Below are 144,179 nucleotides of genomic sequence, written 5' to 3' on the forward strand. Positions count from 1 at the left end.
CTACATAGGAGGGGGTGAGCCCAAGAAGTAGGGGATGAGAGAGAAACACCCACACACACTCACCAGCTTCCTTTGCACACAAGGGGAAAGAGGGACACATGTCAGCTCCCTAGGCCATATGCCCACAAGGTGTACTCAAACCCTATTGGATGGACTTGGAGGTGGACCAATGAGAATTAGGCTAGAGTAAGTCTAGTTTGATTAATTTTAAAACACTTAATAAAAGAACCAGTAAGAATCAAGCTCTCTAGAAGACTATTGGACAGTCTCCCAAGGGGTCCAATGAGCATTCAGTAGCCCAATGGCTTGCATGATTCCTATTGGCCAGGAGGCAAAGGGGTCCAATGAGAGTTTAGTTTCATTTATTAATTAGCCCTCCCCCTGGATGATTATGGACAAGACTATTGCAAAGGAATTATGGGAGTCATTATGCTCAGCATGGGTGTCATAATAATTAATATCTAATTCTCCTAAATGATTTTCTCATGTTAAACTGATCATTTAATATGGGGAAGTGACAGGGGAGAAAAAGCTAAAATATTGGTGAAGCTAGTACACCGGCCACAGTAGGGATCCAAAGGAGGGAAAATAGGGATCCAAAGGGGAGGCCATCTGCAAAAGAGCTATGTGAAATAATGGGCTCAAAAGACCCTAAGGTTCAGCCCATTAAGACTTCCAAAATGCTAAGGTTTCAAAAGTTCAAAGGTTGTGTCCAAATGTCAAACATTAGGGGAATTAGATGCTTTGAGTGTGTCCCAAAAAGTCTTTGTCAAGCCCTACATAGGAGGGGGTGAGCCCAAGAAGTAGGGGATGAGAGAGAAACACCCACACACACTCACAAGCTTCCTTTGTACACAAGGGGAAAGAGGGACACATGTCAGCTCCCTAGGCCATATGCCCACAAGGTGTACTCAAACCCTATTGGATGGCCTTGGAGGTGGACCAATGAGAATTAGGCTAGAGTAAGTCTAGTTTGATTAATTTTAAAACACTTAATAAAAGAACCAGTAAGAATTAATCTCTCTAGAAGAGTATTGGACAGTCTCCCAAGGGGTCCAATGAGCATTCAACAGCCCAATGGCTTGCCTGATTCCTATTGGCCAAGAGGCAAAGGGATCCAATGAGAGTTTAGTTTCATTTATTAATTACCTAAAGCTCTCACAAAAGGGGAAAGTGGGACACATGTCATAAGGCTATCACTTATGCTGCTTAATTTCCATTGGTTGAGGCTGGGGAGGTCCAATAGGGCTGTACAATGAGTAATTAGCAAGGAAGGTCGACCAAGAGAGAGGGGGGGGGCTGATTTTTGCAAGGCATTATCACACACACTCACACAATCTCATGTGTGAAGTAAAGAAAACTCTCTCTCTCTCTCTCTCTCTCTCTCTCTCTCTCTCTCTCTCTCTCTCTCTCCTTCTCAAGCTTTAATGGAAAGCTTACTACCTACTCCAAGCTTGTGAGAAGGGAGGCCTACACCAAGAACTCTTAGCTTTGTGATGCAAATCCAACCAAGAGCCAAGCTTCAATACATGCTCACCTCCTCTACCATGCTAATTACTAAGCTAAGCTATGCTAATATGAGTGATTATGTGAGGAGATGTACATCTTTCTCGTAAGAACACTCCTTCTTCCTCTCAATCTACTCTCATACCCCGCTGGCTCTCACCATCTTCGAAGGTGTGTGAGGTCTTGGGTCTGAGACCGTGAGGGAATTGATGTTGTGTTTGAGAAGTGTTTTGCGTAGTGCATGAAGTTTCCATCTTCATTGCACTATCTAGTATTGAAGGAACACAAGAAATTCTATTGTAAAATGTCTCTCTTGATGGGAGAAACCATAATACAAAGCCTTTTGGAGGGGGGACCGGCTCCATGCAAATACAGTCCTCAACTGTTGTCAATTTCTTAATTTCTCTCTCTTTTGAAGTATTGTTCATGCTATCTAACTAGGTGTTATGATTTTTGTTGCTCTCTCCACCCAAGCACTCTTGTTATTCTCATAAGGAAGCTATTCTAATGAAATGCTCACTATGTTCATGCTATTTTCTGCTACACACAAGTTACTAGACCATTAAATGTTACAACGGTAAGTAAGAGTGCATCAAACAAAGTGTTTTTGACGATAAAGCTTATGCGTTTGAATATGAAAGAGGATAGTAGTTTCAGTTCACATTTGAACAAGTTCAATAGTGTTTCCACACAGTTAACTTCCAAAGGGATGAATTTCAATGATGAAATGAAAGCCATTTTTTTGCTATGCTCTTTTCTAACATCATGAGATATGTTTAACAGTACCATTAGTAACTCTGCCCCTCAGGGCAAGCTTGTTTTTAGTGATGTTACTAGTTATTTGCTCACAAAAGAGATTCAACGTCAATCTCTTGACACTAGTGGGCATGGTGATGTATATATGACGATGTTACTAGTGCTTTGCTCACAAAAGAGATTCAACGTCAATCTTTTGACACTAGTGGGCATGGTGATGTATATATGTCTAGTGGCCTTATTCATATGTGCACTTTTTAGTTCCACGTTTCATTGTACTCTAACTCTATACTCAAACGTTTTGTGGTGCAATGCCATGTTTTGAGGTTGAAACATTTTAGCCTTGAAATGTTGCATGATGATGTTCATCCAGAGTTAGATACCGTGGACTGCTATGATAAGTTCTCTTTTCTAGTTGTCATGCACATGGTGACAACCTACTAGAGAATCCTCTAGTTGCAAAAATTCCCTTGAACCACTCTTTTTAGAGCTTTTGACTTCTTTTAATTGCTTCCTCTCATATTTTTTCACTAAATTTAGCTTACATGCTATAATTAGCTTTAAAATCATGAAAAATAATTAACCTTTGAAAGCAAGCACTTAACTTTCACAAATTTCAAATATGATGATAGATTTTTTATCTTGAAGTTGTCCTTTTCAAGCCTAGTTGGAATCTCCATGCATAAATCTCCTTTTGAAGACACAATTAGCATTGTGGACAACAATCAAGTACCATTGTACAAGTCTAGCTATTCCTTGATTACATAGAAGCGATCGCACGTGCTCAACATTACCCATGGGCCATACACGGTGACCATCTAAGCAATATTTCCAAGATCATGGAGGGAGTACATAACATTTATTAACATCTCTCCTGTCCAAGAAAGCAACTTTCATAGTTATATTGAGAAGAGAAAGTGGGAAACTTACCAAATTTCATAGTCATATGCATAGGCATACATTTGGCATGCCAAATCTTGTTCGCATCTAGTGACTTATCTCTTGGATAACTTCTTGAGATGGAGAGAAAGGAATGGTACACTTGCAAAGCGTACCTTGCTATACCAAGGGACAAATGTATCATATGCTTGCAATTGCTAATTATTCAAAAAAATAAGATATCTCTTTTTCTATGATCATAAAATTTCTCTTTTTGACCTACAAATATCTCTCGATAGAGAAAGAGAGAAACCTTTGAAATTTTTGAATCTTGTCTTACGAAGGTGGAGTCACTTAGATCAAGCCGCTCCATAGAAGAAGAAGAAGCCAACCTATGTTTTGATATCAGTGTAATAAAAATGTGGAATATATAGACTGTCATCATCACTTTCATAATTGAATAAGACATTGATAACATCATGTTTAAAATATAATCAAACCCAAAAATAGAGATAGTTGCATAACCATATGTAGAAACATAGAGAGAGAGAGAGAGAGGGAGAGAGAGGTCACGATAATGAGGGCCAGAATGGCCAACCCCCCATAGGGATTTTTGTCTTATAGAAGCTTACAATGAATCTAAATACAATCATGATACGTCATCTTTTTATTAACCAAACTTAATCTACATGTTATAATTAGCTAAAAGGCATGCAAAGTATCTAACCTAAAGACATCACTCAACCTTCAAGGATATCACATCCAATGATAGAACTTTTATCATGAAGTTGTCCTCTTCAAGCCTCCATTCAATCTCCATTGCATCAATCTCCAATTATGACACTCACACATGGTTAATTAACCATTGATGTAGAACAACAATGAATTACCATTATACAAGTCTAGAGATTTCCTAATCACATACAGCGATCTCATGTATTGACGATTACCCATAGACCATACACAATCATGACCATCCAAGCAACATTGCCAATATCACAAAGGGAGTACGCACAATTTCTTAACAGAAATGATATTTGCGTTTCTTAACACGTGGTTGGTTATGTAGCATGAAAAGCAAGCCAAGAAATGCACATCTCTCAAACACTTGCTTCAACCAAATATCCAACGCTATTCCCAACCTTTACACAATAGCAAATTACAAGTAATCAAGGGCATAATGGGCAATAGGATTAAGCACACTTTTTTCATTAATACAAAATAAATTCAAGAGTTAAGCATGCACTCAAAACTTGTGAAGATAGAGATGGACAAGTAGGGATGAAATTAGGAAACTTCTATTGCATAGCCACCATCTATCAAGCATTAAAATCTTTGTGAAGGCAATGAGTATAAAAGCTCCCTTTGAATATTTGAAGAAGAGATGGAAACCTATGTTGGATGTAGGGAAAGAAAGACAAAAAAAGAAGACTTGACTCAAAATAACAGATGGAGAAAATCACTAACTCAATGAGAATGAATCACCTGAACCACATAATGTACAAGAGAGGTGACTTATATAGCCACAATGAGACGCATTTGATCCATTGAATGTGTTAGTATACAATGACCTATTTTATTGTGTCATGCATAGGGTGCTAGCCTAAGGTAGTGTCCCATAGAACTAACAAACCCCCTTCAACTCATTGGTGGAGCTAATTGATGAGATGACACTAAACTAAAAAAAAAGTTATTTCCAGGTAAAATGGTTCGGAGTCGGCATGGACATCGTAGACTCAACGGTAGTGAAGATGCAAAATGATGTCATATGAACTAATCAATGAGATGACACTAAACTCAAAAAAAGGTAATTGTTAGCAGCGCCAACGAGAAGCAGTTGGATGACCTTCAGTGAAGCTATTTTTAGCATACAGTGCTTCATTTTTTGATAGACATATCATTTGTATATGCACTTTTGATGTATTTATGGACTCTATATGACTTTTATATTGTATATTTGACGCTATCATGATGCCTAGGAGCTATATACATACACACAATTTTATGAGCGATTGGACATATTTTTTATGTCCTAGGTATAAAAGTGAAAATTAGGTCATTTTTCACTTATCCTTTTGAGAGTAGAGCTTTCATGGAAAGCTTGTAAAGCAGGTGGAGATGGTGATGCTTGTAGTGGAGCTTCCTCTTGTGCTTCCACTCTTTCTATGCCATGCAATGGAAAGCTAAGTACTCTTGTTCCTCTATCTCTTTGTCATTTGTGTTAATGGTGTGTGGTTAAGTGTTAATTTGTCTCTAGCTATTTCTTTTTTCTCTCATTTCTCTTCTTCTTCACTTGATTTGTGATCTCATTGAGCTTTTGATCTGTGTGTGTGAGTGATTGATGAGAGTGTGCACCATTGTCCACTTGATTGGGGAGATTAGAGTATATTAGAGAGTAGGCATTGAATAGCACTCTCTAGTAGCATTGCATTCCCTTCTTTTTCTCTTGCTTGATTATGATCCACTTCTTGCCCATTTGTTTAACTCCATGCCTCCATACACTAGGTGGGTTTCTATCCATCAGGTTGACATTATGTGGGTGGATTGAGCTATGCTACAACCTCCAACATTGGTGTCGTTGTCGGGGATCGATTGCCTAAGCTAACCGAGTCATTAGTGTGTAGAAGAGTCAATAATCACCAATTTGAGTAGTGTAGGTCGTATATTAGGTGTTGGTGACGGTGCATGGTTGATTTGTGATGAAATTTATTTAAAACTTTGTGTACATTTTTCACATTTCCCTCCTCTTTTTCACTAATCGATCACTAATTTATGACTAACTTTCTAAATATTTGTGTGCTAAACGTGTGTGAATGGCTAATTAGAGGCTTAGGTATCACTCTTTTGAAAGAAATTTGTAAAAACTTCAAGTGGATTTGAGTGCTTTTAAGTGTGTAATTAAGGGACACCAATTATCCTCTCTAATTACTCACTAATTTTGAATGTGCAACTAAGGGATTTTCACTAATTATCTCTCTAATTACTCACTAATTTTTTGTGATTTTAATGTTATGCATAGATAAATCAAGCATTGGATGTGTGCCCATTGATAAAATGGGTTTAATTTCCATGGATTTGATGCTACACATAAGTCTTTGGTGATTGGTTGTTTGTGGGTGAATAGCGGTAAAGCGGATGCTAAGTAAACACATGTGTATAGGCGTCATTGGAGTTGGAATTCAACACGATTCTTGATGCAATTATGAGTACACTAACCATCTCATTTGTTGATTTATGTGCAGGTTTTAATTCAATATTAAGTGCAACCAAAATTGGTGCAATTTTATGTGCATAGTGTGTGCCTATGTGTAGGCAAAGTGCACACATTTCAGTGAAAATGTATAGTAATTTTGATGCCAATCAATTAATGTGAAACAATCCGATATCTGTGGTTGTTGAATTGATTGTGTTATATGATCTTAAGTATTCAAATTGCACCCTTATTCCATCAAAATTGCACTAGAACTATGTGTGTGTAAGCTTGTTAATCGTGTACTAATTGTGCATATTTACGAAATTGAAAATTGATTTGAATGAATGAATTAATGTGCAAATGAAATGATATAAACACTGATTTGATTGTGAGTGTTGTGTGCAAAAAAAATCTAATCAAACCAATGATTAGATGAAATTTTTGGTCAAAATTGAGTCAAACATGATAAAATCGGTCCAAAACAATTCACTTTTGATTAGCAATTTGATATGATTGATTGAAAGTTGTATTTACATTGTTAAGTGTTGCAATTTGACTTGATTTGGCTGCATATTTTTCATTAAAAAAAGTTGATAATTTTTAACCTTTTTACTTTTTAGTAATCTTTTGCTAATTTATTGCTTAAAACTGCTAAGTTTTATCAAAAAATGATGAAAATAAGGAAATTTGATGTGAATTATCAATCCAACATGTGTGTTGGGAACTCATGAATTTCATGAATCTTTTGGCTAATTTTGGTATTTTTAGCGTATTTTTTGAATCCCAAGCAAATGTTTTTTACTTTTTGCACTATTTGTGATTTTTCAACGACAACAAAAAAACGCACACACACACACCCATAGCGCCCCATCTCTTTCCTTCTTTTTTTCTATTAAAAAAATAAATTGAAATCATTTCTATATTTTTGCATACTTTTCAAAAAAATTTAAAAAATTTGCATTGCTCTTTGGATTTTTTTGATTCTTGTATTTGCTTTTATTACCCCAAAAAAATAATCATCCCAAAAGACATTCCCTGCTAAAAGGCCATTTTCAAAACAATAATAATAATAAAAACAAGAAAAATGAACAAAAATATATATGAAAAAGGGGAATTCAAAATAAACAAAAAAACATAAACAAATCTCTCTCTCTCTCTCTCTCTCTCTCTCTCTCTCTCTCTCTCTCTCTCTCTCTCTCTCTCTCTCTCTCTCTCTCTCTCTCCCCCCCCCCCCACCTGTCTCACAGCTCGTGCCAACCCCCTGTATCTCTTTCCACGCGCCACACTCGTCTGGCAACTTCCTCGCTTTACGCACCTACAACCTGCACGCCCTTGTATTTTCTACTATGTTGAGTTTTTTAAAATTGTAATCTTATATAAACTATTTATTCATTTCATTTCATTTTTTAAAATTTGATTTTAATGCGACTTTCATTTCACTTTGATTTGATATCATTTTTATTTAATTTTGTGTAAAATTTCATTTTACTTGCTTTCAAAAAATAAAGCAAAGCAAAACAAAAAAGAAGCCAATTTTTTTTTTAAAAATCAAATAAAACCCAAAAACCTAAAAAAAGAAGATGGTAATCCATATTAAAAAAGTTTTTTTTTAAATCACCAAAAATCTTAAAAAACTAAAAACTCAAATAAAAAACAAAAAATTAAAAAAACCAGAAAGAATTAGAAAAAATAAAATAAAAAAGAAATCAAATAAAATAAAAAAATCTAAAAAAACAATAAAATTTCAAAAAATCCAAAAAATTTGTATAAATAAAAAAATATGTCTGATTTCTTGATTGCCTCTTTTGAGCATTTTTTATTTCTCTCTTTTTTTTTAATTTAACTCTTTTGAGTTTTTTTCCTTGCATTTATTTGTGTTTTCCCTCCTCCTTAAAAAAAACCAAAAATTCAAAATTTTAAAAATGAAAAAAAATGTATTTCTCATTCTTGACTCTTTGTCTTGCTTCCCCACATGAGATCTTGACAGTACTTGATTTTAGTCGTTGATCATACGTTTGCACACGATTTGATCCCGGTTTGATCCGTTGATTGATTTTTGATCGAGAGATAGGCCTACATATGATTCTTAGAGCTTGTCCACATGCAGTGACCCTAGATAGCTCTTTGTTAGCCTTCGATTGCCATACTTTTGCACCGTAGCTAGTGCACTTGCTTATTGACCTAGATTGATAGGATTTTGCGATCATGAATCCCGAGGCCATGTTTGATAGGTTATTGTGGATTTCTGGTCAGTTAGATGGATTGCCTATACACACACATGTACAAACCGTCAGACACCTAATTTACAGGTACTTGGAGCCCGAGCACACCCGACCTTGCCATATTACATTCTTGATGGTTTTGGCACATCATATAGACACACGATAGAGGAGATTCCAGGGAGTTTCATGCTAACCCTTCATGAGGATCGCCCAGACACCTTGAGCTACCACAAACTTTATGTTTGTACTTGTGTGACGGTGGACCCTGTTATGTTGATGAGGATCGTAGGATGTACATGAGTACTAGTGCTATATTTGAAGAGTACCCTACCTTTGATACAATTAATGCTATTCCACCGGGTTCCTTATGAGGTACCTATAGGAGCATTTACGATGGGGCTACATATATGTTGTTATGTGGATGGCTCTATTTTCCTTCTCCATGTCGTGCAGTGGAGCCTACAGTAGACCCGATGACCACACCATCTACACAGCCGACATGACTTAGATCACCTCCAGGATTCACATCCTCGAGAAAATCTAGGAGACAGACCATGGCAAAGGCGAGGGTAGATATGGAGCGCAGGAGCCAAAGCGTTACCAGTGCATGGCCAGAGTTAGCATGCTGCTACTAGTACACACGCGAGAGAGGCTGTAGAGATTGCACCACAGACCATGAGCACACTAGCCACTGAGTTTACTAGATCACATGCATCGATGTGCTGACTAGACATAGATCACCATTGAGAGACACCATGCAAGTACCATTGGTCGATAGAGTTTGCATGACGAGTCGAGAATACCATACTGAGCTTGTGCTACATTTCTTAGGCTATAGTGGAGTCATGCCTTGGTTTGTTGACCTTGATGGACATTCTTACACTAGAGGCACCTCCTCATATGACATTAACCCTTCGATACGACAGGTAGTCAGAGTTTAGAGACGTCACCTTGGCTCGACTGAGTTCTTTACTAATGAGCTCACAGGCACATACATGTCCCTGCCAATCAGCCCATACGATGTTGTGGATAGAGCACATCATAATTGTTAAGATACATAGGTAGAATAGTGCAATTACATAGACTTGAGCACACATTGACCTATGTTGATGATTGTGGACATAAATATCGATGAGAGTAGACCACATGATGTTTTGAGCCATCCATGAGCATTATGGTATATCTTATTGGAGATCCTTGCGATAGGATTTATAGGGACACATATGGTACCTGATATTCCTTGATGATTGGTTTGCCCCTCGGTTTGCCTTATTCTCCACGGCATGTCTAGGATCCTATAGTGATGACCACACAGAGTCCACATACACTTGCTAGACAGACTTCCCCTACCAGGTCACCTCCCAAATCTCCATCACACAAACATATTGTACCTCAGAGCACAACTGACCAGTTGAGGTCTAGAGTGATTAAGATGAAGGAGACGAATTCCTAGATTGATGACAAGATGAGTACACTTATAGAGCTGGACTACCTACGACAACTCGAGCCCAGTCAAGTCATAGATCACCTCCTAGACCCACGAGTGATTGTGATCCTCCATGAGAGATTCCTAGGACTATGTCAACCCCAGATGTAGCTATAGAGCTTAGCCTACCTCCGAGTGAGCTTCCTAGCTTAGATCAATATGAGACTGACAACAAAGAGCCGATATGTGTTGCTCACCATCTTGATATGCAGAAGAGTGACACATTATTGAGTGATTCACCTATAGAGCAGCCACATCATATAGATGTTTCCAAAGAGCCATCTGTTCTTGCATAGACACGACCACGTTCCTTGATCATAGAGCGGGTAGAGACAACTTGTGAGACATTGTCACATGAGCTTCCTATAGACCATGTTAATGAGACCACAACTGAGGCCACACCACTGATATCAGAGCCATTAGAGCCTAGTTTGCACTCTACAAGCCCAGTGTAGTGCTACTTTTGCAAGGCACACAAGGGATTCTAGCCATAGTTTGACTCATAGAGTCGATAGGACTAGACAGGTTTATTTTCCCCGCAAAGAGCTTCATGATAGATGTTTGTCTAGTGATGACACACTTATGTGGATAGAAAACCATAGGGCACATGATGGTGCATCACATGGATGGCTTGCTTCTAGACGGTCACTAAAGGCACATGGATTTTATGAGGGACATAGATAGGTTTCGGTTCCTAGAGGTCACGTAGTAGCAGACTCCATGACGAGCACTCATAGACCTTTTATGCTTCCTAAAGCAGATACATTATAACAGAGATGTCCATTAGAGGGACCACAATAGTATAAAAGACGTTCACGACGACGATAGTGGCCATCTACTATGAAACAGTCTAGACCTAGAGTTAAAAAAGCTAGACATTCACGACCACATGTGAGGAGAGCTTGACATACATTCATTGAGACACCGTGGACATTGAAGATCTGGTTATCGAAGAGTTGACCACCTATCACACCACAGGTTGACACTAGCCATAGCTCACTTGAGATTTCCAGTGACCATGCCATTGAGATAGAGCTAAGCAGGAGTCAGCCACCATTGAGGGATCCTGAGCCATAGACTCCATCGACCACACAGTCACAGCTTGATGTCATCCCCAAATCCATTAGTTGTGCTACAACTTCTACTATCCATATGGAGCTAGGTGCTAGCCACTCGATGTCTATTAGGTAGAAAGCTAAAAGATTTCAGATTTTATTGTTTGGAGAGAGTTCCCACCTAGTTGCACTAGACCCCTGACTTCTGCAGATTGACTATGGTGCACTAGACACATGCACGTATACTAGAGGCAATTTTAACCACTGGGTTTTTCCCCTCTAGGCATCCCAATATGAGACCTTAGTATATGATTTCTCTTTATTTGTATTTAGGTAATAAAACTCTCATTTCTATGTTGATATACCTTTCCAGGTGGTAATGTTTTGTTTATGATTTTGTTTGGAGAGATTCTAGTATCCTTGTTAGTTGCACAAACCCCTGGCTTGTGTAGATTGACTATGGTGCACTAGACACATGCACGTATACTAGAGGCACTTGTTCCCATTGGGTTTTTTTCCCTCTAGGCATCCATGTATGAGACCTTAGTATAGGATTTATTTATATTTAAATTTAGGTAATAAAAATCTCATTTCTATGTTGATACACCTTTCCATGTGGTAGTGTTTTGTTTACAATTTTGCAGCATAGATGGACTTTATCTTTCACATAGCATGGATGTCAAAATATAATATCTAACTTTACCAAATGATTTTCTCATATTAAAATGATCATTTAATATGGGAAGATTAAAGGGTAACAAGAGTTAGGATATAGATATGTGCTTCTAGACATATCCCAATAGGGGACCAAAAGGAGAAATGGCTGCATCTCAAAGGGGTCCAAAAGGAGACGGTCTATCAAAGAGCAATGTGCAATAAGTGCTTCTAGATTCACCTCAGCAAGGGACCAAGAGGAGAGATGGTTACATCTCAATAGGGGTCCAAAAGAAGGTAGTCTATCAAAGGACAACCTGCATCCAATGGAGCTTAAAAGACCTTAGGGTTAGCTTCATTAAAGACCTCCAAAGGTTAGTGTTAAAAAGTCCGTTGACCTTAGGCAAGCTAGGGCTGTGACCTTGAGGCGGGAATCCTACCCAAGCATGAGGTGCTTGTTGTGCTTGCTAACTAAAGTGCTTAAAGTGTTTGTGGGAACCTTTCCCAAGCTTGAGGTGCGTCTCATGCTTAAATGACTAAGGTTCTTGAAGTGTTTAATTCAAACATAAACTCTCAAGAGGCATAAACGGTTTCCATGTTTAAATGACTAGGTACTTGAAGTGTTCAATTCAAACATGATATCTTAAGAAGCATAAAAGACACGTCAAGATCCTCCCCATGTGGCCCTCGTGATATGTTTGAATCCTATTGGATAGGCTTTTAAGGGGTCCAATGAGAATTTAAATGCATAAAAATTAATAATTAAGCTCTTTCTCTCAAATAGGAAAAAGAGGACACATGTCCAAATTATATAATTGAATAATAAAAAGAGAGAGAGAGAGAGAGAGAGAGAGAGAGAGAGAGAGAGAGAGAGAGAGGTGGGACCAAGCATGAGAGGGGGCATACTCTCCCACTCTCTCTCTCTCTCTCTCTCTCTCTCTCTCATTGTGTGAAATGCAAAGTGCAAGAGCTCCATCTCCTTCTCCAAGCTTGTTGAGAAGTCGAGAGCCTACACCAACAATCTTGGCTATGGAATGCAAATCCAACCAAGAGCCATGCTTCAATGCTTAAGCTTGCCATATTCTTCATCTTCATTACTATGCTATTATGCTATCCTAAGCAAGAAGAGTGATGATAAGTGAGGAACTATTTCTTTCTCCTATGGATAATTCTTCTTCCTCTCTCAATCTTGGCTATGAAATGCAAATCCAACCAAGAGCCATGCTTCAATGCTTACGCTTGCCATATTCTTCATCTTCATTATTATGCTATTATGCTATCCTAAGCAAGAACAACGATGATAAGTGAGGAACTATTTCTTTCTCCTGTGAATGATTCTTCTTCCTCTTCCCTACCCTCATTCCCCGCTAGCTCTCTCCACCTTCGAAGGTGTTTTGAGGCCTTGGGAATGAGGCTTGGGATAGTTAATGCTTTTTGCAAAGTTTATGTTATGCTCGTGATGCATGAAGCTTTCCATCTTCATAGCATCACCAAGGTCACAAGGAACACAAAGATTGTATTGTACCAAGTCTCTCTTGATGGAAGAATCTATAATACAAACGCCTTTTGGAGGAGGGACTCGCTCCAAGTAAATCCAGTTCTCAAATATTGTCATGTTCTCTAATACTCTCTCTCTCTTGAAAAATTATTGTTCATGCCAAGTTAATTAAGTACTATGTTTATGTTCCTACCATCAATTAAGTTCACCCTCTATGTTCTCAAAGTGATCTCACAAAAATGCTCGCTCTAATTCTCTTAATTCCGTTATTCTCAAAGTTCATAGGCCATTTCCATTACAATGGATATCTCGAGCTCCAGCATCTCATGGTTATTTCCACAGCTATAGAGGAGATGCATCACATACCTCCATTTGTACTACTTTCCATGATTCATATTTGTGGATATTATTATTTGCTGTTTGTGGTTTTCCATGGTTTGATTGAGTGCATTTAGTTATGTTTTGTTATCTGCCATTATAGACGTATAAATTTGTCTTTGCTTTAGTTAATTGACTTAGAGTTTAGTCTTATCGATGAGCTTTGAGGTTAGGAGGCCGTGACTTTAGGTTAACTCATTTACTGAACTGCTAGTCCTAGTCAGTCAAATTGTTTGAATGTTGAGACCTTATGAGTGTTTTAGGCATAGAGAGGCTTGCTCACTTAAATAACAAAGAACACTAGTGAGAATACAAAGGAAATGGAAGCAAAAAACAAAAGTGCCACATGTAAAAGCTTAAGCTAGAAGAGAAATCAGAGCTTGATTCTAGTACTTCACTCACATGTATTGCCTATGGTACTAGAGCCCTAGAGGTTCCCAATGTGGGCGTTTTTCTTTGAGAAGCAAAAAACCCCGAGCATACAAAATAAGCACACATGTCAAATGACTTTGAATCGATGTGAGAAAAAAAGAAAAATGAAAAAAGAAAAGAAAAAAAAAAAGAAATGAAAAGACTTCTATTGAGCTTCAAGTGAAAAATTCAAGCTTTGCCTACATTGGTGAGAGTTAGTTAGCTAATCGAGGTGAGAACACAATTAGGGAATCTTGCATTTAGATAATTTTTCTAACTTAGCTAGCACTAGAGAAATTGTTTTAACCCTTAGTCATAGAGACTAATTGAGAGACTCATCCATAAGCCCAAAACTCTTGATTAATTAATTTCAGCAAGCGTAATTTATTTTTCCTTAATGGTAGTGTAACATTTCATAATTCTTTGCCAACTTCCATCTACTTTGCTTTCATTTTCACCTCAACCCATTTGAATCTCCTGGTGATTCCCATTCAAAAGAAATGGGTACACACCTACTACTTGCCCATTTTGAGCACCACAACTAAATGGTATCAAATCATTTTACATATCAAATTTTGATGACAACAATTATTAGGCTTGGCTAGTGATTATGAAGTTTCTAGGTACACTTAGGTTAGTGGCATTGATAGTTTTTTAATTTATCTTTAATATTGTAGGAGCTTCTCGCTAGTGTGCCATTAATCCAACAATCATGCCTTAAATCTAGTGTGCATAATTGAGTCTTAAAACTGCGTCCCACCTCTAGTCTAATGGGCGGTTCAATGCTCTACAATTTTTGCTCCTCTAAAGGTTTTATGGTGCTAGTAGCAACTCGACACAAGTCATTGTAACCCCTGCAAAAGTGTACTACAAGCTAGATCTTTTCAACGCTTCACAAATTTGTGGTAGAAACGAAAATATGGAATTTTCCTATATTTGCAGACACTCACATCTTCTTAAGTGCATGGCTTTCAATAGTTTTAAATCGAGGAGAAAAATAGTGTTACGAGGAGAAAAATAGTGTTACTCCTCTAGCATGCCCCTCTAGTTTTATTATTTAAGAGATCATGAATCCAAGAATCGAACCATGACCCATGATGTCCTTGTGACTTCAAATTCATCTCTCTCTCTCTCTCTCTCTCTCTCTCGCTCTCTCTCTCTCTCTCTCTCTCTGTGTGTGTGTGTGTGTGTGTGTGTGTGTCTGTGGATAGATCTTTGAGGTCTCTTGAGATAGTTCTTGACAATAAAATTTCTCTTATGTTCTTCTTCTATTTAACTTGGAGGTCTTTTGGGATTGACTTTAAAATTCTTCCTCTTCAGGTGTGCCACGGGACTAAGTGACACACAAAAGTAAATTGGGGGAGGGGGGGGGGGGGGTTGGGGATCGACGGCCTGGAAGTGGAAGGAGGAATCTCGAGGCGGGCTAAACTCGAGCAACGCGAAAACCAAGGCAAAAAGGAGTCCGGGCAATGCAAAAATTTGGGCCCTCCCCGTCGATCGGGTTAGAACCCACCACCTCTCAGCCCAAGTTTTGGGTCACATGGGCTAACCAGCTCACCTGCACGCACATGTTGTATCTGAGCCTTTTTTTATGATGTTTTATTCTAAGGCAATATGCACTGCCTGGATTTAGGAGGTTTAATTTGTGGCCGGATTTAGTTTTGATAGGATATTTGCGATTGCGATTACATAGGATCTCGTGTGTGGACTTGTGAATCGTGGATCTCCTCACCATCTTGCATTTAATTTTGTGTCACTTGGTCCCGAGGTCTGACGTGTGTTTCTGTGCGAGTGTGTGTGTGTTTGGATTAAGATTTCTATTTTGTGTGTGTGTAACTAGATTAATATTTCTATTATGCAGGAGATCAAACTCCTCATACCTTGACTACGCGCGCCGATGGAAACTACGTCCGACGATGACGCTTCTCTTCTGGAACTGCTTCAACGCTTTCTGGATATTCAGCATCTTCGTGCTTCCATTTACTCTCGGCTGAATAGGTGAGCAGGTTGAAAACTCAGACACACACAGAGAGAGAGAGAGAGAGAGAGAGAGAGAGAGAGAGAGAGAGAGAGAGAGACGCACGCAAGTCTAGGTTTATCTCGAGCAAGGCATCAAAGTGATATACAGTGTTGTACGCAGACTGTACCATAGAAATTATCAAATGAGGAAGCATGTCTGAACTCTTAATTTTCATAGATTTCCTGTTTCTGCTGAGGCAAGGGTTGCAAATTTGATTGAGAACGGCAAGTATATCACTAAAAGCAGAAGAATCTTTCAGGTCAACAAGAATTGAGGCGAGAACGTACTTAAAGTGTGCTTGCTTTTGTTGCCATCCCAAGAGGAAGGTCCTAGTGTTGGTCTCTTCGCAAGAACTTCTTGGATAGTAAGGGAATCCATTGTGTGGAGATTACCTTCAAGGTCGTTACTTGAAATTTGGAGCATCTACATTTAGTTGAAATCTTTGGATCAAAAAAATAAATTAAAAAATTGTATCCATGCATCCAAATCGGCTGAATGTTTTTGAGTATGATCAGATCTTTTGAATGACTTGTTACTCTCTTATGCCGGTCTTGAGACTTCTGCAAAGCCTTCTTAACCTTAAGAAGTATTACCCATTGGTGGATGCATCCAACAATTTTCACACGCCTACTAGGAAGGCACCTTTTGAGATACTCAAGGGTGGCAAGAATGTTTCGCCTATATTGTGTACCAAGGACAAGATCTTTTAGGTAGATCACTTTGTTGAGGAAGTAGTGGGTCGCACTGAGACTTGTGATCAAACATGTAGGCACTTCAATAAGTCTACCACCATTGAATTGTTAATTTGTGACTAACTATCCGTTTGTGGATAAAATGACAAAGAGAACTTGAGTTTTGTAGCCAAATTCTTGCACATTGCTCTCCAAAATAAGCTCGTGAACGTTGGTGACACTATAGACTTTGGCATCCCATGATAGTTGTCACGAGGCAACCACTAACCTTAGTTGTTGGTTCCTTCCTCTTGATGTTTCATTTAATTTTTGGAACCTTCTTTTTGAAGTCACAAAAGGCCAAACATTGTATGGCGAGTGTGAAACGGCCGATGACCGAGAGTTTCACCCACAGTAGTGAAGGCCAGGTTGCCATGAGTTGGTTGGGCCAATCGGCATTGAATTCCGAGTAGTGAAAGGTTGGCTAGGCCCTGTTCAAAGTCATTTAGGCCCCATGCGACACTTTATAAGTTGGTGGGTACTAGGAATTTAACTCAAAAGGGAAAACTTGGCGGCTTGTGAGCCATTCTGCATGACACCGCAGCTGAGGGGGGGCGCCCAAAATCGATCTCTCTCTCTCTCTCGGCTGATTTTGACTCATTATAAACTCCTATGTATGAGTAGTGGGTGCAGGTCATCACAACTTTAATGGAAAGCTTGACTTCTACGTAGCAGGATGATTCCGGTCTCGTGCACCTCTCAAATCTCTCCCCTTTTGAATACAAGAACGTGATGTCCAGCTCAAGGGCTACTCATCCGTATATACAATTGTGTGGGTTTATGCGCGATTGCTGAGGCAAGAGCCTCTTGTACATGTATTATATTAGCTAGTTGCTGATTTCTCGCAGGTACAGGTTGATTTGGAGAGATTTCACGTGAGAAATCTCGTCCGAATCAAAGGGCAAGTAGCCCTACAGGTGTGGAAACTCAAGGGCTTGCTAGGAATGTGACCGACACACAAAACGGAGCTCGAAATAGGGAATTACAGCCTGCTTTTTGCAGGTTTAGGGTTTTGCCCCTTTTTGATCCCTAATAGTCACAAAAGCTTTGGGAAAGCTATGGAATTGCCGTACAGTGTTCTGGTGCATTTTAGAGGCCGAAAACAGAGAATTCAGCTGGTTGTGATTTCTCGCCAGGTTTAGGAAAGTGTTGTAATGCGCCGGGAAAGTCACCTATGTCATGGGGATTTTGTTTGTGAAGCCTACTACAATAGTTATGTTGTTGAAATGGGGCTAGAATAGGCCATTTTCAGCCCAATAAATGTGGGACAGCACGTAGGGGATTACAAGTTTTTCTCCATAGTCATTTGAATAAGAAATACCGAAAGGGGTGCCAACCTTTGGGGCCAACGCGGTGTCACTGTCTGCTTGGAAGCAATCTAGCTACCAAGCCGTTGTTTGTTTGAAGTGTTAAATTCGATTCTCAAGCTCATTCGAGCATTGCATTGTGTCGTAAAGTTTAAGAAAAGATCGGGTGAAAAGCTAAAGTCTACCGCTCTTGTAGCGAGTCTATGGGCCAATTTCATGGTTTTGTCGCTGTTACAAAGTGATGACATGGCATGACCACCCGGACGGACACAAGTGGAATGTGACTGATTAAATGCTATAAGTTGTTCCAACTTATGGAGTCTCGTCCGATGGGGCCCAGGGGACATAAAGAAATGAAAACAAAGGCAAAAATTCCAAGCGTGTGGAGTTGCTGACGTGGTAGGCTCTAGGGACACCCACCCGCGATCCGTGGCGCGATTTATGGAGGCAGCTTTTGGCGCTAGTTCATGAGGCCATATGCTTTCGGGACCTGAAGCTTTTCATGTAACTGCTAGAGCCTTTAAAAGAATTGCCAGATTACTTTCCTTCAGATTGGCTTGGGAGCACTGAGTAGAGAGAGGACCCTCGGACATTGTACTTTGCTCCGTATTAATGTAAAAATAAAGACCGAAAGGGGTGCCAAACATTGGGGTCAATACCTTTGGGCACGGAACTACGCCGGGCCGTGCCGTTTCTCTCTGTTGTGATTAAATTTATTATGTGGTTTTCAGTTTTCTCTCACGTGTATTGTGCCAGATTCCCGACTTGGGGTGTCCAAGTCTGTTACAATGGTATCAGAGCACAATCAATGAGAATCCGATCTCTTCGATTGCGACACACATGGATTTAGTTGACGAATCCTGCAATGAGCAAGCTATTGCACCTGACCATTCAGGTTCGGGTGAAAACACAGAAGATTTAAATGGACGATTGTAACGAACTTGGATACCCTAAGTCGAGAATCTGATGCAACACGTGAGAGAAACTGAAAGTAACTTAATCAGAACTAAGAGAGACGATACGGCCCGGCGTAGTTCATTGCCCAGAGATATTGGCCCCAAAATCTAGCGCCGTTTCGGTATTTCTTTTTACATTAATCTTGGCAAAGTACAATGTTCAAGGGTCCTCTCTTTGCTCCTAAGCCAATCTGAGGGGGAGAGGCCTTGGCAATTTCTTACAAAGGCTCTCAGGCCTAAAAGCAGTATGTCACAAAGTGATGACGTGGCGGACAGCAGAAACCCTAAAATTCTTGCAAACCCTAATTTCCGGAAATCGCAGAGGCTGAAAATAAAAAAATAAAAAAATGATGAGCGACGCGAATTTTGCTTTTTTTAATAAAAAAGACTCGAAAATCGCAGAGGCTGAAAAATAAAAAATAAAAAATGATGAGCGACGCAAATTTTTCTTTTTTTAATAAAAAAGACTCTAAGAGAGAGAGAGAACTGATGCTTTTTATTTTAAAAGCTTTTGGGGCTCTGCTTTTGGGCATCCCTTGTATCTTATAATAAGTGGTGAGGGCTTCACTTCTCAGAGCATCTGGACGCAGAGTCTGAGAGTGAAACCCTAGCCACTCTCTTGTACTTTGATCTGATTAATATAAAAAGAAATACCGAAAGGGGCGCCAGTCTTTGGGGCCAATATCTCTAGGCACAGAACTCCGTCGGGCCAGTGCAAATCTATTGTGATCTGTGAATTGTTTTGAAGTGGTTATTTGGTGTTGTCGCGGTTGATTCTTGACTTGGAGTGTCCAAGTCTGTTACAGTGGTATCAGAGCACGGTTGATTTCTCTTCTATGGAAAATCCGATCCGCGATTTTTTTTTTCCGCGGCACCTATGGCTTTAGGCAATGATCAGTCGACTCCCTCTGCATCTGGAGATGCGGGCAGGGATCACAACGAAGATTTCGGCACGGTGTCGAGAAATTTGCGGTCTTGCCAGGAAAGCACCGGGCTTATGGCTGTGAGAGTTTGTGAGAGAACTCAACAAAAACTATATGAAGGAGTTAAACCATGGATGCCATGAAGACTAGGGTTTGGAAAGAAGTGCAATCAAAGAAAACTCACTCTTTCTCTCTTGCACTCACACACACACAAAGAAAGAACGCAAAAGAGAATGTCAAAACAATACGAAGATGAAAACATCAAGGCTATGGTCATATCGTATCATGGGTAATATGAAAGGGTTAATGGATGAGTTAATGGCATTCAATCTTGGATGACCAAATAGGCTACGAATTGTTCTTTGGAATTGTAGTTTTGTGCTTACCATAATATATATATTTTGCTTAGTGATTGGGATTAATTGTGTGTACAAATCCTCTTTGTTCATAGCAAGATAACTACGCTTACATCAAAAGAAAAATTATAGTCTATGAGAGGTAGTATGATGGGATCCGGTGATAGAAGTATTTCATTGAGCCTTTCAGGGCCGAAGAGAAACACTATACGTTGTTGAAAGTGTATTTTACGGCTAATCCATACGTTAATTCTAATAGATCCTACAGAGTGAAAGCGATAGAAATGATCATCATGTGGGTTATTCATCTAGGATAGTATGTGAGAAATGTAGATACGAGAGAAGTGAAGAGATGAGAAGTTTCCCTCCCAAGCCCTATTCTTGCCCGTAGGCAATAAGGATACTGCGGGGAGAGATGTACCTGTAGCAAAGAGAACCTAGAGAGGATGAATTACTAAGAATGAGAGAGATAGGTTTGGTTAAGGAGATGAGATTAGATACATATATATATGTTGGATTAGAGATGAAAATGAAAACAACAAGAAATCAAGAAAACATCAATGTAGAACACATCTTACTTGAAACCCTTCGGCACCATTATTGATGGGAGAGAGAAGAAGAGGGGAGAATTCAACGTTGATTGATACGCCAAGTACAACACCTTCTTTGATTAGAGTTGATCCTCCAAGGATGGCGTACAAGAATGGCTAGTTTTCCTCTAGGAGAAAGTGTAGGCTTGGGCTTATGTTAATGGGGCTAAGTACAATTAGGCATTACTACTCACTCCCTCAAGAATTTCTCTCATCAATGGCTTGAATGCTTGAGTTCCTTCCAAGGAAGAAGAGGTCCCCTTTTATAGGTGAAGGGAATCCACAAGGGTTTACACAAGAAGAGAGGAGCCAGTGTGAACAGGAATTGGAAAAGTTGGAAATGAGCTGTCCCTGCATGATGTGGGCAAACTGGGGTCCAGTATTTTGATCATATCTCCTCAACCGTAGCTCCAAATAAAAAAGTAAAAATATGGGCAGAAACTTCAGCTCATTAGCTACGATTTTCATTTTAAAATCATTCTCCAATTCGGATTGGAATCTTGTGTAAAAAATTCATCAAAATAGGGTCCATTTCTGGCAGCAAAAGTCTTCATGTGGTCCCCTTAGCCTAGACTTTCATTTGACTCCAAAGGACACCTCATGCCATATGAAATCATGACATTGCTCCTTGACAAAGTTTTGTAATCATGCTTGCAATAATGCATTAAAATAAGTGTATCTTTGAAATCATGCCACCTAGTGTCCCACTAGGATTTGATTCTCTCCTAGTAGCTATTTAAAAAGAAATATAAGAAAAGTATAAAAAATACATAGAATATATATATATTGGAGTTTACCCTAGATATAGGATCTAGCTAGGGTGTGAGATGATAATGAAATAGTAGAAATAAAGAATCAATGCTTTTTTTGCCCCAAGTTAAAGAGGCGGAGCTATTGACACTTTTCCCATAGTATTTTTTTGATGGTAAAGTAAGAATACATTACCCTTGAGATAAATAATAAGATGAGATAGAAAGCTTATTTTTATACTTACATATGCATATGTACATTATAGGAAATATAATTATGTATCTAAAAAAATACAAGATAGATTTTGTAGCATGCGTTCCCACTATGTACGTGTCACAGCACGACATCCACCCCCTCTAAACCTGCACATCCTCCGGTATGTGCCACATTGTCTCTTTGTAAGATTAGACCTCTTGTACATCTTCCTTGTCTTCTTCTTCACTGGATGATTCCAGGGCTTCATGTTCACTTTGATCTTCACCTGTGTTTTTCTCTTCTTCCTCATCCATATCTTCTAGATCATTGTCTCCTCTTCTCTTAAACATTTTAATCCTTTTTCCTGCAATGGGGATCTTTACTTCTGTACCATCTAGTTCAGACAAGCTGTAAGTAGCATTTTCATGCACATGCTTTACAACATACGGTCCAAACCATCTTTTTGAGAACTTACGCATGACTGTATGCTGGTTATCAAGGCTACTATCATACACTAAAACCCAGTCACCTTTGTCAATTGCTTTGCTCCTGAGTCGATGTCGCTTATCAAAATAGTCCTTGTTTTTCAACCTTGCATTTTTGAGTCGTTCTTTTGCAGCTTCAATGTCTCCAGGTCTTCTCTCTAGCTGCCTTATACGCAGTGCAAGGAGATCTTCCCTACTAAGCCCCTCTTGCCAAGGTAGTACATTCCATGTAGGAATTGTATCTTCAATCGGCATCACTGGCTTTTGACCATACATTAGCTCCGCAGGCATGTAGCCAGTTACTAAGCTATGTGTTGTACGATCAGCCCATAAAGCATATGGTAACAGTTTTGGCCACTCACCAATTCTTCCTTCGCAAGCCTTGGCCAAAGCTTTGATGATAGGAGGATGCCCTCTTTCACTCTTTCCATTGCCTTCAAGGTTGTAAGCTGTAGTAAGAGAAAGCTTGATCCCTAATCTAGAAAAGAACTCCCTTGCTTCTTCGGCATCCAGTTCACCTCGATCTGCAGTGATTTTTCCCACACAACCATAACGGCAAATCACCTCATCAAGAAGGAATTTGCACACAGCTTCTGTGGTCTTAGCTCTTAACGCTCTTCCTTCAACCTGGTTAGTTAGGTCCTCTCGTGCAAGAACCAAGTATCTCATCTGCCAGAGTCCTAAAGGCATCGTGACTAGATCCACAACCCATTTATAGTGCATGGCTAGTGGATATGTAGGGTGCAATCCATCACGATGTCGAACATTTGAATACATTTGACAAGTTACACATGACTCTACAAACTGAGATACATCTTTATACATACCCTTCCACCAGTATTTTTCTTTCAACTTGGAGAAGGTTGCCCACACACCCCTGTGTCCAGCCCATAGACTCTCATGAAACTCTTGCATGAGCTTTACTTGAGCCTCTTTTTTACATATAACCCGTTGTGGTGTAGCACCCTTTTGTTTAGGATGCTTCCACAAGTAACCATCCCTTAAAAAGTACCCATATGCTTTCCTGCGTATTCTCTTGAATTCTTGTTCAGACCAATCATCCTGTTTTGTTAGAGTACTCAAGTACCTTCCAATAGAAAGCGAATCACCTTCATAAAGATCTTTCAAGAACAATTCAAGTGAATTAGTCATGCAGACATTGTTACCTTTGACATGAGAGATAGAATAGAATTTTGTGCCTACATCATCTCCCTCATCAATCATTTGTGACTCATCTTCATACCTTGCCCTTGATAGCATATCTGCCACTGTATTGTCTTTACCTGCAATGTGCTTAAACTCGGGATTTAAGGACTTAATGTAGGCAATCCACCGCAACATAGCAATGTCTGGTGTTGAGCAGCTTGTAATCATCCCAAGAAGTGGTAGACAATCTGTTTCTACAACCACACATGCACCAATTAGGTACTCTTTCCCACTTTTCAAGGCTGTAACCATACCCCATAACTCTCTCTTTATCTGTGGATAGTTTCTTTGGCGAGCACTTAGTACCTTTGCTCCAAATCTTACCACATACCTGTGTCCTTCTTTGTCATCTTGCCCTATTGCCCATCCAATCCCTGTAGGACTGGTATCTACTGTCACAATCACTGGCCTTTGACACTCATAGTCTACCTTTCTTAAAGTCGTTGCTGACTGGAGTAACTCCTTTAGCTTTTTCATGGATTTTACATGTGCTTCTGTCCATTTAAACTTTTGATTCTTTCTAAGCAGCTGATAAAGAGGATCAGCTACATGTGCATAATGTGGAATCCAAATAACATAGAAGACACATGCTCCCAGAAACCTTCTAACCTCAGTGATGTTAGTGCATGTTTCTTTCATTCTTTGGATGACATCTACCTTTGATGGACAAGGTTTCCTACCATATGGCCCGCACATGTGTCCCACAATGAGCACTTCTTTGACACCAAACATAGACTTTTTCCCTGACAATGTAAGATTCACTTCTTCCAACCTATACAAAATTTTATCACAATCATTTATGTGATTTACCACAAACCTGCGACATCCCTTGAGATCCAAAGCTTCATCTTTGTCATTTTCTTCACATCCTTTGATAGGCAAATCATCAATGAAAGGCATTGTGATTTGAGGAATAAAGTCACGTAAGACCTTATTCATCCCATTCATCATATGTGCAACCGAGTTGGTTGCTCCCTGTGGCAAGGTACACATCCTTACCAAACCCAAAGGTGTCCTCATGGTTGTCAAGTCTCTGCTTTCGATTGCAAGCTGAAATTGATCATACCCTGAGTAGAGATCCCCCATTGAGTAGATTGCCCTCCCTGCAAACGCCTCTGCAAATTCATCCACAATTGGACCTGTTCCTACATTTCTAATTGTCACCTTGTTCACTGGTTGCATATCTTGGATGAAGCGTAGAGAACCATTCTTCTTTGGAACTGTGAACCACCTGTTTGAGTATGGAGCACAAGAAGGCTCCAAGATTCCCATGTTGATTTTCTCATTCAGTAGCTCTACTAACTTTGGCAAATGAGCCTTTGGAACCGGAATAGGCCGCAGATTCCAAGGTACATGAGGTATTGTGAAAATTACCATAGGAGCTACAATATAAGGATCAACACATCCTATCTCATGTGGCTCGAATGCAAAAGCCTTACCATGCTTTGAAAGCATTTCTTTGAAGCACTTTGTCTCCTCCTGTGTTAGAAACTCCTTGCAACCAATCTGCAACTCTTGAAAAGACTCCTTTGTGAAGGTATGCCCGATCTTTTTAGGATTCCGCAAACTTGGTTGTAAAGAAGCCTGTTCAATCTTTTCCCTGTTGTTGGGTGGTAAGGGTGAAGCTACTGGTTCCACCTTCTTTGCTACACTCTTGTATTTAGTTTCAACATGGACTTCTGGGCCAACTGTTTGGCTTTCTTTAAAGGCTTCTATTACTTGATACATTTCCATAGAGCAAACTTCCACAACTTCATTTTCAAGATGCAAACTAGACCTCATTATAGCATCAAGCTCACCCATAGTATCTACAAAAGAAACTTGTTCACACAAACCCAAAACATTTTCAGTAGGCTCTAGCAACCCACTCTTTTTCATGCCTATTTGTACATTATGCACATATTGCTTCTCGCATCTCTTCAAATCTTCAAGTTTTGTAAAACATACTGATCCATTCTTTGTTACCAAGGAGCTCGTTGAAAATGCTTCACCTATTTTTGGATCAGGCGAGACCCTTTTTCTTTCTGTACCACTGCAATCCCGCTTTACAATGGTACTTGGCCAAAACCCATCATTTCTCTATGATCATGAAGCTCTTTGCTCACCTTTGGTAGAGGATGTTTTCTGAGGTTGTCACGATTTCTTTCATGGTTTACACAAACTGTGAGGAATTGGACAGCACGTTTACCATCTTTGCTACGTATCCTAGCATATGCTGAACCATCGTCCATTACCTTTGTTTCCATTCGAACTCCCACAATGTAGGGCTGTCCAAGGATGAGATGATATGAAGATGTATCCTGTACAAAGAAGTTTTGGTCAATCTTTACATCACCTATTGTCACCTTCACACCTGGACATGCTGCATACAATTCACCGGATGAATTGTTTGCCACTTTTACCATCCAACCATGATCTGTGTCCATTGGCCATTTGCACTTGTTGTAGAGACTCTTTGACATTATGTTTATTTCTGAACCATGGTCAATCAAGGCAACAAATGGCTCTTCAAGATCACCTACCTTGACCAAAGTTTCTGTAGTAGCCCTTGCCCAATGACTTCGTGAATAGTAACTCTTAGGAATATCTTCAACTTCTTCATCATCATTTGAGAAATGCACTTGCTTCACTCTCCCACTAGATTGGTAGCATCCTACCACAGCTCCATCATTCTCCTTATTTGGCAGTTGCATCCCTTGTGTCTTTGAGGTTTCCCCTTCAACCTGTGGACGAGAAACTTCAGCAAGGGTTTGCCTCTTTCTCTTGATGATGTCAATGATCTCCTCATGGAATTCACGCTTTGCAATGCCAAGAACTTCTCCCAAAGTAAACTCAAGATCTTGCTATTCAAGATCCTTTCCTCCAAGACTTTCTTTAAATCTGTAGCAACCTCAATATCAGATTGTAGTTTATAAGTTGGGTCTTTTGTCTTACCTTTCGTTGGCTCTTTCTTCTTTCCTGTTGTAGACTCCTCCATGAGTACTTCAGGTGGAGATGCTCCTTGTGTTGAGGGTGTTTGAGAAGGCATTGGGTCGCTTCTTCCCCCACTTCTAGAAGCTCTTTTTGATGGTCCTTCATCAGCATTCTCACGTCTGCGCTTCTCTTCTACAATTGCCTCATTTTGTTGGCATTTTGTAATGTAGGCATGCACTGACAATGAGTCCACTGGATCATTCCTTCCCGTTTCTAGACGTATGTAATCACCTGCTTCATGTAGAATCTCTTTTGTAAGCTTTCCCTTTTTAGCTAATTGCATGACATTTGGCCAAATTTGACCATGATGGTCACTCACCTCTTCATCACAAAAATGTTCAATTTTTACTCCATAAGTAGCTGCCTCAACTGAAGAGGTGGCATGCTTGGTTGCCATATCTTCAACTAAGGTTTGCATTCCCCCCTTCTCAAAGTTAGTTCTCAAGGGTAGACCTGTCTCTCTTAAGTGGATTTTACCATCCTTAAAAAAGACAACATCTTTTGACAAAGCATCACTAAAATCATCACAATCCCTTCTTACATGGTTTGTACTATCACACCAAATACATCTATTAACAAACCCTTCTTTGGGTTGTTGTCTTTGCTTAGGAAGTGGCCCTGATGGTTGGCCTTTTTCTTCAAGCTTTGCAAACTTCACCTTCAAGTCACGCATTCCCTTCACAAGCTCATCTAGCATGGACTCATCAAACTTAGGAGCGATAAAAGTAGGCTTTACCATTTTGTCAGAAGTTGAGGTGGAAGGACTTGTAGTGTTTACTACCATCTTGTCCCTTCTTCTTTGTCGTTTGGCAAGCAGTGAGACAACACCTTCAACCTCATTCCAGTCGGTCTTTAGTCCTTGCTCAGCATCTTTATCTTCAAGAAGAAGCTCCAAATTTTCTTGAAACTCTTTACCTGCAGCTTGTAAGAAAAGATCTGTCTTCTCTGCATCTAGTGTGGCCCTTTCTGTCCTAGTGAGTTGTGCATAGCGCCGCTCAAATTCCCTAAGTAGCTCTGTTATTGATAGTCCTTGCTTTGGCTTGACTACCCATTCTAAGAATGTCCTTTTGGTCACTCTCTCCGAGTCCTCCATGAAATATTCCTCCTTTAAAGCTACTTTGAGTTCTTCCCAATTTCTCCCATGCCCATTTTTAATTGCTCTAACATGCTCCCTAATTTCTGGAGCAACAACTAGCTCAAAGCTTTGAATCATCTCACCTTCTGACACGCGATGCAGCTCCATCTCCTTCACATACTCGCATAAGTACTTGGTTACATCTTTGCCATTGAACTGATCCATTCTGTTGACGACCGCTTGTATGGCCTTTGTTGCTGAAATCTCCCTTCTTTCAGTAGCATGTTGTTGTTGCATGAACATTGCAAATGCTCGAAACATTTGCATTGTTGCTGGGTCAAAATGCATACCCTGTTGCTCAACATGATCACCCATGGTTACCCACAAACTCTCACCCTAGCAGTTTCGCGTCGGGTTCACCAAAAATATGTCGAGAAATTTGCGGTCTTGCCAGAAAAGCACCGGGCTTATGGCTGTGAGAGTTTGTGAGAGAACTCAACAAAAACTATATGAAGGAGTTAAACCATGGATGCCATGAAGACTAGGGTTTGGAAAGAAGTGCAATCAAAGAAAACTCACTCTTTCTCTCTTGCACTCACACACACACAAAGAAAGAACGCAAAAGAGAATGTCAAAACAATACGAAGATGAAAACATCAAGGCTATGGTCATATCGTATCATGGGTAATATGAAAGGGTTAATGGATGAGTTAATGGCATTCAATCTTGGATGACCAAATAGGCTACGAATTGTTCTTTGGAATTGTAGTTTTGTGCTTACCATAATATATATATTTTGCCTAGTGATTGGGATTAATTGTGTGTACAAATCCTCTTTGTTCATAGCAAGATAACTACGCTTACATCAAAAGAAAAATTATAGTCTATGAGAGATAGTATGATGGGATCCGGTGATAGAAGTATTTCATTGAGCCTTTCAGGGCCGAAGAGAAACACTATACGTTGTTGAAAGTGTATTTTACGGCTAATCCATACGTTAATTCTAATAGATCCTACAGAGTGAAAGCGATAGAAATGATCATCATGTGGGTTATTCATCTAGGATAGTATGTGAGAAATGTAGATACGAGAGAAGTGAAGAGATGAGAAGTTTCCCTCCCAAGCCCTATTCTTGCCCGTAGGCAATAAGGATACTGCGGGGAGAGATGTACCTGTAGCAAAGAGAACCTAGAGAGGATGAATTACTAAGAATGAGAGAGATAGGTTTGGTTAAGGAGATGAGATTAGATACATATATATATGTTGGATTAGAGATGAAAATGAAAACAACAAGAAATCAAGAAAACATCAATGTAGAACACATCTTACTTGAAACCCTTCGGCACCATTATTGATGGGAGAGAGAAGAAGAGGGGAGAATTCAACGTTGATTGATACGCCAAGTACAACACCTTCTTTGATTAGAGTTGATCCTCCAAGGATGGCGTACAAGAATGGCTAGTTTTCCTCTAGGAGAAAGTGTAGGCTTGGGCTTATGTTAATGGGGCTAAGTACAATTAGGCATTACTACTCACTCCCTCAAGAATTTCTCTCATCAATGGCTTGAATGCTTGAGTTCCTTCCAAGGAAGAAGAGGTCCCCTTTTATAGGTGAAGGGAATTCACAAGGGTTTACACAAGAAGAGAGGAGCCAGTGTGAACAGGAATTGGAAAAGTTGGAAATGAGCTGTCCCTGCATGATGTGGGCAAACTGGGGTCCAGTATTTTGATCATATCTCCTCAACCGTAGCTCCAAATAAAAAAGTAAAAATATGGGCAGAAACTTCAGCTTATTAGCTACGATTTTCATTTTAAAATCATTCTCCAATTCGGATTGGAATCTTGTGTAAAAAATTCATCAAAATAGGGTCCATTTCTGGCAGCAAAAGTCTTCATGTGGTCCCCTTAGCCTAGACTTTCATTTGACTCCAAAGGACACCTCATGCCATATGAAATCATGACATTGCTCCTTGACAAAGTTTTGTAATCATGCTTGCAATAATGCATTAAAATAAGTGTATCTTTGAAATCATGCCACCTAGTGTCCCACTAGGATTTGATTCTCTCCTAGTAGCTATTTAAAAAAAAATATAAGAAAAGTATAAAAAATACATAGAATATATATATATTGGAGTTTACCCTAGATATAGGATCTAGCTAGGGTGTGAGATGATAATGAAATAGTAGAAATAAAGAATCAATGCTTTTTTTGCCCCAAGTTAAAGAGGCGGAGCTATTGACACTTTTCCCATAGTATTTTTTTGATGGTAAAGTAAGAATACATTACCCTTGAGATAAATAATAAGATGAGATAGAAAGCTTATTTTTATACTTACATATGTATATGTACATTATAGGAAATATAATTATGTATCTAAAAAAATACAAGATAGATTTTGTAGCATGCGTTCCCACTATGTACGTGTCACAGCACGACAACGGAGTATGGCCCGCCTAGGCCTACTCCAGCGGAGCAGCAAGAGATGGAGCGTCGGAAATTGATTGATGATGCAACAAAGATGATGCTCAATTTTGCCAAGGACCCGAAGATGGCAAAATATATGAACCAGACCTCTTTGGAAGAGGTACAGATGGAGTGGCAAAGAACCACAACACCACTCCCGAAACCCGCTCTCAAGAAACCTTCTGCCTCTAAGAAATATACGGAGAAGGAACTGGAGAACGTGGTTGATGCACGAATTGCTCAGCTTTTTGACATGCAAAAGAAAGGCAAAAAGCACGGCAAAAAGCAGAAGAAAGGTACTGACTTCCCAGGATATTTGGGTCGTCGATCGACATTCGATAAAGCAAAGAAACTGAAGAAGCGCGTCAAGTTTGAAGGCCTACCCAGTTCTTCTTCTTCTTCTTCTGACAGTTCTTCTAGCTCTTCAGACTCGAGCGAAGAAGACAGGAAAAGCAAAAAGAGAAGCAAGAAACAACGCTTCGGAAAGGGCAAGAAAAAGGCAAGGAAGTTTAGGTCTCGCTCAGTGAGTGACACTTCTACAGAGGACTCGTCTACGGACAGTTCAGACTCTGACAACGGAAATTTTTATGCGAACAAGAAGAATTTTTACAAAGCCAACCAGTATGACTTTCTCGAAGATAAAAGCAAGAAAGTCCGAGAGTTTAAGGAAGGTGGCCACTTGATCAAGTTTGATACTTTTTCAGGATACTCAGATGCTTCGAAGGCTTTGTCTTTTATACAGCAGTTTGACATCGCTTTCGCGGGAGGACGCTATTCAGAGCACTCCAAGATTTAGAGAGCTGCCTCTTACTTTAAGAGGAATGCTCGTACTTGGTGGTCCACGCTTCTTTTAAACAAGACTGAGCCAGTTAAATGGCTGAAATTTAAGAAGATTTTTATTTCTTCTTGATTAACGCAAGAATATGAATGAGATATACGAGCTGCTTGGAACCATCTTCGGATGACCAAGAAAGACACAATCAATGCTTATTGTGAAAGATTCTGGAGCTCGTTTCTACCCGCCTCTTCATTCAAGAAGATCTCGTTTAGAGAACAGATTGAGCGGTTTACCTTGGGTCTACCTACAGAGATCCGAGATCACTGCTTGGAATAGAAGTCAGCTTCTATTTAGGAATTGATGAGTCATGCGAAGCGGGGCTTTGCCATTCACTCTGGCAGCTTGACCTACCCCATAGATAAGGCAATGACACAACGAGCCGAACAGACTTCTGGGAATGAAAGTAGAAAGAAAAAGAGCAACCCAGAGAAAAAGGATGCACGACCCAAGCTTACTCCTGAGGAGAGAGCTCGCTTCATCAGAGAGGGGAAGTGCTTTGGATGCGGGGAACATGGACATATCTCCGCGAAGTGCCCTAAAAAGGTACAGAAAGAACAGAATGATGAAGACGACGACAGGCCTGAGAGTTCGAGAGCAGCTGAAGAATGTGGCAGAAAAGGCAGATAGAAAAGCAGAACTGGTACCACATGGCGTGGGACCTGCACCGAATCTAATGAATGAAAGTACAAACTTTGCCGCTTTTGAGGCAAAGTGAAGGATCAGGAAGCTCTTTTGAAGGAGCCAAGGCCAACTTCTTTTCACTTGGAATTGACGGCTCGATTTGGAATTACGCCCAACAGACTGACACCACAGGCGGAGGTAGTTCGACTGGCACCCGGATGGGATGTTGCCATTACACCGAGCATTGGCAAACTTTGTTTGCAATGACAGGGGTGTTCAGGGCACGCGAGTGACGTTCTACTCAGGATCCATTGGTACCACAAGAACTACGCCGTGGTTGACTACCGGGCCGAGAAAGCGACTTTGATAAATGAAGGTCTTAGAGATTGTACTTGATGAACTTCAGTTTCTTACTCATTCTTTTTGGAGAGAACTGAACGATGGATAAAGGTTGAATATGTTTTGACCTGATCTAAAGAACGCCAAGATTTTTCTCCACACTCATGCCGATTGCTTTTCAGAGGGCCTGAAGATCATACCATTGATCTGATAGCTGGAAGCACGTCACCGAACCGGCCACCCTACCGTGTGAGCCGAGCACAGAATGAAGAGATTATGAACCAAGTGAAAGACCTCTTGGAAAAGGGTCTTGTCCAGCCTAGTACTTCACCGTATTGCTCTCCAGTATTGTTGGTTTTGAAGAAAGACGGATCATGGAGAATGTGCATCGATTATAGCACTCTCAACGAAATCACCATCAAGAATAGATTTCCGATTCCTAGGATCGATGATATACTCGACAGGTTACAGGGATCCTCGTGCTTTAGCAGGATTGACTTGAAGAGTGGATATCATCAGATCAGGATAGCGCGAGGAGATGTCTACAAGACAGCTTTTCGGACGACTTTTGGGTTATTTGAGTTTTTGGTGATGCCTTTTGGCTTAACCAATGCTCCTGCGACATTTAACCAGATGATGGACAAGATTTTTCGAGAGTACAGGCTATTTGTTGACACTTTCTTTGACGACATCATTGTTTTCTCCAAGAATGAGGCAGAACATAGAGATCATCTGCTTCAAGTCTTTCAAGCATTACGAGATCACACGTTAGTGATTGATGCAAAGAAAAGTGAATTTTTCCTACCAGAGATACACTTTTTGGGACACATTGTGTCAGCAGCAGGAGTGCAAATGGATTCGACCAAGATAGAGACTATTCGTGATTTGCCCGACTTGAGGAATGTCCATGAAGTTAGAAGCTTCTTGGGACTCTGTTCGTACTACAAGCGGTTCATACGAAAGTTTGCAGAGGTTGCTTCCCCTTTGCATACCTTGACTCAGAAAGGAGTACCTTTCTCGTGGGGACCCACAGAGGTGACTGCCTTTCGGACATTGAAAGAGAAATTGACTACGGGACCTATTTTGACTTTGTCGGACTTGCAGAAGTCATTTGAAGTATATTGTGATGCTTGTGGTCGTAGTCTGGGTGCGGTCTTGATGGAGGAAGGCCATGTCATAGATTACGAGAGCTGTTTGTTCTCTAGGCCGGAGATGACAATACAGATTTATGAGAAAGAGCTTTTGGCGGTTATCCATGCTCTTACTCAGTAGCGGCATTACCTACTCGGAGCGGATTTCACTGTCTTTACAGACCATCAGAGTTTGCGCTACTTCTTGTCACAGAAGCAGATTTCGGAAAGCAGATGCGGTGGGCGAACATCTTGTCACAGTTACACTTCCAGATTGTCCATGTGCAGGGACAGAAGAATGTGGTGGCAGATGCTTTGTCTCGGAAACCGTTGGTTCTGGCTATTTCCGCGATACATCATAGGAGCTTCGAGGATATGGTCGACCAGTATGCCACAGATACAGATTTTGCAGATATTTTCACACGGATACGGGATGGGGAGATAGTAGCTGGATATTCCCTTTGGGAAGGCTACTTGATGAAAAAGACTATGTTGTGCGTTACACAACCGTTGAGGGAAAAGGTTATGACTGAATGCCACTGTCCACCTTTTACGGGTCACCGTGGCATTGCTACCACCATGAAAGGGGTAGAGAGATACTTCTTTTGGCCGAGACTCAAGAAGGATGTGGAGGAGTTTGTGCGCAGTTGCTTGGTATGCCAAAAGGTCAAGTTTGACAGGCATAAGGCACAGGGATTGTTACAGCCTTTACCCATATCCACCCGCCCCTGGGAAAGTATAGCAATGGATTTCATTTTTGATCTCTCGAGAACACAGAGTGATCACGATGGTATCTGGACTGTTATTGACAGGTTTAGCAAATAGGCTCATTTCATTCCAGTGAAGAAAACAGTCAAGCCGGATCACTTAGCGAGACTATTTGTGGCCCAGATTTTCAGATTACATGGCATGCCTGAGACGATTGTCTTCGACAGAGACCCCAGATTTACGAGTTTGTTTTGGAAGGCAATTTGGGAGAACATTGGCACGCGGTTGCAGTTCTCGTCATCGGCAAACTGACGGGTAATCTGAGATTGCCAATTCAGTGGTTTTAGATTTCTTGAAGTCTTGTATCTCGGATCAGAAGACTCAATGGGAAAAGAATTTACCTTTGGTGGAATTTGCCTACAATAACACGATACACTCTTCGACGGGGAAGACGCCATGTGAGATTGTTGAAAGTGTTGCGAAGGTTCCATCCTTCCTGAGCACGAAAGATTAGATATTGGAAGCGGATGAATATTCGCGAGATTTGGATACGGCTTTTGCCAAGGTTCGCGAGACTTTGCAGGAGTCTCAAGAACGACAGAAAAAGGCAGCGGATCGCCATCGTCGTGACTTGAAATTGAAGGAGGATGATTGGGTGCTCTTATGTTTTGAGAAGGCACGCCTACGAAAGAAAAAGGGAAAGGAGAGGCTTTTTCCAAAGCTTAGTATGCGATACTACGGACCTTTCCAGATCACTGACAAGATAAATGATGTCTCCTTTTGATTGAAACTGCCAGATACTTGGAGGATTCACAATGCATTGCATGTGAGTCTCTTGAACCCTGTTAAGGGTGATGTGCCTGATGATGGGGAGCCTGATGAGCAACCCGAAGTGGACGAAAACGAGGAGATCCTTGTTCCTGAACAGATTTTGGCACATAAGGATACGAAGAAAGGTAAAGTCCGAAGGCGGTTCTTGATTAAGTTCAAGAACTTTCCTGCATTTGATGCGAAGTGGATGGAGGAGGAGGACCTAGCAGATACTCCTCGGATTGTGAAACTTTACCTTGATGTTTTGATTTAGCATAGTCTACTCCAAACGGAACCTAGAATTCAGCTTGGCCGGAGATCTGGTGCAGTGGGATGCATAAGAGGGGAGTTACTCCGCTCCTTTGTCAACAGATGCCTTGATTTTGATACTAAAGTCACTGATGTCTCTTTGAGCTTCAGGGATATTAAGAGCTGACAGTATTCTGCTGGATGACTTTATGAAATGGAATTCCTGATAATGATACTGATTTGTTCTCGACTTCTTGTGAGTGCAGGAACTGATAGTCGAAATGACTGCAGCATTTTGGTTTGATTGATCTCGAATAGACATGGTTGCAATAGGGGTTAGTCAATCGGACATCGATGAGGTCCCGATTGGACCTAGATGTGATTGCTAGCTACATTGCCGATAAATCATGGTCTAAGATCCGAATGAATGTTGAATGTCATGTGATGTTTGGTGATGTCCTCTGATGTCGTGTGATGTGACTGTCGATTTTACACATGTGCTAGATGTGTGTTCCTAGTACGTAGGTACTAACAGTCAGTGTCTGCTAAGACTGTTTATGGCTTTTTTTGGTTTTGCAGGCGTAATTGCGGTCAATTACAATGCTTTTAAGAGGGGGGTATGTCACAAAGTGATGACGTGGCGGATAACAGAAACCCTAATTTTCGCCAGAAACCCTAATTTTCGGAAATTGCGGAGGCTGAATTTTGTTTTTTTAAAATTTTAAAAAAAAATGATGAGCGACGCGAATTTTGCTTTAAAAAAAAAAGAAAAGAGAAAAGACTCTCTAAGAGAGAGAGAGAACTGATGCTTTTTATTTTAAAAGCTTTTGGGACTCTGCTTTTGGGCATCCCTTGTATCTTCAAATAAGTGGTGAGGGCTTCACTTCTCAGAGCATCTGGACGCAGAGTCTGAGAGTGAAACCCTAGCCACTCTCTTGTACTTTGATCTGATTAATATAAAAAGAAATACCGAAAAGGGCGCCAGTCTTTGGGGCCAATATCTCTAGGCACGGAACTCCGCCGGGCCAGTGCAAATCTATTGTGATCTGTGAATTGTTTTAAAGTGGTTATTTGGTGCTGTCGCGGTTGATTCTTGACTTGGAGTGTCCAAGTCTGTTACACAGTACATGAAAAGCTTCAAGTTCCAAAAGCATTGGCTCCCAAAAGCACCAGGGCTGCCATGGCAAACAGCACTGCAAAACGCGGAAATTACGTTTAACTGTGCTATGTCAGCAGTTAGCGGGGTTCACGAGTTTTTGTACAGTCTGCCACATTAGCAGCTTCTACGTAGTCTGGGTTTCGTCCTTTATTTTAAGTTCTTTGTGTCCCCTGGGCCCCATCGGACGATATTCCAGAAGTGTTCCAACTTATGACATTTTATTTGGGTGGTCACGCCACGTCATTACTTTGTGACAACGACGGCCACCTTCTGTCGACTCGAGAGAAGAATACGGGCTATTACCACCCACGGAGTACGAGCACTTGGCAGAGGCTTTAGCATTCAAAAGATGTATGCAAAATTTTTGATGAAGCACCCGATCGACAAAATGCATTCTCGTTGGCGTACGGCCATCAATTCACCTCTGAAGCAAGCTTTGAAGAGAATACCTACTCCGCGGGTGTATTCGGAGGATGAATTTGACGAAGCAGTAGAAGGCGAGTCAACTGACTCTTGAAGACCAAGAAGTAGCCAAGGAGACAGAATCGAGCAGCAAACTACGCTGTCTACTTGGGTCACAAGTCTACTTTTGCAAATGCACGAAAGACAAAGAAGGGTGTCCGATTTGAGGGTGTTTCCAGTTCTTCTTCATCCTCTTTTGATAGTTCTGACAATTCTTTCTCCTCTAATTTTAGTGATGAGAACAAAACGAGCAGGAAACAAAGAAAGACTCAAAGACATGGTAAGAACAAGAAGGCTGAGAAGAGCAGATTCCACTGAAGATCTTGGAAGTATTTAGATAGTTTGGAGGAGGACTCATCCTCTTCTTAGAGTTCGGACTCCAATGAGCAGATGTTTCTCTAAGAGGAAGCACTTTTACAGAGCCAACCAATATGACTTTCTTGAGGATAAGAGCAAGAAGACCACAAAATTTAAGGAGGGTGGACAAGCCCTAAAGTTTGATACTTTTTTAGGCTTTTGAGATAACGGCTCGACATAGCTTACTCTGGAGGATGCTATTCAGAGCACTCCAAGGTCAGGTGGGCAACATCTTATCTGGTCCATCCTACTGCTACGAAAAGAAGCACCAATGAAGTGGCTACAGTTCAAGCGACTTTTGACTTCTTCTTGGCTCACTCAAGAGTATGAACGTGATGTGATCACCGCCTGGAATTATCTTCGTATGACCAAGGAAGATACTTTAGACATCTACTGCAAGAGATTTTGGGATACGTTCTACCGGCCTCTTCTTTTAAAAAGATACCTTTAAGCAACAAATCGAGCGATTTTTGTGGTCTACCTAAAGAGATACGAGATTACTGTTTATTGCAAAAGTCCGAGTCGATACAACAACTGATAGGACATGCTAAGCAAGGGTTTGCATGATTCCTGGCAACGAATTTAGCAATCGCATCTAGATCCGCATCGGACCTCACTAACGTCGGATTAACTAATCCCATTGTTGCTAAATTGGCTTTACTTGATAGAAAAATAATTCTAAATGAATTATTGGATTCATAAGTGAGAGGGTTTTCTCGCTTGGAACACCAAGGAAAAATAATTTTAAATGAATTATTGGAATTTTAGGTGAGAGGGTTTTCCTCACTGGAGACTTCCGAGTACAGAGTATTCCTAGTACGTCATTCAAAGTAATGACGAGAGCATTGTGAACGGGATTATCTGTAAGTACACCAGGAACGGGTACTTTTGATGCGTCACATCGGATGGGTGATAGGGAGCATTGGGAAGAAGTATCCAACCATCCGGGAAGGGACATCTCTGATGCGTCATAGGATGGGTGACATAGAGCATCGTGAAGGAGATTGTACCGTAAGTTCGGTAGGAAAGGACTAGGTGATGGGTATTCCTGATGCATTGGGTGACGGGTGCATCGGAAAGGGGATATCCATAGTCGAGAGGAAATTTCGAACTGTGTTGGAATTGTGCACAAGGAAAAGCAAGCACTTGAATGAAGATGGGTTCAAAGGAAACTTTGAGGAAAAAGAGATGCTTTTCGAGAAAGCGGGATTGCTTTTCGGGAAAGCAGATGCTTTCTCGCGAGGAAGTCTATGTCGGCATTGCAACTGTGTATGTGATTGCATCCAAGGACGCCTGGGAAGTGCTGTGAAAGGATTGTTTTTAACTTATAAGGTTTTATTGAGTTTTTGGGCAGATTCAGACCATTTTTAAAGGTGACCGGCCGTCCACATAATAAGTGGGCAGCCTATGATTAAATAAAGCAGTATAAACCAGCCAACGATTTTTCTCTCTCTTTTTCTGGCAAAACAGCGCGGGGGGGGGGGGGGGGGGGGGGGGGGGGGGGAGGGAATGGCCGCGATCTCTACGCGAGTAGCCAATGCTCTACTATCTTTGCCGTGGCCAGGGAGCTATAAAAACATCACACACCCTCTCATAGAGGGAAGATCAGTTTTTGCAAGAAGAAGATGCTGGTGCAGATTTCATCTGCAAAGAAGACGTTGCCGGTGAGGCCCATGGCTGCCCCAAGTGTACCAGATGTCGCGAGGACCCAGTGCGTGAGTTCCCTCGCGAAGCAGTGCCTACAGAGCGTGTTTCCATCGCGACAAGTTGCTGTTTTTCTCTATTTTCAGCCCATAAACGTCGTTGATGGGGCTGATTTACGAGAAGGAACCCAAGAACACACCTCTTTTGTGTGTAGGATTGGAAAAGAGGATTTTCTCTGTAGAGATCTCTTTTGGGGAATTGCTTTTCGAGAACCGAGTTGCGTTTCGAGCGTCGAGACTTTGAAGGTAACGATTTTCATGTTATGATCTCTAAGTATTTGTTTGCAGGTTTACTTTCTCTTAGTGAGGGAGTAGGAGCAGAGGAAGGCATGAGCCTCTGTAGGAGAAAAGCGCTCTGAGGAACTAGAGCCAGATCAGCCCAAATGTTTCGTACCCAAGTTTGGGAAGCAGATCCACGGATCTGTAACAAACTTGGACACTCCAAGTCAAGAATCAACCGCGACAGCACCAAATAACCACTTCAAAACAATTCACAGATCACAATAGATTTGCACTGGCCCGGCGGAGTTCCGTGCCTAGAGATATTGGCCCCAAAGACTGGCGCCCCTTTCGGTATTTCTTTTTGTATTAATCAATCATCAAAGTACAAGAGAGCGGTTAGGGTTTCACTCTCAGACTCTGCGTCCAGATGCTCTGAGAAGTGAGGCCCTCACCACTAATTTAAAGGTTACAAGGGATGCCCAAAAGCAGAGCCCCAAAAGCTTTTAAAATCAAAAGCATCAGTTCTCTCTCTCTCTTGAGAGTCTTTTCTCTTTTTTTTATAAAAAAAAGCAACAGCAAAATTCGCGTCGCTCATCATTTTTCAATTTTTTTTTTAATTTTAATAATAATATTCCGCCTCCGCGATTTCCGGAATTTAGGGTTTTTGGCAAAAATTAGGGTTTGCAGGAATTTTAGGGTTTCTGGCAGAAGTTAGGGTTTTTGCTGTCCGCCACGTCATCACTTTGTGACATACCCCCCTCTTGAAAGCATTGTAATCGACCGCGATTACGCCTGCAAAACCGACAAAAGCCATAAACTGTCTTAGCAGACACTGACTGTTAGTACCTTCGTACTAGGAACACACATCTAGCACATGTACAAAATCGACAGTCACATCACACGACATCACAGGACATCATCAGACATCACAGGACATCACATGACATTCAACATTCATTTGGATCTTAGACCATGATTTATCGGCAATGTAGCTAGCAATCACATCCAGGTCCAATCGGGACCTCATCGATGTCCGATTGACTAACCCCTATTGCAACCATGTCTATTCGAGATCAATCAGACCAAAATGCTGCAGTCATTTCGGCTATCAGTTCCTGCACTCACAAGAAGTCAAGAACAAATCAGTATCATAATCAGGAATTCCATTTCATAAAGTCATCCAGCAGAATACTGTCAGCTCTCAGTATCCCTGAAGCTCAAAGAGACATCAGTGACTTTAGTATCAAAATCGAGGCATCTGTTGACAAAGGAGTGGAGTGACTCCCCTCTTGTGCATCCCACTGCACCAGATCTTCGGCCAAGCTGAGTTTCTGGGTTCCGTTTGGAGTAGACTATGCTAAACCAAAACATCGAGGTAAAGTTTCACAATCCGAGGAGTATCTGCTAGGTTCTCCTCCTCCATCCACTTCGCATCAAATGCAGGAAAGTTCTTGAACTTAACCAAGAACCGCCTTCAGACTTTACCTTTCTTCGTATCATTATGTGCCAAAATCTGTTCAGGAACAAGGATCTCCTCGTTTTCTTCCACTTTGGGTTGCTGATCAGGCTCCCCATCATCAGGCACATCACCCTTAACAGGGTTCAAGAGACTCACATGCAATGCATTGTGAATCCTCCAAGTATCTGGCAGTTTCAATCGGAAGGAGACATCATTTATCTTGTCAGTAATCTGGAAAGGTCCGTAGTATCACATACTAAGCTTTGGAAAAAGCCTCTCCTTTCCCTGTTTCTTTCTTAGGCGTGCCTTCTCAAAAGTAAGAGCACCCAATCATCCTCCTTCAGTTTCCAGTCGCGACGATGGCGATCCGCTGCCTTTTTCTGTCGTTCTTGAGACTTCTGTAAAGTCTCGCGAACCTTGGCAAAAGCCGTATCCAAATCTCGCGAATATTCATCCGCTTCAAATTTCTAATCTTTCGTGCTCAGGAAGGATGGAACCTTTGCAGCACTTTCAACAATCTCACATGGCGTCTTCCCCGTCGAAGAGTGTATCGTGTTATTGTAGGCAAATTCCACCAAAGGTAAGTTCTTTTCCCATTGAGTCTTCTGATCCGAGATACAAGACTTCAATAAATCTAAAATCACTGAATTGGCAATCTCAAATTGCCCGTCAGTCTGCAAGTGGAACGATGACGAGAACTGCAACTGCGTGCCAATGTTCTCCCAAATTGCTTTCCAAAACAAACTCATAAATCTGGGGTCTCTGTCGGAGACAATCGTCTCAGGCGTGCCATGTAATCGGAAAATCATCGTGATCATTCTGTATTCTCGGGAGATAAAAAAAAATGAAATCCATTTCAATATTTTCCCAGGGGCGGGTGGGTATGGGTAAAGGCTGTAACAATCCCTGTGCCTTATGCCTGTCAAACTTGACCTTCTGGCATACCAAGCAACTGCGCACAAACTCTTCCACATCCTTCTTCAGTCTCCGCCAAAAGAAATATCTCTCTACCCCTTTCATGGTGGTAGCAATGCCGCGGTGACCCGTAAAAGGTGGACAGTGGCAATCAGTCATAACCTTTTCCCTCAACGGCTGTGTAACGCACAACATAGTCTTTTTCATCAAGTAGCCTTCCCGAAGGGAGTATCCAGCTACTGTCTCCCCATCCCGTATCCGTGTGAAAATATCTGCAAAACCTGTAACTGTGGCATACTGATCGACCATATCCTCGAAGCTCCTATGATGTATCGCGGAAATAGCCAGAACCAACGGTTTCCGAGACAAAGCATCTGCCACCACATTCTTCTGTCCCTGCACATGGACAATCTGGAAGTGGAACTGTGACAAGATGTTCACCCACCGCATCTGCTTTTCCGAAAGCTGCTTCTGTGACAAGAAGTAGCGCAAACTCTGATGGTTTGTAAAGACAGTAAAATCCGCTCCGAGTAGGTAATGCCGCCACTGAGTAAGAGCATGGATAACCGCCAAAAGCTCTTTCTCATAAATATGTGCTGTCATCTCCGGCCTAGAGAACAAACGGCTCTCGTAAGCTATGACATGGCCTTCTTGCATCAAGACCGCACCCAGACTACGACCACAAGCATCACAATATACTTCAAATGACTTCTGCAAGTCCAGCAAAGTCAAAATAGGTCCCGTAGTCAATTTCTCTTTCAATGTCCGAAAGGCAGTCACCTCTGTGGGTCCCCACGAAAAAGGTACTCCTTTCTGTGTCAAGGTATGCAAAGGGGAAGCAACCTCTGCAAACTTTTGTATGAACCGCCTGTAGTACGAACACAGTCCCAAGAAGCTTCTAACTTCATGGACATTCCTCAAACCGGGCCAATCACGGATAGTCTCTATCTTGGCCGGGTTCATTTGCACTCCTGCTGTTGACACAATGTGTCCCAAAAAGTGTATCTCTGGTAGGAAAAATTCACTTTTCTTTGCATTAATCACTAACGTGTGATCTCGTAATGCCTGAAAGACTTGAAGCAGATGATCTCTGTGTTCTGCCTCATTCTTGGAGAAAACAATGATGTCGTCAAAGAAAGTGCCAAAAAAAAAAAAGCCTGTACTCTCGAAAAATCCTGTCCATCATCCGGTTAAATGTCGCAGGAGCATTGGTTAAGCCAAAAGGCATCACCAAAAACTCAAATAACCCAAAAGTCGTCCGAAAAGCTGTCTTGTAGACATCTCCTGGCGCTATCCTGATCTGATGATATCCACTCTTCAAGTCAATCCTGCTAAAGCACGAGGATCCCTGTAACCTGTCGAGTATATCATCGATCCTAGGAATCGGAAATCTGTTCTTGATGGTGATTTCGTTGAGAGTGCTATAATCGATGCACATTCTCCAAGATCCGTCTTTCTTCAAAACCAACAACACTGGAGAGCAATACGGTGAAGTACTAGGCTGGACAAGACCCTTTTCCAAGAGGTCTTTCACTGAGTTCATAATCTTTTCATTCTGTACTCGGCTCACACGATAAGGTGGCCGATTCGGTGGCGTGCTTCCAGATATCAGATCAATGGTATGATCTTGAAGTCCTCTCAAAAGCAATCGGCATGAGCGTGGAGAAAAAAAATCTTGGCGTTCTTTTCTTCAGGTCAAAACATATTCAACTTTTATCCATCGTTCAGTTCTCCCAAAAGAATGAGTAAGAAAACTGAAGTTCATCAAGTACAATCTCTAAGCCCTTCATTTATTTATCAAAGTCGCTTTCTCGGCCCGGTAGTCAACCACGGCGTAGTTCTTGTGGTACCAAGGGATCGTGAGTAGAACGTCACTCGCGTGCCCTGAACACCCCTGTCATTGTAAACGAAGTTTGCCAATGCTCGGTGTAATGGCAACATCCCATCCGGGTGCCAGTCGAACTACCTCCGCCTGTGGCGTTAGTCTGTCGGGCGTAGTTCCAAATCGAGCCGCCAATTCCAAGTGAAAAGAAGTTGGCCTTGGCTCCTTCAAAAGAGCTTCCTGATCCTTCGCTTTGCCCCGAAAGCGGCAAAGCTTGTACTTTCATTCATTAGATTCGGTGCAGGTCCCACGCCATGTGGTACCAGTTCTGCTTTTCTATCTGCCTTTTGTGCCACATTCCTCAGCTGCTCTCGAACTCTCAGACCTGTCGTCGTCTTTATCATTCTGTTCTTTCTGTGCCTTATCAGGGCACTTTGCGGAAATATGTCCATGTTCCCCGCATCCAAAGCACTTCCCCTCTCTGATGAAGCGAGCTCTCTCCTCAGGAGTAAGCTTGGGTCGTGCATCCTTTTTTTTTCTCTTGGTTGCTCTTTTTCATTCTACTTTCATTCCCAGAAGTCTGTTCGGTTCGTTGTGTCATGTCCTCATCTGTGGGGTAGGTCAGACTGCCAGAGTGAATGGCAAAGCCCCGCTTCGCATGACTCATCAACTCCTGAATAGAAGCTGACTTCTATTCCAAGCAGCGATCTCGGATCTCTGTAGGTAGACCCAAGGTAAACCGCTCAATCTGTTCTCTGAACGAGATCTTCTTGAATGAAGAGCTCGAGAATCTTTCACAATAAGAATTCACTGTATCGCTCTTGGTCATCCGGAGATGGTTCCAAGCAGCTCGTATATCTCGCTCAAACTCTTGAGTCAACCAAGAAGAAATAAAAAGCCTCTTGAATTTCAGCCATGTAACTGGCACAGTCTTGCTTAATAGAAGCGTGGACCACCAAGTACGAGCATTCCCCTTAAAGTAAGAGGCAGCTCTCCGAATCTTGGAGTGCTCTGAATAGCGTCCTCCCGCGAAAGCGATGTCAAACTGCTGTATAAAAGACAAAGCCTTCGAAGCATCTGAGTATCCTGAAAAGTATCAAACTTGATCGAGTGGCCACCTTCCTTAAACTCTCGGACTTTCTTGCTTTTATCTTCGAGAAAGTCATACTGGTTGGCTTTGTAAAAATTCTTCTTGTTCGCATAAAACTTTCCGTCATCGGAATCTGAGCTGTCTGTAGACGAGTCCTCAGTAGAACTGTCAGTCTGTGGGCGAGATTTAGCCTTCTTTGCCTTTCTCTTGCCCTTTCCAAAGCGTTGCTTCTTGCTTCGCTTTTTACCTTTTCTGTCTTCTTCGCTCGAATCCGAGGAGCTAGAAGAACTGTCAGACGAAGAAGAAGAAGAACTGGGTAGGTCTTCTAACTTGACGCGCTTCTTCAATTTCTTTGCCTTGTCAAATGTCGACCGACGATCCAAATATCTCGGGAAGTCAGTGCCTTTCTTCTGCTTTTTGTCGTGCTTTTTGGCTTTCTTTTGCGTGTCAAAAAGCTGAGCAATCCGTGCATCAACCACGTTCTCCAGTTCCTTCTCCGTATATTTCTTGGAGGCAGAAGGTTTCTTGAGAGCGGGTTTCGGGAGTGGTGTTGTGGTTCTCTGCCACTCCATCTGTACCTCTTCCAAAGAGGTCTGGTTCATATATTTTGCCATCTTCGGGTCCTTGGCAAAATTGAGCATCATCATTGTTGCATCGCTGATCAACTGGCGACGCTCTATCTCTCGCCGCTCCGCCTAAGTAGGCCAAGGCGGGCCATACTCTCTGCCTGAATCTTCGTTGTGATCCCAGCCCGCATCTCCAGATGCAGAGGGAGTAGACTGATCATTGCCTGAAGCCATAGGTGCCGCGGAAAAAAAATTCGGGGATCGGATTTCCCGTAGAAGAGAAATCGGTCGTGCTCTGATACCACTGTAACAAACTTGGACACTCCAAGTCAAGAATCAACCGCGATAGCACCAAATAACCACTTCAAAACAATTCACAGATCACAATAGATTTGCACTGGCCCGGCGGAGTTCCGTGCCTAGAGATATTGGCCCCAAAGACTGGCGCCCCTTTCGGTATTTCTTTTTGTATTAATCAATCATCAAAGTACAAGAGAGCGGTTAGGGTTTCACTCTCAGACTCTGCGTCCAGATGCTCTGAGAAGTGAGGCCCTCACCACTAATTTAAAGGTTACAAGGGATGCCCAAAAGCAGAGCCCCAAAAGCTTTTAAAATCAAAAGCATCAGTTCTCTCTCTCTCTTGAGAGTCTTTTCTCTTTTTTTTATAAAAAAAAGCAACAGCAAAATTCGCGTCGCTCATCATTTTCCAATTTTTTTTTTCTTTTTTTATAATATTCCGCCTCCGCGATTTCCGGAATTTAGGGTTTTTGGCAAAAATTAGGGTTTGCAGGAATTTTAGGGTTTCTGGCAGAAATTAGGGTTTTTGCTGTCCGCCACGTCATCACTTTGTGACAGATCAGAGAGAGGTAGTCTCTCGAGTTGTGATCTGGAAGTGGGGATTCCCAAGTAAGGATTTCGTGTTCGGGAAAGCAGAGTTATTCTGCGGGAAGAGGACTCTGGAAACAGAGTGGGAAAAGAGAGTGAAGGGATGCCATGCCCTGAGTTTGGAAGGTGAGATCCAGAGGCGAGAACCTTAGTTCTCGGGGATTTGGAATAAAGAACGGAAGTTCCTTGGAATAGATTTTGCCCTAGGAATCGGAAGCTGAGGCTTCTAGAAACCATCAAGTCTTATTCTAGAACGAACGTAGTAATACGTTCGGTTCAAGTGCTTGTATAAACTTCTCCTTAGTAATAATGATACTATTAGGGGGGGGGACCAGCCCATCTTCTGGTCCCCAGTACTGTGTCGATCTTCTCTCTCTCTCTCTCTCTCTCTCTATTTCTCTCTATATCCTCTGGCTTCAGTAATAAGTGATAAATCCTATTTATCTGAATGTATTGTAACAGACTTGGACACTCCAAGTCAAGAATCGACCGCGGCAGCACCAAATAACCACTTCAAAACAGTTCACAGTTCACAATTGATTTACACTGGCACGGCGGACTTCCATGCCTAGAGATATTGGCCCCAAAGACTGGCGCCCCTTTCGGTATTTCTTTTTGTATTAATTTGAGTTCAAAGTACAAGAGCGCGGTTGGGTCTCACTCTCAGACTCTACGTCCAGATGCTCTGCAGAGTGGGAGCCCAACTACAATTATAAAGAGTTACAAGGGATGCCAAAAGTAGAGCCCCAAAAGCTAAAAATCAAAGGCTTTTAACTTTTTCTCTCACAAGCTCTTTTGAGCCTTAAAATAAAACAATTTAAAAGCTCTCTCTCTCTCTCTCTCTCTCTCTCTCTCTCTCTCTCTCTCTCTCTCTCTAAGTCCTTGCGTAGGAAATCCACGTAGCAAGACTTTGCGTAAAAATAAAGCATCGCGCAATTGTCGTACGGATTTCCGCCATTCACGGACCTGCAGCCTGCCGTACGGATTTCCATGTCATCATTTCAGCGGGGGCAGGTGTGTGTGCTGGATAGCCACGTCATCACATTTGTGACATACCCCCCTCTTGAAAGCATTGTAATCGCCCTCGATTACGCCTGCAAAACAGACAGAAGCCATAAACTGCCTTAGCAGACAGTGACTGTTAGTACCTACGTACTAGGAACACACATCTAGCACATGTACCAATCGACAGTCACATCACAGGACATCACTAGACATCACGGGACATCACATGACATTCAACATTCATTCGGATCTTAGACCATGATTTATCGGCAATGTAGCTAGCAATCGCATCTAGATCCAGTGGGGACCATCATCGATGTCCGATTGACTAACCCCTATTGCAACCATGTCTATTCGAGATCAAGTAGACCAAATTGCTGCAGTCATTTCGTCTATCAGTTCCTGCACTTAAAGAAACAAGTCAAGAATAAATCAGTTTCATATTCAGGAATTCCATTTCATAAAGTCATACAACAGAATACTGTCAGCTCTCAGTATCCCTGAAGCTCAAAGAGACATCAGTGACTCTAGTATCAAAATCGAGGCATCTGTTGACAAAGGAGCGGAATAACTCCCCTCTTGTGCATCCCACTTCACCAGATCTCCGGCCAAGGTGAATTCTGGGTTCCATTTGGAGTAGACTATGCTAAACCAAAACTTTCGAGATAAAGTTTCACAATCTGAGGGGTATCTGCTAGGTCCTCCTCCTCCATCCACTTTGCATCCAATGCAGGATAGTTCTTGAACTTAACCAAGAACCGCCTTCGGACTTTACCTTTATTCTTTGTATCCTTATGTGCAAGGATCTCCTCGTTTTCTTCCACTTCGGGTTGCTCATCAGGCTCCCATCATCAGGCACATCACCTTTAAAAGGTTTCAAGAGACTCACATGGAATGCATTGTGAATCCTCCAAGTGTCAGGCAGTTTCAGTCAGAAGGAGACATCATTAATCTTTTCAGAGATCTGGAAAGGTCCGTAGTATCGCATACTAAGCTTTGGAAAAAGCCTCTCCTTTCCCTTCTTCTTTCTCAGGCCTGCCTTCTCAAAACGTAAGAGCACCCAATCATCCTCCTTCAATTTCAAATCGCGACGATGGCGATCCGTGTTAGGGAATAAAGGCTTAAGTGCCTTGTACTTATTAACTTATAAGTTAAAAGACTTATAAGTGAGGGGGCCCAAGTGTGAATGGCCCCCTAGTCACTTACTCATATACTCAAAGGTCAAGCCCAAATGTTATTAGCGTGGCTTTTCCCAAAAAACTCAACGAGCTCTCTCTCTCTCTCTCTCTCTCACGCCTTTCTCTGCGTGAGCTTCTTCTGCGCCTCTCTCCTCTTCTCCTTCACTCTCATTGCATAGAGTAGCAAGTGGGCTCTCTCTCCTGCTCCCCCACACGTGGTATCAGAGCTTTAGGGTTTCCAAGAGAGCCATTTTCGCAACACAGATCAGAATTCTGTTCTTGCTCGCTGCGGGAAGGATATTCAACCGTTTTCGATCAACTATGTCGCGAAGGGATCCTCTCACCGTGTAGAATCGACCTCCAGTGACAGTTTCCCCAAAATTAGGGTTTCAAAAACTGGCGAACAGCAGCCTTTTTCTGCTGAAATTGACCAATTTCGGGGTCAATTTGATGCAATTTCATTGGGGCAAGTCTCACAGGTCAATCTTACAGGTGTTTCCACCAACGAGGTTCTGAAAATTCAGGAAAACAGGTGTTTACAGGTCCGATTTTTGCCCTAAAACAGGGAATTTCAGCAAGCAAATGATGTATACACCTTGTGGAAACCTTTGGTAAGGGTTTGGCAGTGAATGTACGCCATTTTGGGGTGATTTCACGTGAAATTTGCTCGCTGTTTTTCTATAACAGCAAGCTGTTTTTTGCCCGATTGCGCACATTTGGGCGTGTTTAGGTCGGCAAATCAGGGTTTCAGTGTTTGCAATCACTCAGAATGGCTTCTAGCAGTGAAAGTGGCAATTTGTTGCACATTCGCAAGCTTGAAGGGGCCCATAACTTTGCTATATGGAAGAAGCAATGTTATAATGTGATGTTGCAGAAGAAACATGCGAAACCTATTAAGTTACAGGGTGTGAAACCGGTTGATATGGAGGTTGAAGAATGGGAAGAAGTGGACGAGTTGGCTCGCTCCACGATCATGCTTTCGGTGTCTGACAATTTACTCTTCAATGTAGAGAATGAGCAGACAGCATGGGGCATGTGGAATCGTTTAGACGAGTTGTATGCACATCAGAGTGCTGCCAGTAAAGTGTATTGGCTTAAGAAGCTTATGGATCTCCGCATGAAGGAGGGCACGCACATGTCAGTGCACCTCAATGAATTCAATTCTATTTTCAGCCAACTGACAGAGCTGAAATTCACAATTGATGAGGAGTTCAAAGCTACTTTTCTGCTATGCACATTGCCCGAGAGTTGGGATGTATTCCGGACAGCTCTTAGTAACTCAAGTGCGTCACTTAAGTATGCAGATGTAGAGAGTTCTCTCTTGATGGAAGAGATGAACAGAAAGAACACCACAGGTGGGTCTTCTAATGCATTGCACTTGAGAGGCAGGTCTCAACAGAGGGAGAAATCTGACAGTAAGGACAGGGCACGCAGCAAATCTCGTAGGAAAGATGTTGTGTGTCATCATTGTGGAAAGAAAGGGCATTATAAACGGGAATGCTATGAGTGGAAGAAAGAGAAGAACAAGGGTGCTGAAATTGATGCAAAGGACAAGGGACATGCCAAGAAGAGCATTGTGTTGATTGAGGAAATCAATGTTGCTAGTAGTTGTGACAGTGACAGCAGCACTGATGTACTCAATGCCTCTTCTGTGGATACACATACCCTTGCTATGGGTTCTGATGTGGACATGCATACTTGGATTCTTGATTCAGGTGCCTCCTTTCATGTAACACCTCATAGGGATTGGTTTACACAGTACTCAGGTGAGGTGCAGGGCACTGTTTATTTAGGAGACAACTATGCATGTGACATTGCAGGTATTGGCAGTGTCCAGTTTTCCTTTGATGATGGTATGACTTTTGTTTTGCACAAAGTGCGCCATGTGCCACAACTCAAGAAGAGTTTGATTAGTACAGGGCAGCTAGATGATGCAGGCTATCACACCACTTTTGGTGATAGCAAGTGGAAAATTTGTAAAGGGGCCCGGATTGTAGCCAAGGGTTGTAAATCGGACACTTTGTATCCTTTGCATGTATCTAGTGTGCGTGACCATGTTGTCGCCGTAACCGAGCAGCCAAGTGTTTCTTTGTGGCATGGCCGGTTGGGACACATGAGTAAAAGAGGAATGGAAACTCTGTCTCGTTGTGGTTATTTGCCGTGTTTGAGGTATGCTGATTTTTCTCATTGTGAGCATTGTATTTATGGTAAGCACAGTCAAACACCGCACAAAAGGTCACTTTCTTTGAGGTCTGACAGGTTAGACTTAGTGCATTCCGATGTATGTGAAATGCCACAGTTGTCCTTAGGGGGAAAGAAATATTTTGTCTCGTTTATCGATGATGCTACACGTAAGGTGTGGGTGTATCCAATACGTGCTAAAAGCGATGTTTTGGATACTTTCAAGAAGTTTCTTGCGTTTGTTGAGAATCAAACTGACAAGAAGCTCAGGTCTTTGCGCTCAGACAATGGGGGGGAGTATGTATCAAAAGCATTTATTGACTTTTGTGCTACTAAAGGTATTAAAAGAGAGCTCACGGCTCCTTTTAATCCCTCTCAGAATGGAGTTGTAGAGAGGTTGAACCGGACTATCCAAGAGAAAGTTCGGAGTATGCTGTCACATGCTGCATTACCTCATGGTTTTTGGGCAGAAGCTGTGCAAACAGCTATTCACTTGATTAATCGCTCACCTAGCAAGGCTTTGGGTGGAAAGGTGCCTGAGGAGGTGTGGTCTGGCAAGCCACCCTCATATGCACATTTAAGAGTGTTTGGTTGTGAGGCCTATGTTCACATCCGGAGTGAACTGCGCACCAAACTAGAACCAAAGTCTCATAAATGCATTTTCCTAGGATATGGTGAGGATGGTGAAATGGGGTATAGATTATGGGATCCCGCATTACGAAAAATCATACGCAGCAATGATGTCATCTTCAATGAGAATTGCATGCACAAACAGCCCACAAAGGTCGAGGAAGTGCGCCGGGTTGTTTTTCGTGAAGATGTTACGTATGGACGGCCAAGAAGGCCCAATGTTCAGCAGCCTTTACATGCTGAAAATGGTACTGAAAATCAGCCATTAGCTGCTGAAAATCAGCCCCAACAAGTTGCCATTGATGCACCACAGGTAGGGGAATAGGTTGATGCTCCTAGACCGCCCGTTGTTGCGATGCAACCGGCTGAACAGCCTGCTGTTTTTGATGGTTTACAGGCTGAAAATCCACCTGTTATGGATCACTGGGTGCGTAGGTCTACTCGGGTGACAAGGCCCCCCGATAGATATGAACCGTCTTTGGACTATGTCATGCTTACTGATTGTGGTGAGCCGTCTTGCTATAAAGAGGCTATGCAACGGGAAGACAGTAAGAAATGGTTCAAAGCAATGGTTTCGGAAATGCAGTCTTTGGAGAAAAACCATACATGGGACTTGGTTGATTTGCCTAAAGGGCATAAGGCTCTGCCATGTAAATGGGTTTACAAGACCAAGGTCACATCTGATGCTTCTTCAAAGTACAAGGCACGTTTGGTTGCTAAAGGGTACAAGCAAAAGCATGGTGTTGACTTTGATGAGATTTTTTCTCCTGTTGTAAAGCTTGCCACATTACGTCTTGTTTTAGGCCTGGTTGCTTCTGAAGATATGGAGTTAAAGCAAATGGATGTCAAAACAGCGTTTTTGCATGGCGATTTGCTTGAGATGATCTATATGATGCAGCCAGAAGGTTTTGTGTCAAAGGGGCAAGAGAAGAAAGTATGTAGACTCTTGAAGAGCTTGTATGGTTTGAAACAGTCTCCCCGTGCATGGTATCACAAGTTTGATACATTCATGAGGTCTCAAGGATACAAAAGAAGTAATTCTGATCACTGTTTGTATATCAAAACGGCAAGTGATGGATCTCTTCTATTGCTGATTTTGTATGTTGATGACATGCTTATTGCGGGTAACAATGTCACGGAGTTGGATGCATTACAGCAAAGCTTAAAGAATCGCTTTGACATGAAGGATCTTGGTGATGCTAATCATATTTTGGGCATGCGTATCTCTCGAGATAGACCTAACAGGCGTCTGTATCTATCTCAACGAGATTATGTTAATAAGGTGCTACATCGTTTTCATATGGATGGGGGAAAGGCACTTGGTACTCCGCTGCCTCCATATGTAAAACTGACTGCACATGACTGCCCAAACACAGATGATATGCGGGCTGAAATGGCCAAGATTCCTTATGCATCAGCCGTTGGCAGTTTGATGTATGCTATGGTTGCTACACGTCCGGACATTGCATTTGCGGTGGGAGTGGTAAGCAGGTACATGAGCAATCCTGGCAAAAAGCATTGGGAAGCAGTGAAGTGTATCTTGAGATACTTGAAAGGCACTAAAGACTTGTGCATTTGTTTTGGGAAGAGTGAGACATCTGTGCATGGCTTTACAGATGCAGATTTTGCTGGACATCCAGATTGCAAGAAGTCTACCTCTGGATATGTGTTTACATTCACAGGAGGTGCAGTTTCTTGGATTTCTAGACTGCAAAAATGTGTTGCTTTGTCTACCACTGAGGCTGAGTATGTGGCTGCCACTGAGGCATGCAAAGAAGCTTTGTGGCTCATGCGTTTGGTAGAAGAGCTTGGCATTAAGTCACCGGTTCCTGTGCTACACTGTGATAGTCAGAGTGCTATTATGCTTGCAAGGAATCCTGTTTTTCATGCCAAGACAAAGCACATAGAGGTGAAGTATCATTTTATCAGGAGTGTGCTTGATGACAAGAGCATTACACTTGTCAAGGTGCACACAGATGACAATCCTGCAGATCTTTTGACCAAGAGTCTTCCAGCAGAGCGGTTTGCATATTGCCGTCAGATGATGGGTGTTGGATGAGTAAGTGCATGATCAGCTGATGTATTATAGTTAGTTGATTCTTTGATCTCCCAAGGTACATTGCCTTTAGGTGGGAGGTTGTTAGGGAATAAAGGCCTAAGTGCCTTGTACTTATTAACTTATAAGTTAAAAGACTTATAAGTGAGGGGGCCCAAGTGTGAATGGCCCCCTAGTCACTTACTCATATACTCAAAGGTCAAGCCCAAATGTTATTAGCGTGGCTTTTCCCAAAAAACTCAACGAGCTCTCTCTCTCTCTCTCTCACGCCTTTCTCTGCGTGAGCTTCTTCTGCGCCTCTCTCCTCTTCTCCTTCACTCTCATTGCATAGAGTAGCAAGTGGGCTCTCTCTCCTGCTCCCCCACAATCCGCTGCCTATTTTCGTCGTTCTTGAGATTTTTGCAAAGCCTCGTGGACCTTGGCAAAAGCCGTGTCTAAGTCGCGCGTATACTCATCCGCTTCAAAAATCTTATCTTTCGTGCTTAGGAAGGGTGGAACCTTCGCAGCACCTTCAATAATCTCAAATGGCGCCTTCCCCGTCGAAGAGTGTATCATGTTATTGTAGGCAAATTCCACCAAAGGTAGATACTTTTCCCATGGAGTCTTCTGATCCAAGATATAAGACTTCAATAAATCTAAAACCACTGAATTGGCAATCTTAGATTGCCCATCAGTCTGCGGGTGGAACGATGACGAGAACTGCAACCGGGTGCCAATGTTTTCCCAAATTGCCTTCCAAAACAAACTATTAAATCTGGGTTCCCTGTCGGAGACAATCGTCTCAGGCATGCCATGTAATCTGAAAATCTGGGCCACAAACAGTCTCGTTAAGTGATCCGACTTGACTGTTTTCTTCACTGGAATGAAATGAGCCTACTTGCTAAATCTGTTAATAACAGTCCAGATACCATCGTGACCACTCTTGTGTTCTCGGGAGATCAAAAATGAAATCCATTGCAATACTTTCCCAAGGGCGGGTGGGTATGGGCAAAGGCTGTAACAATCCGTGTGCTTTATGCCTGTCAAACTTGACCTTTTGGCATACCAAGCAACTGCGCACAAATTCTTCCACATCCTTCTTGAGTCTCGGCCAAAAGAAGTATCTCTCTACCCCTTTCATGGTGGTAGCAATGCTGCAATAACCTGTAAAAGGTGGACAATGGCATTCGGTCATAACCTTTTCCCTCAACGACTGTGTAACGCACATGATTTTTTCTCATCAAGTAGCCATCCCTAATGGAATATCCCGCTACTGTCTCCCCATCCCGTATCCGCGTGAAAACGTCTGCAAAATCTGTATCTGTGGCATATTGGTCGACCATATCCTCGAAGCTCCTATGATGTATCGCGGAAATAGCCAGAACCAACGGCTTCCGAGACAAAGCATATGCCACCACATTCTTCTGTCCTTGAACATGGACAATCTGGAAGTGAAACTGTGACAAGATGTTCGTCCACCGTATCTGCTTTTCCGATAGCTGCTTTTGTGACAAGAAGCAGCGCAAACTCTGATGGTCTGTAAAGACAGTAAAATCAGCTCCGAGTAGGTAGTGCCGCCACTGAGTAAGAGCATGGATAACCGCCAAAAGCTCTTTCTCATAAATCTGTGCTGTCATTTCCGGCCTTGAGAACAGTCGGCTCTCATAAGCAATGACCTGGCCTTCTTGCATAAGACCGCACCCAGACTACAACCACAAGCATCACAATATACTTCAAAAGACTTCTGCAAGTCCGGCAGAGTCAAAACCGGTCCCGTAGTCAATCTCTCTTTCAATGTCGTCAATCGACATTTGATCAGGCAAAGAAACAGAAGAAGCGTGTTCGATTTGAAGAAGTACCCAGTTCTTCTTCTTCTTCTTCTTCTTCTAACAATTCGTCTAGCTCATCTGACTCGAGCGAAGAAGACCGCAAAGGCAAAAAGCGAAGCAAGAAACAACGCTTCGGGAAGGGCAAGAAAAAGGCAAAGAAGTCTAATTCTCGCCCAGTGAGTGACAGTTCTACAGAGGACTCGTCTACAGACAATTAAGACTCTGACGACGGCAACTTCTATGCAAACAAGAAGAATTTTTATAAAGCCAACCAATATGACTTTCTGGAAGATAAAAGCAAGAAGGTCCAAGAGTTTAAGGAAGGTGGATAGTCAATTAAATTTGACACGTTTTCGGGATATAGAGATGCTTAGAAGGCTTTGTCTTTTATACAGCAGTTTGACATCGCTTTCGCGGGAGGACGCTACTCAGAGCACTCTAAGATTCGGAGAGCTGCCTCTTACTTTAAGGAAATATTCTCGAACTTGGTGGGCCACGCTTCTTTTAAACAAGACTGCGCCGGTTAAATGGCTGAAATTTAAGAAGCTTTTATTTCTTCTTGGTTGACTCAAGAGTATGAACGCGATATACGAGCTGCTTGGAACCATCTTTGGATGACCAAGAGAGATACAGTGGACACTTATTGCGAGAGATTCTGGAGCTCTTTTCTACTCGCCTCTTCATTCAAGAAGATCTCGTTCAGAGCGCAAATTGAGCGGTTTACCTTGGGTCTACCTACAGACATCCGAGATCACTACTTGGAACAGAAGTCGGCTTCTATTCAGGAGTTGATGAGTCATGCGAAACGGGGTTTTGCCATTCACTCTGGTAGTCTGACCTACCCCACCAATGAGGTCATGACACAACGAGCCGAACAGCCTTCAACGAATGAAAGTAGAAAGAGAAACAGCAACCCGGAAAAGAAGGATGCACGACCCAAGCTTACTCCTCGGGAGAGAGCTCGCTTCATCAGGGAGTGGAAGTGCTTTGGATGCGGGGAACATGGACATATCTCCGCGAAGTGCCCTAAAAAGGCACAGAAAGAACAGAATGACAAGGACAACGAAAGGCCGGAGAGTTCGAGAGCAGCTGAGGAACGTGGAAGAAAAGGCAAGATGAAAACAGGACTGGTTCCACATTGTGTGGGTACCGATCCCAACATCATGGACGAGAGTACAGAACTTTGCCGAGCTTGGGGCAAAGTGAAAGACCAAGAGGCCCTGATCTTCTTTTCCAATCTGTTTGTTTACTCGATCTTTATGAAAGAATTGAGTGATGAGGATAGGACAAATATGTCTAAACTTGATAAAGAACGCCAAGATTTTCTCCACTCTCACGCCGATTACTTCTCAGAGGGCCTACCAGGCGAGTTACCACCTGCTCGTCCTAAAGATCATACCATTGATCTGATACCTAGAAGCACACCACCGAATCGGCCACCTTACCGTGTGAGCCGAGCATAGAATGAAGAGATGAACCAAGTGAAAGACCTCTTGGAAAAGAGTCTTGTCCAGGCTAGTACTTCACCATATTTGCTCTCCAATGTTGTTGGTTTTGAAGAAAGCCGGATCTTGGAGAATGTGCATCGATTATAGAGCTCTCAACAAAATCACCATCAAGAACAGATTTCCGATTCCTAGGATTGATGATATACTCGACAGATTACAGAGATCCTCGTGCTTTAGCAGGATTGATTTGAAGAGTGGATATCATCAGATCAGGATCACGCCGGGAGACGTCTGCAAGACAGCTTTTCAGACGATATTTGAGTTTTTGGTGATGCCTTTTGGCTTAACCAATGCTCCTGCGACATTTAACCGGATGACGGACAGGATTTTTCGAGAGTACAGGCTATTTGTTGCCACTTTCTTTGACGATATCATTGTTTTCTCCAAGAATGAGGCAGAACACAGAGATCATCTGCTTCAGGTCTTTTAGGCATTACGAGATCACAAGTTAGTGATTAATGCAAAGAAAAGTGAATTTTTCCTACCAGAGATACACTTTTTGGGACACATTGTGTCAGCAGAGCAGGAGTGCAAATGGATCCGGCCAAGATAGAGAATATCCGTGATTGGCCTGACTTGAAGAATGTCCATGAAGTTAGAAGCTTCTTGGGACTGTGTTCGTACTACAGGCGGTTCATTCGAAAATTTGCAGAGGTTGCTTCCCCTTTGCATATCTTGACACAGAAAGGAGTCCCTTTCTCGTGTCTTGTACTTTGAACTCAGATTAATACAAAAAGAAATACCGAAAGGGGCGCCAGTCTATGGGGCCAATATCTCTAGGCACGGAACTCCGCCGGGCCAGTGTAAATCAATTGTGAACTATGAACTGTTTTGAAGTGGTTATTTGGTGCTGTCGCGGTCGATTCTTGACTTGGAGTGTCCAAGTCTGTTACAGTGGTATCAGATTACGGCCGATTTCTCTTATACGGAAAATCGGATCCCAATTTTTTTTCCGCGGCACCTATTGCTTCACGCAAGGATGAGTCGACTCCCTCTGCATCCGGAGATGCGGGAAGGGATCACACCCAAATCAGTCATAAGGTGTCTGAGCCATACACACTCAACCGTAGCTGTGAAAATTGCCCTGTACTCAGCCTCACAACTAGAAGTGGCCACAGTAGGTTGCCTTGCTCAACCATGATATACATGAACTGCCAAGCATGAAACAAAAACCACTTGTGGACACTCGTGTGTCGAAACAACCAGCCTAATCTGAGTCCGAAAAAGCATGTAAGTCTGGCGGAAATGATCCCCTCTTGGGATAAAACAAGCCAAGATGCAAAGTGCCACTAAGGTAGCGAAAAATCCTCTCGACAGCCTGCCAATGCTTAGACCCTGGGCTATGCATAAATCTACTGACCTGTGAGACTGCAAACTGAATATCCGGCCTCGTGTTGCATACATAAATGAGGCATCCAACAACAGTTTGGTAAAGAGTGACATCTGCAGGATCACCAGCATCATGAAGACTCAATTTCAAACCTGTTTCCATGGGAGTGGCAATAGGTTTGCAATCCTCAAGTCCAAATTTACATAGTAATGTCTCTATGTAACTTTTAGCCTGCTCATTTTCAGCCCTTTCCTCATCAAGTATATCTTGTACATCTGCATCAGTAATAGGCTGATCTGTAACATTTTTGGAAACCCCCATAGGTTGTACATTTGCCTCATTGGAATTTACATTCGAACTTCCACCATTGAAAAGAAGCAACAAAGTGTCATAATTGTCCTGTGAGCTTACATTACTGTCTCTAGTACATGACAGCAAGGGCTGAAAAAAATCTTCCACAAACACTAAATCCCGTGAAACCAAAATACGCTTTGTTTGCGGATGATACAACCTGTAACCTTTGCTTTCAGCACTATAACCAACAAGAATACATTTGACAACCTTATCATCCAATTTTCTGCGTTGAGTTTGTGGCACCAAAGCATATGCCAAACAACCAAAAACACGCATGTGCTCAATAGAAGGCTTTCTATCATGCCATGCTTCATATGGAGTAATAGACTGCAAAGCTTTTGTAGGACACCTGTGAAGTACATAAGTGGCACACATGATGGCCTCAAGCCAAAAAGAATGCGGCAAAGCTTGACTTTTGACCATACATCGTGCCATTTCCGTGAGTGACCTATTTTTCCTCTCAGCAGCACCATTTTGCTGAGGCGTATAAGGCACTGTACATTGTTGTTTTATCCCACGACTAGCCAGAAATGCATTAAATTCATGAGACATATACTCCCCCCCTCGATCAGAACGGAGGGTGTCCAAAGTACATTTCGAGACCTTTTCAGCCATAGCTAGAAATTGTTTGAAGCACATAAAAACTTCCGACTTTGCTTTAAAGCGGGAATACCCATGCATGCCTGGAGTAATCATCAATGAAAGTCACGAGGTAAAGGTAATTGCCTAAGGACGGAGTTTGCATGGGCCCACAAACATCACTATGCACAAGCTGCAACCTTCATGTGGCCCTAACTAAACCATCCTTTGAAAACTTCGAACGCTGCATCTTACCCAAAATACAGCCTTCACAAACATGTTTGACAGGTGCTTCAAGAGGCGGCAAAGAAGCAACTATATTAGATTTCTACGAATGCAGCAAACTAGCAAAATTCAGATGACCAAAACGTGCATGCCAAAGTTTTGCATATGAAATAGCCCTTGAATCTGCAACTGCATTTGCAAAATTTTGTCCACACTTGTCATACAAAGTGAGCTTATACAACCCACGGCACAAAAGGCCAGATGCAACAATTTCATCACCAAAACTGAGATCATGAATTGTACATCTGTCATCCACAAATTTGACTACAAGTGCAAGTCTAGCAAGTGCAGATATAGACAAAAGATTCTTCTTGATCCCAAGTACATAAAGTGCATCAACAACTGTAAAGGAACTGCCATTTGCAGCAGTAAGCACAATTTTTCCAACTCCCTGAACCGGATAAGAGGCATTGTTGGCACAAGTGACCGAATTCCCAGGAGAGACAGACTCGAGAGAGGTGAACAATTCACAATGTGAGGTAATGTGCTTTGTAGCACCGCCATCGAAATACCACACATGTGAATCTGCAGCAACTGACATGTATGCATCATGGATAGCAGGATTGTAAGTACACTCTGCTTATACAGCCCACAGCACAAAAGGCCACATGCCACAATTTCATCACCAAAACCGAGATCATGAACTGTACATCTGTCATCCACAAATTTGACTACACGTCCAAGTCTAGCAAGTGCAGATATAGACAAAAGATTCTTCTTGATCCCAGGTACATAAAGTGCATCAACAACTGTGAAGGAATTGCCATTTGCAGCATTAAGCACAATTTTTCCAACTCCCTGAATCGGATAAGAGGCATTGTTGGCACAAGTGACTGAATTCCCATGTTGGAGAGATGTCACAAGGCAGGCACCATGTGCTAATAGAAAAGAACAGACTGAACAGACTTTTAGCACTTCAATAACAACTGTTCAATAACAACTGAATTGAGAGAGAGAGAGAGAGAGAGAGAGAGAGAGAGAGAGAGAGAGAGAGAGAGAGAGAGACGACACACGACACGGAGTGGCAAAATTCCACCCCAGAGAGTATTGGCCCCAAACCTTGGCGTCCCTTTCGGTATTTCTTTATATTACTGCTGATTCGCAAAGTACAACAGCCGGGGAGCACCTCCTCTGCAATCTGCGCGCTGAAGAGTGCCAGAGAGGGCCCTCAAGGCTCATATTTAAAGGCCCAAAGCCTAAAAGCATCAAATATGAAAAGCTGACCCCAAAAATTCACTTTCCTAAAATTTAGGGATTTGTCTGCTGCCTTAGGGTTAGGGTTTCTGGCAGAAATTAGGGTTTGCAGGTTTTAGGGTTAGGGTTTCCAGAATTAGGGTTTCAGCAATTAGGGTTTTCAGAATTAGGGTTTCTGGCAGAAATTAGGGTTTGCAGGTTTTAGGGTTAGGGTTTCCAGAATTAGGGTTTCAGCAATTAGGGTTTGCAGGTTTTAGGGTTAGGGTTTCAACAGTTAGGGTTTCTGCTCTCATCTGTAAGTTGGCTCCATTCTTTAGGCTTTGACACTTCAGCAGTTTGTTACAAGAGACTCGAGAGAGGCGAACAATTCACGATGTGAGGTAATGTGCTTTGTAGCACCACTGTCGAAATACCACACATGTGAATCTGCAGGAACTAACATGCATGCATCATGGATAGCACGATTGTAAGTACACTCTGCACTAAAAGCCCATTCTGCATCAACATCAGCATCACAGTCTCTTTTCACAGAAGACTCAACAATGGATGCATTTGTAGTGTAACCATCATTTGTAGTGGAACCACCCTCTTTCTTCTTAGCCTCTTTGGCCTTCAATGTCACGTGACACATCTAACCATATGTGTCCGTGGACAAGCTAAAGCATGACCAGGGTTCAGTTCAGTCAAGTCAGTCTAGAATAGGAAGTGATTTGGCACTTTTGTGAATGTGTTCGCAGACCGTGCATGTCCAGACACTTAGATTAGATGCATATCCTCTGGTTGCACACAACATGATCATCAACATTCCCATCGGATCCATCAGGATCAATTTCCAGTGCATTAAACCTATTTCCCTATTTTTGACATTTTTCACTTATTATTTTTAAGTGACTTTTGTTGGAAACCAGGTAGGGCAGTTTTGCTAAGTTTGTATATATAGAAACCTAGCGCTAGCACTTTCTGGTAGAAGACGCAGCAGGAACTTCGATTCAACAGGCACCTTCTCAGGAGGACCCCCAAGACCTAGCGTTTTCAGCCATCTGCAAAGCTAGCGTTTTTGGATCAAGAACCCAGATCAGCCGGCGTTTTTGTATCTGCATCAGCCTGGCGACAGCAAAGGACAGATCAGCACTAGCGTTAGTGGTTTGCACCAGCAGATTCACAATGTGTTTGCAGGAGGACCCATTTTCAGCCCTAGCGTTTTTGGTTTGCAAATCAACCTCAGCGTTTTTGCAGATCTTCACGATGGAATCAGCCCTAGACTCAGCGTTTTCAGTTTTCAGCAGTCAATTTCCGGAGTAACCCCCGAACCTCGCAGATCTCACCTTCCCGCAGCAGATCCTCGCCGCACGGTCAGATCCCGTGAAATTTGCAGATTCAACCCGGAAAACGCAGATTTCAGCATCTGCGTTTTCAGCGCGTCGTCGTTGCATCGTCGTCGTCATCGTCATAGAGTCATAATTCAGCAGATAAAGATTTGCAGATTTCAGACCTCAGCATTTTCAGATTTCAGCCCAACTCGTCGTCGTCCTCATCGTCGTCGACATCGTCGGCAAGTCCAAGCATTGTAGAGATTTGTGCAATCATAAGTAGACCGCGCTCGCCATAGAGAGTGGGGCCTTCGGAGGAGGGTTTGACAACATTCTGGTGTCGTATTCTTCTCTCTCTATCTCTCAGTTCTTAGCACCTTCATTCACAGTGTTCAACACTTTGTTTGTGTCCATTGTACGCTCTCACTAAAGGAACAAAAGGCTCTCCCTCCCGTAAGTAAAAGGAACCTTGAGCACAGTTCGGAGCACTCATCTTGAGCAAAGTTCAACATTCACTTCCGCTGCACCTTACATTGGTATCAGAGCTTTGACAGTGTTCTGTATCACTCAAGGAAAGAACCACAAGGACAACATTAAATTTTTTTTTGCTTGTTGCGGTCGCACGTAATCCAAGTCCACTTGGGCGTGTCGATTCCTTTTGAAGAGTGACAGGAAACCAAAGGAAGAAGGGCTTGTCCAGCCTCCCCTTGTGCCTCTTTTCACTCATTGAGAGTGGACCATGAACTTAGCGGCCGGCCAATCGACGTGAGGTCGGAAAAAGAAACCTTGGTGTGAGCGCAAGGCCGCCAAGGGGTGCGCCCGCAGAAAAGAGCAGAACTCGGGTGAAGAGAAGATCCTTCTCTAACACAGATTGCAAGCTAAAGAAGAATATCAAGACTCCAGCACCTCAAGAACCTCAAGACTCAAGAACTTAAGAACCTCAAGAACCCCAAGATCCTCAAGAACCCCAAGAGCTAAGACCCCCAAGAACCCAAGTTCCTCGTGAACTTAAGAACCCAAGACCACAAGAACCCACAAGAATCCACGACTTTAGTGGATGGTGATCACCCGAAGCGGAATGGATACTTCGCATGAAGGTGGTGAGCATGCGTTGTTGATTTGGTCCAAAATCGCTAGCTTCCTGCTATGATGCAAAAACGCTAGGGCATCTGGGGGTTCTGCTGAGAAGTCGTCTGTTAAGCGAGTGCTCCTGCTGCCTCTTCTGCTAGAAAGTGCTAGCTCTGATTTCCTTATATATTTCATTAGCAAAATTGCCCTACCTAGTTTCCAACAAAAGTCATTTAACAATAATAAGTGAAAAATGTTAAAAATAGGGAAAATAGGTCTATGCACTGTAAAAATGCTACTGATGGGTTCTGACTGGAATCTGATGGCCATGCTGTGTGCAACCGGAGGATATGCATCTAATCTAAGTGTCTGGACATGCACAGTTTGCGAACAGACTCACAAAAGTGCCAGATCACTTCCTATTCTAGACTGACTTGACTGAACTGAACCCTTGTCATGTTGTAGCTTGTCCACGGACACATAGGGTTGGATGTGTCACGTGACATCCCCTCCTTTTCAAAGTGAGGTACTGGTACCGAACTGTATGGCGTTGAGGGAGATCGCCAACAACATCTGGAATCCTCGAAAGGACTCTTCGCCGGCCCACTTTGATGCGTGGGTCATGCGATACTTGAACTTCATAAAGGTCTGCAACGCTTGCTTCTTTGGGCCACGCCGAAAGCGACAAAGGATTTTGTAGCTCCTTCAATGCTTGAACTTCGTCTAGAGTCGTGCGTCTACCTTCTTCAAGAATCTCCAAGGTTGAAAATTCCTGAAACCACTTCAAAAACAAAAACATGAACATACCTATTTCATGTAAAGTGACTGGAAAAACTCGTCTTCTCTAAGGACTGTGCATGCAATGTAGATGAACAAATAGACGGAGTGCCAAACCGTTCACCACACACGCGCAAACAGTGAGATCGAATCTTGTCTTCCCGATCTAAATAAATCAACTGTGGCAATTCACAACGGAAATGCCCATGCTTGGTGCTCATACTTTCATGTGCTCTTGCTATGAATGTGTCATGCCAAGGAAGAGACATGGAATTCGACTTCCTTGAGTGCAAACAATTCATCTTTTCATGAGAAATCCGCATACATCCGTGCTCATCCATGAGTGAAACCTGCTCATCGTACAATATGTCATGCCTATAAAGAGGGATCACATAAAGACGCTGACTAAAATACAGGAAACGATCACGAATGAAACACTCGTACAATGCGTGCTGACTAATCATTCGAACACATAGTACTTCCTGTGAGGGTTCTTTGGACCTAGGCTCGAGAGCCAAGATCGGTTCTTCGTGTTTGATCGAATCTTCCTGTGGGGGTTCTGTGGACCTTGACTCGAGAGCCAAGATCGGTTCTTCGTGATTGATCGAATCTGCAATGAGGTTAGCTTCACTAGAAAAAGTACCAACTAACACATCATCCTTGTGAACAATCACATCTCTTCATGCAAATCATCATGCTTGTGAGAAATCACATCTTGATCATGTAAATCATCATGCTTGTGAGAAATCACATCTTGATCATGCAAATCATCATGCTCATCATCATGTTTATCATCATCATGCTTGTCATTATCATTCAAATCATCATGTTTATCATTGTTATTCAAATCATGTGTGTCATGCTTTGGAGAAGAAGAGACGGAGAGAGTCTCCTTCTCTTGATTCTGTTGAAACTACGCGTGCACAATAGAAAAGAGTCGCAAGAACTCTTTCATGTGTTGGTCGCTCTTTTCTTTTCTTGTTTTGTTCTCACGGTCAAATTTGGCTTGTCTTTCCAAGCGTGCTTGCTCATGCTCACGCTCTATGGCTTCCATTCTTTCTTCGTATTCACGATCTATGGCTGCCATTCTTTCTGCGGATTTACGATCTATGGCTGCCATTCTTTCTGCGGATTTATGATCTATGGCTGCCATTCTTTTTGCTTTTCTTACTTTGCGTTCTAACTCCTTGTCTATCATCCTCTTGTTGAAAGCCTCCATGGGAGTTAGTGCAATCCTTGTCGTAGATGGGGAAGGGGGAGGGTCGGAAAAACCTCATGGTGGGGAAAATTCGTCTTTGCCTCTCTCATGCTCATCACCTCCAAGCAAAGTATCCATTCCGCTTCTAGTGATGTCCATCCACTGAAGTCTTGGGTTCTTGTGGGGTCTTGGGTTCTTGGGGGTCTTGAGGTTCTTGAAGTTCTTGAGTTCTTAAGGTCCTTCTTTCGCTTGCAATCTGTGTTAGAGAAGATTCTTCTCTTCACCCGAGTTCTACTCTTTTCGCGGGCGCACCCCTTGGCGGCCTTGCGCTCACACAAAGGTTGCTTTTTCCCACCTGACATCGATTGGCCGGCCGCTAAGTGCACAACCCGCTCTCAATGAGTGAAAAGAGGCACAAGGGGAGGTTGGACAAGCCCTTCTTTCTTGGGATTCCTGTCACTCTTCAAAAACACGATTAGGAATCGACACGCCCAAGAAGGCTTGGGTTACGTGCGAGCGCAACAAGCAAAAAAAAATTTATTGTGATTCTTGTGGTTTTTTCCTTGAGTGATACAGAACACTGGCAAAGCTTTGATACCAATGTAATGTACAACGGAATGAATGTTGAACTTTGCTCAAGATGAGTGCTCCGAACTGTGCTCAAGGTTCCTTTATACTTACGGAAGGGAGAGCCTTCCGTTCCTTTAGTGAGAGAGTGCGATGGACACAAACAAAGTGGTGAACACTGGGAATGAAGGTGCTGAGACTGAGAGATAGAGAGAGAAGAATACGACACCAGAAAGTTGTCAAACCCTCCTCTGAAGGCCCCACTCTCTATGGCGAGAGCGGTCTACTTATGATTGCACAAATCTCTACAATGCTTGGACTTGCCGACGATGTCGACCACGATGAGGACGACGACGAGACGGGCTGAAATCTGAAAATGCTAAGGGCTGAAATCTGCAAATCTTTATCTGCTGAATTTTGACTCTATGTCGATGACGACGATGCAAGGACGACACGCTGAAAACGTAGATGCTGAAATTTGTGTTTTCTGGGCTGAATCTGCAAACTTTGATGGATCTGACCGTGCGGTGAGGATTTGCTGCGGGAAGATGAGATCTGCGAGGTTTGGGGGTTCTACTGCGGAAGCTGACTGCTGAAAACTGAAAACGCTGATGCTTGTGGGGATTCCGTAGCGAAGATCTGCAAAAACGCTGAGGTGTCTTGCAGATGCAAAAACGCTAGGGCTGAAAATGGTCTTGCTGTGGAGAATCTGCTAACGCTGGGGCTTCTGCTTGGTTTGCTGTCGCCAGGAATCTACAAGAGCAAAAACGCTGGCTGATCTGGTCCAAAAATGCTATCTTCCTGCTGTGATGCAAAAATGCTAGGGCATCTGGGGGTTCTGTTGAGAAGTTGCCTGTTGAGCGAGTGCTCCTGCTGCCTCTTCTGCCAGAAAGTGCTAGCTCTAGTTTCCTTATATATTATATTAGCAAAGTTGCCCTACCTAGTTTTCAACAAAAGTCACTAAAAATAATAAGTGAAAAATGTCAAAAATAGGGAAAATAGGTCTATGCACTGTAAAAATGCTATTGATGGGTTCTGACTGGAATCTGATGGTCATGCTGTGTGCAACCGGAGGATATGCATCTAATCTAAGTTTCTGGACACGCATGGTCTGCGAACAGTGCCAGATCACTTCCTATTCTAGACTGACTCATAAAAGTGCCATATCACTTCCTATTCTAGACTGACTTCACTGAACTGAACTCTGGTCATGCTGTAGCTTGTCCACGGACACATAGGGTTGGATGTGTCACGTGACACAATACCTTCATTCACAGTGTTTATCCACTTTGCTTGTGATCATTTGCACTCTCTCACTAAAGCAACAGAAGGCTCTCCCTTCTGTAAGTAAAAGGAATCCTTGAGCACAATTCGGAGCACTCATCTTGAGTAAAGTTCAACATTCACTTCCGCTGCACCTTACACTTCATGAGAGAGTTCCTTTTACTTCTTGAGAGAGATTTGCAATAGACTAGAGAGAGAAGAGAGGAGATACTATGAGTGAAGGTGATGTGAGTGATAGAGAGAGAAAGAAGACTTAACACCGGATGGGGTCCCAAGGGCCAAATTCCCCTCCAAGGGTCCCCCTCTATCGCTAGAGAGGTATTTGCACAAATGTTGATACAATGGATCTAGATGCTGAGATGTTGATGGGGGTCTTGCAATAGATGCTTGGATATGTGAGGCTAAAGGTTGAAAACTGAAAATGCTAGTGTAACTGTTGGGGTACTGAGGGCTTTGGGGATAGTAGGCTGAAAACGCTGGTTTACCTGATGAGGAAAACGCTAGTGGTTGCAAAGATGCTAGGGTTGTTGGGATGCTGCGGGTACTCGTACTGCAGCTACTAAATGTTTGGAGAGGTGACCCCCAAGGTCATCTATAAAGGTTAAAAAGACTGGGTCGAGCAAAGTTATGTAGGAACCCCACGACTTTTTAATAATGTTGATTGAAATGCTATGGGAACATTCCCTAGTGCCTACCCCTAGCATACACTGGCTGTGCTCATGTTTAATCAGAGGGTATGCAACTAAATTAAAGTATCTAGACATGCACGTCCTGCGTATAGGCTCACGAGGGTTCCAAAACACTTCCTAAGCTGTCCTCAACCCTAGAAATAGGAGTTACAGCTTGTCCACATGCACATAGGGTTAGATGTGCACGTGACATGACTACTTTGAGTTTTGAAGTTCAAGTGTTAAAAGTTTTCCAATATTGTTTGCGTGATGCTGCGAGATTACCGTCTTGTCAATGCCAAGCTGCTTACAATAGTATCATAGCTGTAGTCGGTTCTTCTACCAAGGATCCCGTTCGACTTTTTGTTGTACACGCCATGGATTGTAAGAGAGAGTGTGACAAGAACGGGAGTGGGCCCCGCTTTTGTGGGAAGATGACTTATATGGTATCATGTAATGGAGATTCAAACAACAATAAATGGAGAGATGAGGAGTTTGATGATCCCCTCGAGAAAAATTCCCATTGAGGATCCACAGTTTAGATCTTCGCTGGCAATTGCAAGTTAGCACCTGTGCAAATCAGTTAATGAAGTATGCAGAGGATCGAAACTGTGGGCCCTGCAGTTCTCTATAGAGAGATGTGCTTGATGTGGTGGTGGATTGGACTTGTAGATTCCTTCTTCACTCTTGGAGGCCTGAGATCCATGGTTTTGTTGTGTACCCAAGATCTGAGAGGGGGTGTTAAGAGTTTTGGAGGTCATCTCCAAGGTTTCCCCATCTAGATCTTGTGAGTGAGGGCTTCTTTGTGGTTGTGCACAAAGAGAGAGTTTTATTTAAAATTACATACCATAGCACATGAGACCTTTCAAAAGATACAAAGACCATAGACTACATTTATAGTAACAGTGATATATCAATTAGACAGTCTATCCAAGTGATACATCAAAAAGTTACAGGCCATAGTGAGTAAACAAGTCCTGTATACTATCAGTAAGTAAAGTGCACAGCATGTCCAGCTTTCCCATCTAAAGACGAAGGAGAGAGCACCCTTACCTGCATCCACAATAAGAAAACAACCTATCGGTTAGCCTTCAAATAGCATTACAGGTAACTTGGGTGACCCTAGTTGTCATCCATGTCACCTAAGTTTTTAAATGAAAAAACTTAATGCTGTATGTGAAAAAAACAAATGATTGAGTAAGATTCCAGTAATTACTGAAGGTTATCTCTTCTGTCTAGTTCCCTTCTTATTGTTATAAAAAATATGAGTTCATTTAAAGTCATTCCTTTTAGGTACCATTAAATCCATTACCAATAACTTTCAGCAAGGTTCTATATTCAAGCCCATTTTATGTTGTTACAAAATATTCAAGTTCTCATTTCATAGGTGTAACAAAACCAGCCCAGTTTTCTGTAAGGTGCAGCGGAATGAATGTTGTATTTTCTCAAGATTAGTGATCTTTATTGCTCAAGGTTCTTTTTAGTTCTTAGGGAAAGAGAGAGCTTTCCGTCTTGTAGAGTGCTGTGGTCACGAACAAAGTGAGTGGATATTGTGCGTGCAAGTGAATGAGACTGAGAGAAGGAGAGAGAAGAGATACGACACCCGAGAGGTTGTAAAACCCTCCTCCGAAGGCCCCACTCTCGTCGGCGAGAGTGGTCTACTTTGATTGCACAAAGGTGTACAATGAGAATGCAATTGATTGATGCAATGGGACTATGCCGATGACGACGACGGTGATGACGACGACGACTCGATGGCTGAAATCTGTAGGTTTCTAATCGCTGAATTCGGGGACTGTTTCGGTGGCTGAAAATGACTGTTTCGGCTGCGTTTTTCGAGGCTAAACTTGGGGGTACTTCTGCAACTGAATGGGGGTTGATCTGCTATTGTTCTACTGCTGAAAACCTGCGTTTCTTCAAGGGCTGAACTGCAGATAAAAAACGCTGATTTGCTGAAAACCAAACGCTGAAAATCTGCTGAAGTCTGCTGGCGTTTTTGCATGAGAAAACGCTGGCTGAAGTGGGGTGGGGAATCGCTAGGCAATGGCTGATCTGGGGATGGCTGAGAAAAGCAAAAACGCTAATGCTGCTGGGTTCTGTCGCGGGAAAAACACCGAGGGTGATAGGAGGTATGGCGATGGGGGGTCATGAGGGGTTGCCTGTTGAGCGGGAAGCTCTTGCTGCCTCTTCTGCCAGAAAGTGCTAACTTGGGTTTGCTTATATATTAACTTAGCAAAATTGCCCTACCTACTTTTGTTGGAAAGTCACATAAAAATAATAAGTGAAATTAACCAACAAATAGGAAAATAGGCTAAATGCACTGGAAAATTCCCCTAACTGATGCTAATGGATTCTGATGGGAATTCCGATGATCATGCTGTGTGCAACCGGAGGATATGCATCTATGCTAAGTGACTGGGCATGCACGGTCTACAAATAGACTCACAAAAGTGCCAGATCACTGCTAATCTAGACTTGACTGAACTGACTGAACCCTGCTGTGGTATAGCTTGTCCACGGACACATAGGGTTGGGATGTGTCACGTGACATCCCCTCCTTTTCAAAGTAAGGTACTGATACCGAACTGTATGGCGTCGAGGAAGATCGCCATCAACATCCGGAATCCTGGAAGGGACTCTTCGCCGGTCCACTCTGCTGTGTGGGTCGAGCGGTACTTGAACTTCATAATGGTCTGCAACGATTGCTTCTTTGGGCCGCGCCGAAAGCAACACAAAATCTTTTGAATCTCCTTCCTTGCTTCAACTTCGTCTAGGGATCTGCTTCTTTCGTCTTCAAGAATCTCCATGGCTGAAAATTCCTGAAACCATCTCCAACACAAAACCATGAACATACCCATTCTATGTTAAGTGAAGGAAAAAAATCTTGTCTTCTCTAAAGACTGTGTATGCAATGTAGATGAACATAGAAACGGAGTGACAACCCGTTCATCAAACACATGCAAACAATGCGGTCGAATCTTTTCTGTTTGATCGAAATCAATCAACTGTGGCAAATCACAATGGAAATGCCCATGCTTGGTGCTCATACTATCATGTGATCTTTCGGAAATTGTGTCATGCCAAGGAAGAGACATGGAATGTGACTTCCTTACATACAAAATTTTCAACTTTTCATGAACAATCCGCATACATTCGTGTTCATCCATGAGAGAAACGTGCTCAACATACAATATGTTATGCCTAGGAAAAGGGATCACATAAAGATGTTGACTAAAATACAAGAAACGATCACGAATGAAACACTCGAACAATGCGTGCGTATCAATCATGCGAACACATAATACTTCTTGTGAGGGTTCTTTGGACCAAGGCTCGAGAGCCAAGATCGCTTCTTCGGGATCTATCGAATCTTCTTGTGGGGGATCTGTGGACCTCGACTCGAAAGCCAAGATCGATTCTTGGTGATTGATCGAATCTACAACACGGTTAGCTTCGCTAGAAAAAGCATCCACTAACACATCATCCTTGTGAACAATCACATCATCTTCATGCAACTCATCATGCTTGTGAGAAATCACATCTTGACAATGCAAATCATCATGCTTGTCATTGTCATCCAAATCATTATGCAAATCATTGGCATCCAAATCATCATGCTTATCATTGTCATTCAAATCATCATGCTTATCTTTGTCATCCAAATCATCATGCTTGTCATTCAAATCATCATGCTTATCATTGTCAATCAAAACATCATCATGCTTCACACAATCATGCAAATCCTGTGTGTCATGCTTGGGAGAAGAAGAGACTGAGAGAGTCTCCTTTTCCCGATCTTGTTGCATCTGTGCCTGTATTCGAGAAAAGAGTCGCAACATCTCTTGCCTTATTGCTTTGTTCTCGCGATCAAACTTGGCTTGCATTTCTTTGTTCTCTCGATCAAATTCTGCTTCTCTTGCTTTGGCTTCCAAGCGTGCTTGCTTGCTCTCACGCGCTATGGCTGCCATTCTTTCTTGGTACTTACACTCGATGGTTGCCATGTCTTCTTCGTAGGCTTTTCTTTCTGCTTCTCTTTCTTGGTCCAACTCTTCCATAGGAGTTAGTGCAATCTTTGTCGTAGATGGGGAAGGGTCGGATAAACCTCCTGGTGGGGAAAATTCTTCTTCGCCTCTCTCATGCTCATCACCTCCAAGCGAAGTATCCATTCCGCTTCGAGTGATGATCATTCTGAAGTCGTGGGTTCTTGTGGGTTCTTGGGTTCTTAAGTTCATGAGGAACTTGGGTTCTTGAGGGTCTTGGTTCCTTAAGTTCACGAGGAACTTGGGTTCTTGAGGGTCTTGGTTTCTTAAGTTCACGAGGAACTTGGGTTCTTGAGGTCCTTGATTCGTGAGAATCTTGGGTTCCTGAGGTTCTTGAGTCTTGAGGGTCTTGGGTTCTTGGGGTTCTTGAGGTTTTCTTTCACTTGTAAATCGCGTTGGAGAAGGATCTTCTCTTCACCCGAGTTCTACTCCTTTCTGCGGGCGCACCCCTTGGCGGCCTTGCGTTCACACCAAGTTTGCTTTTTCCCACCTCACGTCGATTGGCCGGCCGCTAAGTGCACGGTCCGCTCTCAATGAGTGAAAAGAAACACAAGGGGAGACTGGATAAGCCCTTCTTTCTTGGGATTCCTGTCACTCTTCAACAAAACATGATTAGGAATCGCCACGCCCAAGCGAACTTGGGTTCGTGCGATTGCAACAAGAAAAAAATTATTGTGGTTCTTGTGGTTCTTTCCTTGAGTAATGCAGAACACTTCCAAGGCTCTGATACCAATGTAAGGTGCAGCGGAATGAATGTTGTATTTTCTCAAGATTAGTGATCTTTATTGCTCAAGGTTCCTTTTAGTTCTTAGGGAAAGAGAGAGCTTTCCGTCTTGTAGAGTGCTGTGGTCACGAACAAAGTGAGTGGATATTGTGCGTGCAAGTGAATGAGACTGAGAGAAGGAGAGAGAAGAGATACGACACCCGAGAGGTTGTAAAACCCTCCTCCGAAGGCCCCACTCTCGTCGGCGAGAGTGGTCTACTTTGATTGCACAAAGGTGTACAGTGCGAATGCAATGGACTGATGCAATGGGACTATGCCGATAACGACGACGGTGATGACGACGACGACTCGATGGCTGAAATCTGTAGGTTTCTAATTGCTGAATTCGGGGACTGTTTCGGTGGCTGAAAATGACTGTTTTGGCTGCGTTTTTCGAGGCTAAACTTGGGGGTACTTCTGCAACTGAATGGGGGTTGATCTGCTACTGTTCTACTGCTGAAAACCTGCGTTTCTCAAGGGCTGAACTGCAGATAAAAAACGCTGATTTGCTGAAAACCAAACGCTGAAAATCTGCTGAAGTCTGCTGGCGTTTTTGCATGAGAAAACGCTGGCTGAAGTGGGGTGGGGAATCGCTAGGCAATGGCTGATCTGGCGATGGCTGAGGAAAGCAAAAACGCTAATGCTGCTGGGTTCTGTCGCGGGAAAAACACCGAGGGTGATAGGAGGTATGGCGATGGGGGGTCATGAGGGGTTGCCTGTTGAGCGGGAAGCTCCTGCTGCCTCTTCTGCCAGAAAGTGCTAACTTGGGTTTGCTTATATATTAACTTAGCAAAATTGCCCTACCTACTTTTGTTGGAAAGTCACATAAAAATAATAAGTGAAAATAACCAATAAATAGGAAAATAGGCTAAATGCACTGGAAAATTCCCCTAACTGATGCTAATGGATTCTGATGGGAATTCCGATGATCATGCTGTGTGCAACCGGAGGATATGCATCTATGCTAAGTGACTGGGCATGCACGGTCTACGAATAGACTCACAAAGTGCCAGATCACTGCTAATCTAGACTTGACTGAACTGATTGAACCCCGCTGTGGTATAGCTTGTCCACGGACACATAGGGTTGGGATGTGTCACGTGACATTTTCACCTTAAGATAGCAAAGTACAGCTATCCATAATATACAACAAACCTTTCACGCTGTTTAAACCATCTGTGTACCAGAGAAGGCACAGCCAACCAATGTTAGTTAGCATTGATATAGTGCACACTATCCAGATCAGCATTGTTTTAAAGCCCAAAAAACACCCCTGTTCCATTCAGTATGCCAAAGCTTCATAATACTGGAAAGTTAGTAACGAAAAACAAGAACGTGGCTATGAAGCCATAAAGTGAAGCTACACGGTGTCAAAAAAAGCCAGAACCTTGGCTCAAATGAGTAATGCCCTAGTATATACTCCAAGTACATGAGTTATATCACTTGCCAACCAAAAATGTAGACCAGCTACTTGGAATATAATACAGTCGGACCAGCAAGTCTTATACCAATATTATAATCACAGTAAAAACCAGTATGACCAGCAAAGTAAAAACCTTTGGTCAGTCAAGCAATCAAATCCTGTATGGTCAACCAACTGAACTAGTCCTCCTTTCTACATTTTGGACCAGTAAGATTAGTAATTAAGAATGCCAAGAACGAGTTCTATACAACCAGCCATCTGAGGAGACAAGTATCCCAAAACAGGTTGAAAAAAGTCCTAAGTGTAGAGTGTGTAGCCTTCAGTATTCAAGTGTTCTATTATATTTCCGATCCTCCATACCCAACTCAAAACAACATAGCATGTGTACAGCACTAGGAATGAAGTCTTGATTCCTCATGTAGGCTTCATCCACTACTTAGAGCACCATAGTAAGTTAGGTAGTATCACCATAATACATAACCAATTCAGAGAGAGAACTCCCTGCCGCACAAGTACAATTTTATGAATCATTAAAGAGTGCCAAAAACAACCAAATTATGCAGCCCATCAATCCAAACAGAATGAATTTGGGGTATACTATGTTAGCTTCTCCATGAATCATAAGGTATCATGCCAGTATAACAAGCACCAGGTCATCAACAAAAGATAGTTTAAACGGATGTTCACTTTATCCTATTGTGTATTGAAATAAACAGATCAGTTCGGCTTTCAAAGCCAACATCGCCAATAGGAACAACTACCCAAAGCTATAAAGTTTGAATGGGTACTCCCGAGAAAAAACCTAATACATAGTAGTCCCATAAGGAACGACAGTAACCATATAGGAGCATCACCAACCACAGTTTGATCAAAATGAGACTCAAACAACTCCAGTAATTCATCAGGTACATCCTAGTTTACTCCTTTGAATCATGAAAGAAATCATTAGGGAATACCTCTGAGTTTCCAGCACCATCGTTCTTGCTGCATGCCATTTGGATGGTGTGTATAACACTCACTCACAGACAAGGAGAGAAAATTTACACATAGTGAATGACTTGCTAAATGAAGGCTAAGTGAGCACGAATGCTCACCTTTTATAGCATTCCCGGTTGCTTCATTCCGCCTCTGTAGCACTTGTAGGTAGTAGCAATTGGCAATAGAGTAGGTCCGCGGGTAGAGGAAGAATTAGCCCCATATTAGAATCTAAACGGCGCGGTGGCAGGGAATACGCCCTTGCAGGAGTCGATCCAAAAAGCCAGTGCAGCAACAGGGTCGCGGTGCATTTACTTAGAGAAGTGCCTTATGCATGTGCCTATAGGGTATTGTTCACACATAGCTCCGCAAGGTTAGGTAAAGACTACCAATATTACCAATACCCACCAGGTATGAGGAGGTTTAGAAGAGTGTTTTCATGGAATAAAACTTCATACAACCATAGCAGGGAACCTAAACAAATTTGTTAATCTATAGCATAATTTTAGGTCAGTGAGTTTTAATATATTAAAGAATTGGCTTTTGAAGGACCAAACAGAGACTAGCCAGCTAATGAGCCATGATGTATTGGAAGAATGGGAGGGAATAAAAGCAGACTTCTTAGACCTTGGCAAGGACTCAAAGAAAGAGAGAGAGAGAGAGAGAAAGAGAGAGAGTGTCATGGAATAGCAAGAGTATATAAGTGAAGTGGAAGGGCTTTTAAAACCCTAGCAAGGACTCAGAGAGAGAGAGAGAGAGAGAGAGAGAGAGAGAGAGAGAGAGAGAGAGAGAGAGGAGAAGAAGAAGAAGAAGAAGGAGAAGAGAGTTTTAACGTCGTAGGAAACTATCCCAGGATACCTTAAAGATCTAACCGACCAGGAGAGTTGAACTCAAGACCTGTTATTCAAGAGGGAAACGGCATAACCAATCTACCACACTTGGGTGATAGAAAGGTTATACCATTTTCCTCTTTTATTAGCGCACACACACACACCCGAGAGAGAGAGAGAGAGAGAGAGAGAGAGAGAGAGAGAGAGAGAGAGAGAGAGAGATTTTTGAACTTTTTGTTTTGCAGTGCTTTTCAAGATTTTTTAGTCAGTGGGGCTGAGGCAGCTTATCAGCAAGTTTGCAGTCAGATTACTACAGAGTTTAATGATTGTTCAAAACAGGTAAGGCAGCAGCAGTTCCATCACTCAAAATGGCCTATCAAACTTAGGACATGAAATATTAGCGAGCATATGAGTTTTAGAAGTAGTTGGTAGCTGTAATTGTTTGGGTTTGGGTAGGGTTCGCTTTCTTCTCAGACTTGGGAATTGTAGAAAATATTGTTTGGGACTTTTTAAAGAAAGGTTTTGTAGTGATCAATGCGTGTTCATCAGTACATGTTGAATGGTTTCAGGGCTGTAAGGGCTTATTGGAGTCCCTTCCACCATCAATTGATACTCCACGCATTGATAGTGGAGAAGATGGAGTTTAGTGAAAATTAAGTGCTGCCCAAGTCTCTTCGTGAATAAGCTGATTGGGGATTGCCACTGACAAGCAGGAATATACAATTAGTGACATTGTGTATTAAATTGACAAGTTGCCACATGGCATTCCTTGTGATTTCAGTAGACTGCAAAAGAACTTTAGGGTGGGCCTGTGGAGGGATTCCATACCATGTAGAAACACAGTGGGGATGTCATGCGTTCGTGAGTTTGTCAATTGATCTGTATTGGTGATTCTTGTTGAATTGTAGATACTCAACTTGGAGCTTTTGTTCAGAAGTCCAAAGCACTGCAGAGAAGATTTGGCAAAGCTTTTGCAGGCTGTGCAAGCTCAAGAAAAGCAGAAGCTGCACATGGTGCCTTCAACAAACAAGCGTATTTGAATGTTTGCCATGTTTTACTGGTTCTTATGCATACTTTGTGGTGTGAACTTCACAGACAGCCCAGCTTCAGGTTTTGAAGAAAGCAGGAAGGCCATCAGAGCGTGTTATCACCCATGAACAGTGCCAGTTTGCGGGTAGGAATCATCAGCACCATTGTGTCCATGTACGGGAAATCTCTGTTGCCGATGGTCTGGCGGATGCAGAAGCAGAGTTTGAATACAATGCTGCTTTGAATGAAGCTATAAAAGGCGTGCAAGATGCCGTGTCAGCTATCAATGAGTACATTGAAGAGGTTCGTTATGAAATTGATGATATGCAGGCTGGTGAATTGAAGTAATGCTCACTTGAGATAGTGTATGGTGTGCCCTGTGGGAAGATTGCTGGTTTGGACTTAGTCTCCCCCCTGGAATGATGCACTAGGAATGGTCCTAGGAATATTCTGTCTCTGATGCTCTCGTCAGCCTGTGTAGATCTGTGTAGATGGTAGCGCTTTTAGGTATGTATACCTAGGGACGTGGCGCTTGAAAACAGCGGGCGCTTGAAAAAGGGTGTTCTAACGTATTAACATAGAAGGCAGAGAGCATTTGTACGACAATGCTCACAAACAAGGCTGAGCTAAATCACCAAGGAACCTCAGAATGCAATAAATGGCAAAGTCTTGCTGTACAAAGGGGGATAGCACAGATCACACTTTGACAAAAATGTCTAATTAGGATCTTCCATTTGAGCACTCTGATGCAACTCTGATGCCTTAAGATTGATGCAACTGACACTAAGAATAAAGGTAAGCAGAAAAGAAGATAGATGTGGCAGAAATGCCCTTGCATTTACGCTTTTCAATAGTATTTCATGAGAGAGGGAGAGGGAGAGGGAGAGGGAGTATGTGTGTGTGTAACCTGTTTGGTCACACTTGTGACAGGTCACTCACTAAACTTGCAAACCACCAAAATTAGAGAACATCAAAGCATTTGTAAAGACAATACAAATCTTGCACGAAAAGCTTTCAATTTCCATATTAGGAGCATTAGTAACCTACGTGTGTGCTGTTTGGTCCTTTTAATTTTTCATCTTTTTTTGGCTTTTTGCCTCTTGTTTGCTTTTGGGCTTGCTTTTTACTGGGCCATTGTTCTACTGTTGGTTTCCTGCATCCACCTACCATATAATCGGTGGTGGTGGTCGACACTTGGCCAATCAGCTGCTACACCGCAGGCTAGTATTTGAATTTCCATATTAGGAGCATTAGCAACCTACGTGTGCTGTTTTGTCAGCTTTGTATTGCTTCATATCCAAATGAATGTTATCATGCGATCACATACGCCTCTTCCTTTTGACAAAGCTTATTGACCTCAATAGGCATCACCAATCAACAAAGGCCTGTTGGAAAAACAAACTCTCTGTACGCTTGCTGCTTGTGTCTGTTTCAAATTAGCAACCAGTACAGGCCTTGTGTACAATGCTTTTCTTGTTGTATATGTTGCATATCGCAATGCATTTCCTGTCATATATGTTCCAGCGTAGTGCTGTTCACCTAGAGCGCTTTTTTAAGCTTTTGTGAGCTATCATAAGCTGCAAAGGCACTCATTGGGTTGTTAAAGCTTTTACCACCTCGTTTAATTGCTGCTGTGTGGGTAGCTTCAATATCCAAGGATTGCGAGAGGGAAGTTGTGACAAGGGCCTCTCGTAAGCAATAGGTGGTGATCTAAACACTACTATTGTACCTATAATAGCCCCAAAAATTATTGGCTATAAGGAAAGAGACAAGACCATTCTCTCGGCATAATTGCCAAGTAATTCTTTATCTTGACCAAGTAATGGCGAGTAACTTTATCTCTTATCTTCCTCTCTTTTGTGCTAAAATTTTCTAGATTATGGATAAAAACCTACACCATCAATTACCTTCATGCCTGTGTGCTAGTTCTCCCTCCGTCGATCTCACCGTTGGGGCTTCATTAAAAACCTCTCATGAGGAAGGCCGACATTTAGGGGGGTGGTTTTTTCTTAAGGTTCACAACCAAAATGGACTTACTACCCCGATGTTCCAGGGTGATCTTTTTTTTTTGAACATGTCAGTACATGCCTTGGTCTTGCAGCACTTGGAAGTACAAGTAAAACATTGCATCCCCCCCCCCCCCACCCAAAAAAAAAAAACCATTGAGCACTGATGTCGGTCACCCCTTCTCATTCTAGATTCAATATTAGCCTTAGCTTTGGTTCATTATTCCTCTTTGTCTTAGGATGATAGAGAAGATATCACAATTGTAGTTGATTTGTCTTAGAGGATAGGGTTTGGTCTCTTGAAGAGGTAAATAAAATCTCTCTTTGTTCATATAGTTTAGTAATTGCGCACAAAACCTCACATCATTGGTCTTTTATTTTAAACTACCCAATGCAATGGTACACAAAAGGTAACTTTAGCTAGCTAGCTATCGATTGAAAGTGTCTGTTTTTTTTACTAAATCTCCACTTCTTTATACACCCTATACTTGCTCAAATGTAACAAATTAGCATAAGAGGAAGTTGTAGACATGGATGATTACATGTATCCCATCCATGATTCAAATATCCAAAACTTCCTACAACCTTGACATGCCCAATGCAAGTCTCGAGTGGCTTTTGTGGCTTTGCAACTTGAACCTAAAATGAGTTGCTCTATGCTATGTCTATAAGAGAATAGAACCCTTGTAGTGGAGGAATCTCAATGTGGTTTTCCTTGACTTTCAATGTTTTTTTCTCTGCATATTGTAGCACAACTGGTGTTGTCTTGGCTCTGTTAAACCCTCTCTTCTATTCCTTGCAATTAATAATATTCGAGCCACGCGTATAGATGCTTGAGTGCTTATCTTTGAGGGTAAAGAGGAGTAGCAACTAGGGATTGAAGTGCCAAAGTACAAGTAAAATTTACACCTAAAATTTGCTAGTATGGCTGACAAGGGAAAAGAGATTGAAATGAATGTTGATAGCTTTGATTTTGCTAATGAACGAGAAACTAATGATGCCCCTATGCTTGTAAACTATCTTGTTTCTAGGCTTCAACAAGCCTTGGGTAACCCATCCCTCCAAGGTGAAGTGCTACAGCAATTGCGTACCCATGGTATTCTCCAAACTCCCAAACAAGAAGAGAGAGTACCTAGGAAAGCTCATGGTAAGAATTCCAAAAGAGGACTCTCTCCGATAAGGGAAGAAGAGGAGGATCCGTACGAAGGGCTCAAAAATTTACTACTCGATGATGTGTCTCCCTCCCAAAGGAGAACCCAAGTTCAATGGTAGAGCCCTCACCGAAAGAACGAGAAAGAAGTGAGTCTCCTGTCACCTTGGCGGAGACGGCTCCACGAAGACGGCGGGCAAAACGGTCTCCAACACCCATAAACGGAGAAGACCATCACATACTTCTCTACACCATAATTCAAAGAGGGAAGAGAGAAATCAAGAGAAGAAAAAAGCCAGAAAGAGGTAACCCTCTTCTCTATCTTCCTCAGCCTTTTCCTCTTCTAAAGAAAGTGATGGTGTAGAAAAGGAGGAACAGGGAAGAAAAAGGCGAGAAAGAGGTCACCCTCTTCTCCATCCTCCTCATGCTCTTCCTCTTCCGAAGAAAGTGATGGTGCAACTCTCGAACCACCTAAAAGAAGAGGCCATAGGAAATCCTATGCCGCTTGGAAGAGCTTAAAAAGTTCAAAGAGGGAGGAAAGAACATCTCTTTCCTTACCTACGATGGCACCTTTGGTGCTACGGACGAAGTCTTGGCCTTTATCCATCAATTCGATGCAGTGTTTAGAGATGAGGGCTTCACGGAATCCTCTAAGCTACGTCATGTAGCTATGCATTTTCAAAAGTCTGCCAGGCAATGATGGTCTAGCCTACGAGCAAACGGTGAAGCTCCACAAACATGGAAAGCTTTAAGAGCTTCTGTCATGAAGCAATTTTTGGCTATCGATGCCAAAGGCAAAGTACTCACCGAATGGCGAAGCTTGAATCTCTTTCCCTACGAATCCATTCACAAGTTTTGGGATTTACATCTCATAGCCATTGTCTTCAAAAAGATGGATTTTGGAGAGCAAAAACAACAATATGGCTTCAAGAATCAACTTCCAACAAGGGGCTAAGAGAAATCTTAAGCCCACGAAAAACAAGGACCGTAATGAGCCTAAGGGGAAGGACAATGTCCAAAAGTCTCTCAAAGGTAACGCCAACAACAACACAGCAAAGGAGAAGGGAGTTTATAAAGGCAAAAATAAACTCTCTCTTGAAGAGCTAGAGCGTTATCAAAAAGATAACCGTCGTTTCAAGTGGGGGGAGCAAGGGCATGCCTATCGTGCTTGCCTCCACAAGAAGACACGTAATAAGCCTCCTAGAGCTACCTTGGTCGCTCATCACAAAGGATCTCCAAAAAAACTCTCCCCTGAAAAGCTAGAGCGTTATCGAAAAGATAACCGTCGTTTCAAGTGCGGGGAGCAAGGGCATGCCTATCGTGCTTGCCTCCACAAGAATACAGGAAATGAGCCTCCTAGAGCTACCTTGGTCGAAATTCAAGAAGAGGATGCTCATCACAAAGGATCTCCTCTATGCCATGCTTGGGGAAAGGTAAGAGAACATGATGCTTTTATTCTCTTTGACCCTGGTTCTTATAATGCCCCTAGTGGGACTGCTTAGGAATGAACCTCCCATTAAATTGCCCCTTGGGCCTCATTTCCTATCCACACATGCAGTCGGCCCCTTGGGCCTGATCCTTGACCACCGAGCATTGACCTTGGCATGACATTACTCCCCCCCTTGGAGAAGCGTTTTCGTCCTAAAAAACAAGAGTGATGATACACTAATGCTTTTCACACTGGCATCGTGCAGGGATGCAACTGTTTGCTTGACCAGAATATGATTCAGTAGGAGGTTCAATAAAACCAAGAATGACATCTTGATTTTCTATATTGTTGTCCTGTTGCAACCGTCGTGGTGTAACCGTCGCATAGATAATATAGCGTGCAAACTCCATTGAGAACTCACTTGAGTAGCTAAATGAGTTATCACAACTAAGATGTATCCAAAGAGTACCTCTTTTCACTTTCCTTGAAAGTACTTTGCTGACATAACTCATCGGCCAAGTTTAAGTCCTTGACTTGTTCTCAAATTTCATCCGTAAACAACCCCACCATAGCTAGTGTTGAAGGTTGAGAATCTGACTTATACATGAAAAGACTAAGCCTAGTCCCAAACATCCTTATGGTAAGAAAACTCCAAGTAGAGCAATAAATGCTTATTAATTGGATTGCTTGGTGCTAATGTGCGCACTTTGCATATCCTTTAGCACAAAATTACACTTTGTAATCTGCCTATCCCCTTGGATACTGACAGTATTGAGGTGTGTTTCCCCCACGGTTTACAGACAGTCTTCCTAAATGACTGGTAAACGGGGATCACAAGATCATACAACATTGCTCAAACAACAATGTCCTGAATAACCATCTAGGTTAACTTGAAAGATCCACATGCACCCAAACCGAGCCATGACCTATATTGGTGATTTGTAGACCCAAAAAGTAATCTCATAGAGATACTGCGGATAGAGTGCAAAATGCATCATAGCACTAATGTGATGAATATGCATGCTGCTCCAAATCAGCCTTTGCTAAACACTAGGGTCCATAACACCAACGTGCATGCATTTAGCAAAAAACAGATCCAAACCTGTATATTCAGGATCATCCTTGCCAATACTTATGGCGAATGTAATGCTCCTAGCACACATTAAAGAGGAATGTAAATATTTCTGAAAAGAAACTAAATACTTTCTGCTACAATCATTTGCAAGCCTTGCTGAAATGTTTGAACCATTAATCACGTTTAGGTACAAACAATGAAACCTTTTCACTAGCTATATGCATAAACAACTATCTGTAATGTTGTTTAGCTGCACTTGTACCTTAACAAGTTATTCTATGTATCCGATAATTTTTGGCCACCAAAATCGCTCCTGATACGTCGTGCTAAAAATGGTTTAGAAAACAGATATGACCATCACCTAGGGACTTTGTTGTGACACATACTTGAAATAGTGGGAGCCAGTGTCAGTCCAGAGACTCATAGTCTCCATATGTGGAATATGTCTCTTGTAAGGATGTCTAAAAAAGAACATCCTTGAAGTACAAGATGTACTTGTGCATGGAGGTAACTGCAAACACTCTACGACGGGAGTGAGAGGGATCCTCATTAGCCTTGCTCCACACTGGCTAAACCGAACTCCTTGAGTCCCTAGACCATGTTGCATCCCATGTGACAACATGTGCCAAATAAACCGTACAAGTGGGTCTATAACTGCATAATGCAAAAAATGTATGTTGGACACTACGGCCCAAAATACTTTGTTCCGACGTGTCCTTGGCATGTCTTTGAAACATTCAATCAATAGATGCGTATCTAGGGATTGAACTTAATGTTCACTTACCTATATTCAAATGCACAGGAGCACTAATGGAAAAATTAGTGAAAAACAAGACCCTTTATAGAAATTGCTCAACTAGCAGGTAACGCGTAACCAACATAGTCGATCGTGTATAAAATGTTTGGGATCAACTTGAAAATTTGAATTTGTCCACTACCCTATGGTAGATTGCGGATGTCTTTCCTTGAAAGTATAATTGGGATAGATCAAACGATGATCCTCGATGCCTATGGGGTGATTTAGTAATCACCCGCTGGGGATCACCCCAAAACTATGCTTCCATAGACACTCGTAGTGCTATAGAGAGAGCAAGAGATCCACCCTAGCTCTGATGGACAGCCAGGCTGTCGCAACGGTTTGCTGCCTCTAGACTCCATGGTATAGATTAGCTGATGGGAGTTTAAGGGTATCACAAACTCAACTCAATTTTGGCACTAAAAAACATGTAGTGCTAACAGAATACTCAAAACATCTGTAATGGCGAGACTCATGCTTGGCCATTGACATCGATGGGATCTCCACTGGGTAGTTCTGTTCAAGATGGAGAACAATCACCCAGGAAATGCCAACATTTGGGTCTTACCCTAGGTCTGACAATGGCTCTGAGCCTTTGTGGCTCATAGCCCTTATGCCAATAATAAATTAGTGTTCAATCGACAAACCAATGAAAACTAATGTGGGTGGCGTCTTGGCCACTTTCTGGCTGATGAGTTAGAGCACCTCGGCTCAGGCTGACTCACGAGCGAAATATGTATCAAAAGCGTCTTAGAAAGTTTTCATTATTTGTTGAGAGAAAGAAGAAAAAGAGAGAAGGAGAGCATCCTGGGTTGAGGAATGTTCCTTAAGTTGCTGGAGTGTATACACAATCTGCGTGCTCTTATGCATCCTATGCCTGGCTTGCATCTTATTCTATAAGTATGCAACAATCTGCCTGTATATCACTTTCATCGAGAGAGGGAACACAAGTCAAATCTTGACCCATCTACCTTGTATGGAGTCGTGGCTGTATGAGGATGACTTGAATATGGCACTTTGCTTGTGAATCAAGTCCAAGTCTTAGGTTACTTTTAGTGTTGTTGTGCATGAACAATAACCGAAGAAACATAAATGAAAATCATGTGAAACAATCTATAACTTATAATGTCCTTGACAGAGTGTGGTGTTATTACGGAAGTGTAAACCAAAATGTGGTGGAATTCATTCCACCTGGCTAGCATGCCTTGCATGCAGAGTGGTAAGCCCTTGGCGAGAAGGACGGCTCAAACGTGAGAGCCAAAACCACAAGTGCCTTGCACAGTCTGTACGAGCATGGATACATTATAACTGGATGTTGTCATACATAAAATGTGAGGAGATATCCCTATTTTACCAGTGTCCCAAACATATGTGCCAAAGCTCGTGAGTCCAAGTCAATGGGCAGTATCTTAGCACAAGTGAGAGCCCTGCTTCGTGTAAAACTGTCAAAGCACTTTGTGTTGCACAACAACAATAGTTTCCAATTAAAAGTGGAAACATGGAAAAACAAGAAAAATTGAAAATTGTCTAACCGGGTCATTTGGATGTAACCCGTTGCTTGGAAATTCCGAAGAAAAACTCGTTTGAATCTGGCTCCTAGCCAATTCGGCTACACGAGAGAGAGTTGTCGTTGTATCATATACACTCTCAGGTATCATTTACGTCTGTCTGGCATGTAATGAAATATCATGCAAGCATAGTGTCAGATCCCTTCCAAGTTGGTATGCTCATATGCCAAACGTGGGAAGTCTCAATACAAAATTTGTCAATTATGGAAGTCGTTGTTTCACATAAGTACTTCGACGCTCATAGCGAAACATATGCGGTTGTTAACATACAAATATCATGGCAAAAGCGAATTGACCTTGTCAAACACTTTCATCTAAATGACCATGTCGAAATTGCTTAAAGAAAGAAATCATTATGTATTATATCTTGATTGAATATGCTTTACTAAGCAAGGTATTGTATCATATAGAACTAACCAAAAGGGTTATCTGAAGGGAAGATAACGAGCATACAAGAAATTGATTGACTACTTAGCCGCAAAATCCATCAAAAGACCTAAGAATCTAGTACTTGGGGACAATGTTTTCGTTGATGCTGTCCCATACAATTGAAACATAGCTTTTGCAATTTGGCTTTTTGAATGTCTAGTATGGAAAGTCTCCTCTTTTCCACCTTGGTGAAGACTAGTTTGACAACTATCACAGGTGTAGATATAGTAGCCTATGGGATGCACGAGATGACCAGCTCCGTAAGGTGATCCACCTGTGTAGCAAGCAATTGGACGTGAACCGCCAATTTCCGAAACCGTTCTTCAAATGTTTGAAATTCACATCGTGTAATGTACTCTTTTTGATCGATGAGATTGCTAGTATCCTCCAAAATTTCAAGCACACTTTGAGGAGGAGGAGTAGATGCAGTTGAAGGAAGTTCAAAATAAAAAAGATGATTCTCGGAAAGTTATGTATCCAAAAAATCCAACGTGGTATCCATGACGACTGTGTGTGTTGTGAGAAATAAGGAGAAATCTCGTAGTCGTATGATGTATCGGCGTCGCCAATAACTAGCCGTGCTAATTAGGCTCATAACCATAATGAAAAAGTAGAAAATTTGCCTTGAAAGTCAAGTCGTGCTTGAACTGGGAAAATTTTGAACCCGAATCGCTTGGATCCATAGTCGTCCCGCTAGCAGGTTGTTACAATCAAGATGTGTTCCGACAAGATTCTCATAGAACCCTTGCGAAGTAGCAATGTTGGAAGACTTTGAAAACGATGAACCCAAATTTTACTAACTGCAAAAAAACCGGCTTGCCGACGTGTTCCCAAGGAGTAGCCAACAGCTTGCTTGCGGTACCTTGCTAAACCCCCGAATCAACTCCATCGAACTCCGTTGAGTACACAATTATTGAAAACCTGTGGGCACGTGCCCTTAATGAAAATAAGTCCTAAGGCCAAGGACCTTAGGCGTTTTAATGTGAACCCACAACTTTAAAAGAAGCCATGGTGGCAGCGCAGGCAGCACGCAAGGAAGAAAGGGCGAGATCGAGGAGTGGGTTGCATGCCGGGGCTCCGAGCCTGTGTCAAAAAACCCTCCTATGGTCCCTGCAATCCTTATGAGCCTGCCCACGATGGATTTCTTGCACCTCGACCTTGCGAGCCTCTCCTTCCCAAGCCCCCCTGCACACGGGTTAGCCTGGCTTTGTCTTTGACCCCGACTAAGCGGCCATGCCCGCCTCCAACTCTCGGTAGAACTCGCCCTTCGGTTGCATGAGCTTGCTAAAAGTGGAGGTCCACGACCCCTTTGCCTAGAATAGGCTGAAGCGCTGATACCAGTACAATGCCCCTGGTGGGACTGCCTAGGAATGAACCTCCGAACCTCCCATTAAATAGCCCCTTGGGCCTCATTCCCTATCCACACTTGGACCCGGCCCCTTGGGCCTAATCCTTGACCATCGGGCATTGCCCTTGGCATGATAGTTCTACTCACAATTTCATATCCACATAGTTGACCACCAAGCTAGGCATTCAAGCCTATGAGATGGGAGATGTACTACCTGCCGATGGTGCTTTCAAGGGGCATGAAGCCTCAATCACTCCCTTAATTGGGAAATTGAGGCTCAATGTCCATAGCTATGTGGACAAGGAGGATTTCTTCATCTCTCCTCTCAAGCATGAAGATGTAATCCTAGGGGCACCATGGTTTGATCTCATGGCTGCCAATGTTAAATTCCCTGAAAGACGAATCTACTTTAGGTTCAGGGAAAAAGATATGTACATAGATGCTAAGGAGTTGGGTAGTACCATACCCATTGTACATAAGCAAGCTTTCAATAAGTCAATAAAGAGCTCTATTTCCGTGTACCTTATTTTTATTAAAGATTCTCAAAATGAACCTAATGCTTTAGCAAAAGAAATTATAAATAATCAAAAGGAATTAGAGTTATTCAACTTCCTGAAGGGATTCCAAGATGTTTTTATTGACGACATCCCTTGTGAACTACCTCCCAAACGAGGCAATGACGACCATGCAATTGAACTTCTTCCAGGAAGCTCACCGCCTAATAAACCTCCTTATCGAGTTTCCCAAGCTCAACAAGAGGAGATTATGCGGCAAGTGCACGAGTTAGTTGAGAAAGGCATGGTTAGACCTAGCTCATCTCCATTTTGTTCACCAGTGTTATTAGTGCAAAAGAAAGACGGCACATATCGAATGTGTGTCGACTATAGAGCACCAAGTAGGATCACTATCAAGAATAGGTTTCCCGTTCCACGGGTAGAAGACCTATTTGATAAGCTACAAGGGTGGAGCTACTTCAATAGGATTGACCCTAAAAAGTGGCTTGACAAACGCACCAACCACATTTAACCGTTTGATGGAGAAGCTCTTCAGGCCTCACTGAAGCTTTATTAGAGTGTTCTTTGATGATATAATCATCTACTCTAATTCATTAGACGAACACAAGCAACACCTCCAAGTAATATTTCAAGTTTTACGAGAGAATAAGCTTTATATTAATTGAAAGAAAAGTGAATTTTTCTTGCAAGAGATTCAATATTTAGGTCACATTATCTCTCAAGATGGCATCAAAATGGATCCATCAAAGCTAGATGTAATAAAAGGATGGCCTAATCCAAGGAATTTGCATGAACTAAGAAGCTTTATAGGTATGTGTGCATACCATTACATAACCTAACAAAGAAAAACGTTAGGTATACATGGTCTACCAAGGAGAACACTGCTTTCAAAAAGCTTAAAGAGAAGCTTATCTCTCAACCTGTGCTTACACTGCCGGATCTCTCAAAGCCATTTGAGGTCCAATGCGACACTTGTGATGATTGCCTTGGAGCTATTTTGTTCCAAGAAGGGCACACCATAGCTTATGAAAGGCGAAGGCTTGACCCTGTTGAGCAAGATCTAGGCATATCTGAGAAGGAACTCTTAGCAATTCTACATGCTCTAGACTCGTGAAAGCACTATTTATTAGGGACTCCGTTCATTTTGTGAACGGATCACCAAAGCCTTAAGTACTTCATGACGTAGACCAAATGACGCAGACCAAGCTCTCTGACAAACAAATGAGGTGGGCAAATTTCCTTTCGCAATTTCATTTTCATATTGCTCACATTGCTGGCAAGCATAATCAAGTGGCCGAAACCTGATCCTTCATCAAAATCAGAGTACGCAAATGATGTGGATGAGGCGTCCCATGACATCCCAATGTTTGAGGGATCCGTGTGTATGCTAGGTGACCTAGTTAATGTGGGAGACAATTACATTGTAAATGTTGAAGCTGACAACGCAAAAGGTGAAGAGTATTGAAGTGTGTAAAGCCAAAGTGGAAGACATGCAAAGTGCTAAGGGATGCTTGAAAAAGTACATGCGCAAGAGGTACATATGTACTTATAGGTTATTACTACAAGTAGGACAAGGAAATTCTCCAACATTACAAACTGCTTGACAATATAGGTGTTAGCCACATGTACTGTCATCTTGTCAAGGCAAGAACAATTGAGATGCCCCTAGTAGATGCTGCGAAAAAAACATACTACATGTCCCCCATGTGGAGTGAGTTGATTTGCTATGCCATGCCATATGAGGCTGCTTGGAAATATTTTCTCCATCTCTTCGTGATGATGTGTCTGTGACCTATTATGATTTATCCACACTCTTTTCAATTGGCAGCAAATTGAAGCGCTTTTTTAGACCTCACGCATAGGACTTTGAGCATTCATTTTGTATGGTCATGTTACCAATTATATTAGTCTTGAGAACATATTTCTTCCAGCCTCATCAGTGCATGCACAAGTCTCAACAACTCTCACCTCAGCTCATGTCTTTATGTTATGACATATGTGTACATGTGTTTTATAGATCCATGTTATAAAGACAAGATATATAGTAATAAAGTCCTCATGAAACCTTATACAAGTTTTTTATATACCCATGTTATAAAGACGAGATATATAGCTATAAACTCGTGCTATATAGCTGAGTTGCCATTGGCCAAACCATTTGATTACATACACGATGGAGAAATGTATTACAAAATGGGAATTCTTAAAATTTCATATGTTGCCTTTTATTTAGGCACACTTTCTAAGATCCTTAATTGCCTAGAAAGAAATATATGCATCATGAGAGAAGCATGAGTGACAAAACACCACCACCTTTTCTAGGTCTCATCATACAAGCTATCTAGCCAGCATGATTTTTTATTTGTAGCATTGCATGATGTTCTAACACTCTAGACGAAAGCTTGTTCCTTGGGTTTGTAAGCATGTGCTCCCTAGTATACCTTCCTCTTGCATTAGCAGTGCTGATGACGTTTAACCATGGGAATAAGACATCTGACAAATAATAGGGATTCTAACCATAATCATCCGGATCAAACAACTCCGGGCATATACAAAGTCCTCGGGTTGAGCATTATCGGGATCATCAACCAAGAGTGCATTATCCTCATTTAAGAAGGGGTACCCTGACCAAGTACCAGTAAGACACTATTCAATTTTGTGTCCCTCCCAGTGAAGCACTATGCAGATCCTTAATGGTAAATTGTGCAGTCTTGCAATGCTTTTGGCTCATAAATGCAAAGACGTCACCTACTGATACTGATGGAAAACATGACTCCATAGTTAATTGCATGTTATCCTCCATCGTGCTCCTCTGAATGACCACATCGAAATGTTCAAGACAGGTCAAAAGAAAAATTTGCACATCTTTCCTGACAACATATTGAACAAATGGGTGCAAACTCAATCCTTTTTTCTCAACCAATAGGTATCTATCTTCAAAACCTGCTTTTGGTACATACCGTTTACCTCTACCACCCTTAAAGAGCCTATTCCTAGTCAACAGCAGGCCATTGGCATCCAAAACCACACAACAACTCTTCACCGCAAGGGGCTTACCCATAATTGCCATTGGCTTTGGCATATCATGTAATGAGATTGCATTAAATCTTCATGAGTAGTTCTACAGGAGCATCTGTATGTGACCAGGTGGTACCTGAGCTTCTTCCTCATTTCCCATTGACACATCATGATAACCATCCTCTGCATGCTTGTCCACCACCTCTACATGCTGATCCAAACCCTCCCCGTGCTTGTCCAATGCTTCGTCTGCATACTGACACACATCCTCTACATGCTTGTCCACCACCTCTGCATGCTGACCCAAACCCTCCACTTGCTTATCCAACACCGCATTTGCATGCTGACACAGATCCTCTGTGAGCTTGTCCACCACCTCTGCATGCTGACCCAATCCCTCTAAATTTGATCCAACCCCTCTCCGTGCTCACATAAACTCTCTGAATTCGACACAGATACCCCCACATGGTGACCCAAGCCCTCTTCATTTTGACACTCAACTGGCTTAGTCAACCCCTCTGCATGTTGAGGACCTCATGTGATGTGTATCAGCCTTGGGTTCATTATGATGAGAGCCTTTGGGCACTTCTTTTAAGGTAGAATTTACTCATATGACATCCTGAACCACCAAGTTCATACCATCCACTTTGCTTGACCGAGTAATGCGTCCAATTTTTGGTAATGGGGGCTTTCCTATAAACAATACAATGAAGTATTATAAGAACCTACACCATGTAGTAGGACTTTAAGCACCCAAGAGAAAAATGCAAACTCACCTACACCATATTGACAGTTAAATGCAAGCCAAGATGTGCAAGGAACTTAAAAATGACTGAAGACATGAAACATGTTGACACCGGATGCACCAGAGTAAGAAGAGGCAATCTATGTAATTTGGAGAATTCTTGCAATCATATCATATCTATATATAATTCGAACAAAAAAGGTGGGCTATCTTGGCATGCCCCCGTGTGCAGAAAGGAGGCGGGTACATCCTAGAGATGGACCTATTGGGCTACACATTCAACTTTGTGGCCGACTCTTTTTTCTTTACACAAAAAGTTTCAAGTGGGAGATTATAGCCAAAGTCATCACTTGTTCATTGTCGTGCACGCTTTGATTTTGGTGTAGCCTTCTTTGGAGATGGAGAGGTCTCTGCTTGAGCAATGCTTTCCTTGATCTGTACGAGTGTCTCTACCAACTGCACGTCCATGCCCAAATCTTCAGTTCGTTGATGTCTCACTAGTAGCTTGGATCTGGTTGGAGTCTTCTTAGGACTTGCACTTCATTTTCTTGTCCTCCTTAGGGAGGCTCCTATAGGCACAGTGGACCCATATCCACCTTTTGTGGACGTTGCACACGTCTTTGGAGCATGATAAATCTTTTGCCTCTCACCTTCATCCATTGGTACCCAGTATGGAAGATTGGACTTCACTAGTTATGTGAGTCACAAAGGCCAAACCATCTTCCATATCCTCTACACTAGTACTTTTCTCTAAACCATCCTCACAGGAGACAATTGTTCTGTTGCTGTTACAATGTGTTGGTTTAGAAAAGCGTTTCTGGCCACATGTAGGTGCAGGGGTAAGAAAATGTACTAGCCCTTGCTAGAGTTGTGGGTGATATATATATATATATTGCTGCTACTCCTCGACAAGCCATCGATAGATAAGGGCAGCTCCATCACAACAGACTTAAAAGGGAGCCCACCCACCAAAGGGGAATTTCGGTGCCACCACGTAGGGAAGAAACTGCCACTATCCACCATGTCGAAAAAATGCGATTAGGAATTTAATACACACCATAGATGTCGTGTAAGTCGAAGCTTGGAGAGGCGACCTCCACCATCCCCAAAAATAGGAGGACTGGGTCAAGATATGGCAAAGAAAGCATGCAAGACGCAGAGAGCAGAGCAGCCCGGGGATCCTCCCTCCTGATTCACTTACTGCTCCACCAGTCATGCATGCCTTGCAGATGCAAAACCCAACGACCACACCAAAGAAGCCCGTCCAATTGCAGCACAGACGTGGGCTTCCCTACTCAACAGCCTCACAGGCAACAAACCCTCAAGATATTGACGCTCTGCCTCTCTTCCAGAAACCCTAACAATTGAGAGGCTATCTTATGTGTTTTCCCTATATATAAGGGAAACAAAACGAAGAGATTTTTTGGTGAATGTAAAAGCAAGGCCAATCTTTTGTGTTTCTACGTTGCTATGCAAATGGGTGGTCCACTGTTTGGATCTTCCTCTAAAGAGTGATTGAATAGAAGGCATAGATTCTGAGGAAACCATTTAGTGACTCTCTTTTGGAAGCTCCTTTGGTGTGCAATTCTTGCTATGATGATTTAAGTATTTCATGCATGAAGCACTAGACATGTGCTTCATTTTGGATTATGAATGCAAGTTTTTTGAACTTTTGTGTGGGAGAATTTGTATTTTCATATTTATTCTTGGAATCAAACAAACTTGCAATTCAAGCTTAATTTTAAAGTATTTCAATGTTTTGCATCAGTTATTTTATAACCGGTGGACAAGGAAAATGGAAGGTTCTTTCAATCTAGCAATTTGTAAATGTATAGCTCAACTCTTTTTTGGTGTGAGGATAGTGAACGTATGTTGATTTGAGGGAAGATATTTTTCCTTAGAGTGAAATCTCCCTTACATCCATACTTCTAGGAAAGAAGGTTTTCTCCCACATCTACTAAAGATCCCTCATGGGATAAATGCACCACTCATTCCCTCAAGAAAATCATGATCCCCTTATTTATCACCCATGGAAAAGAAACAACCTGATTCTATCCCTCCTTGGAAGTGGGAGATAATGTGAGAAAGCATTCTTCTTTCTCTCATGGAAAGTATTCTATAACTTTTTATGGTTTCATATCCAAAAAACATGTAGCATGCAATACGGTTCGTGCACTTGCACATAATTTCCTTGATGTTCATGTGCATGCATAGATCAACTTTGGCCATATATTGATTAGTGGCCTAAATGATTTTCTTGTCTTTTAATCTTTCTCTAGTTTCTCGCATTTCCATGTGTGATTCGATTAGGGATTAGCATGCATGGACTTGCATTTTTGCATTTTTTGTAATTTCTATAGTTAATTAATGCAAGATTCACTTATGTGTGTGTCTACGTTTGAATAAGCTAGCTGAAGATTTGCACCACTATTATCATGTTTGTAGGATTGAGTCCAATAGACTAAGAAAATGTGAGTTGGGGATATGTTCATCTATGCATTGGTTTTCCACTGCCATTGAGCTACCTCATAGCCAAGAGGGTTAGACTCAAATTGGTAACCACTATGAAATGGTTAACCCTATGATAGAAAATGGCTTGCACACATTAGGGAAGTTTAGACTCTCAAAGGGTGATAGAAAATGGTTTGCACACATTAGGGAAATTTTGGACTCTCAAAGGGGCCCTATAAGGAGGTTTGACTTTGCCATTGTTGTCCAAAGTGGGCAACTCGGTGAAGTACATAAACGCTTTGTCAAAACCCTATCAACCAACATATCATTGGAAACATCTTAGAAAGTAGGTTCTAAATCTCAAAACCCTGACAAATTTGGAGTTGATTTGTAGAAGTTATAGTCTCCCCACTAAAACTGAAATGTGGGGAGAGATTCCAATTATAAGATGGAGTTGTAACATCAAAAAGTGGAATCTTTCAGAATATAAAGAATCTAATGGCATGCCTCGGGGGGTTCACTATGTGTAAAACTACCATATCACATGCGTTCAAAACATGTTTGTAAAACCCTTTATCTGTGAATTTTGTCAGGAGTATAATGTACCCTTTTCTTTTAAAATCTGTAAGTTTTTTTCAAATTTGAAAAAACAATGCCCTTATGTATATCTATTTCTGTAAGTTTTAAGAACTTTAAATACCCTTCTGTTGAACTCACGTGATAGGTTACATTTTTATTAGGCGATATCCCCGGGTGGCATGCTATATATCAATGGATAGATCTCGATGAGTATATTCTAAATGCAAAAGGTCCGACAAGTTTTGATTTCTTTTGTGAAAATTTTACCGTGCACCCGTTTTGGACAAGAGGGAGAAAGTCAAAGTCCTTATAGGGCCCAATTGAGAGTCCAAAAATTTTCCTAGTGGTAGGTTCTCTATAGTACCAAGGATCATATCAAACACATACCAAATCATTATACAATTCAAACAATGAACTTTCTCTAGATTTCCCCTTACCCTTATTCCATTGTTCTAACATTACCTTTAGAAGTTGGCCACTGGAGCTACAATCTCAATCTGCAAACACCATGTAGGGAATGACAATACATAACGACTTGGAATTTGTTTGGACCATGAACATGCACAAAGAAGCTTTGCTAATGTAGGTGTAGGTTCGAAAATATTGTACACATCTAGTCCTTTTCTCTCCAGCTGGCCAAAAGCATCTGGCATTTGGCTTTGTTGCGAAGTGCTCTCTTGGACCACTACTAGCTTTCTAGACCGCACTTCTTTCCCATTTAGGGCTTGCCAACAACATTATTCCTAAAAGGGCACACTTAGAACTCTTTCGATTTTAGGTCAAAAATCTTGCCAGATTTCTTCAAGTCAATAAAGTATGTTCAGGGCTACTTACACTAAAACTTGTAAAATCTTGTCGGCTTTCATCAAGTCAATAAAGTATATTCAGAGCTACTTACACCAAAACTTGTATAATCTTGCTGGTTTTTTTCAAGGTAGTAAAGTATGATCAAGGAAAGCAACTTTTCATATGACAGCACTCGTGAGAGAAAAATATCCATTCCTTAGGATAATTGGGGACGTTAAACAAGATACAAGCTTATCATTTCAAAAAGATTCAAATGTTCTAGGTTTTCTTATTTTCCTATTTGTTATATATCTTCGAATTTTCTTGTTCTCTTATTTCCTTGACTATTATTCCGATGTTCTCACTGAAACGTAGATGGAAAAATTACCAAAATACTCCTAAAATTTGGAAAAATCTCCAAAATCCTCCTCATAGTTTGCCAAAAATTCCCAAAATTCCTAAGATACCCTTTGTTATTCTCCCAAATGTTTCAAAACACTTTCCTTTTTACAACTCTTTGTAGGAAGATTACTTCCCCGTCAATTGAAGATGATAAACCTCGGATTTTGGATGGGGTAGGGAATGGACACTTAGTGTCCATTGAGTGCCCATTCCTCATTATTCGTACAACCCCTTTGGTGACAAACGGATGCTGGGATCAATGATTATGAGGGAATGTACACTGAGTCCATTTTCGATCGTCAAGGGTTGCTGGGAGGCAGGCCCAAACAAATCGCGTGTTAAAGACAACTGCACAGCTGCACACTTGTTATAGACTACTGTTGCGCCCGCAAATGCACCTCAATGCGTGTCTGATACAACTTGCAACAATAGAGTATACTTTCAAGGGACACACACAAATGAGGTCGATAAATTGCGGGTAATGATGGGGTATACAATCATTGGCAATGATAAAGAAGAGGTTAATGGATTGATTAAGACTGTTGATGGGCCTTTTTTCATTTGTATATTGTGTGTGTGTGTGTGTGTGAGAGAGAGAGAGAGAGAGAGAGAGAGAGAGAGAGAGAGAGAGAGAGAGAGAGAGAGTTTTAGCACAAGAAAAATAGAGGATTTATAAGCGTGTCTTATTTCAGTTAAATGTGGTGTAGGATGCAATATTCTCATTCTGAAGCTGGCTGCACCGTGTCCAAAATTTAAACTTACACGAAGACACTCTGAAAACACGTATGATCATTCTTGAAAACCCTATTTTATCATGTGAAAAGCTATGGTTGTCTTATATCTCTAATTTTTCCAAAAAAGACAGATTCTTGTGTTAAAAAAATGACCTAATATCGTATATTTCTATATGGAAATTGTACATTTCCATGTGGAAAACATACCTTTCCATGTAGAAAACATTTATTTTTACATAGACATGAAAAATTATTTTTTGGTTGTTTTGATTTCCAAAATGGAAGGCAAAAATTTTCCATTTGAAAAAAAAAAAAGTGCACATTTCCTTGTGGAAATGAAGATTTTATTACTTAGAAAATTGTTTTGGAAAGTGGAAGAAATTTTCATATTGAAAAATTAAATTTCTAGTTAGAATACGTATGACCATAAGTATATTTTCTTGCCCAAATGGAATAAACATATATTCTCAAAAGGTAATAATTTTTCCCACCTAGAAAAGACGTGTATTATATGATGGATTAAATTCTCTCATGAGAATGATCAAGAAATCTTTTCTCCACATAAAAATTTCACCAAGAAAAATGTTATGAAGTTCTTGTGTAAATATGAGCAAAACCTACTTCAGATTAAGCACCTATATTCTTGATTAAGAGAAACCCACTTCAGCTTAGGCACCCTGTATTACTAATTAGGGAAAATTACCAAAATACCCCTCTAATTTGAGAAAATTCCCAAAATACCCTTGTGTCTATTTTGGTTGGAATGTTCAAGATTTTCTAATCTTCATTCGTTTTTGACAATTGAGATCCGTTTTTGAGTGCTCAGCATGTAAGTTGTCACCGGTTACCAACGCAAAAAAGGCAATTATGTCTAAAAATAATGAAGCAATTCATCTCCAAAGCCTACGTAACCAATTCAAATTGTAGTTTTAGCATCTTGTACGATAGACAATCACTCTTCTTGTGAAGACCTACAGAAAAATTTATTCTTCGAGAAATTTAGTCTCACAACCAGGGATATTTTGGGAATTTTGGAAAATTTGAAGGGCATTTTGGGAATTTATGACAAAATATCGGGGGCATTTTGGGAATTTTTGAAATTTGAGGGGTATTTTGGGAATTTCCTCAAATTAGAGGGGTATTTTGGTAATTTCCCCTACTAATTAATTACTAATTGCCTTCCACACCGCCCTGCAAAAGCTCTAGAGCTTCCAAACTCTGCAGAGTGAGGTGCGGTTGCCTTGAGAAGAGCCACTTGTTCAAATTACTTCAATGTACCTTATTAAAAAAGGCTCAGAAATCATAAAGTACTATTATTTGATTTGATAAAATAATCCACTAAATAACTCATATATGACTAAAATTGATATAAAGAATATATTGCTTGAATGACATAATAAAGAGGCGAAAAAAACTGCATTTTGCTAGCTGAAACATCCGCTACAATCCAATGGGAGGGACTGAAATCCAATCCCAATTACAAAAATGGCCGAAGAGTCAAGATCCTGTAACCGCCAACCAGCATTATCAGATCGTCAAAAAGAGGTTATGCTGGCAATGGGGGGTGAACATCACAAAATCCGGCGCAGTTTGTAGCTTTCCCACGAGTAAGACTTGCTGAGGATGATCCATAGACTATCATTATGATCAGGACTGCATCGCTCCTTCACAAGATGCTTTGGACAAATGTTCACAATAGTTCCCACATTGTGACTTACCTCAACATCATGCGTTTCTGTGAGGGGAGGCACTGCCTAACTAGCTAGGTACAATTGGGGACAGGGGGGACCACCGGCCCGGTGATCCCTTGCCCCCAATCGTACCTAGCTAGATATGCGGTGCCTCTCGAGTAGAAACTCATGATGCTATGCATTGTATGGTAAACATTGAGTTTGTGCGGCCGGCGGTCCCCTACCCCCAATCGTACCTAGCTAGGTATGCAGTGCCTCTCGAGTAGAAGCTCGTGATCCTATGCATTGTATAGAAAACATTGAAAAAAACTATGTTTTCCTACATTAGAAAATTTCTAAATCTTCTTGTGCTTCCCTCGACAAGTGTTCATCACCCACGGAGAATCGAACATATAAGGGATCAATAGATCAGCTCAAAGGGCAACGAGTAGAGATCACCCATGAAAAATCATAGAGCTGTGTGCGATGTCCCATGATGTAGATGTCCTCACAGAAAGTAGACGACACACACAAAACATGCAAGATTTACCTTCATAAACCTACCCTACCAGCTGAAGAGGAAATTGAATCCACAGGAAATAACTGATTATGAGAAATTAAAATGCAAGGGATATCACAACCATTGTCAACTGGCAAATTCATTACTTCAGAGTTTGCATTCTGTAATACTAGACAACATTTCTGTGAGAAGAGTTGACTAATGAACACCAGTAAGTATTTGCTGTTCTGAAAAGGGAGTGTGATCAATCATGTTTTACAAATTACAGGTGAGACTATCTCAAGATAAACCTGTGTCTTGGTAGGGGACTTTAGTGTACAAAACATTGCGAAAGCGGCAGAGGTAAAGCCATAGCTAGGGAATGTGACCTTTTTAAGTTTATACATATTCAAACAACTCCTTTCCAATCTTCAAAGTATAATGTCCGAGAATTCACAGGTTCTTTACTGTTAACTTTGTTATGCTAGAGGAACTGCCTCCAAATTTTACAACCTGCATTGCACCTAGCTGAGTCAGTGGATGATATAATACCCAGCATCATACCCATAATGTTTTCTTAAATCAAGTGACTTAAGTGGTGACTTGCATCGTCGCCCATATGAATCCCACAAACATGTGCAATATACAATTTTCGTACAAATGTACATATATACCTAAATGAATGCTGACATGGCTCAGATCTACCTTCAAAGGAAGGTGCAAGTTCTACACTCAGAAACTAGTAGTAACCCACAAGACAATTCAACCATCAGCTCATTTAAGAATCCTATTTGATCGTCGCGACACTCCCATCAGTAAGAATGTGAATGCTTACTTTTTGAATGCAGAAGGTATTATTGATGCTTTACCCACAAGAACACTTGTATATGTGCAATTCTATGATTTAATATCAGCATCCGTCCTCCATATCGCATGGAGTTTCTAAGAACACATACAATGTGCTGATTCTTTATCCTCAATGTGTGTGAAGCAAGTACAAATGCTTAGACCTTCAAGGTGCTGAATCTCACTAAATGTGTTGATGCTATTCAAAGTTAACTTGCTTCAGTCATGGAACGAGCCAATGTGCAAGGCCGGCCATGCAAGTAAAATTACACAAAAAAAAAGCAGGCAGGGCACACATACCATAGAATATCGTATGTGAAATCTAACTAGAAGACACTCCGAGCAAAGAGTGTGGGTGCTCCCCAATTCTGTTGCATCAGACGGGAGTTCTGGTAAAAACGCATTAAACAATATCAGAAAACCGAGATTAATAGCAGTTGAGAACAAAGCCCAATTTCTAACCAAACCACCCAACATGAAACACACCAAAGAATAATGAACTCTTGCTTCACAATCCAATTCCTTGTTCATCTGGCTAATATTTATAATGGTGCAAAGATGCCTCATATCAGAATTTTCATACATGACCTGAGTATAACATGTGAAGATTTGGGTAATTGATTATTGCACAGCTAGCTACCTCAGTAAACAAAAAACTGATGTCCTACACACTACTTTTATGATCTAAAAACTTTTTTTCTCTCTTACCTAGTAAGATCTACCAATTTTGAAAGGAGAAAATTATTTCTAGTGAGTGCTTCAGAGTACAAAGCAATTTCGTACATGAAGCTCAGGCATTGCCGAGTTACTCGACCACCTGCCCCAAGCATTGGATAATTATATGGCAAGGGCTGTGCTATTTCAAGACTAGCTAAAATTAAACTGAAAGTCACAGCTGAAATACATAGCTTCACAAGGAGAACTAACTTAAAAATAAGCAAAGAGCTGGAAAATGGGTGTGGTGAGAACCTGCTTCTTGATACCTGACTGTTTAAGTGGTGACTCTTTGCCATTTGCATGGTATTTGCCACCGAGCCTGTGATGTCCGCATTGCCATACTGTACATCTTGAGGTTTTACGTCAACTCTACAAACCCAAACACCCACATAAACTAGCTGAGTTCATGAACCCTGAGCCACATAAACATCCTCAAAAGCAGCTCATTACATGGCACACCCATCTACCTTGACACTGTCATTATAGCTGAATCTGTAATTTCACTGTCTTTGCTTTCCCCCTCAAGTAAGTCAAGGACATACTTGAAATTGCTAGACTGAAGAGAGAAACCGTCTGCTAGACAATGACCAGAGCAAGAGCACATTTACTACTAGCACATATCCCTTTCATTAAATGGAGTGAGACTTGGTTATGATAAAAAAATAACTTATACCGTGTATCTTTGTGCTCAATAAATTCTTTGCGACTTAATGGCATGAGTATACAGATCATTCCACAGGTAATATATATGCATTTCTGCTAGATAATGCGTACAAACACATGTCCCTGCGATAAAAATGCATCTAGGTTGCCTGTGGATCTATTTGTGTACATGCAAATACAAAACTGTGTGAGTCTGTATGGGAGACACGCAAACCGGGATTGCTTCTTCAACAGAAGGGAAACACTCTAGCATACCAATGACCCATACCATCTGTGCTAAGACATCCGTCACCTATGGGATCCAGCTCTGATCCTAATGTTTCGTCATTCTGTTTGGCAGCACCATGGTGAGGTGATTTGTCCTCAGGTACAGAGGATCTGTTTTTCAAGCTTTCGTTCAGCTGTAGATCACCTAGTGAATGTTCCAAGGCAGTAACTTTGGCATCCTCTGGGGTGTTCATAGCATGTTGCTCCTCAAGCCTTTGATATCTCCTTACTGCACAGACATGTACATGTGTGAAGCCAAAGGTACACATCAAACCAGCCAGTATGTTGGGAGAGGATGGTTGAGGGAGTACCCGGAAAATGATTGTTCACCGGCATATGCTTAAACTGGTTCCTCTCTTGTGATTTCCTGAAAATGATACCAAACAAGTAGCTGGAGCATTCCGAAGCTACTCAAAAGTAGAATTGAGCTTAGCTATATTGTTCCAACAGGTCAAAGTTCTTTTACCTGTCGCCCACTTTCCCTTTCTCCTTGTATGGCTTCACAAGAACCCTTGCACCACAAATATAGTGCGGATTTCCTTCTGTTAAAATTGTTCTTACTGTATCCGAATACACAAATGTAACAAATCCAAACATTCGCTTTTGTTGGTAAGGTATTCTTACATCTTGAACTGGCCCATAGGCTCTGCAGTCAAAAACCCAAAACAATAAGAGTCTCTGTCATATGCACAATAACTACATATTATAAGAGTTTCAGGCCAAAAGATCGGGTTCAAATCCATCCAACCATGTTTTGTCTCCAATTGTCATGCCACAAGAAATTCACCCCCCTCCCTACCTTAAATCTATACGGAAAAGTTTTAATGGAAATCCTCATGGTGAGCATGGATCGACTCTTAAGCCCTGTACTACATAATCTCTCTCCTTTCCTCTTATTTTGATCTATCCTTCTGTCATACCGATAATTCCCATTTACGATTCTCGTACACCCTTTGATGTGGCAGTTGTGAGTATATCGTCAAAGGCAATGGCAATTCATGCCTATTCCCATTAGCCATTCTAGTGCTCCATTCCATGTGGTTCTTGTATGTACTCATGCGGAATAACAAGCCGCTTCCCGTTCCCACTTTGAACCCCATGTGACTATGATCCTTCCATGCAAATATTGATACATCCAACAACTCCAACCATTCAAACCTGGGTTCAAATTCATGTCTTACAGCCAAAATATCATCCATCCCTCCCTAATTTTTTGTCAGCTAGGAAGCCTCAATTTGTGCATTCATCCACCCTCACCTCCAGGACTCAATCCATCCACCCATACATACAGTCATACATACATATATCAGACCAACTGAATGAGTGCATTCACATATGTATATTTGTCTATATAAACATATGTATGAGCACATGTATCGGACAATGATGTACAATACAACAAAACCAAGTTTCTCCCAAGTCAAGCAATTGTACTCATGCGGATCATTTACACAGTCCTTGACACCATGCTACTGCCCATGAAGTTCAACGACTTAGATAGGAGTGTGGACTTGCACTAGAAAAGACAATTACCTGAAGTGGATTGTTACGTCCTCTTCTGTGAAGGTGCTTTCTGAGGGGAAAGTCAAGTAAATCTGTCTAGAGCTTGCATTCATGCTATTGTAATCATCGCGATAGCCTCTCATCTCATTGAAAATGAGGGCGTCCTCCGATAGCATAACGGCATGCTGCCCATGAGGTCTGATCCAAAGCAAAAGAACTCAGTATAATCATGGATGAAGGAAAAAAGCAAGAGCATATCTAAATCAGAAACATGCACTTCTGCTGTAATCAGATGTACCTCTCTATGAGGGTAACAATGCCCTTAAGCCTCATGAGGAGTTTAGTGAGACTGAACCCTGCTTTTCCATGTCGCTGGCTCTCAGTCAGGTATCCTTCTGCTTGCAGTGATTTCCCAAATCTTTCATAGTAGAGCTGAGGAAGAGAAGCAATGGAGACAGGAACTTGCCTCCCTTTCAAGAGCTCCCGCAGCTCCTGCTCAAGGCGCTCAAACGATACAGCTGAAAGAAAACTATCATCCGATCCTGTTGACTCCGCATCATCTATGAAGGCAAGACCCGGTGTATTCTTCTCACTATCATGGGCATGCAGAAACCGGCAGTTGTTTCCATGCTTGCAGTACCCACGTGAAAAGAATAGGCAGGGTTTTGAGCTCAAGCTATTGTTATAATGAGGTGAATTGCCATCTACGGCTGACGGTAGTGTGGAGACCCATTTGGGTTGCATGTGTATGAAATTTTCATGGTCTTTATATGTGTAGAACTGGTTTGGCCTAGGGTTATGCAGTTTCTCATGGAATCCATGCGAGATGGGTGAGGGCGTCTTATCATACATGTAAGGCGGTAGTGGAAGGGGAGGCCATTGTTCATTCACATCACAGTAAGAAGAGGGTTGGCTAATGCCAAAACCCCTAAAGCTAGGAGCCAGAAAAAGGCTATCACTGGAGGGAGATTTACATTCGAAGGGTGAAATGGGGGAGGGCGAGTTTACATGAGTTCGTGTGTGAGATAGGGGAAAGTCGTCAATAACATCCTGTGGGTAAGGTTGTCCTACCGACAGTGCTGGCAAGCTGACAACTAAACCCAGCTCTTTCTTTGCTTTAGCTATAATGGAATATAGAACAGGCTCCGGGCCTAACGCTATTCGAAGCAAGTCCTGCTCTCCCCAATCCTGCAGTAGTAGATAGCCCATGATCTTGAAGGCATTTTCAGAATCAAAGCTCTGGACCCTTGTGAACAACACTCTCCTGGCCTCCTCCACATGATCCATATGTACCTGGAATTATCTATTCAACATCTCAGATGGGAGACACTGGATCAATTTAAACCTATAAACCAACCCTGATACAATAAATGAAATACGACATAATTTTCTTTCAGGAAACAAGAATAAACAAGTTTTGTGCAAGCCATGATATCACCCTGCTGCTGGACATGACGAAGATGACATTGACGACGATAAATCTACATTACACTCGAGAAGGAGCTGGAATAGGATGGTCTATAAGCACCTTGGATGTCCGTTAACTTAGTGGTAGTCTCCAGCTAAGAGTTCAGCAAAGCAGCCACTTGAGATCCACCAGACATGTCCCAATACATGACAAACTGGAATATGGACAGGATGGGCAATGTCTGCGTCCCAAACAACACCAGCAAGACATCTAAAGTGCACAAGCTCTACATAAAACAGCGCATCAGCTAATTCAATCAGTTTTGTGAGAGCTTGTAGGACAGCACTAAGTAAGAACTCAAAGGCTAGAAGGCTGCCAGACGATAAGTCTCATTACTAGCAAAATCTCATACTGCCACCACCCCGGCTGCGTAAACTTCAAAGATGACCTTGGCAAATACCAATGCATGGTTGCGCTTATAGTAGCATCTAATAGATCTTCCAAACACGTGAAACCAGTAGGTTGAACCGTTGTAGACACGGTCAGACTAGCCTCAGAATATGGCAGATGCAGGACTGATTGGCAGCACTTTGGCTGGCTAGAGTTCACCTTAGAAAAGGCTACCCGATAGATACCATTGGCACTGCTGCATAAGACAAACCCATACCCTAAATTGCGAGCAGCCTTCACCCACACTTAAACATTGCTGCTTGGACATCCATAGTTTAACTCCCACAACCATGGACTTTTATCCCATACTTATCAAACTCCTGGGTGGGAAAGGGGCGGCAGCGCGGCCAGTATGCCGGCGCAAACCTCTAGCAAACATCTTGAGTGTGCAGGTGCTAAACTTAGTGCTAAAATCTGCAAAATCCATACCACAAGATGCTTGGAAGAGAGAGAACTAGAAAACAAAGGGGTGGTAGAATCTACATCAAATGCAGACCTAGCACATTGTAAGAGCAACTAATAAACAAGCAATAGTATTGATCAATGGGGTTAAAAGAGAGGCTCACTCTCAGATATATTGGTGTACCATATCTAGCCTCTCTCTCTCTCTCTCTCTCTCACACACACACACACACACACACACACCCCTCATCTTATCTGTCTATACACACAACTACAAATCAGCAACCTCTCATGCTTGGTGAGAGCTATCATACTCCAGCACGTAGACACAAACACACACCTCTTCTGATCTCTCTATACACAACTACAAATCACCAACCACATATATGCTTGGTGAGAGCGCCTATCAGTATTGTTAGAGAACTAGCAATTGATACTGCAAACTATAAGCAAAGAGAAGAAAGAGATGAGGGGGCTCACCTGCAAACTGCAAGAGAAGGCTGCGAGTTAGCTGCTACACACACATTGATTGAGCTAGTTACTATAGCTTCACTTCAAAACGACCTGACAGTTTCTTATCCGGTTGTGGCCGGTGATGCGATTTTGTACACAACCTCTGTATAATATGAGCAAAACCCACTTCAGATTAAGCACCTATATTCTTGATTAAGCGAAACCCATTTCAGCTTAGGCACCCTATATTACTAATTAATTACTAATGGCCTTCCACACCGCCCTGCAAAAGCTCTAGAGCTTCTAAACTCTGCAGAGTGAGGTGCGGTTGCCTTAAGAAGAGCCACTTGTTCAAATTACATTAATATACCTTATTAAAAAAGCTCAGAAATCATAAAGTATTATTATTTGTTTTGATAAAATAATCCACTAATTAACTCGTATATGACCAAAATTGATATAAAGAATATATTTGCTTGAATGACATAATAAAGACGCTATAAAACCAGTTGGAGAGAGGAAAAAAACTGCATTTTGCCAGCTGAAACACTTGAATCATCCGCTGCAATCCAATGGGAGGGAATAAAATAAGCCAGTAATCCAGAGAAATCTAAATTACAAATATGGGCGATTCGAATTTGTAAATTATATAATTCTAGGTTATAGGGGCCACAGAAAAAGGCAATAGAATGGAAGGCTCAGTCAGCCCATTAAGGAAAATAGGTATTTTTTGAGCCTCTAAAAATAGTGAAATGGGAGTCTTATAGTCGGAAAAAGCTGCAAAAATTGAGGCTCAAAATTAGAATATTGTACAAAAGTATGCACTATTTGTGTGTGCAAATAGAGGATAGGGAGCAGAAAAACAGCAAACATGAGGGAGAAAATAATAAAAAAGGAGAGATGTTTTTTTTGGAGGTTTTCGTTTTTCTTTTTGGTGAGAATAAGCCTGCGTGGGAGCCAAGTGGGCAATCCACGTGTGCCTGCAATCTGGCCAAACTGGCAGCCTATTCTGGACAAAAGAGCTGATGATGCTTTCCCGCCTACGTGGCATCTTCGCTGATGTGGCAATATAGAATTTTTAGCACACGGTGCGCCCGGCCCCACAACCTCCTTAAAGTCTCTTCTGACGCGGCAAAGTCTGCGGCCCCCACCACTTTGACGTTGCCCTTTACTTTAAGAGCGGGTTCCTACGGAGAGCTGCACAAATTTTTCTTTTGAGGCCCCTCGTCTATAAGCGTCACGGGAGAAACTCAAGGGATCTACGGTGGATGTTCAATCCACCGTTGATCCCATCTTTGGGTATCAAAAAAATTCCAGCCCCTAGTTGCCCGCATCGCGACTCGACCACACCACCTCCCACTCCACAGGCGCACAACCTATCCAACCCAGCTGACGCAATTACTTGAAAGCTATGCAACCTTAGTACTATATAAGTCTGCCCCCCCCCCCCCCCCCCCCCCCCCCCCCCCCCACTGCTGCGTCGATCCAATGGCCCAAAGCCCTCCCCGCCCCGCCGATCACGCGCTAGCCGTAGATCCCTTGAGTTAGACCCCGTGTCATTTATAGACGAGGCTTGCCCCCCCCCCCCCCCCCCCCCCCCCCCCCCCCACCACAGAAGAAACGAGCTTCCACCCAGAAGCTTACAAAAGGCGAAGCCATCTCGGATTCACCTTGAGTTCATCCAATGGAAGGCGTACACACAACCCCAGTAGTAACACACATGTTAAGTGCTCTCCTTCGCATTGTGTGAACTGAGGGCGATAAAAGAAGAGAGAGGGATTGCTTCTTCCATTGCTCAGTCTGAACCCACCCTTAGGCAGAGACAGAGGACAACACAGGGGTGGGCACTACATTCATTGATTGAAAGAATTCCCAGCCACTACGAGCCCAAACCAATGACTATAGACCTTTGTAATAACCCCATGACTAGGGTTCGAGGAGTTGTACACCTTGGCAGTCGTGCTGAATGCAATATCTCTTTGATCGCCAAATGTTCCATAAAGGAATATCCATATGATAGCATTCTCCAAGCAGTAATTTCTTTACAGTAAATTATTTGTGGATGAATGGAGCTGCAACATTTCTTGAGAAGCGATAGTTTGGTTTTGTTGAAAGGATCTTCCAATCCATTACACCTGTCGCACTTCCCATCACCTATCTTAGCTTTCACTCTTTGGGTAGACCATATACCTTGGTGTAGTATCAACTAGGTAAGAAAGCAATGTTTAATGGTGAGGGGGAAGCCATATAGACACTTAAACGTGTAGATCCACTATTTTGAGCTCCAGTGAACAATCCATTTTTGGTTGAGCTTAGACTTTATATCTTCATCAAAGGGAGGAGTCCTAGTAAAGGTTTGGTAAGCTTTAATTGCAGAATCTTGAGTTTGTCTCGGAGAACCAAAGTTACATTACAAGAGGCTATTCATATTAGCGACGCTCACACAGCGACGCTCAAAAAAAAATTTCCCGGCGTCGCTATGTGCGTCGCAAATTTACAAAGAAATTTGCGACGCTCATAGCGACGTCGGCTGGGCTAAAAAAATAACCGAGCGCGCTCAAAAACTCAGATCTCAGATCTGAATTTTTCGGCGCTCTCAAACAAGGAGCAGGTAACGCTCTCCCTCTCTCTCTCTCTCTCTCTCTCTTTTTCTTCTCCACACACACACACACACACACACACACACACACACGAGGAGAGGAAGGAGAGCCAGGTATGCTCCTTCCCTCTCCTCATTCTCATGTTCCCTTCCCTTCTTTCTCTCTCCCTCTCTCTCTCTCTCACACACACACATAGTGTTTTTGAGAGAGAGAGAGAGAGAGAGAGAGAGTACAAACAAAAACAAAAACGCACACACACATACATAAACAAAGGATGCACACACACATTGAGAGAGGAAAAGAGAGAGAGAGCATGCATAAACAAAAACCGCACGCATTGAGAGAGGAAAAGAGAGAGAGAACATGCATAAACAAAAAACGCACACATTGAGAGAGGAAAAGAGAGAGAAAACATGCATACGATCCAAAAAAACGCACACACATTGAGAGAGAAAGAGAGAGAAACTAATTTAACGTCGTAGGAAACTAATTAAAATTAAAAGACCTAAAGATCTAGCCGACGAGGAGTTGAACTCAAGACCTATTATTCAAGAGGGAAATGGCATAACCAATCTATCATACTTGGCATGGGTGATAGAAAGGTTATACCATTTATCTCTTTTTATTGGCACACACATCCACACATGCGCACACACACAAGAAGAAGAGAGTTATAACGTCGTAGGAAACTATTTTAAAAGACGTTAAAGATTAGGTTATATGTAGACTTACATTAAATTAGATTTATGTTTATTTTTAACTAGATTTACATTTATTTACGCTAGATTTAGATTTACGTTATATTAGATTAGATTTAGGTCTCCATAGCCTGCGATGCCTGCATGAAGCGGGTGAAGAAAGCCCTCAATGGAATATAGGGTATTGCTGCCTTCACTCATGGTGGGCTCCGTTGATCCAAAAGTACTGGTGAAATGTCTTCAGAAGATAGGGAAGAAGGTGGATCTTCAGGGTGGCAAGAGTCACTACATCCCCGACACAATGACCATCTAGACAACCTCTAGTCATTCAACAACAACTTCAAAGTTAGTAACAAGAGCAAGAACGGTCTAAAGGGCCAATTGATGTCGTCAGATGTGGATAGAGATGAGGCAGCGTCACCGCCGGAAGTTAACTCTCACATCTTTAGTGATGAGAATGCCAACTCTTGCCGAGTTATGTGAAAAATTATGTGTTAAATCAGTTTTAAGGTTCTTATAATCCTTGTTAGTTTAGTTCTTTGTTTTTAATATAACATAATTTACGTTAGATTTAGATTTATGTTATATTAGATTAGACTTAGGTTTATTTAGGTTTACCCACACACACACACACACACACACACACACACAAGAAGAAGAGAGTTTTAACGTCGTAGGAAACTATCCCAAAAGACGTTAAAGATTAGGTTAGATGTAGACTTACGTTAAATTAGATTTAGGTTTATTTTTAGTTAGATTTACGTTTATTTAGATTTACGCTTATTTACGTTAGATCGAGTCCACGCAAGAATTACTTACGGTTTAGGGTTTAGAGTTAGACGAACAGTGAAAAGATCTACTGTGAAAAGATGTTAAGATGCTGTGAAGTGCTACAGCTAGAGAAGAGGCAAAGGGGTTTTGTCCACTACATGCAGTATCATGTAGACGTGGGTGTGTAGATTTCTTGTACCCACAAATATAGGTATTGACCAATAAAGACGAGATTATAACCCGGTGGTTCTGATCTCCGTGCACCTCTAGACCGAGGTGTGCGGGGATTGGACATGACTAGAGAATGTGAGGTAAAGAGAGAGAGAGAGAGAGAGAGAGAGAGAGAGAGAGAGAGAGAGAGAGAGAGAGAGAGATAAGACGAAGAATACCAATAGAATATTAAATTTATTGTCCAGGTTATAAGATTTTTATCCTCATTATGAGTAGTGACGAGGATGTGGGACCGTCCAACCGAAACACCTATCTCTCAACGAGGGTCTTATGTCCTTGTAATCAATGCAAGCATGTTGTGCGACGGACAAGACGTGTTTCTTTATAGATCGAGTTGTTGCCAATTATAATTCGTCGGACTCTGACGCTGGCCAACAAGCAGCAATCTTACAACCCAATAGACGTGTTCGCAGGCGCTTTGGTCAAGCAGCATATGTGAGGCCACAAGATATAGCCTCTGACAGCTCGGGGGATGATCATGCAGAGCACATTCCCAATGAGGCAATGTTTGAGCCCGAGATTGATGAAATGATCGAGACGATCATGGATTCAGAAAGGCTTATCTATGATGATATGAAAAGTGAAGCCGATACGCCATTGTATAATGGAGCACGTATGTCTAGATTGAAAGCACTCCTGGTTCTTCTCAACATGCAGGCAAAGTTTGGATGGAGTGACACTAGCGTCACAGCGCTTTTCAGGTGATCTATTACAATTAGTTTACTTTAATAAAACTCTAAATGTATAATGATCTGATAGATTTTTACACGACTGTATCATATTTTTATGTTGTGTAGATTGCTGAAAGAGCACATACTACCAGCTGACAATGTGATGCCAGATTCCCGAGATGAAGCAAGAAAGATTTTGCGAAACTTGGGGATGGATTACAATTCTATCCACGCTTGTCCTAATGACTGCATTCTTTTCAGAGGGGAATACATAGACATGGAGAAGTGTCCGAAATGTGATTCCGAAAGATATCGAGTAGATCTCCACGGGACAAAAATTCCACAAAAGGTTTTGCGACATTTCCCTCTGCTTCCTCGCATCAAGCATTTCTTCGAATGTAAGTCCATGGCCGCCCTAGCATCATGGCATGAGGAGAATAAATCTTCGGATGGTGTGCTACGAATTCCTGCAGATTGCGTAGCCTGGAAACATATAGATGGAACATGGTCGGATTTTGCCAGGGAAGCTCGAAATTTGCGCTTAGGCCTGGCTATGGATGGCGTAAATCCATTTGGTCAAAGATCAACATCTTACAGTGTATGGCCCGTTGTCATCGTCAACTACAACATTCCCCCGTGGTTGACTACGAAGAAGGGGCACCTATGGCTAAGCTTGATTGTGCCAGGGCGATATAAAGTGGGGAATATGGATGTGTATCTTCGTCCACTATTGGAAGAGCTACAACAATTGTGGATTGGCATAGAGGTGGTGGATATGAGCCGACACACAGGACGACGGAATGCTTTGATCAGAGGCATTCTAATGTGGACCATGCATGACTATCCCGGGCTAACAGAATGCTCAGGTGATCTATTGACACTCCTCACTCAGACACTGTAAATCTTGTTTTTTCCCATAGTTGATCTATTATCATGTGTATACATGCAGGGCTTCAAACAAGCGGATACAGAGCATGTGTCACATGTGGACCTAGACTGAATGCACGTAGGGCACCCTCACTGAAGAAGCAAATCTACGAAGGTCATCAAGCGTATCTTCCAGAGAATCATGTGTTACGCGACGGCTTTTTGGGAAGAGAGCCACCAAGGATGTCTGCACAAGCATGGTTAGAGCAGAAGGAGATGTGCGATGACGGATTGCCTCCAGGGATGAAGAGACTATCTCTATGGTACGAGTTACCATACTGGCCCCGACTCATGATCAATCACTTGCTCGATCCAATGCACATATTCAAGAATGTGGGTAATCTACTATGGGACCATCTGACCGGCAAGAAAGATACTTTGGGAGCCAGAGTTGACCTTAGAAATGTGGATCGTATGGAGCAATATTGGCCGCAAACAGCGTCTGATGGATCGATAAAACTCCCTAAAGCACCATGGATTTTCACAGGAGCCCAAGAACGCAAAGTAAAAGAGACCATTCGATCTTTGCGGACCCCCACTGGCGTAATGCACTCGCTCCGAACGTGTTTTACTAAAGAAGGAAAGCTTACCGGTTTGAAGTCACACGATTGGCATAAAATGTGTCAGGTACGTTCATAGTGGACTTTAATATCATTGCATAAAATGTGGACTTTAATATCATTGCTGCACATACTTTACAGTTTATTTTACCGGTTGCCATTGAGGGATGTTTGTCTCTCGACATCCGTAACACAATCTACAAACTTGCAAAGCTGGTGCAATGGATCTCACAAAAGGAGATCAACGTAGACTCCATACCATTCGCCAAACTAAATGCTGCGGAGCTTGTGTGCATGTTTGAGAAACATTTTCCTACTACAATGCTAACCATTCAGGTGCATCTTCTTGTTCACATAGTTGATGAGGTGGAAATAGCTGGCACAGTTCATTCCAGATGGATGTTCTTCTTAGAACGTTTCATGAAAACGCTTAAGGGATATGTGCGTCAAAAGGCACGTCCGGAGGGTAGCATGGCAGAAGGTTGGTTGGTATCAGAGTCCCTAGTGTACATTGGAGAGTGGCTAGACGGATTTGATAAAGCCCGGGACACGCTATGGCGAACCATAGATGATGAGCGCATATCTGGGATTGTCATGTGCAATCTCGGTGTTGAGAAGAAGATGACGGAAGATCTAGAGGCTAAAATCAACCGATTTTGCATGCTTCACAATCCAGTGATGCAAAAGTGGATTTCACAATATGAGGATGCAAAGCAAGAGCGACAAAGGGCACGAATCGAGTGGAGACGGGGAAGACGACCACCGATGCACTATCCAGCGGTTCTGGAGAGCCTACCAACCTTCATGAGCTTAAGATGGTTGCACAACCAATTGAAAAGCGCACAACAATGCGGTGACGAAGTGACTGAGGAAGAGTGGGAGTACTCTCGGGGTTGCGCGACCAAGGTAAGTTTGCAATGTACGACTAGCAAGTGACTTTATTTATAAACGTTTGAACGGCCACTCATAATCTTTGTTCGTTGTAGTATAAGTCATACACAGCAGCATGGTGTAAAGGTCGACATTTTAGGGTGGAACGAATCGACAAAAAGCGTTTTACTCAAGATTGTGGAATCATGGCAAAATTTGAACAGTCTAGTCGACGACGTTCCTCTGATGCAGATCCTGTGGTGGCGGAACTCACTTACTTCGGCACGCTGCAAGAGATTTTGAGGATCGATTACAGAGGATTTTTTGTCGACTTGTTCGACGTGCAATGGTTCAAGATAATCATGGAGGGTCGCAACGCTACTGTGCGTAGAGGAGAGTCTGGTTTTCTTGAGGTGGATTCTACTAAGAAATGGACTGACCTAAGAGACACTTTCGTACTACCCGAGCATTGTGAACAAGTAAGTATGTAAATAGTTAACATCCCCTTTTACAAGTTATGTGCTTGAAAGCTCTCATGTAAGTTATGTGGCTCTGGCAGGTAATATTTCATCCTACAAAGTCTACATCAAACTGGTGGTACGTCATAGAGGTAGCCCCTCGTAGTGCAAGGACGTATGAAGGCTACCATGTGCCAATCACAACGGCATCAATGGAGGAGATCAGAGAAGATGCTCAATCAGAAGCCGCTGCGGTGGTGCCAGACGAGCATCAAGATGCTACTACTCTATATGGGGTGCATGCAGAGGAGCTACAAAATGAAACAGAGGATATGTGTTTAAACGGAGAGCTCTATATAGATATAGGAAGTTATGCTGAGTTATGCGAGGATGAGAGAGAGATCTCTTAAAGCCACAAATATTGTATTTGAACAATTTTGCTCCGTGTTGTAAAAGCTCTAGCTCTCTAAGTACCTTCCATGGTGTATAACGCTCTTTTCTACTCGCGCTCACATCTTTTGATTGAAAATTCTGAGTTTTCGACTTGCCTCTTCTATCACTCAATTCATTGCGTCATTGTATTTATATGCGTCATTACGTCATTGTATTTAATGGTCTTTGCGTCATTGTCTACTCTATTCATTCAATATTAAGTTTAAATATTCGTGTGTTTAATGCAGGTATGGATGATGAGGAGTTTCTTTCTTCTTTGTCACCGCAGCAGAGACAGTGGTACGTGGAGCGTCATCGCTCTGGCGCATCATCGCGCGTTCCTACTCCATCCGCATCTCCCTCTCTTTCAAAGCATTCGGCGCGCTCCGAAGCTTCGGCGTCGACGAGACGAGCTTCACACTCGTCTAGACACCGGCGCTCTAGTGGTGGCGGTGGCGGTTGTTGTGGGGATTCCGCCACCGATGCCTCCACACCGCCTCGTGTTCGACGAGGCTCTTTACCCTCCCCTTCTTTGCCCGCCCCCACACCAGCCACAGCATCGCCATCTACGCCAGGTTTTGCACGGCTGACTGTTCCTAGAAGCTACACACCTCTACCTACTCCGCCAGGAGCCACCCCACTTGACACTCCTCGCTTCGGGGCCCAGACGTCGATGGAGACACCTGACGTCCGTACCCCCATTGACACGCCGCTAGAGACCCCTGCCGGGACACCCAGGTTCACGCGTCACCGGCCAGAGGGCTTGTCTTACTCCATCGACTTCAGCGGCGGCATCATCATGGATGATGACGGCAAGAAGGTGATCTCGCGCATGCGTGGTCTTTGCTCTCAGCTGTTTAGACACTACATACTAAACAAATGGAGTGAAGTACCAAGTGATTTAAAAAACAGAGTCATCAGCATACTTCATGATGAGTTTCCCGTTCCAACACGGGATCAGCGCTTCAATGAAGACCTGATGAAGATTCGAATGCGCGAATACTGTAAACACAAGCGTTCCAAAGTGCAAAAAGCAATCAAGAATGGGTGGAACAGGCCAGATTGGCTGGCCAAAGAAGATTGGAAGAATGCGAAGAAAGCAGCGCGCGAGAATCCCGACAAGTGGAAGCAACAAAAGGATGCAGCCAGAGCGCGAGTAGAGGCAGGGAGCTCGCACCACTTGGGGAGCGGTGGATGGGCATCATTTGAGGCCGATTTTGTAAGTGTTTTCACATTGCTCTTTATGTTCGATAGTTTAGGGTTTATGAGTTTTTTAATTCTAACATAATGAAATCTTTGTATGTTTTGATAGTGGTCGATGACAGGACGTGATCCCACACCGTACGAGCGCGAGTACGCAGGCAGGAAGGGCTTAAACGCCCTGATGGACATTCTCAGTTCTCGCGGCGGCATGGTTAGTATTAGGGTTTACTCTTTTTTATTTTTTGTATTGTTTTATAAATGTCGTTATATGTTTATACTTACTGAAAGCTGTCTTATTGTCTTTTTTTGCAGAATCCGACAGATACGCCGCTTGGACGCGATGAGACGTCTGACTAGACGACGTCAGTTTAACCGTAGCTAGATAGCATTAGTTTAGGGTTTCTCATAGCTTATGTATCATGAGACGGATTTTATACGTCTTTTTGAACCATGTATATTATTACATTTGTCACCGCAGTTCCTTTTGCCAATCAATTCTTTATGCCTATGATGTTGTACAATTGTCATTATTACATTTGCCAATCAATTCATTTTGCCTATGATGTGTACAATTGTCAATTTTGCAAACAATGCGTCTTGTGGGTGACTATTTTGGGTCTATTATCTACCCTTGCACTTTTTTTAAAAAGTGAATCAAGTACAATATGGTTGATGGGTCGCAGAACATTCAATGCCCTGCCACCAAAAAAAAATTCTCTCGGGCGTCGCTATAACCGTCGCTATTTATGGCTCTATAGCGTCGCTATGCGCGTCGCTATAGTCTGCAGTGTAAACGTCGCTATAAGCGTCGCTATGAGTGTCGCTATATAGCGACGCTTATAGCGACGCTCGTAGCGACGCTTTTAGCGACGCCGGGGGTTATAAAAACCCAGTGTATTTCCGTCGCTAACAGCGTCACAAGAGCACACAACCTCTTGTAGTGTTATCTTCAAAAACATATGTGAAGAGAAGGCCGGGGTCATGCTTCTAGAGTTTAGGAGAGTTGTCTCTCTAGCCCTCTCCAACATGGAAGATGTTTACCCTCTTCCCCTTTATCATATCCAAAGACAACAAAGGTGGCAAACTTGGAGATCTGATATGTTCAAGTTTTACTCCAAGGAGAAACTCATCATGTACGATGACTGTTTACATCTTTTGTAACCTCCCCCTTCCTATGGGAGGCCTCTTTCCCCCCTTTGAGACACAATTGTGATTCCTTTTTAAAAAAATACAATTTATGTTTCACTCCAAAAAAACTCTCTTCGATCGAATAGAAAGCTTCCCCCTTTACAGCTTTTACGTGTTTGTTGAGCCTACCTCTCTCCCTTCCCCTTTGGATGAGCCTATCATGGCACTTCATGAAGCTCTGCTAAATGGAGTGGTCAGAAGATCTAACCTCCCCAGCACTAGCCATTCCCTTTCCCCCGCAGTAGTAAAGTCCTTTGCTTACATTGCAAGTAGCTAACCCAAACCAACAGCGCTCTTATAGAGCCATTCAATGTATGAACCTACAAGCTATGAGGATTCAAAACTTAGGCCTTGTATCCTATGCTCATGCTCTGTATGCAAGGCCAAACATTGTCATTGTACTGAACCTAAGGCGTGGGATAGGGAATCAGATGCATTTCTCAGACAATGGCTCTTGCAAAGAGAACAATAAGGGATATTCAAAGCTCTCCTTTAGTTCCTATTGAACTTCAACATTTCAATGAGGTAAGCTTTCAACATCAGGATCTTGGGACTTTAGAGAAAGGTAAGGATATAATTCAAGAGGATAGGTAGGAGCAACAACATCAAACTTCAAACAAAAACGAGGGTGAATCAGATTCTATAGGAGCTGAAAATTGGGGAAACCTAATGAGGTTGAAAAGTTAGAGGACTATTCTGGTGAGTCTACTGAAGCAATTGGTTCTTGAAGTACGCGAGTAGGAGCATGTGTGAGTTATCTGCCAATCTGACCATCTCAGTCAAATCTGGCTCAGAACTCCACTCATGGAAATCACCTTGACACCCAAACTCCGATCCTTGGAATTCATCCTCGTGTCCATCGCATGTCACATGCACACCAAGAGCATCTGTCTGTCCTGAATCCTGTGTGGCAAGAGCAATGCCTAGCTCTAACTCACACACATCAGCCTCTGGCCTAAGCATATCCATGAATGACTGAATTACAGTTGAATCCTCAGTACTCAAGTCATCCATATCTGTCATCATATCCATGAATGACATGCCCTGCTGCACAAATGTCTACACAACTGGCTCAACATGCTGACAAACTGGATCATCATGCAACCTATCCGCAAAGGAGACATGCCTCGTCTCTCTGCATGGTTGTGTACTCACAAAGACTGTGCCATCTCGTACGTGATGTACTTGCATCGCATGAATCATGCCAACACTAGCACCTCTCGCTATGACTAGCTGTCCACGATGCAATCTGAAACTGTGCTCATCCAGCACTACTTGGCATCCGCTGTCTCATAATAACTGACTCACAGAGATCAAGCTCTGCGTCAAACCTGACACATGGTGTACATCTGGCAACACGTATGATGCGCCACTCGGCAACAATAGTCTGACATCTCTTGCACCAACTATGCCATGCACTGAATTATCAACTAGACACACATGTCCAAGCATACCACTAGCATATTTGCTAAACCACTCACGACTAGACGTGACATGAAATCTAGCACTCACATCTAGTATCCAATGCGAAGGCAATGTGCCGTCAAAAACCGACATAAGAAAGTCAAGAGTAAACATGAAAGCAAAGGTGACATCTCCGTCATGTGAAGCCACATACGCTACATCTGCTCCCATATCATCCAAAGTGATAGCATCCCTCTTGTGTTGTCTCCTGCGTTGTCTCATCCACCGAAAACAACACCTACATACATGCCCTGTATGACCACAATGCCAACACACAACATCTCTATGTCTGCAAGATCATCCTTTGACTGTAGGAGGCATCTCTCTACACTCATTTGTGCCAAAAGCATTGCACAATCTTTGCCATAACTCTCTAGCTGTACTTGCATCCAAACCAATGTAACAGACAGACTCACCAATGATCGTCGAACGTGCAAGCTCATCCAAGTCCTCCCACTCATCGTCAATCATAGACTCTGGCCTAGCATCCATGTCCTGTAGTGGCAACACTTGGCCCAACTGAGTCAATGCATCATGCATACCTGCTTTCCAATGCTCAAATTTTGAACCATCAAACTTTGCATGGAAAAGCACAAACCCTGACAATGATGTACATGCCAAATCCATGGCGATGGCCTGTGACAAGACCAAGCACAAATCGATCGACTGAAAATAGCCAAATCCTGGCTAACTCATGCACCAAGTACTGTCAAAATACAACATAAGCTGGTATAAGCTGTCTAAGAGAAGTATCAGCAAATATGGCGATCAATGTAATGGACAAGTGAGCAAAACCGCTCTAATCCAAGAGCACTATGGGGTAATCGATGAAACTATCATCAACAATCTCCCTCTTGAAGAGATTACCACATATATGTCAAATGACATAATCTGGTGAGCAAACACTCTCAGAATGGGATGCCAAAACACTATGGCAAAGCAACCACTGAGTGCCACATGCAATCAAAACACGATTGCAAACCATGCGCATAAACAAATAAACTCGCAAGAAAAATCCGGCAGAGCTTCGGTAGTATTTGGCTATCTAACCATAATAACCATACATGCCATAAACATGCTCAAAACCATGAGCAAATCATGTGAAAAATCCGCACTCAAGAATACATGAGCTGCCCCAAACTCTCAACTCCCTAAACTTGGAAAACAATTCGGTAATCCGAAACACAAAGTGCATCAACCGCACTCTACAAGCGAGGCATATACTAGCATAAACTTGGATGCAAACCAACCAAAATATGATACAAATTGATGCTCAAAACAACTGAAAATCAGCCCACATATGCCATTGCAAGGCGAAGAGTATCATTCACCGAAAAGCGCACATCATGTGCATCCACATGGCAATGTAAATGAGCATCAAGCATGTACCAAATGTGTAGCAAATGAGCATCCAAATCAGTTGAAAATTCAACTCAGGATCATGCTAAAAATGCTTGCAAAACTCTCTGCAAATCTGTGCACCACACTCTTGAAATCTGCTTAATTGCACAAGTCGATGCACATAACCTGTGATGAATTCGACTCTCAAATCTTGAGAGTCCACAAGAATGCATACAGCCACAAAGTGTTCTCAACATATGCGCATAAATTTGTTGAAAATCTCAACCCACACTCTCTTCACACTGAGAGAAAAAACATCAATGCGCAAAACAAGAGAATGACAAAGCTCAATCCGAGCTCTCCGAATGTAGCAAATCACTACAATAGGCATACATAATCTTCAACTTTCCAAATACCCTGCAGCCAGTCAGCCCATATCTCCCAAACTATTCAGAATTGCAGAAACTTCCTTTTGTAAAGTTGTAGACCACGTGAAAATGGTTGGGAATCGCAAGAATAGACATGAAATGTGCTGTTTTTACACGTAGAAACAAATCTGTAAAAATCTGCAGCTGCGTACCCTAGACGTGCAGGCAATCTGAGTGACGTATCTCAAAATTGGTGAAGATTTTGAGAAAACTTTCTTTTGCAAAGTTGAAGAGGAAAAAAAATCGGTCAGGAATTTCGAGAAAACCAGCTTGAATGAAGAAGTTTTGATAGGTCAAAACAGATCTGCAAAAACGTGCTGCAGTTTTTGCTGCTTCTCTGCCTGCTTCCCCGTTGAGCTCCAATGGTGCTGATACCAATTGAAGTACATGAGCGGGAGCGTATGTAAGTGTGTGCAGCAATGGAGAAGAGAGGAGAAGAGGAGACCTTGTGTTTGTAGGGGCTAAAGCTTACTCTCTGATAGACCATCTCTCATTTGGGCCCCTTTACCACCATTGGCCCCTTGTTGAAATAGATCTATAAGCGCATGTCTATATCTTAACCCTTGTTCCCGTTTTCTCCCACATTAAGTGATCAATGTAATATGAGAAAATCATTTGGGTTGGTTAGATATTAGATTTTATGACATTACCTCTCTCTTGAAATCATAGTCGTCCTCGACTATGAGGTAGAAGAGATAAAGCCTTAGTCATTAGTCAATCTTACTTAGTGGGTAGAGGATCCCTTTTTACCCTACGACATCTTTCCAAGATGGATGACTAATCTATTTGGTGCTCGGGAGACATAGCTACCGCAAGCATGCCTGCTCTAGAGTCCATTTCATTCTCCCAAAGTAGAGTGCCAAATTCTACTTGGTGTTTGAGAGATGTCATCATCTCACAAACATGATTCTAAGCATGCATACTATTTAAATTTGTGCACAATAAAAAGAGAACTAGTCTTATAAGAGAAAAAAATTGGTCATTTAAAAGAAATTTGTACATTTGCTTACTCTAATGTGGCATTGTAAGCATTGACAAGGTTCATATACTATCCTTAAGCTGTATTCCTTGCATTCATCTAGCATCTTCAAAAGGATAATTTTTGAACTTAATAAGATACCGTTGGATAATCTTACCATGTCGTGGTACCTTGTCTTCATGCCAATCGGGTTGTAGCACCTCTTCTTGGTCTTCAACTTCGGGAGGGTCTTAAAATAATTGGTTCACTTGGTGGCTCTCCTTTGTAGGGCTTAAGTAGGCTCACACGAAAATCATTGTGTACGATCGAGCCAATGGTTGGGCAACTTGAGTTGGTAGGCCGTCTCATTGATAGGCTTCAAAAATTTGGAAAGGACCATAGTATCTTTTTGCTAGCTTAGCATAATAGTTTTGATGGCCCGTAGGATTTTTGCCCGTCGTTTGCCTTAGGAAACTTGAGTAAGACCCAATCATTTTCTTTGAATGTTAAGGCCCTTCTGTGCTTGTCAGCAACAACAGCTTTTTGCCTTTGTTGAGAGATGTATATAGCCTCCTTAATCTTCTAAAAAGATTCTTGTAGGTCACCATGTACTTTGAGTAGCACGGGACTTTTAGGTCTTCCCTCAATGATCTCAAAAGGTGATTTTCCCGTAGAAGTATGTACAGTATTATTGTAGGCATACTCTACAAGTGGTAAGTACTTTTCCCATTGTGAGCGTTGATCTACTTCGGTAACATAAATCTTGAGTAGATCAAGTATTGTAAGATTGGCTATCTCATTTTGGCCATCCGTTTGTGGGTGATAGGACAAAGAGAAATCCGATCTTGTTCCTAGATTTTCAAAGAGTCCTTTCCAAAAATTATTGGCCATTCTAGGATCTCTATCTGACACGATGGATGTTGGTAATCCATGGTGTTTGAAAATTTGTGATATGAAGAGAGTTGCCATTTGGTGTGCCTTAATAGTCATTTTGACATGAATAAAGTGTGCTTGCTTGCTAAACCTGTCGACTATTGTCCATATTCCCGTATTCCCATGAATAGACTTGGGCAGTCCAAAGATGAAATCCATGGATATACTCTCCCATGGTGAATTTGGGATAGGCAATGGCTGGAGTAATCTAGGTTGCTTCCCTCTATCATATTTGGTCTTTTGGCATACTACACATTTTGAAACATACTCTTGTATGTCCACTTTCATGGTAGGCCAATAGAAATACATCTCTACTCTTCAAAGAGTAGGTTGAATTCCTCTATGCCCCGCATAGGGAGGAGCATGGGATTCATACATAACTTTTTCACGAAGGGAATGGGTAACACATAGCCTATTGCCTTGGAGAAAATAACCATCCTCAAAGGTGATTGGTTCCTCTTTCTTCCCCAAAGCAAGGACTGACATTATGTCTCTAAAGTCAGGGTCAGTAGCATACTCATCTATTATAGAGGATAGATAATTGTGAGTAGCTATAGACACCACATTAACTTTTGGTCGTCGTGAAAGTGCATCGGCCACTTAATCGTGCTTACCAGCAATGTGAGCAATATGGAAATTAAATTGCGAAAGAAATTTTTCCCACCTCATTTGTTTGTCGAAAAGCTTGGTTTGCATCATGAAATACTTGAGACTTTGGTGATCGATTTGTAGGATAAATGGAGTCCCCAATAGGTAGTGCTTCCATGTGTCTAGGGCATGTAGAACAGCTAAAAGCTCTTTCTCATAAATGCCCAAGTCTTGTTCATCCGTATTGAGCCTTAGGCAATCACCACAAGCATCACATTGGACCTCAAATGGCTTTGAGAGATCCAAAAGCATGAGGACTGGTTGGAAGGTAAGCTTCTTCTTGAGCTTATCAAAAGCATTTTTCTCCTTAACATTCCATACATACTTAATGTTCTTCTTAGTTAAGTCATGTAGTGGTCCTGCTATTTGAGAGAATTTTGCTATGAAGCGTCTATAGTATGCACACATACCAATAAATATTCTTAGCTCATGTAGTATGCACACATATCAATAAAGCTTCTTAGTTCATGTAGATTCCTTGGATTAGGCCATGCTTTTATTACCTCTAACTTTGATGGATCCATACAGATACCATCTTGAGAGATAATATGACCTAGATACTGAATCTCTTGAAGAAAAAATTTCTTTTGGTTGAGAAAAAGCTTGTTCTCCCTCAATGCTTGAAAAATCACTTGGAGATGTTGCTTATGTTCCTCCAAAGACTTGGAGTAGATGACGATATCATCAAAGAACACTCTAGTGAATTTGCGATAAGGTCTAAAAATTTTCTCCATTAAATGATTGAACATAGCTGGTGCGTTAGTCAAGCCAAAAGGCATGACTAGATATTTATAAAGACCAAACGTTGTGCGAAACGTGGTCTTTAGGATATCTTCATCCACTATCTTTATTTGATGACACTACAAGAGGCTATTCATATTAGCGACGCTCACACAGCGACGCTCAAAAAAAAATTCCCGGCGTCGCTATGAGCGTCGCAAATTTCTTTGTAAATTTGCGACGCTCATAGCGACGCCGGCTGGGCTAAAAAAATAACAGAGCGCGCCCAAAAACTCAGATCTCAGATCTGAGTTTTTTGGCGCCCTCAAGCAAGGAGCAGGTAACGCTCTCCCTCTCTCTCTCTCCTCTCTCCTCTCTCTCTCACTCTTTTCTCCTCTCCACACACACACACACACACACACACAACACACACACACACGAGGAGAGGAGGAGAGCCAGGTATGCTCCTTCCCTCTCCTTATTCTCATGTTCCCTTCCCTCTTTCTCTCTCTCCCTCTCTCTCTCTCAAACACACACACATACACACACACACATAGTGTTTTTGAGAGAGAGAGAGAGAGAGAGAGAGAGAGAAGAGAGAGAGAGAGAGAGAGTACAAACATAAACAAACAAAAACGCACACACACATACATAAACAAAGAATGCACACACACATTGAGAGAGGAAAAGAGAGAGAGAGAGAGCATGCATAAACAAAAAACGCACGCATTGAGAGAGGAAAAGAGAGAGAGAACATGCATAAACAAAAAACGCACACATTGAGAGAGGAAAAGAGAGAGAAAACATGCATACGATCCAAAAAAACGCACACACATTGAGAAAGAAAGAGAGAGAAACTAATTTAACGTCGTAGGAAACTAATTAAAATTAAAAGACCTAAAGATCTAGCCGACGAGGAGTTGAACTCAAGACCTATTATTCAAGAGAGAAATGGCATAATCAATCTATCATACTTGGCATGGGTGATAGAAAGGTTATACCATTTATCTCTTTTTATTGGCACACATATCCACACACGCGCAAACACACAAGAAGAAGAGAGTTATAACGTCGTAGGAAACTATCCTAAAAGACGTTAAAGATTAGGTTAGATGTAGACTTACGTTAAATTAGATTTAGGTTTATTTAAGTTAAATTAGATTAGATTTAGGTTTATTTTTAATTAGATTTACGTTTATTTACGCTAGATTTAGATTTACGTTATATTAGATTAGATTTAGGTCTCCATAGACTGCGATGCCTGCGGGTGAAGAAAGCCCTCAATGGAATATAGGGTATTGCTACCTTCACTCATGGTGGGCTCCGTCGATCCAAAAGTTCTGGTGAAATGTCTTCAGAAGATAGGGAAGAAGGTGGATCTTCAGGGCGGCAAGAGTCACTACATCCCGACACAATGACCATCTAGACAACCTCTAGTCATTCAACAGCAACTTCAAAGTTAGTAACAAGAGCAAGAACGGTCTAAAGGGCCAATTGCTGTCCTCAGATGTGGATGGAGATGAGGCAGCGTCACCGCCGAAAGTTAACTCTCACATCTTTAGTGATGAGAATGCCAACTCTTGCCGAGTTATGTGAAAAATTATGTGTTAAATCAGTTTTAAGGTTCTTATAATCCCTGTTAGTTTAGTTCTTTGTTTTTAATATAACATAATTTACGTTAGATTTAGATTTATGTTATATTAGATTAGACTTAGGTTTATTTAGGTTTACCCACACACACACACACACACACACACACACACACACACACACACACACACACACACACACACACACAAAAGAAGAAGAGAGTTTTAACGTCGTAGGAAACTATCCCAATAGACGTTAAAGATTAGGTTAGATGTAGACTTACGTTAAATTAGATTTAGGTTTATTTTTAGTTAGATTTACGTTTATTTAGATTTACACTTATTTACGTTAGATCGAGTCCACGCAAGAATTACTTACGGTTTAGGGTTTAGAGTTAGAACGAACAGTGAAAAGATCTACTGTGAAAAGATGTTAAGATGCTGTGAAGTGCTACAGCTAGAAAGAGGCAAAGGGGTTTTGTCCACTACATGCAGTATCATGTAGACGTGGGTCTGTAGATTTCTTGTACCCACAAATATAGGTATTGACCAATAAAGACGAGATTATAACCCGGTGGTTCTGATCTCCGTGCACCTCTAGACCGAGGTGTGCGGGGATTGGACATGACTAGAGAATGTGAGGTAAAGAGAGAGAGAGAGAGAGAGAGAGAGAGAGAGAGAGAAGAGAGAGAGAGAGAAGAGAGAGATAAGACGAAGAATGCCAATAGAATATTAAATTTGTTGTCCAGGTTTATAAGATTTTTATCCTCATTATGAGTAGTGACGAGGATGTGGGACCGTCCAACCGAAACACCTATCTCTCAACGAGGGTCTTATGTCCTTGTAATCAATGCAAGCATGCTGTGCAACGGACAAGACATGTTTCTTTGCAGCACGTTCGCGAATTTGGCGAGTTCGATCCATCTATTATAGATCGAGTTGTTGCCAATTATAATTCGTCGGACTCTGACGCTGGCCAACAAGCAGCAATCTTGCAACCCAATAGACGTGTTCGCAGGCGCTTTGGTCAAGCAGCATATGTGAGGCCACAAGATGTAGCCTCTGACACAGCTCGGGGGATGATCATGCAGAGCACATTCCCAACGAGGCAATGTTTGAGCCCGAGATTGATGAAATGATCGAGACGATCATGGATTCAGAAAGGCTTATCTATGATGATATGAAAAGTGAAGCCGATACGCCATTGTATAATGGAGCACGTATGTCTAGATTGAAAGCACTCCTGGTTCTTCTCAACATGCAGGCAAAGTTTGGATGGAGTGACACTAGCGTCACAGCGCTTTTCAAGTGATCTATTACAATTAGTTTACTTTAATAAAACTCTAAATGTATAATGATCTGATAGATTTTTACACGACTGTATCGTATTTTTATGTTGTGTAGATTGCTTAAAGAGAACATACTACCAGCTGACAATGCGATGCCAGATTCCCGAGATGAAGCAAGAAAGATTTTGAGAAACTTGGGGATGGATTACAATTCTATCCACGCTTGTCCTAATGACTGCATTCTTTTTAGAGGGGAATACATAGACATGGAGAAGTGTCCGAAATGTGATTCCGAAAGATATCGAGTAGATCTCCACGGGACAAAAATTCCACAAAAGGTTTTGCGACATTTTCCTCTGCTTCCTCGCATCAAGCATTCCTAGCAGCTACACACCTCTACCTACTCCGCCAGGAGCCACCCCACTCGACACTCCTCGCTTCGGGGCCCAGACGCCGGTGGAGACACCTGACGTCCGTACCCCCATCAACACGCCGCTAGAGACCCCTGCCGGGACACCCAGGTTCACGCGTCACCGGCCAGAGGGCTTGTCTTACTCCGTCGACTTCAGCGGCGGCATCATCATGGATGATGACGGCAAGAAGGTGATCTCGCGCATGCGTGGTCTTTGCTCTCAGCTGTTTAGACACTACATACTAAACAAATGGAGTGAAGTACCAAGTGATTTAAAAAACAGAGTCATCAGCATACTTCATGATGAGTTTCCCGTTCCAATACGGGATCATCGCTTCAATGAAGACCTGATGAAGATTCGAATGCGCGAATACTGCAAACACAAGCATTCCGAAGTGCAAAAAGCAATCAAGAATGGGTGGAACAGGCCAGATTGGCTGGCCAAAGAAGATTGGAAGAATGCGAAGAAAGCAGCGCGCGAGAATCCCGACAATTAAGTGGAAGCAACAAAAGGATGCAGCCAGAGCGCGAGTAGAGGCAGGGAGCTCGCACCACTTGGGGAGCGGTGGATGGGCATCATTTGAGGCCGATTTTGTAAGTGTTTTCGCATTGCTCTTTATGTTCGATAGTTTAGGGTTTATGAGTTTTTTAATTCTAACATAATGAAATCTTTGTATGTTTTGACAGTGGTCGATGACAGGACGTGATCCCACACCGTACGAGCGCGAGTACGCAGGCAGGAAGGGCTTAAACGCCCTGATGGACATTCTCAATTCTTGCGGCGGCATGGTTAGTATTAGGGTTTACTCTTTCTATTTTTTTGTATTGTTTTATAAATGTCGTTATATGTTTATACTTACTGAAAGCTATCTTATTGTCTTTTTTTGCAGAATCCGACAGATACGCCGCTTGGACGCGATGAGACGTCTGACTAGACGACGTCAGTTTAGCCGTAGCTAGATAGCATTAGTTTAGGGTTTCTCATAGCTTATGTATCATGAGACGGATTTTATACGTCTTTTTGAACCATGTATATTATTACATTTGTCACCGCAGTTCCTTTTGCCAATCAATTCTTTATGCCTATGATGTTGTACAATTGTCATTATTACATTTGCCAATCAATTCATTTTGCCTATGATGTGTACAATTGTCAATTTTGCAAACAATGCGTCTTGTGGGTGACTATTTTGGGTCTATTATCTACCCTTGCATTTTTTTAAAAAAGTGAATCAAGTACAATATGGTTGATGGGTGGCAGGGCATTCAATGCCTTGTCACCAAAACAAAATTCTCTCGGGCGTCGCTATAACCGTCGCTATTTATGGCTCTGTAGCGTCGCTATGAGCGTCGTTATACTCTTCTGTGTAAACGTCGCTATAACCGTCGCTATGAGCGTCGCTATATAGCGACGCTCGTAGCGACGCTTTTAGCGACGCCGGGGGTTATAAAAACCCAGTGTATTTCCGTCGCTAACAGCGTCACAAGAGCACACAACCTCTTGTAGTGTGATAGCCACTTTTAAGGTCAATCCTAATGAAGTAGGTAGATCCTTGTAGCTTATCAAACAGATCTTCTACCCGAGGCACGTGGAATGTATTTTTGATAGTGATATGGTTTAGTGCTCGATAGTCCACACACATACGGTATGTATCATCTTTCTTTTGCACTAAAAGGACTGGAGAACAAAAGGGAGAGGAACTAGGCCTCACCATCCATTTGTCTACCAATTCTTGTACTTGCCTCATGATCTCCTCTTGTTGAGCTTGTGAGACTTGATAAGGAGGCTTGTTAGGTGGTGAGCTTCCTGGAAGGATCTGAATGCGATGGTCATCATCCCCTCGTTTTGGAGGTAAGTCCATAGGGATATCATCGATGAACACATCTTGGAATGCTTTTAGAAAATTAGACAAGTCTAACTCTTCTTGATTCCTACTATTTACATTTGATGAAACATTAGGATCTTTTAGAGACTCTTTGACAAAAATCATGTACGCAGAATCTGAGCTCTTCATTGACTTATCAAAAGCAAGAGGATTTACAAGTGGAATAGTGCAACCACGCTCACTAGCATCTATATGTAGAGAGAATTGTCACCCTGGCCAAACCATTTGTAGATCTTTTGTGAATAGTCGACAAAGACTCTTTTGTTTTGGTCAAGTTTATACATGTTCTTTCCCTTGTAGGTGGAGTAGACTCTCCTTTCAGGGAACTTCATATTGGCAGCCATGCGATTAAACCATGGCGCCCCTAGGATAGCATCCTCATGTTGGAGAGGAGAGATGAAAAATTATTCTTTGTCGACATAGCTTTGGACATGAAGCCTCAACTTCCCAATCAAGGGAGTGATGGAGGCTTGCTGTCCCTTGAAAGCTGTGTCAGCCATTACCATATCTTCCATCTTGAAAGCTTGAATGCTCAACTTGGTGGCCAACTCCATTGATATGAAGTTGTGAGTAGAGCCAGGGTCAAACAAGATGAAGGCATCATGCTCTCTTACCTTTCCCCAAGCATAGGAAAGTGATGATCCTTTGCAATGAACATCCTCTTTTGGAGCTTTGATGGTGGAAGCCCTAGGAGTCTCATTGCAAGCATTCTTCTTGGGGAAAGAACTATAGCCATGTCCTTGTTCCTCACACTTGAAACACTTGTGGTGCTTGCAAAAAGCTACTAGCTCTTTAGGAGAGAGTTTGTTTTTGCCTTTGTAAACTCCCTTCTCCTTGAACCGATTGTTGTTGTTGTTGTTGGAAGTACCTTGGGAAGAATTTGTACTTTGGTTTTTCCCTTTGCATCATTTTTGTCTTTGTTTTCCATGGGCTTGAAATTTCGTCTAGCCCCTTGATGGAAATGGATGTGTGAAGCAACCGTGGTGTGATGGATTACTTTGCTCATAGAACCAAGCCATTGAGAGTTAATGTATTCGGCCATCTCTTCAGGTAATCCCACACAAAATTGCTACCTTTGGTTGGCAAAGTCTATCTTTTGAAAGACCATAGCCTTGAGATGTAATTCCCAAAACTTGTCTACATACTTGTGGATAGACTCATGAGAGAGAAGCTTCAAGCTGCGCCATTCGGTAAGCACTTTGTCCTTTGCATCACTTGCAAGGAATTTCTTCATGATGGAAACTCGTAGAGTTTTCCATGTATTTGGGGTTTCGCCGTTGCCACGCAGGCTAACCCACCATTGACAAGCTAATTTTTGAATTGCATAGCTACATGGCGTAGCTGTTAGGAAATATGACGTAGCTAAGTAGATAATTGAGTAAATTACTTAATGGAGAGAGATAATTTTCACACACAAGAGATTATAAAGGGGAGAGAGAGAGAGAGAGAGAGAGAGAGAGAGAGAGAGAGAGAGAGAGTGCACATGATATATGTGGTTCACCCAATGTGGGCTGCATCCACGGAAAAGTAGCCACTTAATGGCTTTAGTGCTTCAAACAAGAAGTAGGTTACAAAGGGATTATACCCTTAATAGAGCTTCCGCCTTGCTTCAGTCTCACCATCTCACACCCACCTTGTTGCATCAACTTCACACAGTGAAATGTGTGTAGAAATGGCCTCCTTTTATAGGCCAAAAGGGCTACCCTCTCTCATGAGAGGCAACCATGTGTAGCCGCCCTTGTGTAGATAAATCCAAATCGGACCCTCCAATCCGCCCATGTGTGGCCCCCCTTGAGAAGACAAGTCCGCTTTTGAATTCGGCCACTGGCCACTGGCCATTGACTTCCGACCACTGGCCACCGACCAACCAGCCAACCGGCTGATCGGTTTTCGACCACTTTCCGACCGTCGTCCGGCCAATATTTTGGCAAAAAGGAATATTCCGTGAAAATTTTGATTTTCGACGAGTGATTTTATTTTCCAGCGAGTTATTTTGCTTCACGCACGATGACTTCTCCTCATAATGCATTAGGAGAAATATGAACCTTGCATGGGCCTTGTAAGGAATCTTAATTTTTAGGGATTAAGGCTAATGTTGTGTGGGGTTTAGGGGGCAAGGGCATTGAAGAAGGTAGTTTTGAGTAGGCTTTTCTAGCCTTTTTTTTAGACAAATGTAGGATGTGGACCTAAAGGGTTGCTTTCTCTCTCTAGCTTTTTTTAAAGTGAAGGAAGCATAGGGGTGTGTCCACATCAGCAATTCCGTGGGTCAAAAAGAGTCAAAATTTGACTTTTAAAAAAAAAAATCATTTTTATTTGTTTTTTTACTTAAAACTCCCTCCCAACATATATACATATCCAAAAATCATTTTTTGACCCATTTTTTTAACCCCGAAGCTTAGAAAGTCCATTTTTTCAAAAATCTTTTCCCCCAAAAAGTAATAAACATTTTGTTCTCTCCTCCTCCTCCCTCCTCTCTCCCTCTCCCTCTCCTCTCCATCTCTGCCCCTACCTTCCTCCTCCTCCCCAATCTCTCCCTCCCCCCCCTCCCTCCTTCTCTCCTCCCATCCTGCTCGGCCTCTCTACCCTTCCCCCTCTATCTTTTCATCATTTGCTTCCTCACGCAACAGCTTCCATGGTGCTCACGGACATCACAAATGGTTTGCTTCCACCACCACGTACTCCGCACACCAAAAGCATACATATTCGCTTACCCACGGCATTTGCACCGAAGACCACTAGTGAGGTGATCAAAGGTCATCACAGGAACGTCGCACCGCTTGTGAGACCAATGTTGACATTTGGGTGGATGGCCATTTGTACCCTTACGATCCTATAAGCCGCTTCCATCCACCGTTTAATAGCCTTTCCACATTTCTTCAATTTCTTGGGAGGGAGAAGCAGGCTTGTTAGGCTATTGCAAGCGGCTGTGTATGGGTGCAGGTGCTTCTTTGCATATGTGGATGCACGAATGTCAAGCTCTTCACCTCAAGACGACGGCATTACAAGAGAGTGTTGCCTCTTCGGAGAGGGTAGTTAAAAGTCTTGAACAACAAATGCAAGAAAAGGAGTCCCACATCCAGAAGCTTACCAACACCATCACATACTTGAAAGAAACACCCCTTGGTGCAAGGGAACGCAAACGCCCGTATTCATCCATTGAAACTCTTGCACATTCCGGAGGAGCACGCAAACGACGAGTTACAGCCACAAGGTGATTTGGTCTTTACTTGCATGATGCATTCTTACTTCACACTATTTTCTAACATTTATGTTTATTTGTTGCTAGAAACTTCATCCAGGAGGCATGCGGTGGAACAAGCCAAGATAATCGAGTCAACCTTCTCACTAGTTGTCTCAATACCGAGGACGTTATTTCTATCTTACAATCACCTGGAGGTAAGCACATTAAGGATGCAGTCACCAAGGACCTTATGCGTAAATTAAGAAATGTGGTTAATGATGATGACGTTCAACAAGCTTGTGATGAGGCTGGAATCAGCACCAAAGCCTATCAGGCTATTTTTCAACTCCTAAAGGATGCCCTCAAAGAACATGGCATTGTGGAAAACCTATTTCCCGTTCCTCACAAGGTCAAGCTCGCAAAGAAGGCCACAAACGAAGATGTGTTCTCCCGCATTGGGACATACCTACACATTGAGGACACAATGCCAACTTCCCTTTATGCTTCGTGCGCAACAAAGACAAGGGAAAAGGTAAGAAACAATCCATAAGACCTTCGGAAAGGGCTTTCCTTACACAATGTGGAACAATATTTTCGTGGATCTTAGAAGGCTTCAAGAAGCCATGCTTAGATTTTACGAGTTACCTGAAGAAGGTGACACACTTTACTTTTTTCTTTGGTATTATTCTTTTCATAGAAGCTGAAGTTTAAGGTCTTAGCACTATTTATTTTGTAGTGCTTGGCACAAAAGTCGCTTTTGTGCTGAAACTCGATGAGTGTCAAATAGTGAAAGGCCGAAGGTTAGAGAGGCTAAGTGTCACTCTAATGAACGAGGCCCTTCTGCAAACCAAGCGAAGGGATTCAGTCGAGCCATATCCCACCCTATCTTTTAGCGTGCAATCAGAGAAAGACATTTGGTGGTTGGGTGCTATTGAGGTGCCCAAAGAGACCAATGGAGTACTTTCATGGATTTTTGAGAGAACTCCATGGATCACAGAAGTAATACACTCCCAAATTGCAGGTCAGAAGTTGGAGATTGAGGGCTTTGGTAGTTATGATGTGGAGTGGCACTTAGGTGGGGATTTGAAGACCATAAAGTGTTTGCTTGGCTGCAAACAAGGGGCTTCTTCTCTCATGCCTTGTCCATTTTGCACTCGAGGGTACAAACCTAATGGACAAAAATCACATAAGAGCACTGCAAAGGCCAGTTACATGCTTCCATGGCAAGGGCATGGAGAACAAGGGTTAGATTGTCATGATGTCGGAGATGAAGGTAGAGAATGGAAGCGTCTATTCTGAGATGTCCCATGCTCAATGCCCCAGACCGTGATCAAAAGGACCACACTTGGAATCCAATCTTTCGATTTCCTCTATCGAATGTACATTTTTGTACATTACACGCATTCATGCGCATTTTTGATAGGCTATTGAAGCTCCACATTGACTATGCTTTCACAATGAAACCGTTGGAAAAGTCCCAGGAAGCGATCGAAAGAGTGGAGGTACTCTTGAATTCCATTGGCTGTCACGGTGGAAATGTGTCTATAGTTGCTGCAAAGAACACAGGGGAGGCCCATGAAATTGCTCAACAAGTGTCAATGAGTGGACAAAAAGCTAGACACTTTTTGAAGAAAGTTTCCCAAGGAAAGCCAAGTCGATATGATGCTCAAACAGCTCCAACCAGCAGGCAGGTAACCTTTGGGAGCTTTGGAAGGAGTTATGCAAAGCTACTACTGACAATGATTCAAATGGCGAGCTTGCAAACAAGCGCAAGCAAGTTTGGGCCCATTTTGATAAAATGGTCAAGCTTATGGGCCTTAACAGCACAACAGAAGAACAACGTCAATCATTTCAAGAAGCTTTGGCGGATTTTACCAAGGTCTTCACCCTTTCTTGGGGTGAAAATAACATCACACATTACATGGTAAGTCATTCATGGTGTATTCATTACAAGGGATTGTTTTTATTTAATAATGTGGATCGTTTACTCATGTGAACAACATATCTTGTTTGCGCATGGTGCATTTTTTATGCACAAGTATGGATCGCTTGAAATTTTTAGCACTCAAGGCATGGAGAAGTCCCATTATCGAGCAAGGGGAGTGTACTTCAAAAATACTCGACATGGTGGTGGAATGGTGCAATCCAATTATTTGGAGGAGATGTTCAACTGGTTTTTTCGCACAACATTTGCTCGTAAGCTCACAATGGAGCGTGCGCGACAATCCAAGATTGCTATTGAAGTGTGCAAATGGAGTCGTCAAGAGCATAGCAACAAGTGGAAAATGTCGCAAGGTCCCACCAAGCATGCTGCATGGCGGCGATACAGAGTGCGACAAGGATCAAAGTGGATACTGCGCGAGTCACTAAACGTGAACGTAGGGTCCAACTCTTAGCGACATGTTTATTTAAAAAATAATACTTCTTTTAAAAAAATTAGTGTGAACAGGGCCCTTTTTAAATGGTCCCTTATAAATATTGCATGCTCTCATAAATCACTCATTTCTTAAGAACAGGTGGGCTCTTACCAACAAAATGGCGCGCACCAAACAAACCGCGAAAGAGCATCCGCCTGCCAACAAAAACACCCTCCAAGGATGTGAGAAGCCGTCATGGCTTAAAGGCACAAGAAAACGGCCACGAACACCTGGCCGTTCCAAGAACTCTTCTGGTAGTGGGCATGGTGGTAGGGCACCAGAGTCATCAAGGACTGTTGAATCTCCACCTCCTCAAGATATAACACCTAGAAAGAGAATGAAGCAACGTGCCTAGTGCTGGAGAGAAGCAGAGGGCCAGCAAACATCAGAGTCCGATAGCGCCCCCAATCACAAGCAGGACCATCCAGGACTCGGGTGGTCCAAACAGACACCGAATCAGAGAGTGAGCCACCATGGCTGCGAGAAAAAATACCGCGCACACACCGGGTGGCCGTTGGGGGGAAGACATTGCCTCAAGGCCAGGGAGCTCTCCCCACACGACAAGATCGGCAACCAAGGGAAGAAGAACAATCAGAAGAGGCTGCAGAACCAGCCCCTAAGCATGTAAATAGGCGCAAGTCTAAGTTTTTCAAGAAGCCTAAACGCCGCCCGCCAGCAAATGTGCAAGTGCCCCCAAGACAACCGCAGTGGCGCCGAAAAATAGCAAGGGCATTTGCAAAAATCCGCCACTACCAGAAGACGACGGAGATCTTGATTCGACGCGCCCCCTTTGCTTGCACTGTGAAGGAGGTGCTTCAAAGCTATGGAAATCATTATAGAATGCAAGCAATAGCGCTAGAGGCTATTCAAGAAGCTGCAGAGGCCCACATCATTTCGGTGTTGGAAGATACCAACCTATGCGCCATTCATGCAAAGCGAGTGACAATACAGCCAAAAGATATGCAGCTTGCACGTCGATTGCGACGAGACTTCGAGCATTAGCCGAAGTTATCCCTCTTTTTGTATTGCACACCCTTATCTTTGTAATGATTTGACTTTCCAATGACAATATGATCAACAGTTGTGTCTACTCTGTCTATTATCTTTGTAATTTCAAGTTCTGTATGTAATTGCAGTCAATTTCAGTAAATTTGTGCATTTTAAGTACCCTTGGGGTAGATAAGCCTATAAGGGGCCAAAAAAAGCCTGGCCACAAGGGCGCGCAAATGGCCCATCCAAAAACTGATGGATGGGCCATTTGCGCGCCCTTGTGGCCAGGCCTTTTTCTGCCCCTTTTAGGCTTATCTACCCCCAAGGGTACTTAAAATGCACAAATTTACTAAAACCTATTGGTTTTGCATCAATATTTTATATGGATCCTTGTGGACACCTTTTTTTGGTCATTTCAAGCTTTTAATTCCTTATAGGATATCAAAACAAATAACATATTGTGATACCAAGTGTCTATGCAACATTAATTTGGATTTTTCAAATGTCCAATGTAATTGGACTTTTTGGTGGAGGGGTGTACTAGGTAGAGCTAAAGCAGGTGATAGTGTGCTGGAAAATTCATTTCATAATTGATTTCAGCTTTTCTAGTGTCCTTGAGTCTGAACATATGCTGGAATTGCCATAAAAAGGGTGCATTTAAATGAATGATGCAAAACCAATCCATTGCAGTATATTTGTGATTTTTAAGTATCCTAGGGGGTAGATTGGCTTATAAGGGGCAAAAAAATGCCTGGCCACAAGGGCGCGCAAATAGCCCATCCAAAACTGATGGATGGGCCATTTGCGCGCCCTTGTGGCCAGGCCTTTTTCTGCCCCTTTTAGGCTTATCTACCCCCAAGGGTACTTAAAATGCACAAATTTACTAAAACCTATTGGTTTTGCATCAATATTTTACATGGATCCTTGTGGACACCTTTTTTTGGTCATTTCAAGCTTTGAATTCGTTATAGGATATCAAAACAAATAACATATTGTGAAACCAAGTGTCTATGCAACATTAATTTGGATTTTTCAAATGTCCAATGCAATTGGACTTTTTGGTGGAGGGGTGTCCTAGGTAGAGCTAAAGCAGGTGATAGTGTGCTGGAAAATTCATTTCATAATTGATTTCAGCTTTTCTAGTGTCCTTGAGTCTGAACATATGCTGGAATTGCCATAAAAAGGGTGCATTTAAATGAATGATGCAAAACCAATCCATTGCAGTATATTTGTGCTTTTTAAGTACCCTAGGGGGTAGATTGGCTTATAAGGGGCAAAAAAATGCATGGCCACAAGGGCGCGCAAATGGCCCATCCAAAACTGATGGATGGGCCATTTGCGCGCCCTTGTGGCCAGGCATTTTTTTGCCCCTTATAGGCTAATCTACCCCCTAGGGTACTTAAAAAGCACAAATATACTGAAATTGACTGCAATTACATACAGAACTTGAAATAACAAAGTCACCAATCAAAAAACAATTCATATCACCAATTGAAACAATTTTCAAGATTGACAAATCAGATTCAAAAGAATTTGCAATATAGAGAGACAATTTCAAATATTTTTTATTCCTTCCAGCACCGTGATTTACATCATGTATCTGAGGAGTCCATAATTTTTTTGACCATTTCCTGGTGCCTATTTTGCACGTAAGGCAACTCCCCAGTCAAGAGGGACTGCGCTATGGCATTTGGGTCAGTTGAGCCAATGGAAGCATGTATCCCTATCTGGGCAAGCACTTTACCACGAAAGCCAGTGCCAAACGCTGTGCATACAAGGGATCTACGCACTAGGAACACTTGATGCGTAGTTTGAGCAATGGTGCTCAAACACAAAAACTTGCTCAAAGCTTTTAACGACCAAGTCATAAAATGGGCTTGGGGAGTAAATTCATTATGGATAATGGCCACATCGCCAGGGGGGAGTTGTCCTAGGTAATGCGCAAGGGAAGCTTGAGGTCCAAAGTCCGTCCGCTTGCCACCCGTCCTTGCAGCAAAATCATCAACCTCCACAACATCCTGTCATAAACCTATGAAGGTAAAGAAAAAAGACAATGAAGGATAAAATAGTAACATGAAAATTAGGATACAGTTTACCTCCTGCTCCTTGTCGTCCTCCTCCCTGTTGCCCTTTGCATCCAAGTCAATGCTCCCATGCACCACAGATACAAGCTTTGGATCATCAGATGGGAGGTCGCATAATGGCATAGGCATCCTAGCAGCCTCAACCTTGGCTTGGGTGGCTTGGAAATCTTCATCAGCCACGTTCAACTGCTCTGCTGCAAGGACCTCCGCACATACAACTGCAATAGTGTTAGCAACAGAGTCCCCATCTGGCAAGAGCTTGCTTTCTAGGGCATCTGGCATATTGTCTAAGGGACATTTGCTGCTGTTGCATAGCACGCTCAAGCATTCATCCATGCGCAGGCCAAATGCTTTTTCCAAATCATGCAGGAACACATACTCCTCCCCATCCACTAACACTGAGGAGAAGCGACTGATTTCTACCTCTGGGATTGCCACATCCGTCAGTGGTAGTGGCACTGGAGTGTCACTAGGGCCAACCGCAACTATAGATTTCTCAACCACTTCCTCAAGACCCCTAGGGTACTCGAGCCAGTGTGCTTTTCCTTCCGCTGCAGGGTTCATGGGGATAACCTGCTGCTCCTTGGTGTCCTTGATAAAGGACCCAACTTGAAGGTGTGGTAAGCGGAGCTCCTCCAAATCAGGTTCCTCGATCACCAAGAAGATAAATGTTGCGAGCCGAGAAAGGTACTCCACCCCCAACTTGCGCTTCTTGAGCGCTGACACCCCAGGGGCTTGCTCGTCCAAGTAACGGCCTGCATCGGTTGCAATTTCTTGGAATCATTGCAACCGCTTGGAGAATGGGTGATCACTTTTGTGTATATAGCGCAAAAGATCGCAAGGCACCCAGATCCCTGCATGTGGGGGGATAGATACAGAATATTTTATGATGTGCTTCTCCATGAACGCAGAAATCTCCTCAAATGCATCCATGTGAAGGGCAACTGTGGCGTCAAGGTCAGGGAGACAAGTAAAAAAGGTGTGGAGGTCCAACTTCCCTTTGTATTTGGTGTCCTCGAGGAAGAGGATGAAGCGTGACAAAGGGGTGGATGTGGGTGCAGATGCAGAGGCTGTGGCAGCATCCATGTCTAACCTGGGGTGTGGATAGAGAGTGGAGGAGCTCAAGAGTTGCAAAAGTGAAAATAGTGAATGAGTTAGGTGGCCCCCCTTTTATAATGGACCCTTTTTTTAAGACATAAAAAAAGGCACTTTCACCAAAAAATGATTTCTCATCCCAATGCAAAAAATTATATTCAAACGCATGATTTGCCGAAGCAAATCATGTTGATTATAGCGGGGATCAATATGAAAATTGCAAGAGTTACAAAGTTATAAGATCGATAGCATAGTTCCATCTATCCCCCAGTCCTCCTTGACCTTCAATTTGTCTTCCATTCTCTTCTCAATCTACGGACATTCATTACAATAAGCATCTAATGATCGACAAACCATGATGTATTGAAAATGTGGTGGAAGGATTCTCACCTTGTGACCTTGTAAACGAAATTGTGCTTTTTGAAGGGCCTCGACACCCATAATAACCAAATGTTCTCGAACATTACTGAGAGTCCAATGCTTGTTCACTTGAACTGCCTCCAAAGCATCGTTGGGCATCTTCACTGCAATGTCAAAGCTTGCAATAGCGCCGTCTACACTCTGTAAGGGAGTCCACACTCCAAGCTTGCACATCCAACGATCATAGTGAAATCGTATGTACAAGGAGGTGCGGGATTTCAAATAGCGCATTCCAATACCTGAAGCTCCAACCTTACAACGGTATTGGTCCCCGTTGTGCATGCCCTTCACAAAACCCCAGTCCTCTTCTAAAAGCCTTCCTAATTCCTCGTAATGCGCATCTTTACATACAAGCATTGTGGTAGTCTCCACAAATCCAAACTCTTTGCTGTAGCAATGGAGATGGTGTAGAGAGAGAGAGTGTTGGAGTAGAGGATGAGTGTGATGGTTGCAACCAAGGAGGGGTTGGAAAAGGGGTTCTAGAGAGAGAAAATCACTTTTTGCCTAATAGCTACTTTTGGGGGAGCTCTTGGTAGCAAAAAAAGATTTTTTTTTAAAATTTGAATTTTAGGGTTTTTGGATTCACGTTTTGACTTTTTGAGATAAAAATTGCTTTTTTGACCATAAAATAGTTTTAGGAGGGTTTTCAGAAGATGAAATTTGAGTTTTGAAAATTTTGAAAAATTTCAAATTTTTGGGATTTTTTCAAAACCGGATAAAAAAGGAGGGAAGTTGGAGGTTCCATATGGCCCACCCACCCACCCCCCCCCCCCCCCCCCCCCCCCCCCCACCCCACCTTCTCACTAGGTAAGAGCCCATTTAAGAAGTGTAAAACTACTTTGTCCCCCTACATTTTTGAGGGCATAGAGTGTGTCCACCACCCTCTTCTCATTGGCTGGCCTTTAATTAACGTTAATCCCAAAGGGCCCCTAGAGGGTTCATATTTTTCCTAATGGGGGGGGCCTTACAAATGTGCATTTTTAACACAAAAAATTACAAGGGGTAAATCAGGCTCCATACTTAACAATCTCCCACTTGGAGACTGATCTCCAAACCAAACCTGTGACTGGTTTCCTTCCTGGCTTCTTATCCTTGAATGCCGATTGAAGATGAGCAAAAGCTCAACTTCTCCTTGTTGACCACCTTAGTAAACATGTCTGTAAGATTTTTACTTATATGCACCTTTTCTAGCTTTAGCTGTCCCTCTTCCAAAAGAGTGCGTATGAAGTGATATCTCACCTCAATGTGCTTTGTCCTTGAATGAAAGGTTGAGTTCTTCATAAGATGGATAGCACTTTGGCTATCACTATACAAGACACAATTGTCTTGTTTGAATTCAAGCTCTTCTAAGAATCTGTGAAGCCACATACCTTCTTTTCTTGCCTCCATCATTGCTACATACTCTGCTTACATGGTAGAAAGTGAGACCACTTTCTGTAGCTTTGAAGCCCAGCTTACTGCTGTGCCTCCAACCGTGAAGACATAGGCAATAGTGCTCCTTCGAGTATCTTTGTCACCTGCCATGTCTGAATCAGCATACCCTTTTAGAAAAATATCAGTTCTCCCAAAATACAAAGCATTTGTTGTTGTCCCTTTTAGATACCTAAGTATCCACTTCACAGCTTGCCAGTGCTTTTTACCTGGGTTGTCCATGAACCTACTTACAACTCCCACTGCATGTGCAATGTCTGGCCTTGTCCAGACCGTAGCATACATAAGAGAACCTACCACTATAGCATATGGAACTTTAGACATACAGGCTATCTCCTCTTGTGTCTTTGGACACATATCCTTAGTTGGTTTAAAGTGACCAATCAAAGGTGTAGAAACCGTTTTTGCATTTTGCATTGCAAACCTTTCTAGTACCTTTTTGATGTAATCTTCTTGAGATAGCTTTATTGTCTTCTTCGTCCTTTCCCTTGATATCTTCATACCAAGTATCTTCTTAGCAGCACCGAAATCTTTCATTGAAAAAGATTTAGACATCTCCTCTTTTAGGTCTTTGATCTCTTGCATGTTAGCACTTGCAATCAGCATGTCATCAACATACAACATTAGAATGATGAACTTCCCATCTCCCAAATTCTTCGTGTAGATGCAGTGATCCGAGTTGCATCTTGTGAATCCATGATCCAACATCCATCGATCAAACTTCAAGTTCCATTGTCTTGATGCTTGCTTTAAACCATACAAGCTCTCCTTTAATCTGCAAACTTGTTTTCTCCTTACCTTTTACTTCATACCCCTTTGGTTGAAGAATGTAAATTTCCTCCTCTAAGTCACCGTGAGGGAATGCCGTATTTACATCCATTTGCTCAAGATTTAGATCATGAGCAGTCACAAGGCTTAATAAAAGCCTAATTGAGTTCATTTTTACAATAGGAGAAAACATTCATTGAAGTCAATACCTTTGTTTTGAGAAAACCCTTTTACCACAAGCCTAAACTTGTACCTTTTCTTCCCACCTTTTCCTTCCTTCAATTGTACACCCATTTGTTTTGAAGTGCCCACTTACCTTTAGGCAAATCAACCAACTCCCATGTTTGGTTGCGATGTAGTGAGTCCATGTCCACTTGCGTGATCTTCATCCATTCTTCTTTGGATTCCTGATGTATAGCGTCTTCGTATGATTCTGGCTCTCTAGAATCTGAGATCAAGAGATGGTTGAAGGAAGGAACAAACATTTCTGGAGGTTTACTTGCTCATGTGGATCTTCAGGGAATAGGTTGAGGTTCCTCGTTTGGTTGACGTTGTTGCACGTTGTCACCGTTTGCAGTCCTTGAGTCTTCACCGTCCTCAAGCTCCATGTACTCATCGCCTGTTTCATTTGTTTGTTTTCTTTGCAAGTAATCCTTGTACATATTTTGTTCGTTAAAAATGACATCTTTACTCCTAAAGATTTTACCATCTTCAGGATTCCATAGGCGATACCCAAAGTCACCTTCTCCATAGACAATGAAGAAACACTTTTTGGACTTTGCATCTAGCTTTGATCTTAGGCTTCTATCTATGTGTATGAAAGCCTCACACCCAAACACTTTGAGAAAGTCATAATTCACCGGTTTACATGTCCATGCCTCTTCTGGGACTCCCCCATCCAATGCCGTTGAGGGTGACCGGTTGATTAAGTACACATACGTACTTATAGCTTCCACCCAAAGCTCAAGCGGTAGGCCTGCATATAGCCGCATGCTTCGTGCTCGCTCCATGATTGTCCTATTCATCCTTTCTGAAATCCCATTTTTTTGAGGTGTCCTTGGGGTTGTCTTTTGCCTCATAATGCCATTGCTAGCACAAAAGCTTGGCTGCAATAATCACCTCCATTGTCGGATGTGAGACATTTAACCTTGGTACCTATTTCATTCTCCACAAAGGCTTTCCACCTTTGAAATATGGAAAACACATCAGATTTATTCTTCATGACATAAACCCATGTTTTTCTAGTCGCATCGTCTATGAATATTACATAATACAATGAGCCACCAAGTGATGGTGTACTTGTAGGACCCCAAACATCAGAATTCACCAACTTAGTTTTTTATTTTTTCTTTCTTTTCTTGATTTTTGAAATTTTACCCTCTTTTGTTCACCATAAACACAATGTTCATAGAACTCTAAGTCCACTTCTTTCAAACCTGGTAGAAGCTTCTTTGTTTGAAGGATTTGCATTCCTTTGGCACTCATATGCCCAAGCCGGTAGTGCCACACCGCATTGTCAACTTCTGTAGTTGCTACACAAGCTGAAGGTTGTGTGCTAGTAGTACACAAGTAAAGTGTACAAACCTTTTCTCCTTTGGAAACCACCAAAGATCCCTTTGAGATCTTCCACCATTTGTTTCCGAATGTAATGTTGTGACCTTCATCGTCCAATTGTCCCGTAGAGATCAAATTTTTACGAAGAGAAGGAACATGCCTAACATATTTAAGCTTCCATTCATTTCCATTAGCAGTTTTGACACAAACTGTACCTTTGCCGATAAATTCACAAGCTTCATCATCTCCCAAGTATACATACCGGAAATTACCTTTGGTGTAATCTTGGAAATGTTGCTTGTGTGGTGTCGTATGGAATGAAGCCCCGGAATCTACTATTTAGGAATTAGACACATTGTCTAATGAGAGAATTAGAGCATCCTTCTCGACGTGGCCCTTCTTGCCGCAGTTCCAACATTCAAGAACTGACTTTGTGTGTGACTTGCTCCGTTTTGAGCGATCACGACCCTTTTGGTTTTTGAACCTCTCCTTAGGTCTTCCTCTTATTTCCACTGACAGTGCAATACTTGATGATTCTCCTGTGCTTCTCCTTCGCATTTCCTCGCTTAGGAGAACACCCACAACATCATCAAACTTAAGAGTATTTGTGCCAGAAATAGAATTACTTACAGCCATCACAAGGCTGTCCCAACTATCCGGTAGAGACGATAGTATGAGGATGAGCTCGCACTTCATCATCAAAATTTATTTTCACTGATTGAAGTTGACTTATGTTGGTGTTAAATTCATTTAAATGTTCTGCAACTGAACCATTCTCTGCCATCTTTAGATTGAATAAGCGCTTCATGAGAAATACCTTATTGGATGCCGATGGTTTCTCATAGAAGTCATCAAGTGACTTCATCAAGTCCTTCGTGGTCTTCATCTCCAAAACTTTAAAGGCCACCGTTGACACCAAGCTTAACGTGATTGTTCCTAGTGACTTTCGGTCAAGGAGAATCCATGCTTCATCTGCGATTGTTGCGGGCTTCTTTGCAAGACCGCCTAGTGGCAAATAAAGGTCCTTCTGGTAGAGATAGTCTTCAATCTGTATCTTTCAATGTTGGTAGTTTTTATCGTTGAACTTTTCGATCTTGAGCTTCCCTTCCTCCGCCATTACTCCCATTCAATTCAAGGAATCCGTTCCTTGAGATAATTTAGCTACAAGCAAACCTTGCTCTGATACCAGTTGTTAGGAAATATGACGACGTAGCTAAGTAGATAATTGAGTAGATTACTTAATGGAGAGAGATAATTCTCACACACAAGAGATTATAAAGTAGAGAGAGAGAGAGAGAGAGAGAGAGAGAGAGAGAGAGAGAGAGAGAGAGAGTACACACGATATACGTGATTCACCCAATGTGGGCTACATCCACGGGAAAGAAGTCACTTAATGGCTTTAGTACTTCAAACAAGAAGTAGGTTACAAAGGGATTATACCCTTAATAGAGCTCCTACCTTGCTTAACTCTCACCACCTCACACCCACCTTGTTGCATCAACTTCACATTGTGAAATGTGTGTAGAAATAGCTTCCTTTTATAGGCCAAAAGGGCTACCCTCTCTCATGAAAGGCAGCCATGTGTAGTCGCCCTTGTGTTGATAAATCCAAATCGGACCCTCCAATCCGCCCATGTGTGGCCGCCCTTGAGAAGACAAGTCCGCTTTTGAATTCGGCCACCGGCCACCGGTCATTGACTTCCGACCATCGGCCACCGGCCATTGACTACCAGCCACCGGCCAATCGGTCAACTGACCTATCGTTTTCCGACCACTTTTCGACCGTCGTCCAGCCACAATATTCCAACGAAAAGGAATATTCTGGCAGGGGCTCGAGATTGGCCTTGAAAATTTTGATTTTCGGTGAGTGATTTTATTTTCCAGCGAGTTATTTTTCTTCACGCACAATGGCTTCTCCTCATAATGGGGGTCTTACAAATGTGCATTTTTAACACAGAAAATTACAAGGGGTAAATCAGGCTCCATACTTAACAGTAGCTTGGAGGACTCCGTGAAGCCCTCGTCTCCAAAGGCCACATCAAATTGCTGGATGAAGGCCAACACTTTGTCAATAGCACCAAAGGTGCCATCATAGGTGAGAAAAGAGATACTCTTTCCTCCCTCCTTGAACTTCGTTAGCTTTTGTGACCTTCGTCATGTAGGATATGATTTAGGATGTCCTCCCCTCCCGTATTCTCTAGGAGAATAGCCATATCTTTCATCCAAAGAAGAGGAAGGTGAAGAAGAAGGAGAAGAGGGTGACCTCTTCCTAGCCTTTTTCTTCCTTTGTTTTCTCTCTTCCTTTTTGGAATGATGAGGAGAAGGACTATGTGTTGATCTTTTCCTCTTGGGAGGAGTGGACGATCGTCTAGACCGCCATCTTCGTGGAGCCACATCTTCAGAGGAACTTAAGGTTTCATTGCTTTCTTGCTCTTTGGATTCCTCCTCTAGAATGGGAGAGTCTTCTTTTGGGGGTCTCTTTAAGAGGCCTCCTAAGCTCTCTGTCCTCTTGGAGAGGAAGGGAAATTCCATAAGCAAGAAGTTGTTGAGTAACTTCGGCTTGCAAAGCAGGGTTGTCCATAGCTTGCTGCAACCTAGTAACGCGATAATTGACAAACATGGGGGCATCATCATTAGCACCTTCATGTGCAAAATCAAAGCTATCAATGTTCATTCTACTCTCTTGATTGTTGTTAGCCATGTTAACAGAATTTATGTATGTACTTAGTTTATGCTTTGGCAATTCAAAACTTTAGTTGCCACTCCTCTTAGCCTTTGAAAATTGGCTCTTAAGTATCTACACCCACAGCTCGAAGTGGTTGATTATAGAGATTAATGGAGTAGGTCTAACATAGCAGATTTGCCGAGGGCTAGCTCCTTTCAACCTTCTTATGGCTCAATAATGGTAAAGCTGTAGGCAAGTCTAAAAAGACTCCATTATTAAGTCCAAAGCTCCTGAGGTGTGCACCATATCCCACATAGTGGGCTCAACAAAACCGATAATAGATCCCAATTCCACTTACCCTAATATAATTAACAACATTAACCATTTATAGGCTACTTAAGGACCTCTCTTCTTAAGCAAGAAAAGAGAAACCAAATGCTCTGATACCAATGTAATGGAATTGGCCTATTAACTTGAGAGTAGAGGAAATTAATGAGAATACTTTTAAGAAATTACTTTGTGAGCATAGAAGGTGAACATATTTGAAGATAACAACATGATCATAGAAATTAGTTAATTCAAGTAATTTATCATTGGACCCCTTTTAAGCCTGGCCAATAGGATTCAAGCACCTCATGAAGGTAGCATGGGTAGGAGCTTGACATGTGTCCTTGCTGCCTCTTAAGGCTTGGGGTTACCTTGAGTGTGTGCGTGTGTGTGTTCTCTCACTAGCCCCTACAATATGGGCTCGCCCCCTCTTATGTAGGGATCACTTTGACTTTTGGTGCTCAAGCACCTTACTCATCAAGCATGACAAAGCACTTCTAGCTTGAGGAGGGTGTTCCCACAAGCATCTCAAGCAAGCACAGCAAAGCACAACAAAGCACCTTAGTCATCCATCAAGACAAGCACCTCAAGCACCTTAATCATCCATCAGGACAAGCACCTCAAGCACCTTAATCAAGCACGACAAGTACCTCAAGCATGACAAGCACCTCAAGCAGGACAAGCACCTCGAGCTTGGGTCGGGTTCCCACCTCAAGCTCAGCCCTAACTTAGGTCAAAGGACTTTAAAAATTAACCTTTGGAGGTCTTTAATGAAGCTAACCCTAAGGTCTTCCAAGCTCCATTGGTAGCCTTGCTCTTTGATAGACCATCTCTCATTTGGGCCCCTTTACCATTGGCCCCATGTTGAGATAGATCTATAAGCACATGTCTATATCTTAACCCTTGTTCTCGTTTATTCTCACACATTAAGTGATCAGTTTAATATGAGAAAATCATGTGGGTTGGTTAGATATTAGATTTTATGACATAGTGGGTGCACTAGAACGTGAAAATGGGTTTAAGCACCTTCAATATAGGTCTGTTATTGGTCTTTGTCATGGTATAAAGCTTCCATTAGAAATCCTCAAACACTAGCTCGCCAAGAATGGGAATCTAAGAATCTCTTTCATAACCAAGTATAGTATCTACCAAATAATTATTATCTCATTTTTTCTGTACAAATCATTTGCACACGAACATGGCTTATTAGAAACACCCTCATGTGTGTTTTTAATGGCAGGCACGATTTGATCCCAAGGGTTAAAAAACCTTCCAAAGTGCCTATGTGGGTGGAAAAATATTGGGGCTCGGGTTTGCAAAGTACTGGGACAAAATCCCTCTAATGGAATTAACCCAAGATGGTCCCCCTAGCTTATACTAATCGAAATAGATACCAATTTTTCTCTTGAAAAGTCTATCCCTCTAAAAGATCACTTGGGACAAGTTCTGAATGCTCAAAAAATAGTTTGCAGGAACTTGTCAAATACTTGTTTTCATTGCTTAAAACAAGGCCATTTAATCAAATATTGTCTTGGGATGCTTAGAAAGCAACCAAAAAAATTAGATAAAAATAAAGAGCAAAAAGAGAATGGACATGCCTTCCAGTAGGTTAACAAAAG

The 144,179-nt window shown here is 42.2% G+C and overlaps 2 protein-coding genes across 6 annotated transcripts; one reads left to right on the plus strand and one right to left on the minus strand.

Annotated features, from left to right (window-relative positions):
- Positions 1-15,852: 15,852 nt before the first annotated feature.
- LOC147465846 (DNA repair REX1-B protein) lies at positions 15,853-76,294 on the plus strand. The gene is made up of 4 exons (XM_086512601.1): positions 15,853-16,036; positions 74,660-74,753; positions 75,323-75,427; positions 75,510-76,294. The coding sequence occupies exons 1-4, from the start codon at positions 15,936-15,938 to the stop codon at positions 75,789-75,791; spliced, it is 582 nt and encodes a 193-aa protein (XP_086368727.1). The 5' UTR covers positions 15,853-15,935; the 3' UTR covers positions 75,792-76,294.
- Positions 76,295-96,777: 20,483 nt separating this feature from the next.
- LOC147465847 (zinc finger CCCH domain-containing protein 18-like) lies at positions 96,778-103,674 on the minus strand. 5 transcript variants are annotated; one of them, XR_015189495.1, is made up of 10 exons: positions 103,380-103,674; positions 100,938-101,932; positions 100,670-100,837; positions 99,603-99,782; positions 99,448-99,503; positions 99,138-99,365; positions 98,674-98,782; positions 98,459-98,575; positions 97,790-97,878; positions 96,778-97,156 (listed from the first exon to the last, which is right to left on the minus strand). XR_015189495.1 is itself a non-coding variant. In XM_086522367.1 (10 exons), the coding sequence occupies exons 2-9, from the start codon at positions 101,924-101,926 to the stop codon at positions 97,816-97,818; spliced, it is 1,896 nt and encodes a 631-aa protein (XP_086378493.1). In that variant the 5' UTR covers positions 101,927-101,932; positions 103,380-103,674; the 3' UTR covers positions 96,778-97,156; positions 97,790-97,815. The 5 variants fall into 5 exon arrangements, 4 of the variants coding, with proteins under 4 accessions (XP_086378493.1, XP_086378498.1, XP_086378504.1 ...); XM_086522367.1 differs by having other exon boundaries at positions 98,473-98,575; XM_086522372.1 differs by having other exon boundaries at positions 98,473-98,575; positions 100,938-101,942.
- Positions 103,675-144,179: the final 40,505 nt, after the last annotated feature.

Source organism: Adiantum capillus-veneris, chromosome 1 (assembly GCF_014529385.1).
Source record: "Adiantum capillus-veneris isolate H3 chromosome 1, ASM1452938v2, whole genome shotgun sequence".
NCBI classification, from domain to species: Eukaryota; Viridiplantae; Streptophyta; class Polypodiopsida; order Polypodiales; family Pteridaceae; genus Adiantum; species Adiantum capillus-veneris.

Coding starts and splice junctions, on each gene's coding strand:
- LOC147465847 (XM_086522367.1), bottom strand. CDS start 101,926: ATGGATCATGTGGAGGAGGCCAGGAGAGTGTTGTTCACAAGGGTCCAG. Junction 100,838..100,937: donor ATTGTTACCCTCATAGAGAG/GTACATCTGATT, acceptor GCTTTGGATCAG/ACCTCATGGGCAGCATGCCG. Junction 99,366..99,447: donor GGTGAACAATCATTTTCCGG/GTACTCCCTCAA, acceptor ATGTCTGTGCAG/TAAGGAGATATCAAAGGCTT.
- LOC147465846 (XM_086512601.1), top strand. CDS start 15,936: ATGGAAACTACGTCCGACGATGACGCTTCTCTTCTGGAACTGCTTCAA. Junction 16,037..74,659: donor ATTTACTCTCGGCTGAATAG/GTGAGCAGGTTG, acceptor TTTGTTTTGCAG/TGCTTTTCAAGATTTTTTAG. Junction 74,754..75,322: donor TTAATGATTGTTCAAAACAG/GTAAGGCAGCAG, acceptor GTTGAATTGTAG/ATACTCAACTTGGAGCTTTT.